This window comes from Giraffa tippelskirchi, chromosome 7 (assembly GCF_054371585.1).
Source record: "Giraffa tippelskirchi isolate mGirTip1 chromosome 7, T2T-mGirTip1v1.2.pri, whole genome shotgun sequence".
Lineage (NCBI taxonomy): Eukaryota > Metazoa > Chordata > Mammalia > Artiodactyla > Giraffidae > Giraffa > Giraffa tippelskirchi.
The window spans coordinates 35,105,813-35,216,720 of NC_137281.1; the positions used below are offsets into that span (position 1 = coordinate 35,105,813).

The window sequence follows — 110,908 nt, forward strand, 5'->3', positions numbered from 1 at the left end:
CCATTTACTAATGCCCTTGGCACCATGTTGAGCATAGTTTATAAAAATCCTTGCAACAACCTTGTAATAGTATCTATTCTCGATTTCCAAATGGAGAAATTGAGACCCAGAAAGTTCATTGAACTGGCAGGAGTGTCTTCCTTTTTCCACCTCACTGTGAGGCCTCTACTCTGTTCACCATCTGGAGCTTCATACATACTCACTGCAGTTTCTCTCGGATACCAATAATCTGCATTCCTGGAAGAGAAAAACTTGGCTGATTATTAAATGGGTATAAACTCAAGACATTTCCAAATAGGCATTGATCATATTAGTATATGCTCCTGAGTATCCTGGAGGGAATGTATGGAGCAGACCGTTCAGTCCGTCAAGGAGCTGCTGGTTAAATGAGGAGATAGCCCCTAAACTAACTGTTGCAACCTGGAGTGACGGTGGTGACAGTGTGTTGTGGTTCACACCACTTTATAGTCATCAACTTATTTCATCCTCAAAACAGTCTTATGAAGTTGGTATTGTTCTCTTCCTCTTACAGACCCGAAAACTGAGGAATATAGTAGCTTAGATGAGTTGCCTGGGCTTCCCTGATAGCTCAGTTGGTAAAGAATCCGCCCGTAATTCGGGAGACCCAGGTTCGATCCCTGGGTCAGGAAGATCCCCTGGAGAAGGGATAGGCTACCCACTGCAGTATTCTTGGGCTTCCCTTGTGGTGAAGAATCTGCCTGCAATGTGGGAGACCTGGGTTCCATCCCTGGGTTGGGAAGATCCCCTAGAGAAGGGAAAGGCTACCCACTCCAGTATTCTGGCCTGGAGAATTCCATGGACTGTATAGTCCATGGCGTCACGAAGACTTGGACACGACTGAGTGACTTTCACCATTCACCATTCGACTTTCACCAGGACCACTCTGCTCGGTCCTCTCACCATTTTTGCCCCATTAGCTTAGCAGTTCTTAACGAGGGGCTGAGGGGGGACTATTTTGCATCCCCCGCTCCCACTAGGAGGCATTCTGCAGTATCTGGAGAAATTTTTTTGTTTGTTATAACTGAAAAGGGTACCTTTGACTTCCAAAGTTTAGAAGTCAGAGATAGTGCTTGCATTTAGTTCCCCAAGGCTGCCATAACAAATTGCCACAAACAGAAATTTGTTGTCTCTCAATATTGGAGGCTAGGAGTCCAAAATCAAGGGGTTGGCAAGACCAGGCTCCCTTGGAAGGCTCTAGCGAAGAATCCTATCTAGCTTTTGATGTTTCCCAGCAATCCCTGGCATTCCTTGCCTGTAAGTCTGTCACTTCAGTCTCTTTCTACATCTTCACATGGCCTTCTTCCTTAAGTCTTGTGTGGCCTCTCCTCTTTGTATAAGGACATGCAAGGATCATTATTTCAAACAAGGTCACATTCTGAGATTCCAGATGGACATAAATTTTTAGAGATGCTTTTCCACCCACTACAGTAATTCCCCTACATATGAATGAGTTCCATTCCTAGAGGGCATTCATAAGTCCAACAAAGTTAGCCTAGGTACCCAACTAACACAATCAGCTATACAGTAATGTAATGGATTTATAATATTAATACTTTACACACAAGTAATACATAAAAAGGGGCTTCCCAGGTGGCACTAGTGGTGAAGAACCCACCTGCCAATGCAGGAGATGAGAGTTTGAGTCCTGGGTTGGGAAGATCCCCTGGAGGAGGAAATAACACCCCACTCCAGGATTCTTGCCAGGAGAATCTCAGGGATAAAGTGGAGGGCTACAGTCCGTGGGGTCACCAAAAAGTCGGACATGACTGAGCATCTGAGCAACGTGTAAAAAACAGACAAACACAGGACAGTCAGGTATGCCAAAGCACAGCCACACTTATAGAGGACACATGTACATGACAATGCATGTCAGACAAGTGAACAAACTTACATGATTGGACATGAAAGTTCACAACTTGAAGGTTTGTATGTGGGGGACTTGCTGAACTCTGTTAAACACTCTTCAAGGCACAGGACAAGCTCCCCTAACAAATATTTATATCAAAATATCAATAGTGTTAAGGTTGGGAAACATGATTCAGAGAGAGGCATTTCTTCTTGGGGAAGAAAGGAGAATGTGTATGCTAATCTAGGTAGCTACAAACAGAAAAGGTCTCAGAGAGGCTCAAAGTCCAGAGGTCACCCTCGCCCTTCGTTTTCCGGGGACCACTTCTTCCTACAGACTTCAGCATCTCCATGTGGATGCTGCCCCCTGCCTGGCATTTTTGTAGCCTCTGCATTTTGATTTCAGAATCATAGGATCAGATCCATCCAAAGGATTAAGCTTCAACCAGGATCTGACTTCAGAAGCAGACATTAGTGTTGCCTGTTTTTCTATTTATACAAATGGAATTGTGCTGCACATATGCCTGTGTCTGGCTTCTTTCCCTCGCCGTCCTGTTGATGAGAGCCAACCGCATTGATGTGGGTAGTTATAGATCACTCATTACCGCAGGTGCACGGTATTCCATTGTGTTTATTCATACCACTGTCCATGAGCTTTGGAGGGGTTTCCAGTATGCGACTATTGTCATAAGCACCACTAGGAATATTTACCACTAGTAAATGTCTTCTGGAAACGTGTGTACACATTTATGTTAAGTACACACTTAGGAGTGCAATTGCTGAGTCATAGTCTGTTCAGTGTTAGTTGATATTAGTTGATACTGCCAGTTTTCCGAGTGATTATACAAAGTGTTCACTTTTTAGAACATTCAATGACACAGGGCACTGTGCCTTCCTGCCCCAACGGTCAGTCATTTGTTCACATGTTTATGAAGCCTGGGTGTGTGCCAGGCACTGGATGAGCTGTTGGAATGCCAAGGTGGAAACGCCATGGGCTACTCTTGGCCCCTGTGCCCTGAGATCTATTCCGTCCCCTTCATCTTTCATGTAGGGGGTGGGGTGGGGCAGGGGGTGACAATGAGCCATTCAGTCTGCATTTCCTAGGCTCCCAGGGCAGCTAGAAGGCCCTGTCTGGAGCCCAGTGGACAGGTGAAAGGAAGAAGCTTGGGGCACAGGAGTGGGGGGTGGAGGTGGGAGGATGGAGTTCTCCTCTCTCACTGCCTTTGTTGTTCAGTCACTAAGTTGTGTCTGACTCTTTGCGACCCTGTGGACTGCAGCATGCCAGGCTCCCCTGCCCTTTACTATCTCCCAGAGCTTGCTCAAACTTGTGCCCATTGAGTCAGGGGTGCCATCTGATCATCTCATCCTCTGTCGCCCCCTTCTCCTCCTGCACTCAGTCTTCCCCAGCACCAGGGTTTTTTCCAAGTTGTGGCCACATCTCTTCCGCAGCCCCCAGGGGACAGGTCAGTTGTGGTTGCATCTTCTGCAGGTGGCCGTGGCCCTGGTCTCCAGTGACATCACCTGCCCCCTTGCCCCTCCAGCTGTGAGGAGGCTGTAGCTTCCTACTCTCAGCGGCTCTTTGGCTCCCCTCCACTCTTTCACCACGTGTGTATCTAAGTCCTTACAGTCATGTGCTTTTCAGATGCTAGAAGTGGTTTTTCTTCTGGTTGGATCCTGACTGATACTGGCAGGGGCCTGCAAGGCCAGCGGGGAGATCTCCAGGCAGAAGGACAAGTTTCATTCACCCAGACCATAGCACTGATGGTGACAGATGAGACCTGTTGTGGCTTGGGGCGGGGGTTCTGTTGGACATATGCTAGGTTTCCTAGGGAATCAGTCATCAGGATTACTGCCAGACAAAGGCAGTTGCTTCTTCCAGACTGAGGCGTGATGTCAGCAGGCCTATCTCAGTGTCCTGCTGGCCGAGGCCACTCCCTCCAAGGTGTCCCTCTATCTGGTTCCCTGGACCAGATGTCCACAGGCTGGTCCTCAGTGTGAGATGCTTCCAGTGGCTGTTTACTATTGTGGGGAGTAGCCTGGGAGTGGAGAATAGCATCTTAGATCTCATAGTGATCCCAGTGCCTTATGCATAGTAGGTACTAATAATTCACACACGAGTGTACAGGAACCATTCTAAGCAGTTGAAGTGTCTTAACTCAATAAAAGTGTTACTATGATCCCATTTTACAGATGAGGAAACTGAGGCATGAGGAGCTAAAGTAGCTGGTACTCTATTGATGTCTGTTGATGACAACAGCCTCAATAATTTGCATAGCAGAGTGTTTAAAAATGCTGGCTTTGGAATTCAAAAGACAGTGCTTTGAATCTGAATCCTGCCCCTTGCTAGTGTGTGACCTTCCTCAGACTCCTTCTCTGTAAAATGAAGATAATCATGCCTACCTGGTCAGGGTCCTGAGAGGATTAAATAATGGGTGAGTATCAATGGTAGTAGAGCTTGTAAAATTTACATATGTATAATGTAAAATTGTGGCCTTCCCAGGTGGCACTAGTGGTAGAGAACCTGCCTGCTAATGTAGGAAACAAGAGATGTGAGTTCAGTCCCTGGGTCAGGAAGATCCCCTGGAGGAGGGCATGGCAACCCACTCCAGTATCCTTTGCCTGGAGAATCCTGTGGACAGAGGAGCCTCACGGGCTATGGGTCCACAGTGTCACAAGAGTCAGACACAGCTGAAGCGACTTAGCAGACACACAGCACAATGTAAAATTGTACTTTATTGCATATACACTACCTTTCAATTTTTTCCAATTATGTACTTTTTTATTTATGAATAGTTATTTAACTTATATGCAGAGTACATCATGAGAAACGCTGGGTTGGATGAAGCACAAGCTGGAATCAAGACTGCCAGGAGAAATATCAATAACCTCAGATATGCAGATGACACCACTTTTACGGCAGAAAGTGAAGAAGAACTAAAGAGCCTCTTGATGAACATGAAAGAGGAGAGTGAAAAAGTTGGTTTAAAGCTCAACATTTAGAAAACTAAGATCATGGCATCCAGTCCCATCACTTCATGGCAAATAGATGGGGAAACAGTGGAAAGATGGGGAAACAGTGGCAGACTTTTTATTTTGGGGGCTCACTGCAGATGGTGACTGCAGCCTTAAAATTAAAAGACGCTTACTCCTTGGAAGAAAAGTTATGGCCAACCTAGACAGCATATTAAAAAGCAGAGACATTACTTTGCCAACAAAAGTCCGCCTAGTCAAAGCTATGGTTTTTCCAGTAGTCATGTATGGATGTGCTGCTGCAGCTAAGTCGCTTCAGTTGTGTCCGACTCTGTGTGACCCCTTAGACGGCAGCTCACCAGGCTCCACCGTCCCTGGGATTCTCCAGGCAAGAGTACTGGAGTGGGTTGCCATCTCCTTCTCCAATGCATGAAAGTGAAAAGTGAAAGTGAAGTCGCTCAGTCGTGTCTGACTCTTCGCGAGCCCATGGACTGAAGCCTACCAGGCTCCTCTGTCCATGGGATTTTCCAGGCAAGAGTACTGGAGTGGGTTGCCATTGCCTTCTCCGGTATGGATGTGAGAGTTGGACTATAAAGAAAGCTGAGCGCTGAAGAATTGATGCTTTTGAACTGTGGTGTTGGTAAAGAGTTTTGAGAGTCCCTTGGACTTCAAGGAGATCCAACCAGTCCATCCTTAAGGAGATCAGTCCTGAGTGTTCATTGGAAGGATTGATGTTGAAGCTGAAACTCCAATACTTTGGCCACCTGATACGAAGAACTGACTCATCTGAAAAGACCCTGATGTTGGGAAAGATTGAAGGCAGGAGGAGAAGGGGACGACAGAGGATGAGATGGTTGGATGGCATCACCAACTCAATGGCCATGAGTTTGGGTAAACCCTGGGAGTTGGTGATGGACAGGGAGGCCGGGCATGCTGCAGTTCATGGGGTCACAAAGAGTCAGACATGACTGAGCGACTGAACTGAGCTGAACTGAATGGACTGAAAACAAATTATAACCTTCAGATTTAATAAACCAACAGTGAACTTATTTTATCTGATAAAATAGTATTTTTGATGAATTTGCCTATGTTATCCCAGACACTAGCCTCAGATCATAAGTTACCCATTTGGGGATCACAATAATAATCCCACTCTATGAGGTATATTTTTAATACAGCACTATTTTTTTTTTTTGGTCGCACTTCAAGGCATTTGGGACCTTAGTTCCCCCACCAGGGATCAAACTTGTGCCCCCTGCAGTGGAAGCACAGAGTCTTAACCACTGGACTACCAGGGAAATCCCAATACTGCACTATTTTTAAATTTTAACTTTGAAATAAATTCAGCTGCAAAATACAATAAAAAATTATCATATACGTTTTGCCTGGATTTTCTACCTTCCCCAAATATTAACATTTCACTACATTTTCTTCATCATTCACCTCTCTCTCCATGTGAAAGTCGCTCAGTCGTGTCCAACTCTTTGCAACCCCGTGGACTATACAGTCCATGGAATTCTCCAGGCCAGAATACCGGAGTGGGTAGCCTTTCCCTTCTCCAGTGGGTCTTCCCATCCCAGGGATCGAACCCAGGTGTCCAGCATTGCAAGCGGATTCTTTACCAACTGAGCTACCAGGGAAGCCTCTCTCTCCATATATATATAAAACAAAATAGACATTAATCTTTATTTTCCTTACCCAAACATTTTTCTTGAAATGTTTGAGAGTAGTTACAGACCCCATATGCTTCTTTATCCCTAAGTATCTCAGGGTGTGTTTCCTAAAAGCAAGGATATTATCTTATAAGCTAATGTGAATCAAAACATTAACATTGATTTCATACTGTTATCTAATGCAGAAATCTTATTTAAATTTCTATCAATTGCCTCACTAATGTCTTTTTAGTAAAATGAACCCGTGAATTCTGGTCCAGAACTGCATTTAGTGGTCACGTGTCTTCAGTTTCCTCTGATCGGGAACAGATCCTTGGTCTTTGCCTTTTGTGACCTTGACCTTTGTAAAGAGTTATGGCCAATTATTTTGATCTGTGCTCCTCAATTTGGGCTTGTCTGGTGTTTCCCCATGATTAGATTCAGGTTCTATATCTTGGGCAGGAAAACCACAGAAATGATAACGCCATTCTCAGTACAGCATGTCAGGAGGCATTTGATACCGTGTGATTTCAACTTGGATCACTTGACTAAGGTGGTGCCTGCCAGGTTTCTCTGCTTTAAGGTTAATGGATTTCTCTGTCCTTTATAGGCATTTTATGGAGAGATAATTTATGTCTGTAAATACTCTTTCTCATCGTACTCTCACCCACCATCACTGGTAATTCTTGCCTGAATAAATTGTTACAGAGATGGCTGCCAAATGGTGATTTTTCTAATCTTAGGAATCTTACATTTATTAGTCAAGATTGTATTTTATTTATTTATATCTGTATGGACCTATGAATTCTTATTTTATTTTATTCTATGATATGTAATCCCTTACTATCATTATTTAATTTAATACTCAAATTATCCCATATTTGGCCATGGGAGACCCTTCAAACTGGTTCCTTCATCCTTTTGACATATCTGCACTGTTTTCTGTGTGGTTGCTTAGTTTCTGGCAAACTAGATGTTCATCTATATTTCCCTTACCCAAATCTAGAAACAGCCATTTCTCCAAATAGTCCTAGTTTCTTTTAGAAGACAATTCATCCTTCAATTTTTAAAGGGAAGAAGGTGAAGAACAAGGAAAAGGAGGAGGGGGAAAAATGTCCAAAGGGGGGGGGGTTGTACATATTCCAGTGGGTGTTTAAGTGTTTACATTTAACAAATCAATAGTTTTTTTAAAAAGAATATGATGCAAATATAATTGTATCCACATTAGACCGTTACACCAAAAGTCTACATTTGAGGTTTTTCCTGAATATGGGTCTAAATTACTTCTCTACCTCCCCAGCATACTCCCTAATAGCCCTCTACTATGGTGCTCAAATGAAGAGGAATAGAGAATTCCACAGTGATGGTGAGTCTCAGTGCAGCTCTGTCTTCTCTGAACCCCGATCTTGACCCCCACCTTCAGAGCAACTTTGCTAATATCTGTCTTACATCTTGATATATTGGGATCTTACTCTGCTTTATTTGGGGAAGTTTTAGGACGGTGAGGTGGGGAAGGTGCTTAAGAAGAGCCAGGATGGTCAAGTGATTAGGACTCCACACTTCCACTGCAGGTGGCATGGGTTCCATCCCTCGTCAGGAAAGTAAGGTCCCACAAGCCACCCGGTGTGGCTTAAAAAAAAAAAAGGAAAAGTCAGATATCCTGGCTTCAAATCCTGTCTCTGCAAGTGACTTGATATCTCTATGCCTCAGTTTTCTCATCTGTAAAATGGGCATGTACCACCCCCAGAGGATTTTGGAGAGGGTGGCACCATTTGATGTATGTCAAGCACAGAGAACTGCAGCTGGCAAGTGAGAGTATGATTACACAAGATGTTGGTGGTTGTCATGACTTCACACAGAAGCTGCTGCCTTTAGAGACAACTTCTCAATCTTTTATTCCCTACCCCCAATGAGTGGTGCTCGCAAACTATCCCTCATGGCCCAGGAAGATCTCCACTCTGAGCTGCCTTCATCCCTGAGGGCCTGCAGGCAGCTGTGTATCAGTCAGAACCCTTTCTGGTACAAGTGAAAGAACCCCAACTCCAACTTGCTTATACAAAACAAAATCCATTGGCCCTAAGGGTGCTTCCCAACTTCAGGCGTGGCTGGATCCAGGGACACAATTATGCCATCAAGATACCAACCTCCTCCATCTCTTCAGGCCTTACTTTTCCTCTATGTTGGCTTTGTTCTGAATCTTCACTCTTCTTATGTGGCAGCAAGATCATCAATAGCACCAGGTTTAAATCCTACCAGCTGAGCAACTCCAGCAAAGAGAGTGAACTTTTACCCAGTAACTCCAACAAAGGCCCTGAGGCTGATGACTATTGATCTGCTTGCATCACATGCTGTGCTAGATCTCTTCTATTTGCTCCCCCCCCCTCCCGCTCCCCACCACCAAAGCCACTCCCCACCCTTTCCATCCCCCTCTGTGCCCTGGGGGACTGACCCATGTAGCCTATAGAATCAGGCTCTCCTGCCTTCTGGGTTGGGGTGGGGCTCAGCAAACCGAAGGCACAGGCAGGAGACTGGAGGGCACAGAGTGGGTAGAATCAGGATGTGTATTTTCCAGCTCCTTCTCTTCCAAGTCAGCATGGGCTCCTGTCTGTGTGTCTCCACCGAAGGTTCCCTGTCCCTTCTTCATATAGCACCGTTCCTCCTGGGTCTATTCATCACTCCCTCTCCTCGCCCCTCAGGCTACAGGAGATGACAGCTCCCTGCCGATGCAAGTCCAGCACCAGTTCTTGCTGGTTTCCCTACATCGTGCCTTCACCTTAATAAAGAGAACTTTGATGACACTCTCCTCAGTGACCCAGTTGAATGTGTCACCTGTGTCCTGCCAATGCACACATGAAGTCTGTCCTAATCAACCGCAAAAGAAGGGACAGATGGTGTGACAAAGATGTGAGTGTCATAATGCTTCGTAAAGCTCAAAGCCTCAGACTAACTTGGGGGTGTCTGTCTGTAAGTCAGGATCTCTCTCAGTCTTGGTTTCAGCCTCTATCCTCTGAGTTCCTCTGAATGACAGGATGAGACGGGGGACTGGATTTGGAGTCCAAAGCCAACCACCCCCCTCCCTCTTCTACCTCCCACCAGCCGTGTGACCTGAACAAGCTACTCAGTCTCGCTGAGCCTCCCTTGAAGTGAAGAGACATTGCCTGCCTCCCCCAAAGGTTGCTAGCAGAACTGATGGCTGTAGGGAGGGACTGCTGATGTCTGGAGTTCTCTACTCTGTGTGTTGGGAACATCTAGGGTACCCACAGGCGCCTCCTTCCTTCTTGCATGTGGTTCTGTTTGTTTCCCTTTAGCCCACAAATGATCTCAGTCCTCTGCCCAGCCGCTCTCTGCATGACCTCAGAGGTAACCTCATGTACCAGGAGGCAAGGAGAAGTGATGGACCAGGCTGAGAGGACACTGCCCTCAGCTACTAACCTGCCTCTCAGATAAATGGTCTGATCTCGCCAGGTTCAGTTTCCTCATCTGAGAAATGGACATATTTATACCAGTTCCTTGGAAAAGGAAATGGCAACCCGCTCCAGTATTCTTGCCTGGAGAATCCCAGGGACAGAGGAGCCTGGTGGGCTGCCATCTATGGGGTCGCACAGAGTCGGACACGACTGAAGTGACTTAGTAGCAGCAGCAGCAGCAGCATACCAGTTCCTTCTACCTCACAGGTGGCCCTGAAGCCAAATAAGAAAATAACTATACTTACAAGCTCTTTTAAATAAAAGGTCACTAGGGATCTCCCCAGTGGTCCAGTGATTAAGACTCTGTGCTTTCAATGCAGGGGACATGGGTTCAATCCTTGGTCAGGGAACTAAGATGTCACATGGTCAAAACAAACTTTTTTAAAGTCACTAATGAGGCTCAATGGATAACAAAATCTTTTCATTAGCCCAAACTCGCCTCCCCAGAGGCCCAAGGGGTCCCCAGATCCCTACTTTAAGGCTCTTTCCCAGCACCCCTCTAACCATCATTTGCTTTTAATCAATGAACCTTGCACAACCTCTACCGCCCACCCCATCCTGGGCTGACGCAAGAGAGCTTTGTGCAAAGGCCCAGATTGAAATGGTCCCTTGTTTCTATTGATTTGTAAAGGACTCCTCCTTTAGGATGGCTGAAACAGGGCACTCTGTAGGCTGCAGCCCCAGGGGCGGCTCGCAGGCCAGGAGAGGAGGGAGTCACCTCCACCCGTCCTGAACAGTGAGTCACTCTGTCAACATGCCCATCTGACATCACAGCTGGTTCCACCAGATCCCCCTGGGGCCCGCCCCATCCTGGCCAAGCTGGAACCCTCACCGTCCTTCAGTGTCAAAAGCCAGAGACACAGGCCAGCCAGGACTACCAGGACCCCGGAGCCCCGTTCTACTCAGAAGCCATTCAGATGATCATAGTCAAACTATTATTACTGAATGACACAGAGGAAAAAGAGGAAGTTTTCTCTCCCTCTCTGTCCTCCTTCTCAAGCCAGGCTCCAAAGGAAACCACTATTAACAGCTTGGTGTGGGACATTCCAGATGCTATATAATACATATGCAATTTTATTCACTACAACATTTTAAAAAATTTACAATGTTGGGGACTTCCTTGGTGGTCTAGTGGCTAAGACTCCACATTCCCAATGCAGGAGGCTGGAGTTGGATCCCTGGTCAGGGAACTAGATTCCACATGCCACAAGTAAAGATCCCACAGGCTGCAATGAAGATCAAAGATACCTGCCTGCCTCGACTGAGAACCGGCCCAGTCAAATGGATAAATAAATATTTAAAAATAAATAAATAAAATTTTAAAAGTCCTCTGTACTCTGCCTATTCACCCTTCTCTCCAATCCCTGGCAACTGCTCCCTTTACTGTCTGCATAATTCTGCCTCTTCCAGAATGTCTTATAGGTAGAATCCTATAGTATGTAGCCCTTTCAGATTGGTTTCTTTCACTTAGTAATATTCATTTGAAGTTCTTTCATATCTTTTCATGCCTAGATTGCTCAAGGTTTTTAACACCAAATAACATTGCATCGTTTGGACGTACCACAGTTTATTTCACCATTCACCCACTGAAGGACATCTTGGTTGCTTCCATGTTTTGGCAATAATGAATAAGGCTGCTATAAACATCTGTGTGCAGGTTTTGGAGTGTGCTTGCTGAATCATATGGTAAGAGTATGTTTAGTTTTGTAAGAGACCACTAAATTGTATTCCAAAGTAGCTGTACTGTTTTGCAATCCCATCAACAGTGAATGAGAGTTTCCTGTTACCCCACATTGTCTCCAGCACTAGATGTTGTCAGTGTTCCAGATGTGGGCCATTCCAATAGGTGTGTAATGATATGTCAGAGTTTTAATTTGCATTTTCCTGATGACATACGGTGTAGAGTAGCTTTTATCTGTTTGTTTGTCATCTGTATGTCTTCTTTGGTGAGATGCCTGTTAAGGTCTTTGGCCCATTTTTCTTTTTTTTCTTTTTATAATTTTATTTATTTACTTATTTTTGGCTATGCTGGGTTTTTTTTGCTGTCCAGGCTTTTCTCTAGTTGTGACAAGTGGGGGCTACTCTCTAGTTGCAGTTCGCGTGTGTTTCATTAGGGTGGCTCAGGTTCTAGGGCACATGGGCTTCAGTAGTTGTGACTCCCAGGCTCTAGAACATAGGCTCAATAGTTGTGGCGCATGGCCTTGTTGCCCTGCAGCATGTGGGATCTTCTCGGAGCAAAAGTTGAACCCCTGTCTCCCTCATTGGCAGGCAGATTCTCTACCACTGAGCCACCAGGGAAGCTCTGGCCCATTTTTTCAATTACATTGTTTGATTTCTTATTGAGAGTGTTAAGAGTTCTTTGTATATTTTGTGGCATTTTTTTTGAACAAGAATAAAACAGTATTCATATGTATATATATACATATATGTGGAGAAGGAAATGGCAACCCATTCCAGTATTCTTGCCTGGAGAATCCCATGGATGGAGGAGCCTGGTGGGCTATAGTCCAAGGGGTCACAAAGAGTTGGACACGACTGAGTGACTAACACACACACACACATATATATGTGTCACATTTTCTTTATCCATTAGTCTGTTGATGGATACTTAGATTGTTTCCATGTCTTGGCTATTGTAAATAATGCTGCAGTAGACATGAATCTCTATAAATTTTGGATAACATTGCTTTATCAGATGTGTCTTTTGTAAATATTTTCTCCCAACTTGTGGCTAATTTTCTTATTCTCTTAATGCATATTCAACTTTTAAAATGTCATTTTACAAGTAACACAAAATTTCACTTTATTTGAGAAAAAAAGAAGAAACAGAACAAAAGCTGCCTTGAATTGTGTCCCCCATCTGAGTCCTCTCCGCATGGCCCATGTGTTATGCCTGTTACCTCTTCCAAGTGTATTCTTCCCTACTTTTTTCTTTGTGCTTTCATTTGTACATATTTCTATTCTTATGGGAAATACATAGCTCTATTTTGTGTGCATGTGTTTTACATAAATGCTGGCATATCATACTTAGTCTTTGCTAGTCACAGTCATTCTGAGTCTTGAAGATCCAGCCGTGTCAGGACCTATCCAGCTATCTCATTTTTGTAGTCCATTCAATGATATATCACAATTCATTCAGCCTCTTCTTACACATGGATACTTGGGTAGCTCCCAATTTTTTCTTCTGTCCCTTTATAAGTTATTTTTAAAAATTTTGATCAGATTCATGCATGTTAATTATATTAAAAATTAAGTAATAAAGGCTGAGATGGTTGGATGGCATTACCAACTCAACACATGTGAGTGAGCAAACTCCGGGAGATAGTGAAGGACAGGGAAGCCTGGGATTTGCAGGCCATGGGATTGCAGAGTCAGTCACGACTTGGTGACTGAACCACGAAACAATGTTTATTTGTGCTGTGCTCAGTCATATCCATCTCTTTGCGACTCCATGGACTGTAGCCCACCAGGCTCCTCTGTCCATGGAATTTCTCAGGCAAGAATACTGGAGTGGGCAGCAGCTTCCTCCTCCAGAGGATCTTCCCAACCTGGGGATCAAACCCATGTCTCTTTGGTATCCCCCTGCATTGGCAGGTGGGTTCTTTGCCACTAGCACCACCTTATAGCAAAAGTCAGTAAGCATTCCTTACCCCATTGCTCCCCCACCTCCACATATACACACAAACCCGCTGTTGCGGAGTCCTGCGCTTCTGAGAAAATGACTTACTCCTCTTCCAGCTGTTTTTTTGGTGTTTACGGGCTTATTTCTAAACAAGATGCTTATGTTCTATTTCCTGATTTATCAACATGATCTGCTGCCTTCCTATTGTAGTAGATGCAGATTTCTTGTTTTCTATGCACCCAACCTACCTACTTGCCTCCCCTCTCCCTGTCCTTCCCATATAGTTACATGACAATTTTTCTGATTAAGTCAGGACTCTCTGTTTACTGTGACTCCGGAAGTATTTTTTCTTGCCAAGCAACGGTTCTCAACTCTAACTGCACCCAGGGAGCTTTTTTTTTTGGGGGGGGGGGGGCTATGCTGGGTCTTTGTTGCTGAAAGTGGGCTTTCTCTAGTTGTGGAGAGCTGGGACTACTCTCCAGTTTCGGTGTGAGGGCTTCTCATTGCAGTGGCGTCTCTTGTTTCCGAGCATGGACTCTAGAGTGCGTGGGCTTCAGTAGTTTTTGTGAAGTGGGCTTCAGTAGTTGCGGTACACAGGCTTAGCTGCTCCGTGGCATGTGGGATCCTCCTGGATCAGGGATTAAACCTGCATCCCCTGAATTGGCAGGCAGATTCTTAACCACTGGACCAGCAGGGAAGTCCCCAGATCCTGTTTTGTTGTTGTTGTTGTTGTTTTCTCCCCCGGGTGTTTTGTTAAAAAACGGGATTTCTCAACTTTGGCACAATTCCAGTTGTAATCAGAGAATTCTTAGTTGTGGGCAGGTCTGTGAGTTGGAGGATATTTCACAGCATCCTTGGCCCCTGCCCAGTAGGTGCCAGTAGCTTTTCTCCACACACCGCGCCCCCTCCGGCCCCACTCCGAGTTATGACAAATAGAAATGTCTCCACACTTTGCCTAATGTTCCCTGGGGCAAAAGCATCCTCAGCTCAAAACTGACCTGAAGTTCTCTTAGCAACAAGTGACCCACTTAGCCGTTTCTGCTTCCTTTGTTTCTGGTAAAAGCAGTTATTTATGATTTTTGAGGTTGTTGTTGTTCAGTCACTCAGTCATGTCCAACCGTTTGCGACCCCATGGACTGCAGCGTGCCAGGCTTCCCTGTCCTTCACCATCTCCCGGAGTCTGCTCAAACTCATGACCACTGAGTCGGTGATGCCATCCAACCATCTTGTCCCCTGTTGCCCTCTTCTCCTCCTGCCTTCAGTCTTTCCCAGCATCAGGCTCTTCACATCAGGTGGGCAAAGTATTGGAGTTTTCACAAGGAGAGGATGTATATTCTCAGCCTGCCATTCTCCTGGGTGCCCAGATAAAGGGTGAATTTCTGTTCATTTATTCCCCAATTTTTTTCTATCAAGTTTATTTGTGGGTTTTCTTTTAAATAACTTTGAGAAACTTTCAAATGTAATACATATTTATGACTGAAAGTTGAAAGATACAGAAAAACCCAAGAAAGAAAATTAAAATTTTCCCTTTAGGCTCCCTCAGTTACAGTGATAACATAATTTAAAATTTTGTTAAATTTTGGTGGTTATCCTTACACCCTTCTCCTGGTCAGGGAACTAGATCTCATGTGCTGCAATTAAGACCCAGCACAGCTAAATATTAATAAATAATTTTTTTAAAGTGCTTTGCAATCTCTCTTTGTTCCTACATCCAGAGAGCTACTCCTTACTATTCAAGTTCTGATGGGTTTATAATGATTAAGGTGACCACTTGTCCATATCATTTTTTACATACAGAAAATGACCTCTGTTCCCTGTTAAAGTATAACTTTAAGAACATTCAAAACACGACTCTCATACAAATGAGCTGCACCCAAGATATGTTGAATTTGTTAGTGGGGGAAACAGCAGCATGGGGAAAGATGGTTCAAAGAGGAGTCAGAGTAAAAGGGGTTATCTAGTCCATCAGAAAAGACATGCTAAAATCAGTTTGCTGGTTAGAGACAACATTAATTACTATTCTACAGGGCAATAAAACTGTAACATTTGGGGTTATCTTTTCTACCAGGCAAAAATTATTTGCATCTCTACCGAATTCTACAAGTTAACAAACAACTTTATAGAATGTAGGCTCCAAGCAACAGGAAAGTTTAAGTCAAACAAAGGAACATCTCCCAGATAGTGAAATAATTCAGAGGTGGTCAGTTAGATAATGCTCCAGCATGCTCAGTCGGAGGATCAGTGGTCCTGTTGCAGGAAGGGGAACCCCTTCCAGGGCCCGAAACTGGGCTCTTATCTAACACTCGGAAATGAATTGTCCGAGGAGACACATGTGCTTACAAAGCAAGAGATTGGGAAAGGGCACTCGGGTGGAGAGCAGGAGGGTAAGGGCACCCAGGAGAACAGCTCTGTCACATGGCTTGCAGTCTCTGGTTTTACGGTGATGGGATTAGTTTACGGGTTGTCTTTAGTCAGTCATTCTACTCAGAGTCCTTCCTGGTGGTGCACACCTTGTTCAGCCAAGATGGATGCCAGAGAGAAGGATTCTGGGAGGTGGTCAGACATGTGGTGTCTCCTTTTGACCTTTCCCGAACTCTTCCGGTTGCTGGAGGCTTATTAGTTCCAGGTTCCTTACTAGGGCCTCCTGTGTAAAACAACTCATGCAAATGGTTACTATGGTGCCTGGCCAGGTGGGCGGTTTCAATCAGTGTGCTTCCCCTAACAGTCCTATCCAGTCTTAACCTGCTCAGCTCTAACTAGACACAGCTGACTCCAAGTTCCTGGGAAACAACTCCAGCAAACATCTTATTGTTTGGGCTAGGTGCAACTTGAATGACATGCAAAGGATTTTGTAACAACAAATTACCTTGATTAGTGAAGGCAAGTTGCAGGTGTAATGGATTGAACTCTGATTATTCATAGTTTCACCAATGGGTCTGAAATAGTACCTAATTGTGCTTTTGTGGTCTGGCCTCTTAAACCAGCCTTGCTGAGAAACCAATTTTGCAAACAATCAGGACTTCAGCCCAGTGGCCTCAAGGTTCAAGTCTCTCTTGGGGAGAGGAGCCTGATAGATGAGTGAAGACCGCCCTGCTGAGCCATCCCACAGTTGGGGGGTCCCGAAGGACCAGGGCAGCTAAACCAAGCCCTGACCATCTTGGAGAAAGCATCTAGAACTCGTGGTCTTCTAGACAATTGTGGATGGTGTTCTTGTGGTAAATGGAGGCGGGAAATACCCAGGTTGTTGTGGGAGGCAAAAGAGGGGAGGAATGCAGTCTGGCCCTGGGCTGGACCCCTTCAAGGAAATCCCAGACCTCTATAAGCTATCCTTTGAGTACTGGCCAGAATAAAATGACCTCCTTCAACACCCTGCCACACTGTCAGAGACTCCACCCTTATCCAGTGCTAAGTAAATAAATTGCCACCTTTTAGAAAATGTGAAAGCTTCTGGGAGGAGTAGGCAACTCGCTAGATGTCAATACCTAATTGTGAATTAGTTTATCAGATGCTCACCCACATCCTGCAGAGACAGGGCTCAGAGGAAGTGGGAGTTTTGACTCACTGGGAAGGGTGGGGGAGGGACAGGTTGAAAGGGGTAGCTCTGCTCAAGGGGTAAGGTTGCCAGAGGCTAGGACGGGGCCAGAGTTGGAATAAGAAGCCTCCTGGGTAAGTTTTCACCTCCATTCATCAACTGATAAACAGTGATCATGATTAGTTTATTATATGTTCCACGTTGTGCTAAGCGCTTTGCATACAAATGTTCTACTTTTTTCTTTTTTTGTTTGTTTTATGCTTTGGGGATCTCAATTCCCCTGACCAGGAATCCAACCCATGCCCCCTGCAGTGGAGGCAGGGAGTCCTAACCACTGGACCACCGAGAGAGGTTCCTACTGACTCATTTATTAACAAGCACTTATGGAGCACCATATGCCACCACCAATCTCTCACACCCCACATGCTACATCTAATTTATTACAGATTCCATTGGCTCCCCCTGAAAGATGATTCTGGAATCTGACCTTTCCTCACCACCTTCCTAGCCCCATAGCTCACCCACTGGTTTATTGCAGGAGTCTCCCACTGGTCTCCTGGCTTCCATATTTTCAGTCACAGCAACCCTTTTAAAAAGATGCCTCTCCTGCATTCAGAATGCTCCAATAGCTTCCTATCTCAGTTACTATAAAAATTGAAGTCTTTTTACCATGCAGAGTGCTGCTACCTGAACTAGCCCCTCTTACCTGGCGGATGTCATCTGCTTACTGACTCACCTACAGGACTCCAGCTGCTTCTCAGGCACACCCGTGGGCTTCTGCTCACAACAAGGACTGCAGCATTCTGCCTACAACACTCTCAGCATCTTCATGTCTCAGCGTAAATGTTGCCTCCTCAGAGAGACCTTTCTTAACACTCCCTCCTCCATCTAAAATAGCCTGCATGTACCAGGTTGCCCGCTGTCAGAAAAGAGGGTTACAAATGGAGAGAGGGAGAAAACTAGGATGAATTCTATGGTGTTAGACTGGAATTGGAGATACAGAGAAATCCACATTGTGCTAAGTGCTTTGCATACAAATGTTCTACTTTATTCTTTTTGTTTGTTTGTTTTATGCTTTCAGGATCTCAATTCCCCTGACCAGGAATCCAACCCATGCCCCCTGCAGTGGAGGCAGGGAGTCCTAACTCATGGTTTCCGATATACACAGATATAGAGAGAAATAAATATAGAAGGAAATGAGGTGTGTGGATGTGAGTGCACTCATGTACGTACACACACCCACCCCTACAATTCAAATACACACACATATTCTACATATATATAGCATATATATATTCTATAGCTCAGTCCACCAGAAAAGGCTCATTCCAAAAAGAATGAGCATACATTGCACCCAGATCTTGGTTTCTAAATACTCTTCTCCACTAAAAAGAATCAGGACACCTTGGAGAAACTCCAGGTGTCCTGGCCTGGGATGGGAAAAGTACAAGATGCACTTGGGACATTTTTTTTTTTGGTGCCAAAATATAAGAAAGTGCTCAAAGGAGGATGGACCATCAAAAGGATACAGGCACCGGCTTGAAGGAGCTCCCACTAGCCAAATAAGGGACAATCTGAACACCAAAATAACTAATGACAAGAATTTATTATAACTCATAGAATAAAACAGGAATCTATGGGTTATGAATTCATACCAATGGTGGTGGTTTAGTCACTAAGTCATGTCCAACTCTTGCAACCCCATGGACAGAGGAGCCTGACAGGCTACAGTCCATGGGATGCTCCACATAAGAATACTGGTGTGGGTTGCCATTTTTCCTTCATATCAATATAAAGAAACAAATGGAAAGTCTGATGAGGACTAGGATAATTACAGTTTTCAAAACACTTCCCTATAGAATACGTATCCCTTAAAAAGGTAAAAAGAGTGACTTTACAGTGGAGAAACTTGGCAGACACTACCATGATAATCGCTTCCCAGTTGGCGCAGCGGTAAAGATTCCGCTTTCCAATTCAGAAGACTCAGGAGACTGTTTTGATCTCTGGGTTGGGAAGATCTTCTGGAGAAGGAAATGACAACCCACTCTAGTATTCTTGCCTGGACAATTCCATTGACAGAGGAGTCTGGCAGGCTACAGTCCACGGGATTGCAAAGAGTCAGACACAACTTAGCAACCGAGCACACAGACCATGATAAACAAGTGGTTGAAGTTAGTACCTCAGGTTAAGGGGACGATAGGCTTCTCTGGTGGCTCAGTGGTAAAGAACCCACCTGACAATGCAGAGATTCAGGTTCGATCCCTGGGTCGGGAAGATCCCCTGGAGAAGGAAATGGCAACCCACTCCAGTATTCTTTCTTGGAGAATCCCATGGACAGAGGAGCCTGGTGGGCTATAGTTCATGGGGTAGCAAAAGAGTTGGACAAGATTTAACGACTAAACAGCAACAGCAAACAGGACAATAGCAATGATACGTCACCTGACTAAATGATACAAGAACATGGGATTATTTCTGTAATATTTCTGTCAAGGCTATATAATCTGAATCAAATAATGAAGAAATATCAGATAACCCCCAAATGAGGATCAAGCTACAAAAGTACTGGCCTATAATTTTCTAGAAGAAATTGAGGAACTGTCCTCAACTGAGAGAGATTAAAGAACCATGACAATGGTTACTGTATGGCAAAGGATGTTATCAAGACTCAATATATGTCCTTTATATCTCAACTTGAAAAAATGAGCTGACTCATTTGAAAAGACCCTGATGCTGGGAAAGATTGAAGGCGGGAGGAGAAGGGGAGGACAGAGGATGAGATGGTTGGATGGCATCACTGACTCAATCGACATGAGTTTGGGTAAACTCCGGGAGTTGGTGATGGACAGGGAGGCCTGGTGTGCTGTGGTCCATGGGGTCGCAAAGAGTTGGACACGACTGAGCGACTGAACTGAACTGAAATGCCACGTGGGGTCCTGGAGGGGATCCTTTTGCCCTAAAGGATATTAGTGGGGCAAGTGGAAAATTAGGACAAAGGTCTAAGGATTATGGTGTCAGCAGAAGGAATTAATTCTCGAGCTAATTAGGGTGAGTCCCTGGCTGACTCCACGATGGTTCCAGCAATGTCACTGGTGTCTACTGCGCTTGCCACCAGGGCCATCTTCTCCTTCCCATCTCTCTCACTGTGGTCTGGGTCTCCTCTTCCACTTTTTCAGTGAACAGATTGGTCCCCAATTAGGGGTGTGGAGTTGTGATTTTCCTCTTGGGCTTGGATTGCACTTTTTGGGGCTGGAAGTTCATCCACAGGAACCTCTGTCGTACGTTGTGCTCTTGTGAGCGGCAGAGGTGGCAGCCCCTCCATTCACAGGGTGGGCCCAATACTAGCATTTGGGCTTTCCATGTCATCATCCAGTCAAACAGAGGAAGGCTTCCTCAAGCATCCAGAAAATGATGTCCTTTCTAAAACAAAAAGTAAAGCTTGCAAGTACATCATGTTTTCGTTTAGTTGCTTCTTTATTGGTTTATATGAGTGTGTGTTTTTCTTATTCTTCAGGGTATGTCTCCTACAATCTACTGGAGGAAATAAAAACTATCAAATCTCAGGTTCAGAGTCTTCTAAACAGAGGCCTCATGGTGGCAGAGTAGGGACTGGAATCCAAGGGGAAAAGCCCAAAGTCAGGAGGATTCCACCAGATCCTTTTGCCTCCAACACTCAGAGCAGCTGGTCCTTCTGGAGAGCAAACTTTTCTCATTTGAAATAATACCAACTTTGAAATAATACCAACTGTAATGTGACAAGCACATATCTGGGATTTCCACGGGTAACAAACTCACAGGGACCACTGATACTACTGTGCTTTATTTGTTTATACTTTTGTTTTTCTTACTACATCCATAATGGAAGGAAATGCTAAATTTTATTTAGATGTTAGTGAATAAAGATGTAATTTTTTTTACCCAAGGTTATGAACCCACTGAATTCTAGCACACTGACCCAGGTTAAGAACCCCCCCTCCACACACACACACAAACACACACACACACACACACACACACACACACACTGGTTAGTACATGGTAAGCCTGACAACCAAGAAATGGCTGCAGAAAAGGATCCACAGAAAAGCTAAGGAGGAAATGATTCAGGCTTAAATCAAGACAGAATGGTGGAAGTGAGCTGCCAGCTGGACTTGGTGATGGATGAGAGGTGGGAGTTGTTGGTAATTCTGGACAATTTGGAAGACCAGTTGGTTTGCCCAGACGAGGATAAATGTTTGTGAAGTACAATGGTTTTGCCAGGGGGTGTGGTGGCTATTACCACAGAGTTCAGCCCAAGCATGCATGTTAAGTCAGTCAGTCAGTCAGGGTCTCACTCTTTGCGACCCTATGAGCCGCAACCTGCCAGGCTACTTTGTCCATGGGATTTCCCAGACAAGAATACTGGAGTGGGTTGCCATTTCTTTCTCCAGAGGATCTTCCCGAGCTAGGGATGGAACCCTCATCTCTTGCATCTGCGGCATCACAGGCAGATTCTTTACTGTCTAAGCCACCAGGGAAGCCTCCCCACCTCTTTACAACCTCCCAGCTGGTGAAAAGCTCCCATTAACCCATAGGCGTTGGGAGAAAGGCCAAGATAAGTCAACAGCCGCTAAACATTAGTTATTTCTTCAGTGATATAAATAAATGATTACAAGACTCAAAGGCACTTAATGTATCTCCTTGCAGTTACTTTTCTACGCAGTTGTTACAACACTGGGAATTTACCTGCAAAATATGTACATATACTTTGGTGCAAAGCAAAGCAAAAAAGCATATGCTGTATGCCATGTTATTATTGAAGATAAAAGGGCCCAGAAGGAAACACATCAAACTGTGCAAGTGTGGAAGAGAAAGAAGACACTGTTCACTTTTGACTTTGCTGACTGAGTTTCTTGAGGAATATTTACTAACTATATTCTACTGTTTCTTGCAGAGTTTCTTGTTGAGTTATGAGCTTCTTGTTGCTGTTACAACAAATTACCACAAACCTGGTGGCTTAAAACAACACAGGTCTATTATAGTTCAAGAGGTCAGAAGTTTGAAATGGGGGTCATTGGACTAAAATCAAGGCTGCCTTTCTTCTGAAGGTGCTAGGTGAGCATCCATTTCCTTGCCTTTTCCAGTCTGTAGGCTGACTGCAATCATTGCCTCGTGAACCCCTCCACCTTTCAAGCCAGCAATTGCATCATCCTGACCTACGCTTCCATCTTCACATGTACCTAACTGACTCTCCTGCTTCTCTTTTTCATTTATCAGGAGCCTTGTGATTACATTAAGCCCACCTGGCTAATCCTGGATAATCTCCTCATCTCAGAGTCCTTCATTTAATTGCATCTGCAAAGACTCTTTTTCCATGTAAAGTAACATAGTCACACGTTCACAGGTCACAGAGATTAGAAAGTAGATATCTTTATGGAACAAGGTGGGGATGGTGGTATTATTCTATCACAATTACTTGTGTAATTTTTTAGAAATCTTATATAACAAAATTTTTCTCATCACTAAAAATCCCTGATAATCGTAATTTCTAACGATGCCTATATTTCACTGTAGGGATACACCACTGTTTATTTAATTGGTTGCCCCAATTGGGGATCTTTACGCTGTTCTACATTTTCATGATTTTAAAGATGAGGATTCTCTTTAAGATTTTTTTTTAATGTGGGCCATTTTTTAAATGGTACTTTCCTGAAGTTCAAACGGTGAAGAATCTGTTTGCAATGCAGGAGACCTGGGTTCGATCCCTGGGTTGGGAAGATCCTCTGGAGAAGGGAATGGCAATCCACTCCAGTATTCTTGATTGGAGAATCCCATAGACAGAGAAGCCTGGAGGGCTACAGTTCATGGGGTCACTAAGAGTCGGACACAACTGAGTGACTAACACACACATAACATTTTTTAAAGTGTCTATTGGATTTGTTACAATATTGCTCCTGTTTTATGTTTTGGTTTTTTGGACCCAAGGCATGTGAGATTTTAGCTCCCCAACCAGGGATCAAACCTGTACCCACTCCTTTGGAAATACGGAGTCTTAACCCCTGGACCACCAGGAAAGTCCGTAAAGATGATGATTTTCATGCTAAACATCTTTAGGTCTTTGGGGAGATATACTGAATCTGAAATGAGTTAAGGAAATGGACTTGGTGGTTAGAAAGACCAGAGTTCAAATCCAGGCTCTGCTTCAATTGTCCATGTCACTGGAGTCGTGGTTTCCACAACTGCAAAAGAGGAGATCCTTACAATAGCCTCGATCTCACTGGATTTTTAAACAGCTTTCTTGAGATATCATTCACATACCATACAATCCTGTCGGTTAAGGGGTAAATTCAATGGTTTTTAGCCTCGCAGTTTTTGCAGGATTCAATGATATTAACACACAAATTTTCAATACTATTAATAATTCTCTGCTCATAATTTTCATCATTTTCTTGGGCTAGGTTCTTAGAACCAGCAATATAGCATAAATGCCTGTAAACCTCTCAAATATTTTGGAAATAAGCCTTGTGAAGACAGAAAGTGTTCTTAAGATGGTTTTTTTAATTTGGGGGTTTGGGGGTTATTTTTTAGTATTGGATAGAATTTAGGGGCACTGATGCTGGTACAAAATTCTTGGGCTCATTGATTCAAGATGCTCTTTTTCATTCTCCCTTGTGTAACCCTGAATTAGACTCATTCCCAAGCCCCCACACACAGAGTAATTAGGGGAAGTCGATTCAGGTTCACGGAATGTCCCTTCCCTGTTGGTCACCCTTGCAAAGCCACTAGCCTGTCCTTCTCCATACCCAAGTGAGTCTTATTCCTTCAGTAAGAGCTATACTGGTACCATCTCCAGTTGCCCATCTTAACTGACACCAAGCACGCTGCACAGCAAACCAGCAGGAAAGAGAGGAGGTGGGTCTCTCTACCAAATCCACTGGGTGCCCAACCTACCTGTAAGAAACCACAAATGCATATTCCATTTGGCCGTGGGAGGGCTGACTGCAGGTTTCAGGGCTGAGTTAGTGAAGTGTCAGCCAAATCCAAGGGCATGTTGCACCAGACTGTTGTATGGGTGAATCTTCAGGCATCCCGCAGGTGTGGGAGCAGGTTACGTGAGACGGGTGTGCGTTAGGCCATGAGGGTTGAAAGGAAGGTGTGGAGACGGTGGGTGGGGTCAGAGGTGGGCGAGGGTGGAGGTGAGGAATGGGGCCGCAGCTGGGGTTGGACCTAGTAGTTAGACCTGTAGCTTGGAACCATTTTGGGTCATGGCTTCCTTTGAGAATTCTATGGATGCTAAGGAAAAAATGCACACACACCCAAATGCATACACACACACACACACACACACACACACACACACACACACACATTGCTCCACAAATTTGCATACAGTGTCAGGTTTCTGAAAACCTAGGAACTTCAGCCAAAGGCTCAGGATTAAAAACCTCTGTCTAGACTAGTTCACAGGAACTTTTTAGAAAGAAACCCGAGGGCTACACTAAGAATCTGAGAACGTTTGTGTCTTCTGTACAGAGGCTTGCAGATTTGGGAATTAAATTCCAAAGCCCACTTAACCCATAAATACTTCATTTCCTTCCAGTTTTTATTTTGAAAATTTTCAAAGTACCAAAAAATCACAAGCTCATGTAATCTTCAATCACACTCTTGTGATTGTGAACATATGGTCAACATGTTCCCCTATTCTCTCTCCTCTCCCCATGAATCTTGTGCACTCAGGAACCCATGTTTTTCTGGAGAATCATCTGAGAGTAAATTGCAGAAGTTATGTTACCACATCCCTAAACACTTGGCTTGTAACTCCTAAGATCAGGAGAGTCACCCGCCTAAACACAAGGCAATCCTCACACTCATACAATTTAACATGGATACAATACTTTATGTAATTTATATCCTATATTCAAATTTCCCCAGTAGTCCCATTAAGTACTGACCTTTTAGCTGTATTCTTTTTCATTCCCTTCCTCCCTTCCCCTGCCTTTCCTATCTATTTTTAAATTCAAGATTTAATCCAGGACGATACACTTCATTTGGTTATCTCTCTCAGGCGCCTTTGATCGAGAGCCCACAATTTCAGAGTTTTGTTTTCTCTTGTGACAGTGACCTTCTTGAAGAGTGCAGGTGCTGTTTTTGCAGAATGCTCCCCAGTTTGGATTCAAGTTAAAGTTTTGGGGCAAATGTTGTGTCCCTTCTTGGTGCATTATATCAGAGGGTCAGTTGGTCCCTTATCGGTGATTTAAGTTTGATTCATGATTAGAGTGACGATCTCCACCTTCCCCTTTGTAATTAATGCATGCTTTGTTTTCAATGAATAAAGTAGGGTAACACTGTATTCGATGAAAACCTTGAGCTGTGGCAAATGCAGGGTGAGCTAGCTGTTAAGTATCTACTCAGTCTTTGGTCTCAAGCTGTTTTTAAAGCGGACAATGTCCTAGGAAACTAGCTACAAAATACACAGTCTTCTGAAGAATGTGGGTGGATGCTGAGATACAGCAGTATCAACTCCAACATTTAAAATGAACTGAACTGTGAGACTTGAAAAGGAAAAAGGAATCAAGCACAGGAAGATGGGAGTAGAGGGGGTGGAGGTGACCCTGGCCAAGCTTGGAGGCTAGAAAGAACTGAAAGATGGGTATGTGGTGATCTCAAGGAGGGAAAAGTCATAGGAGAAAGTCCTGATCTGATCCTAATAATATTGAGCATGTAGCATGTGCTAGACACTCAGATTATAAGCATTTTATACGGTTTGTTGTTGTTGAGTCGCCAAGTCATATCTGATTCTTTTGTGACCCCACAGACTGTAGCCCACCAGAGTTCTCTGTCCATGGGATTTCCCAGGCAAGAATACTGGATTGGGTCGCCATTTCCTTTTCCGGGGGAATCTTTCCGACCCAGGGATCGAACCCATTCTCTCACATTGGCAGGAGTATTCTTTACCACTAAGCCACCAAGGAAGCCCCTTTTACACGGTTTGCTGCTAAGCTGCTAAGTCACGTCAGTCATGTCCGACTCTCTGCGACCCCACAGACGGCAGCCCACCAGGCTCCTCCGTCCCTGGGATTCTCCAGGCAAGAATACTGGAGTGGGTTGCCATTTCCTTCTCCAGTGCATGAAAGTGAAAAGTGAAAATGAAGTCGCTCAGTCGTGTCCAACTCTTCGAGACCCCATGGGCTGCAGTCTACCAGGCTCCTCCGTCCATGGGGTTTCCCAGGCAAGAGTACTGGAGTGGGGTGCCATTGCCTTCTCCTTACACGGTTTAACTTGTCTCGTTTTCCCCATAGCCCTATGAAGTAGGCACCATTACTGTTTTTACGCTGTAAAATCTACAGCACAGAGAGGTTAAGTTGTTGGCCCAAGGTCACAGAGCTTGTAAGTAGTAGGGCTGGAATTCAGACCTGGGATGGATCTGACTCCACAGTCTGTGCTCTTAACTATATCAAAAAAGAGGAAACCGAGTCTCATCTAGAGAATAGAATATAAAAAAAAGATTAGAATCAGAGCAAACTGGGCTGTGCGAGGAAGTTCTGTTAATTAAAAAAAAAAAAAAGTGGGATGGGAAAGCAAGACAAAAGAAAGGCCCAGAAGATCAAAGAGAGAAGAATGTTCAGGGCTAGAAAGCAACATAATAAAACAGGCCAAGGTTTGGTTGGCCACCCCACCCTCAGTCCATGCCCAACCCCCAGCCCAACCCTACAGGCAGGACTCTCACAAATCCCCTCCTGCTGTGGTCCCAAACAAAACCAGAGTATTTACATCATCTCAAAGTATCGCTTATTAATTATGGAGGGAAAAATAGGAGCTTTACAGTGAGCAACCTGGCTGACCCCAGCTTAACCAAGTGTCCGATGTAAGCATACAGAGGGGTCTTAGGGAAGGTTCTGGAAGGAAATTTTGGGGACAGTGTATGAGAAGGGTTTTATGAGGAAGGCTCTGGATGAGAGAGAAGGGCAAGTCTTGAAGTTCAAGGGTCTATGAGTGACAGGTCAGGGTCCATTGGGGGGAAGACGGCGTGTCTCTGGGAAGGAAGGGGAAATCTTACGACGGAGCGGTTCTGAGAACTAAGAACAAGTCATTAGGAAGGGACTTGATGGGAACAGTTTGGGTGACAAAAAGGTCACGACAGGGTCCGTCCAGGAGGTTGGGGTGGGTAAATTCTGGATGACTAAAGGGCAGAGCGTTTGGGGCAGGGGTCTCTAGGGGAGTCCTAAAACGATATACAAGGCATAAGGCTCTAGGTCCGCAGCCTGCAGGTGGGGTCGACCCTGTGGTGAGCGCGGCGGGCCAGACCCAGGATGGGGAGATTTGAAAGTGGGCCTCGAGGGGCGGGGCCGGGGCGGGGCCGGGCCGCCGGGCGGGTCCCCCCGCGCTGCAGGGGGCGCTGTGAGGCTGGGCGGCCCCGGGCCGGGCGGCGGCCGCTCCTAGTGAGCGCGGCCCCTTTTCCGGGTTTCCTCCTCCTCCTCCTTCTTCGCCGCCGCCGCCGTCGCTGCCCCTTTCCCGGCCGGCGGCTGCCGCTGCTGGTGCCGCCGACAGCGCCGCCGCCTCGGAGCCGCGAGCCGAGCGGAGGCCGCCGCGGAGCGCGAGCGCTGCCCGCCCCGCCGCCCCGCCGGCCGCTCCAGGGCCGGGCCGGCTCGGCCGGCGCCCCCCGCGCCCCCCAGCCCGCCCGCCCCCGCGGGCCCGGCCTGGCGCGGCCGCCCGCCGCCGCGCTCCTCCTTCTCTTCCTCCGGCGGCCCGCGGCTCGCCGCCTCCTCTGCCCGTCGCCCCGCGCCCCTCGCCGCGCCGCCACCCTCGGCGCCCCGCGGCGCCCCCCGGTCCCGCCCGCCATGCCCGGCCCGGCCGCGGGCAGCAGGGCCCGGGTCTACGCGGAGGTGAACAGCCTGAGGAGCCGCGAGTACTGGGACTATGAGGCTCACGTCCCGAGCTGGGGGTAAAGCCGCCGCAGCCCCCCGCCGGGCCCTCGCACCCCCATCCCCGCCCGGCCGCCCCCCGCCGCAAACCGCACTCATCCCCCGCGGTCTGTCTCCCCGCTGGGCCCGCGCCTCTTCGAGCCTGGGGTGGGAAGCAGACCCTCCCCACGATATTCTCGTCTCCCTTTCCCCGCTTCTCGTCCCTTCTTCTCAGCCGTGCTCACCCCCTCTCGCCCCGGGGAATGCTCTCTTACTGACAAGTGTAGGGATCCAAAGACCAGAGCCTGGTGGAAGTGAAGGAGTAGCCCTTCCTTCTCACGCGTTGGGGTTTCTGTTGGGGTGGGAAGTCAGCATCTGTCCTCTTGAGCTATTAAAATTCTCTGCCTTTTTGAGGTTTTTGAAATGAGGCTGGGTGGGAGGAAATTTTTTAAAGACGTCCAGGTTCTCAAAGCCGGCGCCGTCTACCTTGCGAGAGTGAAGTAATAAGGCAGGTGCTGTGGGCAGAGGGGCACCTGTGAGCCTCCAGGATGGATGCTCTGCTCACCTTTCTAGATTGGCTCAGAGCCCTACCTTCCCACCTTGTCTCCCCCAAGTTATGAGGGACCAGTTAGGTTAGGAGCTGCGTCCAGTGAAAGGAGCCAAGTTTATGTTGTGGATTTCATTTAGGGAAAGAGTTATGGCATGAGGTATATAGACGCTTCCAAGTGCTTGATCAATGGAAGCGCCTGGATGGAGATGTGTAGTGGGCATAGGTTTGGTTTATCCTAAGTCCTGGCATTTATGTGTGCTTCTTGTCTTTCCTAGTAATCAAGATGATTACCAGCTGGTTCGGAAACTTGGTCGAGGAAAGTATAGTGAAGTATTTGAGGCTATTAACATCACCAACAATGAGAGAGTGGTGGTAAAAATTCTCAAGGTGAGTGTCTTATGAGTGCCATTAAAATTTCTTTTTCACAGGTCAGAAGGATACAAACCACTCCAACCACATTCTAGAATGAGCAGGACAAACTCATTTTACAAACCTTCTGCCCTATGTCCCTCTGCTACTCCTCCCACGCCGTTTCTGTTTGAACTTTTTTTCACACAGACCTTTTTCAAATCTAAGCATGGTAGTTCAGGAACATCCTTGTTCTGAAATGTAATTATGGGCTCCCAAAGTGAATATTCCAAAGAGCCTCCATTTGTTACAGACTAAAGAGGTATTCACATGCAAGAAGAGCCTCTTCATGAAGAGCCCAGTTGATCCAAAGGCTCCTTGAGCACTGAATTTGTTATTCTAGAAAGAAAGATGGAAAGAGTAGCTTCAAAGAGGAGTTTGAAGCCTGAGTAGAGGGAAACACCTCAGTGAATAATTGCTTGTTTTTTCTCCTTTGGTTATAAAAGTTTCAGATGGGGTACATACAGTGAGCCAACAGGGCCAGGGCGGTTCGTAGTTGCTTATCAGCCAGTAAAAGTGAAGTTGGGAGCAGTAGAGAGTACACTTATAATCACTAAAATAATGATTGGAACAAAACAGCCTGAATCTGGTTTAACAGCCTAAGTTTGTAAAAGATACACACTTTTTCATCTTTTGAATGGAGGCTTGATATTATTAAGTATGAAGAGTTGGCTAAATTCTCTTCCAGGTAACTGATTGTGTAGCTTTGATAATGTTTTACAGGGTTGACTAAAAAATAGTACTTAGAATCTGTGAAGGGTATTCATCATTGCCAGATCATTTCATTTGTGTGCATGTCATTTAGTGGAATCTTGAGATGACCAAAGAGCTAATTAATATCAGCACTTTTACACAAACAAGAGTTCCAGTATGGCCATTTTGGAGAGGCTCTGTGGATAAGAATGTAGAATTGAAAAGCTGTTTTTGTGATCTTAAGTAGACTTAGGGCAGCTGTGTCCCTATTTAAAAAGAGGGGTCAGGCTTGGACTGTCTGAAAATTGCTTTTCAGAAAAATGAGCGACTCTATTACTCAGTACCAGCCTAGCCTAGTGATAAAGAGACAGGATTACGGTTGAGAGAAATAGGCAAGTTACTTATTTGTGCTGTCAGAAACGCTGGGGGTAAGAAGTGAGAAACTGATACTGAAAAGATGGAGGTTTTGACTCTCCTCTTCCCTAAATATGAATTGCACCTACAGAATCATGTCATCTTTTTTGTTGTTGTTTTTCTTCACAAGCATAAATATTTTAAAAGGTGCTTTCTTCAGAGAAGTCACCTGGGAAAGCCATACAGCTTTTTTCTTAATATATTAGCATAAATGTTTTTACTATAAGCTGCTTAAAATCTCTCTAGGAAGTAAGCAAGGCATAAATTGAGGTTAGGAATATCCACATTCCATTGTTGTGCATTTGAAAGAATGAACTGCTGACGCTAAAGCAATTTCAGAAAAATGTCTGAACTTTCATGTGATGGCAGCATTTTTAGAGTAAGCATGCAACTTCCTGTGATATCTTTTTTGAAAAGGAACAACATTCAGGTGTACATGGAAGTAACAGTATGTTCAGTTAGAGAAGCATCACATTGCTTTTTGGTCATCCTTGTAGAGAACTTCGTAGCCTCAGTTACTAGATGGTTTTTTCCCTGCTCTGAAGATTCACAGGATATGTTTAGGGAACCCTGTATGGAAGCCTAAGGTTATATTTAACCAACAAGAAATGTAGGCACAGAGAAACATACCTGACATCACTGTGTTGAAGTAACCATCAGCCAGGGCTCCTGTTTCTTATTTCTCCCAGTCTCTTACTGCTTATTTTGGCATTGGGTTGTAAGATCTTAACATTGAGCACCGAGTAACTTCCACTCTTCTGAAATAAGACTTGGGAGGCCCCTCTGATGTTCCAGCTAGCTAAGTGTTGTTTCTTCTATATTTTCCACACAAGTCCTTGTCAGGGTGCAGCCCACACCACCTTGTTTCTGCTGATGAAAAGTACACTCACTTTTGTTTTTCAAAGCACTGTGACATTTCTGTCCAGATTTTGTTCTGTCTGAAGGATGGGGTAAGAAACTAATGATGGTATTGTTGGCTTTTCTCTTTCTGACAGGCTGAATTAAAGTAGATTAAAAGTACTGTTTTTTGTTTTGTTTTTTTTTTTAAAGAATAGGGCCTTTATCCAAAGTTATGTGCCCCTATTCAGATAAGTCAGAGTTATGACTAATACTACTATTGTCATGTTTGGCCACAGGAAATTAGTTCCTTAACATAATACCAGTTTCTCATAATTTGAAGGACTCCAGAAAAAGCTTGCTCTTCATCTTGGCCTACTGGATTTCAGATGCAGGAAGGAACTTCTGTGTTGATGTGCACGTGGTCACTGAGACAGAGTACATTCCTTGAGGACAGGAACGGCCTGCTTTTTTGGTGAACGTTTCCATCCAATGCTTTCCAACATATGGTTGGATGATGAATGACTGCAGAGAAATTTCTTATCTTTTCATTTACATCAGTAGATGTCTAAATATTAATGAGAGGTTTTAGGAATTTAGAAATTGGTGGGCAGAATGTTTCTGTCTAGTGTGAATTGAGATTCTGAAACCAAAATCTTCAGAGAACACTTCCCAATCAATAGGGAGGTTGTGTCTTTTTTGACAGAAATTGTTTTGAGGAGGGAGGGAGGATGGTAAGGGTTAATATAGCAGGACGGAAAGCCAGTTTCATGCCTAAAGTTTCATCTTTGATTTTGAAAAATCAATTTTTCAGTACCTTTGTAGTACCTTTTAGGAGAGTGTACACAGAAATAAAAGCATCTGGCCACTTTGGACAACTTTTAGCATTTGTGAGCATCACCTCTGTTTGTGGATTTCATCTCTTCTTGAAGTCTTTGGGAGGCTGCAAATTCAACTATTTTCTAAATAGAAGTTAAAAGCAATACCAGATTTTAAAAAACAAAAGTGCGGGTTTTTGGACCCGTGCTGCAAGTACTGGAAATCCTCATCTTAGGCTTCCTGTTGGTACTACTTCATATAGAGTTTGTCCGTTCCCTGCACCCTCCCCCCTCCCACCCATGCACCCTCCCCCCTCCCACCCAAATTAATTATCAAGCTTCTAAACAAAGAGTGGTAGTAATACAAGTTTAACTTTGTACTGTCAGGAGTTAGTGTTAAAGATGATTGATCCCAAATCCTTTTCAGTTACTTCACAGTGAGCTGGTGGCTATGGAGGTTTTAGGAAAGTGATGTTTTTTTCTATTTATACTTTCTCAGCTGGTAGGTTGTTTGCCCTCCATTTGCTTTATTAGGCAAGTGTACCAAGATATCCACTATGTGAAATGACATTAATGCTAATATGTCTCTTGGTATAAAAAGAGGATTGTTAAAGTATTAAAAATAATACAGATTTTAAAAATTGTGAATGAGTCAGTGCTGTATCCAATGCTGTGGGTGTGGGGTCGGAAATTGAGAGTGTGGTCAACCTGTGAAACAGAATCACAATAGGGGAGCATAGATATTATTAGAACCCAAACCTGTTTTTACAGATAAAGCAAGACCCAGGAGAACCTGTAATTTGCTCAGGGTCCCATGGCCAGTGGGATAGAAGCATTGGGTTCATGACCTTCTGTCCCTGCTGCAGAGTCTTGGTAGATGTGAGGGGCACAGCTGGGACATCAGCTGGATGTTCTGAACTGAACTGGAAAGATGGACAAGCATGCACTATAAGTCAAATGGAATTTGTTTGTTTCTAATGATTTTTGGAGGTGTTCTTCTGGAAGGAAATACCTGATGTCAGTGGATTGCTGCTTGACATGTGGGGTAGATGAAAGCCCGGAGAGCTATAGGGACCCAGACTTGGCTTCTCTGGTTTGTATCCATAGCAGCATATTTAACATGTAGTGAAATGTTACTTTTGTTTCTTGTTTGACATCATAAGGACCAGTGTTTCTATACTTTTTTTTTTTTTAACACATACAGTACCTCCAGGTCTCATCCTAATCACTTGCTAAGAGGGCAGAGCCAGTAGGAGAAAGGACTCTACCATACTCTCTGTGAGATGCCAAAGGCCTACTATGTGCCTCACTGTTTTAAATTAAAAATTTTTTAAATCCTGAGCATAACAATTGCCCTCAAGAAATTGATCATGTATTTGGGAAGATGAGAGTTGAAAATCAGGGAAATTTGTTGTGAAGAAGAAACACTGCACAAATAATGTTGATATTTAGGTCAGTTGCAGTGGATTCTGCCAGGGTAATAAAATAAAAGCCATCGTCCAGACTGAGCATTCTTTCTGCTCTATCCTATAGTCCTGACAACCATTGTTCGTTGTAATTGTTTATTGCAGGTGATGAAATTAAAATCTTAGTGGGCCTGCTGTTGATTTGGTAGTGGAACAAAAGTAATCCCAGGTTTGAAAGTTTGAGCTGTGTTCCTGCCTTCCTTGAATGTATCACTTCAGTTGTGCTTGGAAAGAAATTAAAACAGGATTTTGCCTTTTAATATTGGCTGGGATTTATTGAGGTCATAATTCTTAATGCCTTTTAGCAGACATTAGCTTGCAAATTCAGTCACAATTAAATGCTAGTAGTTGAAATCATTCTCAGATCTGGCTTTTTAAAGATCAGCTCTGAGTAAAGAAATAGGACAGGTAACTGACTTTATCAACTTTCTTCTTTCTGAGCAGCCATCACTAAATTGGTCTTTGTTTTAAAATGTTTAATGTTGCTGAATAGGGAAGGAGAAGCAGGACCACTTTGAACCAAGACTCTGCTGACTACCTGGGACTCTTCACCTGAGGGCAGAAACCTCTTGCAAAAAATCTTTTTTTTCTTTCTTTTCAGAGCTCTTCAACAGAAAATTTTAAAGGAGTTTTTCCCCTTTAAATGCTCTCTTTAGGTGTATGCTGAAATTCATTTATTATTAAAACTTGATTTAATACTTTAATTTCTTTTGTTTAGCTTTTTTATCTACTAGACTTTGAGTATAAGTTTTTTTGTTTTGTTAACAGCTAAACTGATTCAGTTAGAGCCAGATATTCTCTGAATTGGGATAAATGAACCTTAGGTGAGAGAAGGGCTTTTAATCTAGCATGCAGATGAAATGTGAAATGGTGAAATTGTGAAAATGTATTTTCCACTTTAGTGGTGGCGAGTGAGTGTGGACAGTGGGCTGGAGGGTCAGAGCAGCATTATTTCTGTAAAAATTCATGGTCTGTTTTCCTTCATATGCCAAGGAGCCTCCGTTAAAAATGCTAACTTTTTCTCTTGAATTCTGTTTATAGAATGTAAATCATCGCTGTCATAAGTATCTGGGCGTTCATTGGTTTTTTGGCTTCTGGAGGTCTCTCAGGTTCAGAGGAGTAAACTTGAGGCTAGAGAGAGTTATCTGAAGCCTGATTCCTGTAGAGACTTGGTGCCCCTGCTTTGGAGGGTAGTATCCTGAGCTTTTCTTACAGTCTTTTGGTCTTTTCTCAGTATGTGAGGACTCTAGCTGCAGTGTGACTCCATTTTGCCACTTCAGATTCGTTCTGCTGTCCCCAGTCTGACAGGTGACGATTGGGCAGTCAAATGCGCTTCACTTGTTCTGTGAGTTACCTTTAGACATAGTGAAAGATATGTTCATCTGAACTGGATTATCCAGGAACTGGGGGCCTGCCTGATCTGTTGCTGAATAACAGAACAAGGCCAAGGCTCTGTATGAGACATTGTCATGGGAGCAGCTTATTCAATAGTTACCTGGTACTTCTTCACTTTTAGAGCGAGAGGGGGGTTTTGGTGAACACGGGCTTCTGGCTATTGTTTTTTTTCTCCCTCTGCTGCCACTCCCACAGATTTGTAACTGGTTTCCAAGAGCGGGTGACAACTCTAGAATTTGTTGGGGATTGGTAATTCAGTGGTTAGGATGCTGACCTTCCATTGTGGCAGGGCACAGGTTTGATCCCTGGTTGGGGAAATAGATCTCACATGCCTAGCAGTGTGGCCAAAAAAAAAAAAAAATAGAATTTTCGTACGTTGAATATACTGGTTGCGTTTGATTTTTCTTTTAACTTTTTGACAAAATTTCAGACTACTGAAAAATTGCAAAAATTCCCATGTATCTTTCATGCAGATTTCTTAAATATCCTTTTCTCTTTTATTTATATATATACACACATATGTTATACATACATATATGTATGTATGTGCTGATATATAACTATATTTCTTTTACTTAAGTGCTTGAAAGTATGTTGTTTATCCTTAATTTCCTGTATTTCCTAAAAACAAAAGCAATTTCTTACATAACTCTGTGCCATGATCAAAAATCAAAAATTAATATTGATGCGGTGCAGTTAGTTAATCTACAGCCTCTGTTCTCATTTGCCAGTTGTCCTTATAATGTTCTTTATAGCAAAGGAAAATCCCAGATCGTGTATTACATTCAGTTGTTATATTTTTTTAATCTGGAGTAGTTGTTTAGTCTGTGTGTTTCATGATATAAACATCTTTAAAGCTTGTAGACTACTTATTTTGTAGTATATCCTTCTCTGGCTGTTTTCTGACCAAGTTTGTACTTGATGTTCGAGTGCTTCACTTTTCCAAAGTATTGAGTTCTGTAATTATGAAAAAGGGAAATGGTAAAATTCCTAAGTGGACATGGAGAAAGAACCACAGTAGCCAGATCTGTTCTACTGAGAATCCTGACAAAATGGAATGGGCACAATTGCGGCAGCTGGCTTGAAAGAATGCAGCCAGACTCCAGTCGCTCAGTTGAGCACTCTCTTCAAGGTGATGCAGTGTTCTATGTTTTATAATCTCTCTGTTCTGTGTTCAAAGCTGTAGCTTGGTGACCAACAAGAGAGGATGGTTTCTCTGACTTGTGTATGTATTATGTTTCCACTTACCCCACTGCCACCACCACCACATAGACACAGTCTTTTTCCATCTTTTCCGTCGTGGCTAATCCATTGGGCTGTCTTTGTCTTTGCCCGTGCTATTGTAACAGTGTCTTGGTGAGGCAGTACTCCTTTTCCTAAGTTAAGATTCTCCCATGGCCACACTTGGGAAATGAAAGCACAGCGGCTAAGGGTGAGGCCTGCAGAGTCAAACTGACTAGATTTGAATCCTGCCCCTGCTCTTTACTATTAGCTGTGTGATCCTGGGCAAACAGCTCAACTTGGCTGAGTCTACTACATAGGAATTTTGTGAGAATGAAATATGAAAATAATGGACCTAATATTTATCGACTGGTTCCTATATACGAGTTGCTGTTTAAGTACTTTATAAAGCATAATTGATTGTGATAATGCTTATTTTTCTAGAGCTACTTTTATTCTTCTTCAGACTCTTTAGCCCATTTATGACAAATAACATGCATAATGCTGACATTTTTGATTAAGGTTTCCGGTTTGCCTATCTAGCAGATTGAAAGGTTAGTGGGTAGCAGGGATTTTCAGTCACTCCTGTGTCAGAGATTGGTCTTTTCCTTTGCTGATCCATCATCTCTTCCTTTAGGAATGGGGTCTGTTGGGAAGTTTTACAGGCTCTGAGCTGATTTCAGAGTCTAGATATTAAGGAAATGGGAGTGGTGACAGGAAACGGGAGCCAGCAGCTGGGAAACAAGTTTGTAACTTGATGTCAGTGAACTGGTCTTCACTCCTAGAAGACAAAATTACATGCGACCCGTTGGAAGAGCAGGTGTCTTACCAGTTTGTTTCGGTTTTTCCATTTATGAGTGTATGATAGACAGCTGTTGAGAGCTATAATGTTTTCCATTGGGCAGTTAACTAGTAAACATTTTATTTTTAAAGTATGACATAGGCATTCAAAATTTCATGTGTCCTAAATGTAACTAATTAAAAGATTTGACATGTAAGCTATATGAATCTGTGAATTATTTCACGTAATCTTAAAAATTATTATGGGCAGGCCCCTCTTAAACCTCATTTTCTTCCCGAAGCTCTTCTAATTTAGACATGCGCTTGGGCAAGATAGTGCAATAGCCATTTGATACAAACATTGTTTTAAAGTTTTATTTATTAACTTCAAAAGGAGTCTTACTTCTGATTACTTTTGTGTATTTAAGCCAGTGAAGAAAAAGAAGATAAAACGAGAGGTTAAGATTCTGGAGAACCTTCGTGGTGGAACAAATATCATTAAGCTGATTGACACTGTGAAGGACCCTGTGGTAGGTGCCTAGTTGTTGAAGGGGAGAGAAAGAGTGTGTGTGTGTGAGAGAGAGAGAGAGAGAGAACCTGAAAATAATGGGAAGCATCGTTATAATGTGGGAATGATCGTGTTTGTCTTTACTACTAAACGATTTTGAAAACCAGAAAAAATCTTGGTGGCCCAGTGATACTACCACTTTTATGGAACCTTAAACCATTTGTAGAAAAAAAATCCCTCTCCCAGATTTATAGCCTCATTATTTTGATTCAGTCCACAAATGTTGGCTTCAGAGCTCCCTTATGCTCCTGCTTTTCTCCCAACTTTGAAAGTTTATTACTGCCAATTAACATTATTTTACCTCACTTAAGTAAGCCTGACATTTGAAAATCTGGGTTTACAGAAGGAGATAGGAAGTGTGTCCATGTGGACACTTCCGTGGAGAACTGAACAGATCACAGACCCCTTGAGGTCACTGTCTTGCTGTTTCTCATACTGGTCTTTAATTCGGCTTCCACCATTAGGATTCACATGGTATATGCAGATGCAGTTTAAATATTTTTGTTAAAATGCTTAATTTTTAGCCATTTAAAATGTGCTGTTTAATTTTGTTTTCTCTTTTCCTCGGAAATAACCTTAAGTGTTTATGATTAGGCAAGCTTCCCATCCAATTTCTGTGCTTTTACCTCTTCTACCTCAGATGTTTCTGTGTTCTCCCATGATAGCTTTTTAAGAACATCTTTGCTTCTGTCTGCTAAAGACATTCTCATAATAATATGGCTAGCACACATTGAACACTTACTATGTGCCAGGCATTATTCTGAGTGTTTAATGGAATTATGTCATTTAATCTTTACAACAGTCCAGTTGGGTGGGTACCATTATTGTCCACGTTGTCACAGTGTACAGATAAGAAAACTGAAGCCTGCAGAAGTTAAGTAAATTGCCCAAGATTACAGTTTTTCCTTTGGATCCTAAAAAGATTGAGAAAGATGGTTACATGCTAGATTATATCTAACTGACATTAAAAATATATCCCAACCTGGGCTTCTCAGGTGGCGCAGTGGTGGAGAATCCTCCTGCCAGTGCAGGAGACGCAGGAGATGCGGGTTCGATCCCTAGGTCGGAAAGATGCCCTGTAGAAGGAACTGGCAACCTGCTCCAGTATTGTATTCTTGCCTGAAAAATTCCATGGGGTCACAAAAGAGTCAGACACTGCTGAGCACATGCATACACACACACACACTAGTTCCAAAAGTAGGAATAATGACTGTTAAGTGGATGAACATTAAAGGTTTAGTATGTTTAAAAAAATATATATATATCCCAGCCTTATCAGTTCAGGTTGATTTTACAGTGAGTAACTCTGGACTGCATGATCCTTGGAAATGGCCTGCATTGTGAGCCAGTATGTAGTTTTACACCTAGTGCATCTCTATTTTGCTTTATATGTGTGTGTGTGTGTGTGTGTGTGTTAACAAAACTTAGCGATTCCTGTCATTATTTTTGTAATGTTACTTAAAGCATGCGTGTTTTACATGATACGTAATACAAGTAAATCAAAGTGAATGAAAACCAACAGGGAACCCTCGTCCCCTAACTTGTAGGGGGACAGGCTTGTTCCTAGCCTATACAGAGATCTGGTGGTCTTGTTGAAGCCTTTCAACGTGGGGCTAGCGAGGAATCCTTGGACTGCTCCTTGTTCTGGTAAAGACGTGCATGCGTGCACTGTGGCCTGTTTGCTAGGTAACTTTTACCTACTTCCTTGAGCAGAACTGCACAGCCATGAAGATTTCCATGATTTTATTTCTTCCTATAGCCCTTTAAGCCCCTGCTTTTCTCTCAATTTTGAAAGCTTATTACTACCAATTAGCATTATTTTACCTGACTTAAGTAAACCTGACTTTTGAATATCAAATGTTGATCATTTTTGTACTCATTACGTTAAAATTTATAGTGCTTTAAAAATACTTGATTTTGCAAAAAATATGTTTTTGGAGGGGAGCACGTCTTTGAAAAGAGACATTCTCTAATTTTCCCTAGCCACGGCATAATTTCACATTATACCTTAGTGACAATCATAGACTTGGGAGTTGTTGTTTTTTTTTGATTGTGGTAAGACCAACGGTAAATTCCCAAGACCTATGATAGTTCTGTAAAATGTGTCTGGTTCATTAAAGCAAGGTGGAAACTTACTACTCTCTTTGTAGTTGGCAGGCTGGAACACTGCAGAGTATATACATCTTCACATAATGTGCCAGACCCACTGACAGGTTGGTCAGAGACTAGACTCCTAAAAAACAAAAACAAAACCTTTATAATAAAAACTGCAACCATTTACAAAAGTAAAATGAATAGTGTAATGAACCTCTTTGCAATCATCACCCAACTTGAGCTCAGGTTAATCAGCTTGAGGCACTTTGTTTCATCTATACCCTACCCACTTCCCCACCACCCACCATCCCCAATTGTTTTTTTTTTTCCCCCAATTGTTTTAAAGCAAATTTCAGACATAACATTTCAAGGGGATTCTTTCTTAATAGGCTCTCCCTAATGAGTGAATCTCTCTTTCATCTTAAGTGGGATTTGGGGATGGGCCAGTATGACAGAAGCAAATTAAATTTATTGTTTGAATACTTATGAAGCATTAATATTCTCTCTTGCAGTCAAAGACACCAGCTTTGGTATTTGAATATATCAATAATACAGATTTTAAGGTGCGTATATGCTGTTTCTTTCTGGCATGGGGTTAATGGGGAGTGGGGAGGTGGTGATAATTACTGTTGATACTCTGGAGCACAAGGGGACCAGGAAAGGTCATTGCTGAGAGCAAGAGATAACATTGGATGGATTTCTTATAGCATTAGTACAGGATGCAGAAAGTGGTTAGATTCTTGCAGTTGATGAAATTAAGCATTACTCTTTGCCTTGCTTACTCTGGGAATAACTACTAGGCTGGGTCTAAGTTAATGCCTTACCTATAATGCTCATGTTGTAGACATGATGGGTGGATGTTAATTTTAATTTTCATAGGAATCTTAACATTCCTGATAGGAAGTGATAAATGGATACAGAACTTGTGTGAAAAGAGTCAGTATTGTACCTTGGATTCAAGCTATCAAATGGTGTGTGTGTTCATGCACACTGTATACAAAGCAAATGATAAGAGTCACAGTGCTTCAGAAAAGCCCTATTTTAGAGTATTTATATTTATTCTGTTTATAGTGCATGTTAGTTTAGACTTTAAAGTGTTCTAAAAGCGTGGTTTTAAGCTGGTTTTTCATGAATTTGTGTTTATTGTTGTTCAACACTGCAACCTTCTGATAAGAGATCAGACATACTGAGCATGGTAGAGCATAATATGAAATCCAATATAAAAACAAATAGTAGTGTTGATTTTTAGGAGCTTTTAGGTGATTATAATTCTTCATCAGTGTGGAAAAGGCTTGTGATTTTGTTGTGGAAGTTAGGAAAAAACCCAGTCAGCAATTGAAAGATGCTGTGCTAATGGGGAGTGATCCTTTTGGGTGAAAATAAAAGAATTTTATCCTCACATTTACTTTTTCTTAGGTAATCACTCTAAAATAAAGTCAATTAGTGAAAATATGCACAAATGGGTATTATACCTTATAAAACAGTAAGCAGGTTTTATATTCGGTACAATCATCCCTTGGTATCCATGGGAAATTGGTGATTGGTTCTAGCCCCCCTCCCCAGAATACCAAAACCCAAGGCTTATATAAAAATGGCATTTATGTTAAAATGGCACAGTATCTGCATGTAACATATGCACATCATTTAAAGATGATACTTTAAATCATCTCTAGATTACTTGTTATACCTAATACAGAGTAAATGCTGTGTAGGTAGTTGGTGGAGCACAGCAAATTCAACTTTGTGGAATTTTTGTTTTTTCAATCCATGGTTGATTGAGTCCTCGAATACAGAGGGACAGTTGTATAGCTTTTCCCATATTAACAAGTTTCCTTGTGATGTAACTTCTTAAAGGTGAACTCTGAACAGTGGGATATATATTTCTTCATATTTCTGCTAGCACAGCTAGCAGAGCAGTGCTTAGCTGGTAGAGTGGTGTGCTGATACATGTAACTGATCACACTTTTGCTATGAATGACTGAGGTTTATTAAGAATGTCCGTGATTGGGAATGTGTGTGTTTCTTAAGAAACAGGCTTTAATGAAACCAAGCATTTTTGTAATGCAAAAGTTTGAAAGCTTGACTTAATGGAACTTCATAGTGAAATCCCTTAGGTTTCAGTGCCCCTGCTTCCTTAATGAATTTTTACCAGTTATGTAGCCACACATGTAAAAATTTTACTTCACCATTTTTGTGTTTCTCAAGTTGACACCTGCTCTGTTGATTTAATGACATACAGAAGATCAGTTTTGAATTCCTAGAGAAATCTGACTTCATACAAAGGAGATGTTTTGATGACATATATTCTCTAGGAGCTTCCTTTAAAAGGATCATGGGGAATTGATGTTTTTTGAGGCTTGCATATCTGAAAACATCTTTATTTTATCTTCCCAATTAATATATTGGCCATGATAGAAAATTCTAGGTTGTAGTTAAGAATTGCCTCAGAATTTTGAAGGGATTGTTCCAGTATTAACCACTGAAGCCACTGGTTTCATCTTATGTGTGATCTGCCTTTTTTTTTCTTATGAAAGCTTTTAGTATTTTCTCTTTATTCTCAGTCTCTGAAATTTCACAGTGACGTGCTTTCATACGGGTTGCTTTCATCCTTTGTTCCGGGGGCTTACTGGGCTTTTTAGTCTAGAAACTCATGTCCTTCCGTTTTGGAAAAATATTTTTAATGTTCTTTTCTTCCCTTCTTTGTTCTCACTTTCTAGAACTCATTCAAATGTTAGACTTCTTATCTTGGAACTCTATTTTCTTCTCTGAATTCTTAAAAATAGTATTCTGTTCTTTTCTGTTTTATGTAATATCTTCTATTTTCTCACTGAGAATATGCCCCCCCCCATTATGTTTTCTTCTTCATGTCTTTTTTTGTTTTTCTTCCAAATTCCTTTTTGGGGGGTGTTTTTGGTTTTTGTCTCTGTTACAGTTGTCTGAAATGTCACAGGCTTTGAGTGCCCGTGCCTACTGTAGTGTGAATGAACTTTCTGACTACTGATTGTCAGCGCTTGTCTCGAGGATGCAAGCCTGGCTGCCAGCATCTTAGTTGAGGAGAGTTATAGGAAGTGCCTTGTGGACTTAATTTCCCCTTTCCATTGTGGTGTTGAAAACATTTTCTTACTTGCAGTTCAGTCTCTTTGCCCTTTTTCAGTGATACCCGGAGTCACCAATTCCTGAGCCTTTCTGTAGTTTTTCAGTGTGAAGTGTTTGCTACTTACTGGGCCCCGTCTGCTGGCAGAATGTTGGCAGAATTCTCAGCTTTTTTGGTCTGCTCAGTCAATTGGACATCTGTTTTACAGCTTCAAAATTGGTTGTCTGTTCCATTCTGTTAGTATTGTGGGTGAATCCCCCCCCACCCCAGTTCTTTTACAGATATTTTTGAGGAACTTTGGGAAGAAGCAGAGGTAGGGATGGGTTGGTTCTGCCATGTTATTAAACTGGAGGTCCTTTTTGAATGTTCAAGCCATGCCATTGTAGTCAACTTAAAAGATCTTAAATATCAGGTAGCATGTGTGTGTTTTGGAAGAGCATACTGTAACAGGAAAATCACTTTCTTTTCTGGATAGTGTAACTGGCCATAAGTGGGGAAATCAGTTGATTTAATGTCTGTGTTCTTCAGACTTTTTGTTTTGTCATGTGTCCATCTTATTAGGAAAGGTTGTTTTTATTTATTTTAGAGTCTTTCTGATTTTGGTATCAAGGTTATACCAACTTCATAAGTTAGATAACTTTTCCTTTCTGTTCTCTGAAAATTTACATAAAATGGGAATGATCTAGGTGGTAGGTGTCTTCTGAGGTGGGGAGAAGAGACTTTGGACTACCCTTTCCTTTTTAAAATATACTCGTGGTTAAAATTTTATTCCAGTTTTGTATATCTTCCTAGGTCTGTTGAGATAATTATTTCTAAAGCTGTCTAAATTATATTCACATAAAGTTATTGACAGCATTCTCTTGGAACTTAAAATTTTAATGTGCCTGTAATTATGCCTTTCTTTACATTTGTAATATTGTTTGTACCTTTACTTTTTTTTTTTCTCTTTTTTAAAAAACTTCAGATTGCTAGAGATTTCTTATTAATGCTAAAGAATCAGCTTTTGGTTTGCTCAGATCATTTTTGTCAGGTTGTTTATTTCATTCTGTTTCTGCTCCTGTATTAATTATTTTCTTTCTTATTTTGGGTTTTCACTACTTCTCTTGTTAATTTCTTGAATTGAAGTCAGCTCGTTTGATTTGTTTCTGTCTTTCTTGATTGGTAGTAAGTGTGCTTTAAGTCTAGACAACCCCAAGCACCATTTTAGCCACATTCAATGGTTATGTAACTCATGCCTATATAGTTTTCAGACTGCTGCTAAGTCGCTTCAGTCGTGTCCGACTCTGTGCGACCCCATAGACGGCAGCCCACCAGGCTCCGCTGTCCCTGGGATTCTCCAGGCAAGAATACTGGAGTGGGGTGCCATTTCCTTCTCCAGTGCATGAAAGGGAACAGTGAAAGTGAAGTCGCTCAGTCGTGTCCGACTCCTAGCGACCCCATGGACTGCAGCCTCCCAGGCCCCTCTGTCCATGGGATTTTCCAGGCAAGAGTACTGGAGTGGGGTGCCATTGCCTTCTCTGACTACAAGTACAAATTACAAATTTGTGGATTTGGAATTTTTCCCTCAAACCTTTTTCGCTTTGAAAGTTTAAAAATCTATTGAAAATTGAGAACAGTAGCACAGTTAATACCCTTACATTACCTAGATTACTAGTTGTTACTATTTTGCCACATTTGTAGCTATTTCTCCCCCTCCTCCACCCTCCCCTCTTTATCTTTTTGTTGAAATTATCTTAGAATACAGTTGTTGACATCATGATACTTCACTCTCAGATATGCCAGCCCTGGAACTAGGTAGGCCATTTTCCTACATAACCACAATACTGTTAGTACTCTCAAGAATTTTATATAATAATGCCATCTAATATACAGTATAGAGTTTATATTCAAAAGTTTCCCAGTAATTATTGTCCTGGAAATGTCCATTCAGGATCCACTTGGCTTTTTTGTTTGTTTTGTTTTTTAAATGATTCTTGGGACTTCCCTGGTGGTTCAGTGGTTAAGACTTTGAGCTTCCACTGCAGGGGGGTACAGGTTGGATACCTGATTGGGAAACTAAGATCCCACATGCCCGCATGGCATGACCTTCCCCCCCCAAGTCCCCCCAAAAGATTCTTTTAGTTGTTTCTTTATTGATTGTATTGTGTCCAGAAAACATGATCTCTGTAATTTTGTATTTGGGATTTGTTTATGGTTACTATGTGGCTTTGGTACATGGTCATTTTTTATATCAAGCTTGGTAATTTTAGATCTTATTCAGATTTTCTATGACCTTGCTGGTTTTTTTCCCTTGATATTTTATTTTGTGGTGGTGGTACTGGTTTGGTCAGTTTCTTGTTGAAATCATCAGTTTTGATTCATATATGTCAAAATGATGATAAAAGATACATGGTGATATTTAGAATAAAAGACAAAACTTGAAAACAAGTGAATAGGAAAAGCCATTTTCTCGAAGTTGGAATGAGTAGTTACAGAAAACTCCCAAACTCAAAATTGTCTCAAAGAAGCTAAGGTACTGTTTTAAGGTAGAAAGAGTTTTTGTTGAGACATCGGTCTCAGTTTTCCATGCCTTTGGGAAAACGTAAATAAAAGTGAATATGCATTTTAAGTAAAATACATATCATTTGGGCATTTAAAATATTTGTAAGACATCCCAAATGGATTCCATCTTGAGAAGATAGTAGACCCATATTAATCCGTGGAAAATGTCATATCACTCACATAAAATTAGGCTTTGACTGTCTGATTATCTTGAGGCCTTGTTAATGCTGTTAAGATTTGATGTGGAGATGGTGCATATCCAGACTAAAAGTTTCCTTAATTGGGGGAACAAAATTTACTTTTATTATAGATGACTGACATTTTGTTATTTCTCTGTAAGGCATTTTCAGGTAATTTGTGGTAACTTTGATGTGCTTGATTAATGATTTGTTCTGCTTCCTTAAATTTCTAAAGATGCTGTCCTTGGTTTCATTCTGGATTTTGGGATTGTGTGTGAACAGTGCTTGCTGCATTTGACACCTTTCACTTTCACACTCCCTCACTTTTTCTTCTCCCTTCTTGGGGACCACTGGTTTCTGGATGTAAACCAAGCTGGGTATGGCAGGGAATGTGCAGACTGTGTGTGTAAGATGAGAGTTTGCTGTGTTGGTGATTCCCATGTCTGGTTGCGAACCTTCTTGAAGTGAGAATTCCTCTTGAATGACGGTTGTCAGGAATGGAGGCTTGGAATCTGAAGCTGCACTGTGACCAGACCTCAGGAACCGTCTGTGTAGACAGCATGCGTGAGGCCCCCTTGTGGCCACTCCTTCCTGGGTGTTGGTTTTACACCAAGACGGCACTTTGATTCTCTTAAGCAGATTTCATTTTTCCCATTCTTCGTCTCAGACTTTCTGAGGTTAATTAAAAGTTTCAGGAAATTTCTACTTTGGGCCCTTTGAATAGTCCTGGTGTGTAACTGACTTCTAGGTCAGTGCCAGTGTGTTTGAGGCTTTGGAACCAAACTAGGATTGGTGAATAGTTTCTTCCTCAGCACCTTTGTAGACTTCCAGGAAGCGTAGGGTTGTTCTGTTTTTCATAGGTCACTTACTTTATGAAAATGTAAGTAAAACTAACTTCCTGTCAGTATTTGGCAGTTGGTTAGTTAATGTTCTCCACGTAGCTAAGAAGAATGGAGGAGAAGTGTGGTTCTTGTGAAATTTCCCTTCCTAATTTGTCATGAAGCCTTAGTACTTGTGTTTCTTGAAGGCGGTTTTAATTTTGTTCCATTGACTAGTGAGCATCATCAAAGACATATTTATTGACTACCTTCTATGTGCAAGCACAGAAATGCCACACGTGGTGTGAGGTATATAAAACATGTCATTCTGCCATGCAGGGACTTAGAATATAGACAGAGTTGTACCTGGTTATCAAGTTTGTACCTTGACATGCTTGGTTGGGGGAGGGAAAGTTCAGAGGTCTTGAGTCACCAGATCAGTGACTGCCAGCAGCCACAGCACCCATTCGACCCCATCAAGCATATGCTGTGTGATATGCAGGGGTGGCAACATAGGCCTCGGCATGTGGGCAAAGTGAAGAAGCCTCTCATTGTTCATAGCAGAGTGAGAAAGTATCTTGAGAATTTCAGGTCACTGCCAGTACCCAAGTGCGGAATGTTAACTCTGGGGACACTGCTGCTGTGTGAGCACCCCAGAGAACAGTGACCTGCCCGGGGATTCAGAGAAGGAGGAGACCACTGTGGGCTCTGAGGAGCCCGGGTGGGATGGTTATGACTTCACCGGCTAAGGTAGCAGGGCAGGCATTCTAGATTTGCCAGAGGGAAGAACAGAGGTGAAAAACACAGGTTTGTTTGATCAGAGTGGGGAACTCCTCGGGGCTTCAGTGAAGAAAGAGCTACAAAAGCTGGAGGAAGCCCAACTCTAGACTCTTGAGTCCTGTTACAGGTGTAGTTTGGTCTCCTCCTTCCCAGAGCTGAAAAATGAGAGGGAATGTCAGTCTGTCACTCAGGACTTTGTGATCTAAACACTATAGTCAACAGGTGTTTTTTGCATCAGTGTTGCATTAAAAGTGATATTGGTTGGAGTAGCTGGAAAATACAATGTTGGCAGTCGAAGGACATTTGTTTTATGCCTTACGCCATTGCTTGGTATGGATACCACATGGTACAAAAGGAAAGCCTTCTGTGCATGATAAAGATCCAAATAATAGCCCACATTTGTTTTCTGGAGATAGAACATTCTAGCCTTCTGAGGCTTATTAGAAAATGCTCTTTCCACTTTCACGGTCTGTTTATTGACTTGAGGTTCAACTTGGCACCATCTCTGGGTGTGATCTCCTTAACTCTCAGAGGAAGAGCTGGTTTGGCACTCAAGGAGATGGTATCCCCGGCCTGTGTCTGTACATACAGGCTGTCGGTTGGTGTGCTGCTGAGAAGCCTTTCTTGCTCTGCAGACCTGGGGGAGAACAAAATGCCTGGGTGTTTTGTTATGAGTGAGTCTCTCCTGAGCAGAAGTAGTGGCATGTTCATGCCATTGGGCCTGAAAGTGGTTCAGTCCCAAGCAGGGTCAACCTCCAGTAGTGGAGCAGCTCCAAGTCACCACCAGTATCCTCGAAAGGATGTTTACATTCTCTGTAGGGCTCCAAGTGAATCAGATACTCTTACTAAACTGGAGGGAGAGTTACTTATAAGGGGAAATTTGAGAGAGAGACTAAGTCCTGGTGTTAGAAAATGTTAGGTTTGATTCTTGGCAAATTTGTTGTTTTTCCTAAAAAATTTTTTCGAACAGGTAGTATGTTTACATGGATCTAAAATATTAATATATGGGCTTCCCAGGTGGTGCTAGTGATAAAGAACCACCTGCCAATGCAAGAGACATGAGACATGGGTTTGATCCCTGGGTTGGTAAGATCCCCTGGAGGAGGAAATGGCCACCCACTCCAGTATTCTTGCCTGGAGAATCCCATGGACACAGGAGCCTGGTGGGCTACAGTCCATGGGGTCACAAAAAGTCGGACACAACTGAAGCAACTTAGCAAAATATTAATATAAAGCGGTACACAGTGAATAGACATTCTTGCAAATACAAATACTCATATGTAGTTGTAATTTCCCCCCCCTTTTATACTGACACATTGTATATACACTGTTCTGTTCCCATTGAAGAGAGTCCCTACATGGCTTGAGTCTTCCAATAGAGAAACAAAAGAGGTTCGATAAAGGTGTACTGATTCATTTTATAGAAGGTGTGGCTTGAACTGATGGGAAAAGAGATTTACTCTGAATTTATTGTCTAAATAATAATACAGTTTCTGACAGGGGTTGGTGATTTTTTAAATGAACCTGGGTATGCTAGATTCTATTCTGTCTCTTAGAAATTGACATTTAAAAAAACAAACAAAATTCTCAGTCCAAAACAAACTTTGGATTACCAATTATGAAAACTGTCATTTGTGTCAGTTAGGCCTGGAATCATTTTCAGAACATGTATCCATCCCTCCCTCCCTCTTCTCCTTCTTTTTTTTTTTTTTAACATCTCACACTACCACTCCTCCCCTGCGCCCCAGACATTTTGCATCTTTAGTTACCATCAGTTTTTACCTATAAAGTGTTCTTTTTTCCAGCTTGGAATTGATTTTTGGAGGATTGGAGAGGTTTTTGTTTTTTTTTTTTTTAGTTAAGTTTCTTGCCATCTCCACACCAGTACTCTTGCCTGGAGAATCCCAGGGACAGCAGAGCCTAGTGGGCTGCTGTCTATGGGGTTGCACAGAATCGGGCACGACTGAAGCAACTTAGCAGCAGCAGCAGCAGCAGCTTGCCATCTCCAAATGCTATAGCAGTTCATTTTCCTCGTGCTTCATGAGCAGACTGACTGTCTTGCCACCATTTTACCATGTGGGCTGATGAAGTTTTTCAGGTTCTTCTGTCCACTCGGAACTCGGTTCTCTAAAGTAAACTGTGGTGCTGCAGTGGGGCTCACTTGTTTGAAGTTCATTAAGAATATGAGGACAATTGGACAATTTGGACTTCACCTTTATAATAATGTAATTGTGACTGTGGAAATCATGGAGCACTTACACAAGTTTTTAAAAGATCCAAGTTGGTGTAAATGGTTTTTTTGTGTTTTTTTTTAATGCCTTTGGAATTCCTTTCATTTTTTCTTCTGAAGACTGAAATGTTAGACCTTTGTCTTTCGTCTTTGCCTTCATTTGTTCCAAATCAGGTAGCAAGAGGTTCTGGGGTTCTTGAGTGACATAAGCACTAAGTTTACAGAGAATAATGACCAACTTCAGGATAGCAACAGGCAGTAAGACTAAATTAACTTTCTGTTTTCCGAAATCCATTTCAGCAACTGTACCAGATCCTGACAGACTTTGATATCCGGTTTTATATGTATGAACTACTTAAAGTAAGTAACAGTCATAAACAGTGAATTTTTTTCAGGGTTATTCATTAAAGGAGTTTTTTGAGAGGACATAATAGAACTCAAGAAGAATAAATCTTGACGCCCAGAGAATTTAATGGGTTTGAGGTGGGGGTGGGTGGATAACTTATTGAGGCCTTCATTGTGGGATCTTTACATAGAAACTTTCCAGTGGACCTGAGAAAAATGGCCAAGTTAGGGGTACTGGGGACATTATACCAGAGGTTAGAATCTCCGTCTTCATAACTCTCGTTGGTTCTTGGTTTTTAATTGTTTTGTTCTTTGCTGTTTAATTAATTCTTATTAGTTTTCATTACATATCAAATCACCCAAAACTTAGTGACTTTTAGAAAACAGTTTATTATTTGCCATAATTCACTGGATTGGATGGGTGGGTCTTTTGACCTGGATCAGCTTGACTGGGGCAAGAAGGTCTAGGCTGGGATGGCAGCCGGCGTAGCTTGAGGTCTCATCCTCAAGAAAGTTGGTGTGGGCTACTTCCCGTGGTGGTCTCATCAAGTCCCAACAACAAGAGAGGGCAAACCTTGATATATATATGTAAGCCCTTTTCAAGCCTCTGCTTTTGTTACATTTGCTAATGCCCTATTGGCCAAAGCAGGGCATGTGGCCAGACCTGGATTCAAAGGGTGAAGTAGTAGATGCCACTTTTTCATGGGCAGAGTGTTAAGTTACATCATGGAACGACATACATACAAGGATGGTGGACATTTTACAGCCATCCTATTCTTGCTATTTCTCATAGTCCCTTTCTTATATGAGACAACCTACCCTGTAACCTACGTGTTTAGCCTTGGCTAATTAACCTGGACATGCAAGGAGAAGCGATGAGTGGATTTTCTAGGAGACTTACTAATCCCAGGACTGAAATTTTCAGGTATTATTGATTGACAAAGGAATGATCCTTTTTAGTTTGTCTAGGTAAAAACTTAAGTAAAGAATTCTAAAAAGGTTTGTAAAATGGAGTAGACTAATGTTTTTTTTAGGGTCAGGGGTCACTAAGAATCTAATGAAAACTATGAGCCACCCCCATGCATGTAAAAATATACATATAACATTACATAAAGTTTTACGATGGAATGCATGGATCTCAATTTAAGAACCTCTGGAAGAATGTAGAGGTGTCCTTAGATTAGGTCACAGTATCCCAGTAACAGTAATAACACACGTCTTTGCAGGCTGGTCATTCCAGTGGCCCCCGGTGTCTGATGTCCTCTCTGCCTTCTGGAGGCAGCAGCTACACGGTGGGGGTCATACTTTCTGCTAATGAGGCAGAGAATCCCAGATGAAACTTGAAAAACGTCTTTCATGCCTAATGGTCAGAAACTATCAGGTTTTTAAATTGAAATAATTTCCCCAAGGAATTTAAGAGCAGTCAATACCTCCACAAGGAAGCCAAATAGTGAACTTGGTGAAAGAATTCATCCCCTTACTGTATTTGTTCAGTTGTTGCTTTCTTCAGGTATTTTTCACACCTTTGGTATTGTGGTCTTAGTTTATTCTTTCGGACAAAGACTGGGCAAAATGACAGAATCAACACTTGCTAAGTTTTCTCAAAGACAGGGAAAAATAGGGATAGGGAAGAAGTGTAGAAAATATTGAAGGAACTGAGGTCGAGGGCTGCAGAGATTGTTTGGTGACTCACTCAGGCTTCCTGTGAGTCCGAGCTCCTGGTTCAGGTTTAGGGAGGTGTGTCCTCAGGAGCCCTGGTTCCCTACAGCACTGCCCCAGAGCTAGTGTGAAGTCTTGCTGCCACTGTTGATATAAAACAAGACAAAGAGAAAAATTAAATTGAAGTAGCATATAGGACAGTGCAGTTACAGAAGATTTCTCTCCTTGCATAGATTATATTCTTACCTTTTCCACCATAGTTTGGTTTCACCTGTTCTTGACCTTCATGTGAAAAGCATTATATACTATATACTCTTTTGTGTCTGCGAAAAGCAAAATTTGTCTGCGAAAAGCAAAATTTGCATATTCCTGGAATGCTGGTTGTATGGATCATATTCTGGCTTATATATTCCTAGTACACTGCCCTTGCTGCTCTAATCCCGGCAGTCCTCAATGAAGTTCACTTTGTCCCTCAGGATGTTTGGCAATGTCTGGAGCCATTTTTGGTTCTCACAATTAGAGGGATGCTGCTGGCATCTTGTGGGGAGAAGCCAGGGATTCAGCAAAGCAACATGGATGAATCTTAGAAACATTGTGCTGCATAAGAGAAGATAAAGTACTTACATTGTATTACTTCATTTTATGAAGATCCAGAAAAGGCAAACCTGTAGCAACAGGTGGTAGAGCAGAGGTTGGAAGGAGAGGGGAGGAAAGGAGGAGGTAGACAGGATTGGAGGCTTAAGGGAGTTCTTGGGATGATGAAGAAGTTCTAAAACTGGATTGTGGTCATGGTGGCACGACTTGAGGAATTTAATAAAAACCATTGACTTACACATTTAAAAAACTTAGTTCCATATCAGTGACCTTATAGGAAGCAATTTTCCCCCTTAGCGTCATAATCACGATTTGTAAAGACCAACTGGCTCAGGGATTGTTTTTAAGGAAAATACTAATATTAGAAGAAATGTTAATCTAGAAAGCTCATATGGGACACCTCCCTGAAAGACTAGGCGTGCTGCAGATAAGATTGGGATGTCATTCTTCATGTCCATGTGGATCCTTCATGTGTTGTTCAAACTATTATGAGAAGTGACTCCAATGTGATTCCTCATTCTAGTTTTAAACACATCAAATTAAGCCAACATATGATTACTAAATCCAGGTGGCTGGTATGTTGCTACCAGTGCCTGAAGAGGTGTTAATATATCATCCCCCTTTTAAAGAAACTTTTATAATAGTCCTTGGTGTCCTCTCTACAGCCCCATTTCTACCAGCTGCCAGCATAGTGTGCCCAGAGAGCAAGGGGTGCCTTCTGAAGCATGTTTTTTCTCTTTTACTACAGAAAGTAAGACAACCCTTTGGGAGATTGTGTTCAAATCAAGCTGTCACGATGAGAATATACTTGCATTGGGGGACACGGGTGGTTGAGGGTTTGCTTACTTTTCTCTGTGCTTTCTTATCTAATAGGCTCTGGATTACTGCCACAGCAAGGGAATCATGCACAGGGATGTGAAACCTCACAATGTCATGATAGATCACCAGCAGAAAAAGGTACCATTACAGCCAGGCAGCAACAAGCCTTTCATTGGAAGGCTCAGGGCCGACCCGAACTCTGGCCAGTACCTAGGTGGTTTCTAAAGACCCATGCTGTTTCCTTTGGCAGACTTATGATACTGTTATTTCTCCAGTCTCCAGTGTTGGTTTCTACTTCACATAAGCGTAGCACACAAGGAAAGTAGACAGCTGACCCTAACTGTAGTCGCTTGTTTACTATGGTCATGGTTTTCCTAGAGGGCCTCAGAAAGAAACTACAGCTGGTGATTTTTACTCCCTTTCTTAATGACCCTCAGACCAATCTGCCTGGCCTTAAAAATACACATGGGTCCCTCCTGTTTTTGAAACTCAGTTCCGATTGTCCCTGACTGGTGAGTAAATGAATCAACTAGTGTTAGATTAGTGAAGAGCTAGAGCAGTGCTTCAATCCTGGAGTGGGGCACGTGTCCCCAACCCTTTCTATTATGACTAGAGGTTGTAATGGAAGCTGTGAGTAATGAGGATGTGTTAACACATGCAGCTGGTTATGGGGGCAGAAGACAAGCTTAAGCTTTATTGGTCTAGAGAGATGATAAGCCAGGATAATTTTTAAATGTTAAGGAAAAACCACTAAGATTCCAGCCAAGTGCTCCGCTCTAGAAATGACCTCTTAGCAGTTCCTGGAGAGTACACGTGCCATTTTAGCCAGTGCATTTGATGACATTTTTTATGTGGCCAAAGATTATCCAATGGGATGTGGCCTTGTAAGACAGAGGCATCTGGAGACACTCCCTTCACATGTATTATTTCTGTCGTATTTATAGCTGCGACTGATAGACTGGGGTCTGGCAGAATTCTATCATCCTGCCCAGGAGTACAATGTCCGAGTGGCCTCCAGGTACTTCAAGGGACCAGAGCTCCTTGTGGACTATCAGGTAAAGTTGTTAATGAGGCACTGCTGAGTTCTTTTTACATTTGCTTAGGGCTTTTCCTGGCTTTTTCTTTTTCCTGGTTTTTATTTATAGTCAGTTGGTTATATTCAAAGTCCAGTCTATATTCTACCCCAAAATGATAAAATGATAATTATGGATTTGTCTCGGCTACTTTTTTTTTGCTTTGAATTTTAAAATACCTACAGACGTCAACTGAAGATTAGAAACTCAGGTCAGAAAAATGACATTTGTAACCCCCTTCACTGACAGGTTGTCTTTATTTCCACAGATGTATGATTATAGCTTGGATATGTGGAGTTTGGGCTGTATGTTAGCGAGCATGATCTTTCGAAAGGAGCCCTTCTTTCATGGACAGGATAACTATGACCAGGTAAGCAAACACCATCTGACTCCCATCCATTTGGGGGCAGATGCCAAGAAAATAGCATCTTGATAGGAATGCTGTCATTGAGCCCCTAAATACCACTCACTGTAAGATTTTCTCCAGGGTAAAGAATTTCACAGGATCTTATCTATGGTCCCAAAGATAGAGACAGACAGTGCTATGTTATGCCCAACTTCCAAGTTGAGTCTGTGAAAAAGCTAAGTACCTCCTTGTACAAGATTCTAGTCGTTTGGTTTTGTTTTTTGTTTGTTTTTAGGCTGTGCTGGGTCGTCACTGCTGCACGTGGCCTTTCTCTGGTTGCAGAGAGCGGAGGCTACTCTGTCACTTTGGTGTGCGGGCTTCTCATTGTGGTGGCTTCTTGTTGCAGAGCACAGCTCTAGGGCATGTGGCTTCCGTAGTTGCAGTTCCCGGGCTCTAGAGCGCAGGCTCAGTAGTTTTGGCTCATGGGCTTAGTTGCTGCATGGCATGTGGAATATTCACGGACCAGGGGTCGAACCCATGTTCCTTGCACTGGCAGGCGGATTCTCAATCACTCGACCACCAGGGAAGCCCATAGGTATTAGGTTTTATGTCCCAATAATCATCAGCTTCTAAAAGATTATTGTCATAAGTTGTGTTATCCTTTTAAAGGCATTTTGAAAATGTGCATTCATGTGAACTTCATATCCATGAGTCTGCTGCCTGTCTGCCCTGGGCTCAGATCTGTATCTGTTCCCTGGGAATGTAGTGATGTGGAAGCCTTCTAATTCCTTGGTCCAGCATCCCTGCGGGCTTGCAGTGAGTTCTGTGCTCAGTGATTTGGTCAGTTTGTTTTGTGTTTCAGCTTGTTCGCATTGCCAAGGTTCTGGGTACAGATGAGCTGTATGGGTATCTGAAGAAGTATCACATAGACCTAGATCCGCACTTCAACGATATTCTGGGACAGTAAGTAAGAGAGAGAGAAAGAGGCTCTGAATTTATCCCATTTCAGAAGTGAAAAGGTTAGCCGAAATCACTTTCTGAAGCTTTCCCCTTTCTAATTATATCAGAATTGATATATTCTTTTTTTCCCATGTATATATTTTAACTTGAGCTATTTTAGCATTGTTAATATCTGTCTTCTAATCATTTTACTTCTCTAAGAGATAACCTGTTAATAGAAAATGGAAGACAAAAATCATGCCACAGGAAAGAACTTTCTGGAACAGCGTATGCTTATTTTAATGCAGAATCTTAGAACGCTGTGATTCTTCTTTAAATAAGAGATTTATAGTTTCTTCTTATTCTGTATAATGGATTTTCCGTAAGAGCAAATTTTAAAGCATTTTTTCAGATAGAGTACAATGGTGTTGAGAAATAAATGTGTTGACGGTTTTCAGAGAGCAGTTTTATGGAACCTCCATGTTTCTGTGGCCAGCTCTCCAAATATATCTGTTAAACAATAGAGATTACTTACCTACCTCCATGCCTCATCCAGAACTGACTCAAAGCCTGAGGCATAAAACATTATCTAGAAAGGTTCCACAAATTTCGCACCAAATGTAGACATTTTAATTAATTATGTATCCATCTCAGAGTACTGTTTTGTTTGAGGGTGCTGGTGGGTAGGGGTGTGACGGGTGGTACCAATAACAGTGAAGTTTAACCAGGTTGTAATCAGTGCAGTGCTCTAAGACTTTGCTGCTTTAGCCCTAATAAGGATTTTTGTGGAATTTAATCTCAGAATACTAATGCTTTACTTTTCCTCTCAGACATTCACGGAAACGCTGGGAAAATTTTATCCATAGTGAGAACAGACACCTCGTCAGCCCTGAGGCCCTAGATCTTCTGGACAAACTTCTGCGATATGACCATCAACAGAGACTGACTGCCAAAGAGGCCATGGAGCACCCATACTTCTGTGAGTCTCCAGGAGCCTGGTTTGTCACGGAAATTCATCCACCTTCTATCTTTGAGGCCAGACAAGAGAATTCTGGGAATTTGGATGAATTGTCCTTGGGACTTGGCCCCATTAGTTCTAGACTCTTGAAATAACTCTGCAGATCTGTTTCTTGATGCTCACAGGTGTTTGCTTGTTCATTGCTGTAGTTCCCCTGAGTCAGGTCTGTTTGACCATCGCCTGTGACCCCCCAAGTTGATAGATCACAAGTATCTAAAATTTAGTTTTCAAATACATACATTTGTGTGGAAACCTAATCAAAGATTTTTCCCCCTCCAAAAAAACAAGTGATTTGAAAATAATAAGATGATCATAGCATATTTTTAAAAAAGGAAGTTAGTTAAATAAATACAAGGAATTTGAGGAAAGGATAGCAAGTGTGAAAAGACCTCACTAAGATCCTATCTGTATTACTGACTTCTTAGGTCTCACTTTGTAGTATGTGTGCATACTCAGTTTATGTGACTGCTTATTTTTCTGCATGCATGTGGTTCTCCCTCTGATAAAGTATGTCCCAGACTTTCATTAGAGACAACGTGAGGTCATTTAGTCCAATCACAGAGGAGACTTGAGCATAAAGGAGGTTAAGTGACCTGTCTTAGTTTTCTCTCTGAAGCGAGATTAGACCTTTCAACCTGTCTCTTGCTTGACCAGTATGCTGTGTTTCCTCGATATCGTTCCTCCTTCTTTTTTCCCCCTCTGGAGATTAAGTAAATCTTGCCCAAAGAATTCATGCTCTCTGGTTGTGAGCCTGCTTACCCGTCAACTTTAGTAGAAAGCAGATTTTAAAAAATCTTACCCTTCATTCTTCAAGTGCAACTGGATGTCGTCTCTCCAGGTTCCATCACAGAAAGCTGTTTTTACCCTCTGAGTTTGATTGGATTAAGAACACTGATGTTTATATTATACAAATCATGATCTGTCTGCTTTTCCAAATACATGGTATACTTCCAAAAAAATTTTTTATGCTGTTGCTTAAAATCCATAGGTCTTCTAATGGTTCCTTTTATTCACGCTTTCCATCTTCTGAAGTGTTTATTATCACACATACTTTGAAGAAATTACGAGTTGGATATATCATTAGTATTCAAGAAAAATAACACATAAGAAAATCAGTAGAAATTTTGAACAGTGGACAGTGGGTGTTTCTGTGCCTCTCTTTTCCCCTAAATCTCAGCAGTCGCACTTGTACTCTGAAGAGGTATGAGTTGACTATGAGCGTTTCCCAATCATTTCTCAGCATCTGTAATTTTTGTTGCCCTCTCAACCCTGGCTTCCTGTGTTTCTGTCTCACTGAGGAAGGTTGGGTCTGTCATGGTGTCTGCCCCCAAGCCCTAACCTGAGCTGGCCCTACCTCTGCTGAGTGTCCTCCTGTTTTCTTGCAGACCCCGTGGTGAAGGAGCAGTCCCAGCCTTGTGCAGATAACGCTGTGCTTTCCAGTGGTCTTACAGCAGCCCGATGAAGACTGGAAAGCGACGGGTAATGCGGCATTGATGCTTGCCAATAAAACCAACCAACCAAACACAAACCTTGAAGGAAAACTACAGTGTGATAAAAAGAAATTCTAGCCATTCCTTCTAAACGCAAAGAAGAGTAAAGACCTAAAAGTCTGTCAAAAAGAAACTCCCCAGCACTAGTCTACAGGGAGCTGCCATTGGGCAGCCTGACGATGCACATAGTTGAGAATCTGAGGGGGACTCTCCCTTTGGAATGCATGGGAGATGAGAGACTCGGAGTTGTTGTACATTTCCTTTATTTAACAGGAGACCACTGTTGAATTAACCTGTTGAAGTCAACAAGCTCTGAATATCTGACTTCCTATCTATTCCACTGCGGTCTGGGTTTCCTTTGGTGAGATTCAGGCTCAAGTTTTAGCAAAATGTCAGCAGTCTGAACTGACACACCAGCCTCATTTATGAAAAGGAGATACTAAAACAGTGACAGTATTTTTTTTTCTAAACTCTTTTACAGATTCATGTTTTATGTATTTTTTTCTTTTTTTCTTTTTTTTTTAATGACATGAGCTCTCTGGGAAATGTACCTCATCCCTGCTGTTTTCTTCTAAGTGTATTCATTTGGGAGCAAACTGCAGTCACTCTCACCAGAGTCCCATTTGATGTCAGGAGGCATCACTTTAAACCTTGTGATGCCTTGGACAGGTCCATCTGTTCCATCAAAAGTTGAATGCTAAGTTGCATAACTTGGAGCTTACTGTAACCTTCATTGATTTGCCTAACCTTAAAATCTTGTTGCTATTTTTTTCATGTAGCTTTTTTTCTTTTTCCAGTCTTTTAAGGAAAACTTCATTTCCCAGCACATCCCTGTATGTGCACCTATTTTAATGCACATCTCTGAAACAAAGACTTTTTGTTCACAACCATGACTAAAGCTGGAAAGTCAGTCTTCAGGGAGGGAGGATAAAAACGTCCTGTTAGAATTTATTCAGGAAAGACAAATTGGGTAGCGAGGGAGGGAAAGTCCTCCTTTCCTACCCTTTACCCCTTTTTATCCCCATGAGAAACAATTTCCCTCTGTAATCAGGGTAATCTGCATTTTTGAGCTCTGATAGGTATACATGAATGTGTTGGCAAAGAAAAATCTTTCTCACGTGCAGAGACTGGCGTTATATGGGCAGGGCCACCCGTAACCCAAGCGACCAGAGAGAGTAACATACGAGGGACTTGGGGAAGGTAGTGGAGCTGCTGGGACAAATGTCAAAGATTGGGATCCATTGTGCTAGCCTTCATGTTAAGCAAAGGAAGCTGTATTTTGTTTAAGAAGATTTAAAAAATGGGGGCTGATGTCACTCTGGGGACCTGTCATCTACGTGGTTTGCATGCAGCCCCCTGACCCCAGCTACAGAGCCATGCCACAGCTGTGGGAACCTCTCACGCTGGGCTAGAGCTCAAGGTGTCTGCCACCACATCACACTTTAGGATTTCTTTATTACTATTTAATAATGCCATACATTTTTATAAGGTTAGATTGTTTGTTTGAAAGCATCTGTTTACATTCCATATTCCAATAAAATCGTATTGGTATTGGTAGCAGGTCCTATCTCTAAATGTAGATTCTATTTTTGTCATTTGGTCAGTGGGAACTTAAAATACAAATAAAACAAGGTCCCAAAGCCAGGAAATGCATTCAGTTAAGGTTCTCTTACCAGTGCTTCCTGCCTTCATTGCACATCCTGTATATTAATGTATACATTTGTTCTACCTGAAAATCAGAAACAAGACAGCACTTCTTGGCTGAACCTATACTGATATGGCAGGCAGCAAAACTCAGTGTTTCGGAGTGTCAGACACCTTCTGACATGCCCTTCTAGGCAACACTGAACTGTTGGTTATTATTTATTAGGGAGATGTGCCACTTTCCTGCCCCACTCATCTCCTCTTTTGTCACCCATTCCCTTCCCCCACCCATCTTTTTTTCCTTCAAGTCACCTGTCTGGACCAGGCAGGGAGAGCCTGCTGGAGAGTCTTGATGAAGTAGTAACCCTGCTTCTTTCTCTTGAGTCCCCTAGAAGCAATAAAAGCATCTGGAGAAGGGTCAGGTGACTGACTTATGCCTGTCTCTCCTCTGGTCATGATGTAGTATGTGTAAACACAGCTCACCTGCCTGTCCTTGGGTTCTGTGGCTGCAGCTTGGCAAAGGAGTAATTTTTCCATCTTATGCATACAGTTTACTTTTTTGCCACCGCTGCTTTTTACCTCTGTTCATGCCTTAGACATAAAGCGTAACTGAGTTTAAAATGCTCACTCCTTTCCAAGGCTGGTCTTGACACCCAACTTGTGGCTGGCTGACTACGACTGGTTCTTTCCCAAACTGAACTGAGTCTAGTCCAGACCTTTCCTCTTTTCCTGTCTCCAAAACCATTTTGTGTGCAGATGGACCTAGCTCCCCTGAGATTTTAGAGTCTTTTCCTGGATTAGGAAGCAGTCTTGGAAAATTCAAAAGACGGATGAGAGAGTGTGTGTGTGTGTGTCTAGTCTTATATCTAGACAAAGCTATGGTAGATTCACCCACCCAGTATCCTTTCCAGTTAGCATATTATTTCTTAAATTCATCTCAGTAATTTTCATTAGACATTTTGTTTGCTTCATTACCTTATAACAGGTTAAAAGTGCCTAAGATAAGGATTTACTGTTTCCTAAAGAAAAGCAAAAATAATGTGGGGAACAGGGTAGTGTTACACTGTCATCTCAGGTACTGCCTATGTTCAAGAACATAGACCTGGCGTGGCGAGAACAGAAGGTTCCTGTGCCAAATACAGATGGGTGTATCAGAGGTTGTTGGCCACAAGTGGGTCTAACTGCAAGGTTTTGCTTCAGCTGAGAAATCCCATGGTGAGAGCAAAACTGATGAAGTGCTAGGATTTTCATCAGGTTTGCTTGCAGCTCACTCTCCCCAGAATCCTATCAGCTGGCCCACCCCTATCCTGTTCTAGCCAGTGGTGGGTGACTGTGTGGGAGAAGTATACATGGAGTGTATAATGCAGACCAAGCATTCCCAGTTCTTCTTAGCACTCAGAGGGGTGCCAGTGCCAGTCCCATGAGGCGTGTGAACATCGGTCCCTCTGCTGGGTCCCCTCACAGGCATTCTCCAGCACACCAGTACTCGTGAGGCTCAAAGCATGTGCATTCTCTTGCAGAGAAGGAAGGTACTCTCCATCAGGTTAGAGGAGACAGAAGAGTTTGTAATCCTTGGGGCAGGGAGAGAGGACGGGAGAGGGGATTGTTTAAAGAAGACAGGGAATCAGTTTAAAAATAAAAAACAAAAACAGTGCAAAGGTGGATCTTGAGAGGAAGGAACATGACTTTTGAGGGGTGAAAGCAAGGCGGGGCACAGAGTTCAAGTTCTGGAACACGCCCTGAGATGGGCATTCCCTCATGGGTTGGTTCCAGCGGGACCGCACGGTGGTGCTCTTGAGGCAAGTGCTGAGTCCCAGAGAGAGCCCGCGGCCGTGGGCCTCAGCCTGCGCCTACTCAGGGAAATGACTTAGCTTCTCCCAGGTGCTGCTGTGATGAGGATGGAAGCAAAATCATTTTGGGACACAAACCATTGGAAGAATTTTTATATATGCATTGAAATGGATCTGAGAGAGCCCCGTCGACAGTCTCCTTTAATGCCAGTTCAGATTAATGATTCATCTAGGAACCTGTGTTACCGCACAAATGTACACAGGAGAAAGCAACCTGCCCTCCTACACATGAATAGGAGTGGATAGTAACTGATCAGAGTTAAGGCCATTGAGATGTAAACCCAAAAGCAAAAGCAGGGTCCATATGAGTAGACAAGAAGCCAAAGTTTGTCAGTGAGCTTAATAAATCTAAGACTGAGTGACATCTTGCCATTAAAAAGTAACCCCAGGGTGGGGATGAGGGGAGGGTAGGTGGCGAGGAAACATCTGGCTCAAAACCAGTAATAAATGCTTTGGAGCTATATGGATGTGTCAATGGAAATAACCCCAACCAGGTATTACAGAGGCTGGGGGAAGTGATGGAATGGGATTATACAGGTGATGCATACTTTTATGTAGAGACTCAACAATGTGCTGCAAATGTGATACTTAATCCTGAACTGCATGTATTGGGGATTGTTTTTTTTTTTTACGTTCACTGAATCAATAAATTAACAGTTTTTCACTTGCTGGCTTTTCTTGCTGTAAATGGTGACTAAGAGTTTGGGACAGAAATCTTGACACCCAGTGGAAAGCTTGAATAAACCTTCCAGAACCACGGAGCCGACTGTCTCCTTCTGTTTGCAGAAAAGCAACACTGCCTGGGTTGTGATCCTTAAACTAAAGAGTAATTTAGTACATAGTTGACCACCACTTTGTATCACTGGATGACTGATGTATAATTTCCATGCTGCTGCCCTTTAGAGAAAAGAAAAACTTCATGTGAAATCCTGTTTTCATAAATAAAAATGTTGACAATCACCAGCCTTGCCAAGTGGGACACAAGCCACTGCCATACGAGGACCTTAAGCTTGTATTTCCTGTCTCTTGGGGGAGAGGAGGAATAAACCCGGAATTGAGAAGATGTGTGGGTGGGCGGTTGCAGTTAATCACCTTGGTGTGAAGACTCCTTTAGCAGAGGTGGTGGAACTAGGGTGGTATGGGGACCTATTTTTTGGTACTTGCTCCTGAATTCAGGTACAACTCAGAACCTGCTGCTTGGGGTTGACCTTTTCGCTGCACAACTTGAACGTTTGTGACAGTTTTCTGTATTTATGAAAGAAAACCTCTCCCCAGCCCCGTTCCTTGCGACACAGGCGGGCATGTGCTGTTGTGTGGCCGGTGGAGTCTTTTGTTAGTGCCCTTGTTCTCACTGCTCCCTTGGTGGGATTGAACACTTGAAAATCATTTGCTGAAGAGTCATTTCTTTCTTAGCCTTATGCATCTTGCAGCCTTTCTGAAACACTAAGCAGTTGAACCCTTCCTGTATCCAAAGAAAGTGGGTCATGAGATGATTCTGTATGACAACTTCCCAAGTGCAGTGTCCCTTCCATTACTGCTGTGGTACCGTTCTGAGATGCTTCTAGAATTCCACTGGCATCTCAACTGCCCACTCTGCTGTGCTGGACATGGCAAGAGGAACGAGGTTTTCAGGCCATGCCAGACAGCCACTTCCAGGGGAGAGGTAAAAATACTTGAGCTCCCGTTTTGCTTTTATTCATCTGGGGCCTTTCCCTGTGTAAATAGTTATCTGATTCTTGGTCCAAAGACATACTGAGTAAACCAGGTCAGATCTAATGAGGATTCTGGAGCCGGACTACTGAACTTGTAGCTTGGGCTCATCCAAGATGGTCAAGAATGATTCTTATAGATGAGCATCCTGGACCTGAGAGCAGGGGAGGGGCCAAGACTGCCTCTGTAAGTGGTGATGGGAAAGGGTACTATTTGAAACCTGAAACCAGTCAGTCCTTACCTGGTTTTCCACGTAGTGCCACGTGCAAGTCAGGTTTGTAGACTTATCAGCGCTCCCAAGGAGAAGGGAGCCACTTGCCTGTGGAGGCCTCTCTTCACTCCCAGTCAGATTGATTAATGCCGTCTTTCCCCTCCTCCCGTCTCTCCCCAGGTCTGTTGCTGTTCCTCCCACTTTTCCATAAGCAGAACAAGAACCAAATCAAACGTCTTAACGTGTGTAGAGAGATCACGTTCCGTGAGCAGACACAAAACGGTGGCGGGTTTGGCGAGCACGAACTAGACCAACCGAAGGGCAGCCCACCACTGTATATCAAACCTCACTTCCGAATGTAAAAGGTTCTCACGCCTTTGGCTTCCTGTTGACTTCCTCCTGACCCAGAAAGCATGGGAAATGTGAAGGGTATGCGAAATGGTTGTTGGTTACTGTTGCTCCCCCGTGCCCCTGGTTCGTTCCGTGGCCACCTGTTTTTCCAGCAGACCACGTTAACCAGCCGACCACAGACTCCAGTGGGGGCACGGGGTTTATATGGCATGACGGGCGGTTACATATTATAATTTTAAAAGTATATATTATTGAATAAAAGGTTTTAAAAGAAACGTATGGTGAGTTTTCAGTGTGGAAAGGGCCATTAAAGGAGACCCCATGGCCACAGAGGAACGGAGCGAGATAGAAGAAAGTTTGAGCCAGGTTCTAGCCAGAGGGAGGAGGGCAATTTCCAGGACAGAGATGAGAAGTGAAAGAGGTACATGAGCCCATCTTGGTGACGGGGCACTGCAGGTGATTCCAGCAAGACTTGGCGAACCAGCAAGACTTGGCGAACCAGGAAAGCGGGGCCTTGCCTTGAACACATTCATCTCCCTGGACCGCTCCTTCCAAAGCATGTGAGTCACTCAGCTGTTCAGGTGGCAGGTAAACGTTATCTCTCATGAACTCAGGAAGTTGCCTTAATCCCTTTGCTTTCCACTGCAACGTTTCAGTATTCCATTCCATCCCCAAATCTTGCCTACCCTGGTCCCCCACTTCATAAAAAGCATCTGACCTCAGAGGGTGGTTCAGTTTGTTGACCCAAGGTGGGGAAGGGGTCAGATCGTGGGTTCAGAGCATCCTGGGAGAAGCAGCCTGTCAAAGGTGAAGGAGAATGGAACAGGAGCTCCAGACATGTCTGTTCAGGGAGAAAATGAAACCACAGTCAAATTTGATGTATATCTTTCAATTTTTTTCTATGCATTTACTAACACTTTGAAATTATAATGGATTTTATTTTACAGAAAGGTATATTTTACATTCTTTTTCTGAAACTTGTGCTTTCACTTAGTCAGGAAAATTTTACTATTAGCATGTACAGATCTACCTCACCCCTTTTCGTGGCTGTATAGTATTCCATTGTGTAATGTACCACAGTTGAAGCAGTCCTTTATGGATAGACTCTTATCAGTACTATTGCCGGTATTACTGCAATGAACAAATTTGCACAATATTTTTACACAGTCTGTATGTTTGTGAGAGAAAATCTTAAAAAAAAGGAATTACTGTGCCATATGTTTTTCTTTCTTTTTTTTGTTTTTAGGAAGGGCCTTGCTATAATTCAGAAAATGCAGTCTTCCGTTCCCTTCTCTCACTGGTATAGGCTGTCACCATGATGCCTTAAGCTATGGAATTCTTGTGGGGCTCTGTCAGGCCTGCCCAGGGTCTATGGACTTTCCACGAACCTACTGGATATTTGAGACTTGAAAAAGGGGTGTTTGCTCTAATTTAGAAAGTTGCAAAATAAAAATTTAATAAGTAACTAGATGTTACTCCAATCCTGTGAACTGAGAATTCAGTATTTGCTTTTGAAAAATTTTTCAGTAATTTTCTGGTGCTCAGTGGTTTATACTCCAAACTTCCAATGCAGGGGGAGTGGGTTCAATCCCTGGGCAGGGAACTAAGATCCCACGTGCCTTGCAGCACAGCCAAGAAATAAAAATTTAAAAATGATATTTTTCTCATGATAATTAATGACGAGTCACAGACAATCATGAAATAATAACATGATTTCAGAATCAAATTCTAAAGTTCTTTTCCCAAAAAATTACAAGGAAAAAAAGTTATCTTAAATATGAAAGATGGCTGCCTTTTAATGTTTGAAATGCTAAGGAGAAACCTTCAAAAGTAAGAATGCAGAGAGGTAGTAATGTTTTAAAATATCCCTGGCCAGAGGGGACTGGGTGGTGGAATGCATGAGCAACTCTTCGAAGAATCCTCGACAAACTTTAATGTGCATCTCAAATGCATTGTTCTAAGTGAAGAAGCCAGTATCAAAAGGCTGGATGATCCTATTTATACGACATTAAGGGAAAAAAAGCTTCCCTAGTGGCTCAATGATAAAGAATCTCCCAGCAATGCAGGAGATGAGGCAGATGAAGATTTGATCCCTACATTGGGAAGTTCCCCTGGAGGAGGGCATGGCAACACACTCCAGTATTCTTGCCTAGAGAATCCCATGGACAGAGGAGTCTGGTGGGCTATGGTCCACAGGGCAAAAAGTCAGACATGACTGAAGTGACCTAGCACACACACAGGCACAGAAAAGGCAAAGCTGTTGGTATGAATGGACCCACAGTTGCCAAGGGTTAAGGCTGGGGGGCTGCGGGGTTGGGGGGCTTGACTGCAAAGGGGACAGACAGCATGAGGGAATTGGAGGGTGATGTATCCTAAACATGGTGATGGTTATATGACTTTGTCAAAACCACACCCAAAAGTGTACATTTTAGTGTATGTAAGTTTAAGTTTACAAAAATACCAAAAACGTGCAGAATCCCAACACAGTCCCCTTTGAACTTCTTTCTGAGATTAGCAGGAGCTTCATCTGTCCGGCACTGGCTGTTTTACCAATGTCTTCAGATATAACCACTGGAGCTAGGATTCAGCGGTCTGCCGGTTGAGCATCCCAGTCATTCAGGTGCTCTTCCATCTTTGCTCCCAGCTAAGGGGTGATTCTCCAGGGACAAATCCTCATCTCATCACTATACCTCCTCATTCCCATCAGCAAGGAGGGGTGAAGAACAAACTGCCTTACAGTGTGCGGCGAGTTCCTTGTGTCCTTTACCAGCCAGGTGCTTGGAGTTCTGGTCTCGGACTGACGTGAATAGATGCTGTCCACTGGTTTTTTGCAAGTAACTAGAGCTTTTGTGCACTAAAAGGGATTTTTACAGTTCCAGGTGGGTTTTTTTTTTAAATATCTTAGTTATTAAACTGTATGATTAAAAGTCTATTTTGTCTTGTGTCTTTACAAATCCTGTTATAACTACAGACTGCTTGGTTTTGTATGTAAATCTGAACATTTATTTTGGTTCATCTTTGATCGATGTTCAATTAATTCAAAACTTAATGGGTTAAACCAGCAGTCCCCAACATTTTTGGCACCAAGGGATCAGTTTCATGGAGGACAATTCTTCCATGGACCAGGGGTGGGAGGGTGCTGAGGGGGGGGTGGGGGGTGCTATCGGAATGATTCAAGAGCATTTTTTGTGCACTTTATTTCTAATCTAATGCCACCATTGATCTGACAGGAAGTACCTGTACTGGTCTGAGGCCCAGAGGTTGGGGACTCCAGGGTTAAACCATACACATTACCCACATACTTAATCTAGTTTCCTTAGATTGAAAGTAAACCACATATTTAATCTGTTTGATTTGCACAAACACTTCCCATAGTTAATATGAAAGACCTAAAATCTGCTGAAATCTTCCTAAGCATTCAAATACTAACATATCTAAGTCTAAACTCATAGATTTAATCAATTAAAATCTTTTAAGCATTGTTTAGAAAATTAATTAAACTTTCATATCATTTTAAAATTATAATTACAGATCTAATTTCAAATTCCTTTAAGAATTTCAAATTAAATTCAAAGTACCAGATCCTCTAATCCTTTAAATGGGTTAACTGATATTCTATCTAAACGCAGGACTCTAATTCGTTCATGGCCAGAGATTCTGGGCTGGGCACAGAATTGGTTGCTGCTTCTACAGTGGTTCTACCCTCTTGCTTGTACTGGGTTGGCCAAAAAGTTCATTTGGGGTTTTCCCATACAAGCTAATGTATGAAAAACCCGAACGAAATTTTTGGTCAATCCTATAGTAATAGTAATGGGATTCTCAAGACCACCTCGTATCTTTTACCTCATGCAGTTACTTTACTTTTACCTCTTCTGCATCTTTTAATGCCCTGATTAACATCAGTTGAGCTTCTGCACACACTACTTAGATTGTAATTACTAACTCATTAAATTCTGTTTTTTTCATTTATTACTTTTTATAACTGACTCATCCACCTTGCTCTAATCATAATCATTGAAGGAAGCAACATATCAAGATTTTTCATGTACTTAGTCCTTAGCTTTCCTGATGAAGAGAAAACAATCTTGAAGAAATAAAGTTGACCCTTGAACAACTTGGATTTGAACTACAGGATTCATTTATGTGTTGATTTTTTTCAGTAATAAATACTACATGATCCACAGTTGGTTGGATCTGAGAATGCAGAACTGGGGATATGGAGGAAGCAGTCTATACAGAGGGACAACTATAAGTTACACACAGATTTTTGACTGCTGGAGTGGATTGGTGACCTTCAAGGGTTGACTGTATAGTGTTTAATGCATGTTTCTGTGAGAGACATCGGTGATTTTAGGTTAAATTTGTTCTACATTACTTTGAAAAGAAGGCAATGTCAGAAGTAACCATTTAGCACTAATCCATTCATTCATTCATTGTGTGTCTGTCATGCAGGTACTGTGGTAGGTGAGGGGATATGTGCCCAGAAGACACAGTCTGCCCCTGGAAGGAGCTTGCCAAAATCAAGTCTACAATAGGAGCAAACCCACTCACTTATGTCCTCCATACCTTTGATCAAATCATCAAATCATCTTAGCCATGATCATAGTAAACTTTGAACCCCCACATAAGGAAAAACTGAACACAGTTTTCACGTGGATACTCACTGAGAATGAGTAGTTAAGAGAAGCAAGCACTTTCATTTTCTCCATCAGCTTGCTTGCTTGATCTTGTTGGGTCCCTTCCAAGGCCCTGGCAGGGGCTTTACAAATTTATTCAAGTAGTTCATACGATTTTGTAAAATCTGCAAAGGTAAGCAGAAGATTTGAATCTCATCAAAGCTGGATCAAAACAGAATTTCCTTCCCATCGAAATAAAGTCAATAATGCAGGCTATATAGTTAAACATACCACATATTTTTTCTCCTTTTTAAACTTAAAAAAAAATAAGACTCATGCAAAATAGAATTGATCAATCCCAGTGTTTGGAGGGCACAAATAAGGAGCTGTCTACTAGTACAAACAGCAGCACATATGTGGGTAAAGTTGCATGTTTTATGAATCCTTCTATCAGTCATGATTAAGAAGACTCAAATATCCTATTCTCTTAATTACAAAATGATATTACAAAACTGTCTTAAATAGAGGTGGTCAGTGTGTGCATGCTAAGTCACTTTAGTCGTGTCTGACTCTTTGCGACCCTATAGACTGTTGCCTGCCAGGCTCCTCTGTCCATGGGATACTCCAGGCAAGAATCCTCCTCCAGGGGATCTTCCTGATCCAAACAACTAACTCAAGTCTCCTATGGCTCCTGCATTGCAGGATTCTTCACCCCTGAGCCACTGGGGAAGCCTGATCATAGTAGGCGCCACAAAACCTGGATGCCCCAACTGGTGAGTTCTGAGGACTTTAAACATAGAACAGGATTTGGATTTTACCCAGGGTAACAGGTTAACAGGAATAGAGAATGTTGTGGGCTGACTGACATGGAGCCTGGAAGGAAGGCTGGAAACAGAAGGACTGGAAGTTTATACACTAGAGGCTCAGTGAGTGATGGTTTCCAACATTTGATGTTTCTTCCACACTTGAAATATCGTAGTTTATGTCTTTTAAAAACAGTTCTAAGAATTTATTAAAAAAAAAAAAACAAAAAAAACAGCTGTTGATTCAACTCAACCAACCTTATTTTAATTGCATTAATTTCTGCATTTAATGTTCAGACCTTCTTGTTTCTAATCACGCATTTAAGGTGGTAACTTTTCCTCAAGGATTGCTTTGACTTCATTCCTCAGGTTATGCTGCATATTCATAGCGACCCGGTCAGTAATTAAAGCAAAGATGCCTATAAGGCGTTTAGCACACTTAATGCGCAATACTGGTTAGCTGCTTTAACCTTATCCTGTACTCGGCCAGCAAGCAATTATTTGTTAGTCTCAGGACACCAGGTCCTGCCTTTCCCCACTTTTTATCCGCTTGTAACTCCTCTAGCCCCTAGTGGGCGGAACCTGGCCTTCACGCCCTTAGACTCCATCCCCGCCAGGTTCCCTTGACACCACGCAGATGCTAACCCATTCTATTATCCTGTCTCCTTCCGCTTTCTAAAAGCGGCTCTGGGACAACGGTGGGAAAATAGTCCCTCGGCAAGGGAGTTCTTTTCCCAAGGAGGCGGCACTAGGGCGGGGCTTAAGAGCGAAAGGAACAGGAAGTCCGTGATCCCCGTGGCGGGATTGGGCTCTGCGCTCTGAAGGGCGGGCTCAGGTGAGCGGAGGGATTCATCTCTGGCGGCGGGAGGCCCGCCGCCTCCATTTAAGGAGGGGAGTGCGGCGCTGGCGGCAGTTGCTGTGGTTTCCGTGTTGGGGTGATTTGTTTCTCTTGGGAGCGTAGGTTCACGGACTTAGCGTCCCGCGTCCAAGTCCAGCTGTCTGTGGCCGCCGATCTGGAGGTCAGGAGTTCAGCTTCCCTTCTTCGGACCGGCCAGCCCCCTGTTTTGCCTTCGGCAATTGGTGCCCATATTTAGGTCGGCTTCGGCGAGGCTGAGGAGAAGGCCGCCGGCGAGATGTTCAAAAACACGTTCCAGAGCGGCTTCCTCTCCATCCTCTACAGCATCGGCAGCAAACCCCTGCAGATCTGGGACAAAAAGGTCAGGGGCTCAGGGCGGCGGCGGGGCGAGGTCTCGGGGCTGGGTCTGGGGTGGCGGGAAGTTGTGATGAGCTGAGGCCTGGGGGAGGCCAGGCGATCTCTGCTGTGCCCTGGCCCCAGCCTGGGGTGATTGAGGCGCGAGGTGAGGGCATCGTGTAAGCAGCGGAGGTGCATGTGGGGTGGGCGTGGCTGGAGTTTAAGTGTCCTGCGGCCGTGGTGTGGACCAGTGTCCCTCACCGCAGACTTGACGAACAGGCGGTTCTTTAGCTTCGATTTCCCCACTTATACGGTGGGGGTTGATAGTGCCCGTCTAACAGAGTGAAAAGCGTCAAGTCACATGAAGTTGCTTTGGGAAAGTGCAGATGAAAGAAACTGCTGTTCACTGATTTCACAACTATTTACTGATATCCTGTGTTGTGCCAGGCTCTGTGCTGGGCACTGGACACAGGGCCATTGTCCCAGGCTTCCTTATAGAGGCACAGCCAGAACTCGGTTATGTTTGGGTTTCATTCATTCGCTCCCTTCCTCTCACTGATCCCAGCGGAGCCGGAATTCGGTGGTCTTTGGCACCTGCTCCACACTCACTGTGACTTGGGGTCTGTGCTCTGCCTTCAGTGACCGATCTCCATCAGGAAAATTGCAAAATGGTGATAAAGTCTTGTCTGGGTTAACGTGCTCAAAGCCAGGTACAAGCCTCATCGTCTTTATTCAGGCATCCACTGGGTGATACTTCCACTGACTCCAGGGGATGGTGACCCTGTCCACATTCTGGAGATGTTGATCAGGGGGCATGTGTGCCTAGCAGTCTGTCAGTTGGTTCGCATTTAACTGCTGTGCTATTTCCTTCCTTATGGATATTCTCAGTCATCTGTATCCTTTTTTGAATATAAGTTAATATAAAGCACTTTTACCATGGAAGACAGGTGACTTAGTACCGCACTCCTCCGGGAAAGATAGGTGGTATGTTGAATGATGTTTTTATAGAGAAGGTTGTGGGATCATCTAAATAAGCAGTTTACTGGCAATGAGGCCAAGAATCTTGGATTTCATCTCAGAACAAGTCCCTGTTTTTTTCTTCCCGCATCCACAGATGAAGGTTTTTTCGCCACAGAGAGACAGAACACAGACAGCCTTCTTTCTGCCTGTTGCTGCTACGGAATTCTTCATTCTGAGAGCAGCTTTTGGGGTGGTGTATTCAGTGTCATTTTTATAAGATAGTTGAAAGATCTGAATGTAACGAGTTTGGCCTTATGCATGTGTGAGAAATCTGATCAGCTTCTCTTCTTTCACAGTGATTCTGTCCCCAAACTACATCTAATGCTGGGAGTTACTTTCTACACAAGAAAGCAGTTCCTTAATTGCTTTCCTACATTACTGAGTTTGTCAGTTCCATGGTTTTGTTCACACCGGATTAAAAAACCTTGTAAACTCTGAAATTGTACCTCTACAAAGAGAGGTCAAAATGAGTATACCTGGGAACTTTGTGAGCATGATGGCTTCTCAGCTGTTGTGGTGGTTGTTATTTAGTCGCTAAGTTTTGTCTGACTCTTTGCAACCCCATGGATTTTACAGGCAAGAATATTAGAGTGGCTTGCTGTTTCCTTCTCCAGGGGATCTTCCGGACCCAGGGATTGAACCCACGTCCCCTTCATTGGCAGGTGGATTCCTTACCACTGACCCACCTGGCTTGACTTAATTATGGACTGTCCAAAGTCTGGAGAGAGTGGATTGTGTGTCAGTTGAACTTGGGGTTGTAACAGAAGTGTCAGTAGGAGGCAGTTGAAATAGAGAATGGGACTTGATGGAGGAGAAGAGGTGTTCAGAGCAGGTCAAAGAACTCAAGTCCAATTCCAGGGTTAGAGAGGCTTCAGCATTTCTATTAAGTGACTCTTCGCCCCATTTTAACTCTTCTGGGCTTGCTCTTTTGTGGTGTGTTTTATTTTTCAAATGCAGTTTTTTGACTAGTCAGCATGTTTACATACAGAATATAAAAGCAGAGTAACCATAGTGCATGGTGTCCCTTAACAACACCACTAGGGGTCAGATGGTACCTTAATGACATAAACGTGTGTGAAAATATTGTTAGATCAACTGGCAGGGCTATGTGGAGTAAATTAAGCAGACATTTTGGCAAAGAAGACCTTTAGAGGAATTCTCATTTTAAGGAAAATTCTTGTAACAGGGAGTTAAGTATTTCTACTCTTTTTATTTAGACTAGATTGAAAAGTGTTTATCTGTGAATTTTTCCCCTTGGGACAAGGGAAGGAAAGGAAGGAGAAAAGGGAAAGTTTGGGGCCAGATCCATAGGCTTTGGTGTATATGTGTGCCTTTTCTCAGCTATATTACGAAATCCTCAGACAGTGTTGGGAATCCAGTCCAGAACGGGAAACAATGGGAATTGATATACTTAACAAAGATTTATTGAGCAACAGCTAAGTGAGGCATTGTGTAGATTTGGGAAGATACAGAGTTAGAGAAGACATTTCCCCCACTCCCATGATTCCAAATAAGGCAGAGTTATAATAAGGGCAAAGGTTGATGGCAAGAAGGAAGGATGGTCCACACTTAGCTAGAAATGACCCTGCCCTCTGCCAGTAGGTGCATTTTGGCTATAAGTGCCTATTTTTAGTTATTACATATTTTGATTTCACAAAACTTTACTATTCTTCCTGAATTTATGGAGAGTTTCTGTCATTTGTTTACAGCAAAGAACAGTCTTGGAAAAATTAGGTTTGGTTTCTGTTTAGGCTCTGTGTCTTGTGAATGTGAGAAGTGAACGCCATAGTCATAGTAATAGTGAATTTGCAAATTCATTTTGTGGGTGTGGTTACATTCATAATATCTGCGTTTATCTGATTACACTGAAGTTAGCCCTTCCACCATGTCATCCTTCAACTCTCAGCTTAAATGTTATTTCAGTGGGAACTTAAGTTATGTCTCCTGTGTGCTCCTGTGGTGGTCTGTATCACACCGTATGGCAGTTGCCTATTTATTGTATATCTTCCGCTAGACTACAGGTTCCTTAAGGGGAAGACTAGTACCTTACCTGGAAACCCCCGTGCTAGGTGTTGTCAGACACCTTGAATTTGTGTCCTGGCTCTGCCATAGTGTCCTATGCTGTGTGACCTTGAGCGAGTACTTCGCTCAGTTCTCTCATCTTGTAATAACGCCACCTGCTTCTCCTGGTTACGAAGATTAAATGAAGAGGTATATAAATGCTTAGCAACAGTTAGGGCATACAGTGTTAAATACAGCAGGGAACTGAGGCATTTGCTGAAGAGTAAAGGAATAATTTATAACTGAGCCCAATATTCAGATGCCTAGGAATAGGAAGTACAGTAAATTCAGACTTCTGAAATTAGGATAATTTAGTCATTGTGCCATGGCTTTCCCAGTCCAAAACCTTAACATGGCTCTCAGGACACATAGCCTGTGGGCTGGTACCTGCTTAACTAGTTCTCCAGGCTCACCTCCCCATCTAGCAGTGACTTCCTACTGAGCTGAAAGAAGTCTCTTCTCTCTCAGCTTCAGGCTTTTGCACTTGCCGGTCCCTCTGCTGGGACCCACTCCTTCTTTTCCGCCTTTATTAGTCTTAGGTCACAGCTCAAAGGCATTTCCTCAGGTTGGGTTAGTTTATATCCACTTCTATTTCCTTTTCATCAAACTTGAAATTAGTTTCTCAAGATCTGTATCCCTGGCTGGATGGTAAGCTTCCTGATAGAGACATTTGTAGTTTTTCAAACCAACAGTTTAGGAGAAATTAGGGGCTTCCTCAGTGGCTCAGCAGTAAAGAATTCACCTGCAACGCAGGAGACGAAGGTTTGATCCCTGAGTTGGGAAGATCCCCTGGAGGAGGGCATGGCAGCCCACTCCAGTATTCTTGCCGGGAAAATCCCACTGACAGGGACAAAGGAGCCCAGGGGACTGCAGCCCCTGGGGTTGCAAAGAGTCGGACACTACTAAAGTGACTGAGCGCACACACACTGATGGCTTAGGGGGTAAAGAATCCACCTGCAATGCAGGAGACACAGGTTCCTTCCCTGGGTCGGGAAGATCCCCTGGAGGAGCAAGTGGTAACCCACTCCAATATTCTTGCCTGAAAAAGCCCACAGACAAAGGAACCTGGTGGGCTACAATCCAAAAAGTCACAGAGTCAGACAGGACTGAGTGACTAAACACAAACGCCTGTACAGGGATTTCTTAATAGTCCCTTAACTTCTGGGATCAGCAAATACTACATTATTAAAGGGCTCTTTATGTTTAATGTAAACATTACTTCTGATTTGTAAAGAAAATACCAGGAGGTTCCATTCCTACTTAGACTGGTGTAAAACATGTAACTTTCAGGCTTTACTGGTAATATCCTTAAAGTATGCTACATGAGATTGTTAATTCATAAAAGCATCTCTGTCTTTCTTTCCTCTCATCTTGTCTTTTTCTCAGCTGCTGCTGATCCTCCACATTCCCAGAGTATTAGAACCATAGTTTTTGTGGTTGTTGTTGGAAGATATTAGATTCCCATTCGGTTCCTAATTTTTAAAAATGAATGAAGGCTCTTTGTAGAAAAAAAGTTCCCACACCCTAGTTTTTAATTAGCAAACCTTGTTGGTACATGTTAAATTAATGCAGTTTCCAGTAGTAGACTTGAGAGCATTTGGATATGAAAGTACTAGCACTTTTTTTTTTTCAGATTATCCCTGGGTCAGTCTGAGGATATTCTTCATTATTCCAAATGATAGCTTTTACTGTAATTGGGGAAAGGCCTGGGTTTTAGTTACACTTGCCCTTTCACGGCATTGTTAGGAAGAGACTGGTTATGGTACACAGAATCGTCCTTACTTTAAAAGGCTGTTTGTAAATGCAGAGTTGCCTGTCTGCTGTTTGGTTAGTCCCTGTTAAGTGCCGCAAAGGGAGAGAAGCCTTTGACCCGCTGGCGCTGTCATGGCCCCTTGAGACCGCTATGCCCAGCTCTCCCCACAGAGGTCTCCCTCTGCCTGTTTTCTGACTTAGAACCCAGCCCCTAGCTCAGGGTGGAAACTTTCCTGCTGAAATGGACAGCTCTAAAGGCTTAATGTAAATTGGAACATGTGTCATTAAGACTAGGATGCCAGATGGCCCAAGGGCTCAGCTGTCTGCCTCGATAAGTGGGTGGGGCCAGAGAAAAGAAAAGTGGGAGTAGGGAGTGGATACAGCTCCTGTTATTTTTAAAGCAGCATTGGACAGCCTCCTCCCCATCCCAGTAGTATTTTCCCCGCCTCAGCTTGACCCTCCTCCCTGGGGCTTACATTGGGAAAGAAAAAAAAATCAGTGTTCTTTATTAGTTACCCCAGCAACCATGGAAAGCCTGGGAGAGTGATTGCAAAAAAGGGCTTGAACGCTCCTTTTTGCTGTCTGCAGAGGCTGAGACCCATTCTAGTCAGACCCATTCCCATTCTGGCAATTAGACCTGATTGCTAATTGCCAGTAGCCTGGGGTTCTGAAGCTTCTAAAGTACCTCCAGCTCATGGGTGGGGGTGGGAGTGGGGGTGGGAGTGGGGGTGGGAGGGGAGGTGTTCATGAAATTAAAACATGTAAGATTGGCTTTATTTTTTATTATTATTATTTTGGAGGAATGAAACACTCATAGGTCACACTACAGGAACGTGTCATGAAATAAAAAGAATTAGGAAGTCAGAGGGCTCTCCGGTGGCTCAGTGGTAAAGAATCCACCGGCAGTGCAGGAGATGCAGGTTGGATCCCTGGGTCAGGAAGATCCCCTGGAGGAGGTAATGGCAACCCACTCCAATGTTTTTGCCTGGAGAATCCCATGGACAGAGGAGCCTCGTGGGCTATGGGTCCATGGGGTCGCAAAGAGTCGGACATGGCTGAAGCGACTGAGCGCACACTCACAGCAATTCAGAAACAAAAGATACTTTCTGATTTAGATGAAGGAAGTAAAGTAAAACCTACTTTCACCACGAGCAATAAATGCTGCCTAGTTCATTTTATCTTCATTTCCACAGCGAGGCCTGCCTGCTGGCCTCTGAACTGGAAGGAGGTAAGGAAAGGAAGTTGATGCTTTCTGAGGCCGTGTATCTTAGTATCCATGTTTGTCAGAAGCTGGACTGGGGAGGGGGTTGCTTCCTGGAAAACCTTGACAAGCTAAGGCAGTGACAGCCAGATTGCCAGGGAGGTTGGGAGGCCTTGCCCCAAATTGACCACCTCTCTTTTTCCTTTGATCCTAGTTTGAGACCCTAGAGAAAGGTTTTGGGAGATTTCCTACCCTTTAACTGTTCATATCTCTGGTTAATTGCACCCCATCCCCACTCCACTCTTTTCTTCCAGTGAATTTGTATCTACAGCGCTTAAAACTTAATGAAGAAGAAAAATCATAATTCACTAAGAAATCAACTCAATTTGATTTTAAAACTCTGGCAGCTTGTGATTTGACCATACCTGTGCTTTTCTTCTTTGAGGATTGAACTTTGTTCTTGCTCAAAGCTCTATTTAGACTCTTCTCACCACTGGGCAGGTTAAAACTCTAGAGAGACTGGTGGGTAGTCCTTAAAAAAAAACTGCCTGTTTCTCCTCTGGCTTCTTGAGTTTTTATGGGCTGCATTAATTAATTTTGTAAGAATTAAGTTTGTGAGTGTGTATGTTGATGTGAAAGAAATTTCTCTTAAGAAGCTCTGACAGTCCAACTTTAATTTGCCTCTGGGCCAGAAGTCTATAATAATACATCAAGTCTGTTTTGGCTTTTAGTCTATTGGCTTCTGCTTGCAGTATAAGGCATTGTGTTCTTCTGTAAAGACCTGAGTGGTCACATTTACTGGAGTGAAGTCATATGCTGTAAACTTTGAGATGGGCAGAAGGCAAGTTTCCTAACATTTCCTCCCTGTGTAATCTGACTGAGTTTTCTGGAGCTGAGGGAGGCTTCCTGTCCACTGTGATCTGAGAGACCATCCAGGATGTAAGATCTGAGGTCACGCTGCTTTTTTTTTTCTTTTAATTTGGCTGTGCCAGTTCTTAGTTGCAGCACCAGGGACCTTTCATTGTGGCATGTGAATTCTTGGTTGTAGCATGTGGGATCTTATCCCTGATAAGGGATCGCACCCAGGCAGCCTGCAGTCGGAGTTCCGACACCTAACCACTGGACCACAGAGAAGTCCAGGAGGTCACACTTTTAAACAGTATTGGATAGATTGCAACATGTTGCCTTTTAGCAATAGTAGTTTCTGGACCCTGATTACTTAATTCTTTATTTTTAACCATCTGTTTGGTTTGTTGCATTCTGTACCTTTTAAGAAAGAATGAAGTTACTCTTCAGAGAATAATTAGTGGTGTGTTATAAAATTAGTGTGGTCCTGTCAGCTCTTATCAATGTGACTACATCATATTATATGGAAAAATTTCTGGATGAATTCCTCCTTTACCAACGAGTCAGCCTGATTTTCCACAGCAGCTGTGGGCTAGCAAATAGAGGAGGAATATTGCCACTTTGGGAGCATTTATATGGGGAATGAGGTGGGCAGCATTGGCATGTGCTACACAGATCCAAGTCTTTGTGCTCTTAATCTCCTCTGGAAAGAGGCCCAGAATTCAAAGCAGGAGGGCATTGGATGTCGCCAGCTTTGTTTGAGAAGCACTTCAATGTGATGTCTGTGACTTGAGAATCCAGAAATGCTGCCCTGGCAGAGATCCGGGTCCCATGCACCCAGCATTCTGTCTCTGACAATGGGTCCCTAAGGGTGATTTGTGGGAAGGCATTCTTGATGCTGGCAACTGCACTGTCTTTGCGATATACCCTGGGATCTCTGGCCTCCCATAATAGTCCATGGTGGATATGTCATCCAGGAATTTTTAAAAAACCCTCCTTGAATCTCTTCAGATGTGCCAACTCTTAGCGTGACAAATTCCAGAAGTCAGCAAATATTTGAATGTTTAGTATATGCCTAGCAGAGTACTAAGCATTGCAGAACAGACAAACAATGTTTCATACTCTGTCCTTACCATTGAGCTTATACTTTTTTGAGGCAATAAGACTCAGTTACATCTTACAGAAAAAGATGGGTAGTAATACCTGATGTCACCTGGGGAATACCAATCACACCACAAGTGGATCAAGTTCACAGTAACCGAGCTCAGAGAGACTAAGGTCTCAAGACAGAATGCCATGTTACCAATAATCCATGTTGAACAGTGTAACCATCAGAGTCCATGCAGTATTCTCTCCCTATACGAAAGTCTTAATGGTGAGCCACGTGATGAGTCATTGACTGTGACAGCACAGGCAGCCATTTTCCCTCTGCCCATTATGAGACCACATGCTTACCTTTCTGGGGAAATGCAGTTCTATCCCTGCTTGATCTTTTGTGTTAATACAAAAGATTTCCTTTTTTGAGGATTGAATGTGTTAATACATTCAGCCCAAAGAGAGGCCAGCCCCGTCTCAGAAGTGCCTTCTTGTGTCTCTGTTCTGTCCATATAAGGTGCTCGAATGTAATACTTGAAGATAATTGTGCTTTCCTAAATAATTTTTGAGAGGAGGAGTCCGTACTGAATATTGATTCCTCTCCATCGTATACCCCTACATATGCCGCAGACAGTGCAAAACAATGTAGGGTGAAGTGCTGAATTACATAGTCTGGGCTGCGTGAGCCAGAGAAACAAATCAGAGAGGAGAGAGATCAGTATAGACTGAAAATGCTAAGAAGGCTTCTGTGTGTGGCTCAGATGGGACTTGAGTTCATACTTGAAAAAAGTAGAAACTTAGGGAAGAGAAGATATGGAAGCACGAAGTCGGAGTAAACCTCGGGGAATAATATGTTCACTTCTGGGTTGCCACCCTCCCTGTCAGTGACACTCAGCATTTGACCTTTCTGGCCAAAGAACTATCTGTGTGAGGCAGTTTCAGGCAGTGGAAAGCCTGGTTGTTGCTCCTGCCCTCCTTACTTAGGGCCTGTCATCTGCACTCCCTGCCTCTCAGTGTCCACATCTGTCAAGTGGAAACAACACCAATGACCTTGTGATTTTTTTTTTTTAACATTTATTTGTTTGTTTATCTTTTGGTTGCACTGGGTCCTTACTGCTGCTTTCGGGCTTTCTGTGGTTGCAGCGAGTGGGAGCTAGTCTTCCTTGCAGTGGACAGGCTTCCCATTGTGGTGGCTTCTCTCGTTGTGGAGCACAGGCTCTGGGTGCATGGACTTCAGCAGTTGCAGCACATGGGCTCAGTTGTTGCAGCTCCTGGGCTATAGAGCCACAGGCTCAGTAGTTGCAGCTCACGGGCTTAGTTGCTCTGCATCACATGGAATCTTCCCAGGCCAAGGATCAAACCTGTGTCCCCTGCATTGGAGACAGAGTCTTATCCCAGGGAAGTCTGACTTTGTGATTTTTGTTGTTGGTCTTGTTAGGACTGAAATTGCTGTTTTTGTTAGGAATGTTCCTAGTGCTTAGCAGACACATGGTAAACATTAGCTAAATTGAAATTGAATTGATTTCTTTGGGAAGAAATTGGTCCTGATTTATAGATGGCCCAGTTATCTGCAGTTCCTGTGGTAGTTGATTGGGCCCTGTCTAGAGGTAATTGCATGGCTTATTTTCATATAAGCTTCAGCATATCATGTCATAAACTTCTGTATTAATGCCTCTTGGGCTACTGTAGTTTTCCTTAAATAGTTGCATTCAACTTTCAAAATCTTAACAAAATTATTGCCAAATATTTCAGTACTCACCAGTTTAATTTTCTCCCTTGTAGGTACGGAATGGCCACATCAAAAGAATCACTGATAATGACATCCAGTCCCTGGTGCTAGAGATTGAAGGAACAAATGTCAGGTAGGTTGCCAATCTGTTCTCCCAGAGACGTTGTATGCCCCGAGGCAGTACAAGGCAGTACATCACGGAGGCTAATAGCAGGGACTGCAGAGCGAGACTGCCCAGTGTGAATCCCGCTCTGCTACTTAGGGCTCACCCTAGGCAAGTTACTTTATCCCTCAGGCTTTGGTTTCTTCATCTGTAAAATAGGAATAAGAACAATACATCTTCCTTAGAGAATTATTGTGAAGATTAAATAAGTGAATATGTATAAAACCTGCTTAGCACATAGTAAGGGCTGTGTAAGTCTTAGTTATTAATATTTAACCCCAGTGTGTTTGGGGGGAGGTGAGGGTGTTACAGGAATCACCCGGTGGGTGGTCAGCGTAGTTTTCAGTGTTACAATGGTCTTGGTTTTGGTTCTATCACTTAATAGTTTCTTAGAACAGAATTAAATCTTTTCTCACTGGAAGAACTTCATCTGATCTGCTGGCCTGGCTTTTGCTTTTCATATACTTTCTTGTTGATGTCTAGTGCTGTGTTAAGCTTTTGTTTCAGAGTCTGGCACTTTTTTTAGAACCATTAGCTTAACTTAAGGGTTGAGGGATCTTTGGATCTTTTATTTTATTTTATTTTTTTAATAAATTTATTTATTTTAGTTGGGGGCTAATTTACAATATTGTAGTAGTTTTTGCCATACATTGACATGAATCAGCCATGGGTTTACATGTGTTCCCCATCCTGAACCCCCCTCCCACCTCCCTCCCCATCCCATTCCTCTGGGTCATCCCATTGCCCTAGCCCTGAGCATTTGTCTCATGCATCGAACATGGAATGGTGTTCTGTTTCACATACGATAATATACATGTTTCAATGCTATTGTCCCAGAACGTCCCATCCTCACCTTCTCCCTCAGAGTCCATAAGACTGTTTTATGCATCTGTGTCTCTTATTCTGTCTCGCATATAGGGTTATCGTTACCATCTTTCAAATTCCATATATATGCATTAGTATACTGTATTGGTGTTTTTCTTTCTGGCTTACTTCACTCTGTATAATGGGCTCCAGTTTCATCCATCTCAATAGAACCGATTCAAAGTCTCTCGGTTAGAGTGTCAATGGATCTTTTAGATCTGCCTTCCAGCTTACCTTTTTGGGCTGAGTGTTACTGCTGTGCATATCACAAAGGAAGAGGTTGCTGTTGTGTTTATTGGTGTTTCCTCTTTCTGCAGCACCACATATATAACATGTCCTGCAGACCCAAAGAAAACGCTGGGAATTAAACTTCCCTTCCTTGTCATGATCATCAAAAACCTGAAGAAATATTTTACCTTTGAAGTACAGGTAAGCATATGCATGTAAGTCTGTACACCCTCGGCTATACCAGACAGGTGGCCGGTCAATTTATGGGAAAAAAGTGACTGTAGGAAAGTATCTTTATCCTTTTGAATGTATTCCTTTCTGCCTCTGCCGTACACTTGATTCTGCCATTATTATGACGTAACTTCAGTATTAGTAATCCAAGTTTTATGCCAAGTTTTAAAAGAAGCAGTAAAGCATCCAGAAAATCTAATCAATAGCTCTAAGATTTCAAAGCTTGAGGATTGGAAGAGTATCTATCTGGGAAGTTACTATTTAATACCAGGCTGGCTGTTGTTGGTCTCTATTCAAGCATTTTTAATTTTTCAAAAGGAAGAATGTTTATGGAATCATGCTATGGTCTGAGGGCCTGATGCATGTGTCATATGTCATAAGCAGCTGATGTTGTCCTGGCAACAGACAAGATAAACTCACTGTTTCCGGGCCATCTGCATCCAGTGTGACCCATGTGGGTCTGTTTATTCTCCCTTGGGTCTCAGCCTTGGGAAACCAGGCTGTGGGAGTTTCAGGTCCTGGTCTTAGCAAGGTTGTTTGCTCCAAGATGGAGTTACTATGATTCTTCCTCTCCGTATTTCGTAGGTACTAGATGATAAGAACGTGCGTCGGCGGTTTCGTGCAAGCAACTACCAGAGCACCACCCGGGTCAAGCCCTTCATCTGTACCATGCCCATGCGGCTGGACGACGGCTGGAACCAGATTCAGTTCAACCTGTCAGACTTCACTCGGCGGGCCTATGGCACAAATTACATTGAGACCCTCAGGGTGCAGGTATTGGCTCCTTTTCCAGAGGGATCCCCACATGGGAGAGGGGGCTGCACTCTGTTTGTCCTGGCTTGTGACCTAGGTGGCAGGACTCTGAGGTTTTCTGGCTAAAGTTCCCAAGTCACCGTCCAGGGGGCTTTCACCTCGGAGGCTCAGGACCTGTTCAGGCATCTGCTCAGTAATAGTGGGGAGTGTGGGGGTGATGTAGTCACTAAGTTGTGTCCAGCTCTTGCAACCCTATGGACTGTAGCCCACCAAGCTCCTCTGTCCACGGGATTCTGCAGGCAAGAGTACTAGAATGGATTGTCATGCCCTCCTCCAGGGGATTTTCCTGACCCAGAGATCCAACCCACATCGCCTGCATTGCAGGCAAATTCTTTACCGCTGAGCCACCAGGGAAGCCTCATAGTGGAGAATATAACAAGCAACATCTCCCTCTTGTCAGAGTCTCCCCTTAAGCCAAGCTGAGGAGATGCCAAAGAGATGACGCTTGTGACAGCACCATGCAGGGTGAGGGGGCTGGAAGAGAGTCAAGAAAAAAAGGAAAGACAGTCATAATTTGCCTCTTACTTTAAGAGACTTATTTTAAGTCTTGCGTTCACAGATCCATGCAAACTGTCGCATCAGACGGGTTTACTTCTCAGACAGACTCTACTCAGAAGACGAACTGCCAGCAGAGTTCAAACTGTATCTCCCAGTTCAGAACAAGGCAAAGGTGAGCCAGCTTTCCTCAGAGGAAGGCCAGATAGTGAGTTGCAGAAGCTGTGTCCCCAAAAAGGGCTCTGTTCTACAAGATTAGTGCCTCTCTCTGTTGACATGGAGTATGGAGGGCCTTTACATCAGAAGATCTTAGGTCTGCCACCAGCAGGGAGTCAGGAATGATCCCATGGGCTGCCATCTCACCTCCGTGAAGTGACCCTGCCCCTCTTGGGGGGCATCCTGCTCTTTTCTGCTCCCAGGCCTTCCTTGCAGAATATCTTCCATCTGAACCTCTTCATCAGCCCCAACTTCATCAGCCGATCCCTCCCCTCTGGCATAATGACGGGTGCTTCTGGGCCTGCCCACTGCTGATACGTATGCACCTCCCCATGGTCCAGCATCCCCTTGAGTGTTCCTAGAGGTAGGGGGTCACTGCCACTGACCATCTATTTTCTAATAACTTAAACTGATGCATTTGTTCTTTTTTTTTTTCTTTTCCCTTCAGCAATAACTGGAATGCAGCTCGAGGGATAGACCCTGGATATATGACTCATAGTTTAAAAAGGAAACTATCTGGAGGACAATGCAAAAAAACAGATATTTATATTAGTTCACTGTGCTGTGGTTCTTTTACCTACTACTTGGCATCCCTTGTCATGGACGCCAGTGACCATGCCATGCGTTGTAAGTACAGTGAGGGATAAGCCGTCCTTTGATACATGTATGCTGGAGTTTATCTTGCTGCCTGCCTCGATGTGTGGGGAAATAAATTTACCATGAACTTACAGAATTAAAGATGGTCCCATAAGGCAGTTTCAGACCAATATTTCTTCCTACAGTTTGTTCTTTGTTTTATATATTATCTAAATATATGTATATGCTGTGTAGTGCTCATAATCTGGAAATGAATAAAACGTTATATTCTTGGTTTGTAAATTTGTTCTTGGTTTGTGTTTTTTTTTTTAATTGGTGACATTTCTCTTTCTTTATGGTATGAAAATAGAACTCTTTGCGAAGAACATCCCGTACATTCATGCAGTGAAGTAGTTTGCAGTAAGCACTGAAAGAACAGGACATCTATAGATTCTGATTTGGAACAACTCCCAAGATAAACTAAATGGGAAGAAACATGAATAGCATATCACCTAGAATCATCTTATTCTGGGAGGGCAGGTCTCAAGTGGAGCTTTAGACAAAATGGCATATACTCCAGATTGCTCTTAAACCCCTTGGGAAGGTGTCACGTTGGAGCCTCACTTGCCCTTGTGTGACCATCAGCATGTCTAGTGTTCCTCAGCATTGGAATGGATCACCGCCTCCCTGTTTGAGCTCCAGATGAAGTACTTGCCTTGAGTTTAGGAACTTAGAAGAAAAGTGTTTTTTTAAACACTGGACTCACTTGAAAGAACTGAAATCTTAAAACTACTCTCCCAGCTCCCAGTTACTCTAGGGCATGTGCTTGGGGCTAGTGAAATAACCCTGCCACAGATAGTTAAGTTTACAAAAGTTGACCACTTAACACAACACTACCGTGTGTAATATTTCTGGAGGGAAAACAATTCAGGGGTGGAGAAGAGCCTATGTAACTACACCTGCAAGATCTCAGGATGCATAAGAACTATGCAGTGATTACTACTGGAGAGAATGGTGCTATCGCTTATATACTTTTTTTGTGTTCAATACTATAAAACATTTTCATTGAGGTAGTATTTAGTAATAAAATTTCGAAGTCAAAAAAACAACAAAAGGCCACCCTGGATACTGTGCTCTCACCGACCCTTGCCCGGATTTGGCTTCATCCCACAGGATAAGACTGGAATTGTGGGCATTTTGACTTTGATTAGAAGTAAAAAAAAAAAACCACAGGGCTGAATTGGTCATTGCCTGGCTGCCTCCTGAGAAGTGAAGTGGCAAGGACCTCTGTTGTCCCACATTCTTATCCTCCAGCGTGTGCTCTGGGTAAGCCTGGCTGAAACTCTGAGGATGTGGAGCGCTGGAGGGGAGGGTGCCCTGCTGCCACCTCAGACACTGGCTGAGTTCTGGTTTCTTCTCATGATTGTCGGGGGCCTGACCCTGAGGTGGGCTCAGCCAAGATGACTCTGCCTCCGTCTTCTGCTAACCGGATGGAGCCACCTTGGCCACGGTCGCTCTCTTTGGAGACTCACCACGGCTCTGTCACAGAGCACCCGTTGGCCCAGATGAGAGCCTGCTCTCTCAGGACCACCCCCAGTCACATCTGAACATGGACCCTGCTTCTCCATCCTTAAACACCTGCGCGTTCCCGTGCTTAGACTCCGGGTGTCTGTCCTGAGCCTTCTCGGTTACAGAGGGAGCCTCAGAAATGGGTGGGGGTGGGGCGGTCGGCGACGTCAACAGAGTTTCTTGTCTCCAGCCTCTGTGTGGTGAAATCTCCCCTCCAATCTGGAGTGTATTGTGCAATGAAAGCTGCTTTTGTGGAGGCGAGAAAACCCGGTCAACTTCTCATCTCCATCGGCGGAGTGCTCCTGGAAGTCTGGAGAAACACAGTAACGCACTCTCCTTCACACAGAGCCCCTTTCTCCCCCAGGCCCTTGTCAGACGAAGTACGAGGATTACCTCACCACCCGCTTCAGGGTGGAAGGCAGCAGCTGTTGACTTCGCGGATGCCTCACATATCCATCTGAGAGGAAGTGAGGGGGTGTGGAGGGTGATGGGGTGTATTATCTAAGTTGGACCCCGGCCAACGTGAACTGTGGCACCAAGGACGGCCCCTGCCCCTCCGCTCTCCTGCTCCCCAGGAAGATGACGACGGCTAATTATGGGGCCAAGGGAAGGAGGAAGGAAGGGACAGACTACAGGGCCCAGAGGCCTCCTGCACGGAGCCGGGGCCAGAGCGACCTTAGATTGAGGAAATTGGAGCAGGCAGGGTCGCGTTAGCTGGCTCCTTGGAAGCCATGGTGTGTGTTTTAGAAGGAGTTCCCTCCCAAATAGGAGTGTTGGTTAATTGGTGTGAACTTGAGTGGACAGGCATGCAGTGGTTCCCAACAGGGCCCATCTGGGGGGAGAGCCAACCTGCCACGACCCTTATTTGCTACCAGCCTGTTGATTGCTTCCCCACAGCCAGGCCAGTAAGCCTGACCGTGCTGGTCCAGTCGCCTCCTGGGGCATTTCTCAAGGAGGCAACTATGCCAGAGAACAGCCCCCCAGGCTGATTTCCTTAGCTCCTCGGCAGCGTTAGCCAAAATCCTCAAGTGTCAGGAATTCACTGGAGAAGATATTGGAGCTCCTCCCGTCTAGCCCTCTCTTCCCGCATTTTACTGACGAGGACGCTGTAACCTAGAGAGCTTCAGGCTGAGCGACGCCTATGGTGGCAGGAGTGGAACAAGGACCCAGAACTCTGGTGGGAGTCATATGCCATCCTTGTCCTCCTGTGTGCTGGCATTCCCCTGCTTCCTCTGTGGCTGGCTGTCCTCTTTGTAGAGGCATTGATGGGGCAGATAATGCCTTTGTGGGCGGATATCCTGGAGATTCAGTGGTTAAGACTCTGAGCTTCCAATGAAGGAGACCCAGGTTGAAACTCTTGTCGGGGAACTAGATCCCGCATGCTGCAACTAAGAGTTTGCAAGCCATCGCTAAAAGATCCTGCCCATTGCAACTAAGACCCAGTGCAGTCAAATAAACAAAAATATTGAAAAAACAAAGATAATGTCTGCCTGGGAGGCTGGGCCAGGCCAGCGTTGGCTACTCAGGAAGACTAGACTCAGCTCTGCCTCTGCAGCGAGGGCTCGCCTGGGGTGTTCCTTCATGGTTGCACTTTAGCTGAACTTCGGGGCCTGAGGCTGAGGATAGAAAGCTGTGGGGCAAAGGTTTGTGTTTAATGGATTATAAAAGTAGCATAGGCTCACGGAAAATTCAAACAGCACATAGAATATGAAGTAAGATAAAGTCACCGTTCCCATTCCTTAACTGAAGGTATTTGAATGGACCAGACTGACTTTTAACTACTTTACATGTATTTGTTTTACTGAATTATCAAGACACTGAAATAGAAACTATTATTCTTATTTTACTGATAAGAAAACCAAGGCCCAGAGATTACTGTGCTCAAGCTCACATAGTGGTGGTAGAAGCAAGTTTCAAACTCATGCGTCTGTGCTGGGCTCTTAAATCACTTGACTTCTTTAACATGCTGTTTCCTCCTAACAATAGCCTCATGATGAAACACGTGAAACTTACCTAAGAGCTGGGTGGGACGAGGTATCCACCTATGAACAATAGATTAGATCTCTTGTGTTAATTTCACCCAAGGGAATACTATACAGCCATGAAAAGGGACAAATTACAGCTAGGTGCAACAACAGAAGAACCACTGACCAGAAGTCAGGTCAGTAGTAGCCTAATGCTGTGTCACCCACCTCACTTCCTCTCATCAGGTAGGCATTTTATCATCTCACATTGCAAGAAGAATGAGGAGTATACTACAGTAAGATATTTTGAGAGACCACATTCACGTAACTTTCATTACAGTGTATTGTTACACGTGTTCTATTTTATTATTTGTTCATCTCTTACTTTGCCTAAAGTATAAATTACACTTTATCATAACCATGTATTCTGGAGGATGAAATGGCAACCCACTCCACTATTTTTGCCTGAAAAATCTCATGGACAGCGGAGACTGGGAGGCTACAGTCGAATGGGTCACACAGAGTCACACACGACTGAGTGACTAAGCACAAGCATAGGCATGTATATATCAGGGAAAAAGTAGTATATATAGAAGTATATATAGGGTTTCAGACATCCATGGCGGGTCTTGATACGTACTCAGTGGTAAAGAATCCACCTGCCAATTCAGGAGACTCAGGTTTGATCCCTGGGTCAGGAAGATCCCCTGGAGGAGGGCATGGCAACCCACTCCAGTATTCTTGCCTGGAGAATCCCATGGACAGAGGAGCCTGGTGGGCTATATAATCCATGGGGTCGCAAAGTGTTGGACATGACTGAGCTCATGCTTATTACAGGGTTCCAGGCATCCACGGGGTGTCTTGGAATGTATCCCTTTAGGGACTCCTGTAGCAACAGGCAGAAGACTACCTCAAAACTCAGGAGAGTGCTTTGCCTAGAGGTAGGGGTTAGGGGTGGGGGACAAAAGTGATGGGGGAGGCACTCTAGGGGCTTCTCAGGACCATCAATGTTTTATTTCTTAACCTGGGCAGTTTTTACTCATGGATGTTTGCTTCATTACTATTTGAATTACACACACCGTTGAATATATTCTTCTGATTATGTTTCTCATTTTAAAAAAAGTCAAATTTAGATGACTTAGCCCTAGTTTATTAAAATGCAGGCTCTTGGGGCCCAGCTCATCAAAATGCAGATTCTCTTTCAGGAGATCTAAATCTGGCCTAGATCGACATCTGCCCATGGTGGGTTTTGGTGTTTCTGTCACTTGAAGCTGCTCCAAGGTGGGGCAAACAAGCTTTGAAGTGGTACCTCTGAGTGTGGAGAAGTCAGATGTGAGGAGGGAAGGAGAGTGTAAATAAAGCAAACCAACTCTGGCACATGTGCCCATAGCAGCCCCCTACCTCCCAGATCCTTACGTTGCCTTTCTACAAAATTTTAGTGCATTACTTTACATCTCTATTCCTTTTCCGTAACCTGAAAATATGGAGTCCTGTAATGCAAACCACGAGTGCCTCTGGGCTGCAATAGAGGCCCTTCCAAATTGTAAATCCATAAGGCATTGAACATCTGGATGGAGCGTGAGCCTTGGAAAACTTCTGCTTCTTGGTATCCATGGTGTCTGAAGCAAAGCAAAACAGTGTGCAAGGGTGGGATATGGAAACACATTGGACAGAACCCCTTATTAAAGGGTGTAAAATGTCACTGAGAACCTCTGCTGTTTTATTGCGTGAGGGTAATAAATATTAATAAGGGCCTTTGTGAGTTCCCTCATCACATGGGTTCCCCCCAATTCTTTTTTTCCATAAAGTCTTAAGCTGTGAATCCTCCTGGTATTTGGGAGGGAATACAGAAAAATCAGGAAATACAGTAGAATCAGTCCACACACACACTAGCCTTTGGGTTCCCATTCAGTTCAGTTCAATCACTCAGTCATGTCTGACTCTTTGTAACCCCATGGACTGCAGCACCCCAGGCTTCTCTGTCCATCACCAACTCCCAAAGCTTGCTCAAACTCATGTCCATCGAGTCAGTGATGCCATCCAACCATCTCATCCTCTGTCGTCCACTTCTCCTCCTGCCTTCAGCCTTTCCCAGCATCAGGGTCTTTTCCAGTGAGTCAGTTCTTCACATCATGTGGCCAGAGTTTTGGAACTTCAGCTTCAGCATCAGTCCTTCCAGTGAATATTCAGGACTGATTTCCTTTAGGATTGACTGGTTTGATCTCCTTGCAGTCCAAGGGACTCTCAAGAGTCTTTTCCAACACCACAGTTCAAAAGCATCAATTCTTTGGTGCTCAGCTTTTTTTATGGTCCAACTCTCACATCCATACGTGACTACCTGAGTTCCAAGTCACCCTCAAATACACCTCCCATCTGGTGCTGCTCTCATGGTCACTTGGAGCCTAAAGCACTCTCCCAAGCCTGGGCTTCTCTTCTTGGTGCTGGAAACCGTCCTTAGCCAACATGTGGGTCCTGGTGACCCTTGGGCCCCTCTGTCAGAAGAGGTAGAAGAAAGCTGAAATCTCTCCCCTCCAAGCCGGCTACCGCACGTGGTGTGTTATAAAAGCATGTCTCAGACCACAAGTATGAAACTGACAGTGAGCATGCAAAAAAAGACTCATGTCACCTGTTCCTAAAGCTTGGTGAAATGTCTGCACACTCTCCCATGATGCACTTGTGTGGGGACTGTGAGGCCATGTGGACAGCGGGACCACATGTGTATTCTCTGCTGAGTGGGTGCGGGTGGGAGGAGGGATGAGCTGCCCGTCCCATCTGAGTTCCAGACTAAACCGTTCTGAAGGTCTTGGATGGCTGGGCTTGCCAACTTCCCATGCATGCCCCATATTAACAGCGACAGAGGTACATGTAAAGCGCTTCTGGCCATTGCATATTTTGGAATTGACTCACTTCCCCAGTGGAAAGAATTTCTCCTTTTTTATTTCTCAGAGAAAGGTATTTCTGATACACCCGCACTGCTTACAGGGAGTAGAGATTCGTTCTCACAAGTTGTGCTCACTCTGGTCATTGGGCTGGCAGAGCAGTGTGGGAGGGGAAAGGCCCTTCACCAGTCCTCACCCCCAGGAAACCCTAAGAAAGAAAAATGGAGCAGAGGAGCTGAGCCCCTGAGGGGCCCCTTGGCTTCCCAGTGGGATTTGTGCGTTAGCTTTATCCCTCTCTACTGCCCTCGCTCGCGGAAGTGGTTGAGGCTGAAGATGCTTCAGGGCATCACTCATTCCCTGGGAGGCTGAGTTACCTGGTGTGGGGACCAGGGGTGGCTGCTATCTTCCTTGCAATTGGGGGGTCCCTGGTCCTCAGAGGCACCAGTTTTTCCGCCCTGTCTGTGAAACCATTTAAGAGAAAAACTTTGATATCTTCCTCTATTCATACAATACTTCCGATACCAACCAGTTTTCCAGCACCAGCTGTGTGTGTTAGTCGCTTAGTCGTGTCCAACTCTGCGACCCCATGGACTGTAGCCCGCCAGGCTCTTCGTCCATGGGATTCTCCAGACACGCATACTGGAGTGGGCTGCCATTTCCTTCTCCAGGGGATTTTCCTCACCCAGGGATCAAACCCGAGTCTCCCACATTGCAGATGGGTTCTTTACCACCTGAGCTACCAGGGAAACCTCAGCACTAGCTGGGAGTCCTACAATTCAATTCTGATGCTGTCTACCTGGTGTTCATATCAGATTTCACAGGCTAAGGGCTCAATTCCACGAGACAGCTCCCTCCACCCCCAACTCAGAGGCCGATTGCCAGTAGTGGGTCCCCAGGTTACCCACACTTGTGTCTGACTGAGCTACGAATTGGGAATTCCCCTGACCCACTCCTCAGGTTTGATAATTTGCCATGATGGCTCACAGAATAAATGCATTTACTAGTAAAGGATGTGGTCACAGATGGGTGACACAGAAAGCAAGGTCTGGAAGGGTCTTGACTGCAGGAACGTCTGTCCTTGTGGAGTTGGGGTGCACCATCTTTCTGTACGTGGGTGTGATCACCAGTGCAGAAGCTCCCCAAAGCCCATACTTTAGGGATTTCTGTGGAGGCTTCATCACGTAGGTGTGATTAATGATTAACTCAATCTCTAGCCACACTCTTCTCCCTGGAGGATGGGGAGGGGCTGAAAGTTCCAAACTTCTAATTATGGTTTGGTCTTCCAGGTGACCAGCTCCCATCCAGGAACCCACCAAGAGTCACTTCTTTAGAACAAGACATTCCTATCACCCAGAAAATTCCCAGGGATTTAGACCTCTGTGTCAGGAACTGAGAACAAAGGCCAAATATCAGAACAGAAGCACCTTTACTGCTTAGGAGTTTACAAAACTGCAAAGGTTTTAGGAGCTCTGGCCAAGACCTGGGGCCAAAGACCAAAATCCGTGTTTCTTCTTATATCACTGTTTCACACTGTAACAAGGAGTTCAGGGCTGTGCATATTCTCTTGGAGAAGGGAGCCAGGCAGCAGATTCCTGGGTTGGCAGACCTGAAGAAAATATAGTGGGTTCCTGCTAATACAGTAACCACTAGCCACCTGTGTCTATTTAAATTAAATTTTAATTAATTTAAAATAAATTTGAAATTCCATCCTTCTGTTGTACTAGCCAGATTTCAAGCGTTCTGTAGCTACACATGGTTGATGGCCACCATATTGGGCAATGCAGACACAGGAAATTTTGATGGGGCAATGCTGTTTTCGGAGAAGGCAATGGCACCCCACTCCAGTACTCTTGCCTGGAAAATCCCATGGACGGAGGAGCCTGGTAGGCTACAGTCCATGGGGTTGAGAAGAGTCGGACACGACTGAGTGACTTCACTTTCACTTTTCACTTTCCTGCATTGGAGAAGGAAATGGCAACCCACTCCAGTGTTCTTGCCTGGAGAATCCCAGGGATGGGGGAGCCTGGTGGGCTGCCATCTATAGGGTCACACAGAATCAGACACAACTGAAGCAACTTAGCAGCAGCAGCAGCAATGATGTTTTAAACGCTTATTTCAACAAAACAAGATTTTACCACCACTGTCAAAAAAGGGTCTTCCCTGGTGGCTCAGACGGTAAAGAATCTGCCTGCAATGCAGGAGACACAGGTTCCATCCCTGGATCAGGAAGATCCCCGGGAGAAGGGAATGGAAACCCACTCCAGTATTATTGCCTGGAAAATCCCATGGACAGAGGAGCCTTGCAGGCTACAGTCCATGGGGTCGCAAAGAGTCGAACACGACTGAGCGACTTCACTTTCACTTTTCCCTTTCATGCACTGGAGAAGGAAATGGCAATCCACTCCAGTATTCTTGCCTGGAGAATCCCAGGGACGGTGGAGCCTGGTGGGCTGCCGTCTATGGGGTCGCACAGAGTCGGACACGACTGAAGCGATTTAGCAGCAGTAGCAGGAATCATCTAGGGATTTTGTTAAAATGCAAGTTTTGATTCAGCATGTCTGATGTGAGCCCCTAGATTCTGCATTTCTAATAAGCTCACAGGTTGTGCTAATGCTGCTGATCCATGGACCTCCCTTTGAGCCACAAGGAATTGGAGGCTTAGTTACAAACACTTAGGGTGGATTTTAGGTGATGAGCCTCAGGAGTGGGACGCGAATTCAAAAGCGTACGAGGGATGAGCATCGCCTTTTACTCCTGACCTCGGTCACTGACCTTGGTCACTGTGTAACCTTATCCAGACGTGACGGGCTGGGGGTGGGAGGACGACGTGCCTCCTGCCTGACGAAGGTGTGTCGACACACCACCTCTAGCTCTTGTGTTTGCTGAGGGAGGGGCTGGCCTGAAAATGTGGCCTGAGAGCCCTTGTGACCAAGACCTGCAGGGAGAAAGCCTCGATCCACCCAGCTGCCTCAGGGAAGGGACGCAGGGACCATGGGTGTCTGTCTGCGCAGTGAGGAGGAGCCGTAAGTGTGAGTGAGGGGCAAGGTGACCTCTGAGTGGCCCCAGGGCAGAATGACACAGGCACAGAGGGGCCGCCCACAGAGAAGCTGCAGCCCCCAAGGTGGTGGGAAAATGTGTACCGAGGCTGGCGCCCCTGTGACACAGCCCTGCCTGGGGGTCTCAGCTCAGAGCTCGCTCCCCAGCCCCATCAAGTCTGCCCTTGTCCTTTGGCTGAGCTGACCTTGGGTGAGGGGTCACTGCTCCAAGTGAAGCCTGCCCAGTTCAGTTCAACTCCGGAGTCTTCAAAGAGCCCCCCATCTCCTCCAGCTGAGGGTGGCCCTGCCCTCTCACTGAGTCGCCCTCACCCGGGGTTCATTCTCATGAGCAGGACCATAGAGATGGTTGTGTGATCAGGTAAAAGATGTAACGTCCAGTCTGTAAATTTTGTTAGAGGCGTGGGGGGATGAGTCTATTCATCCTACAGATTGGAGGACAGATTTCACCACATGAAGGCTCTGTGGAGGAGGACTTTGGGGGCCAGGAGGTGTGGACACCAGGCCGTAGGAGGAAGGGCAAGTCCAGGCAGAGGGAACAACAGGAGCAAAGGCCTGGAAGTGGGAACTCCAGCTTCCTGTTACCAGATCACGCGGTGCCTTTACATCTGACTTTCAAGCAGCAACCTCAGGCTGGGGGGACCTAGTCCTGGCCACAGGTGGGCTGAGCTAGGGCAGGCGCTGGTGCTCAGTTCCCTTCTTTCACCTCCTGCTCCTGGGGAAGAGGACTTTATTCCAGGGGGTTAGGGAGCCCTGGGCGCAGGACACTGGAGTGGGGCAGGTTCCTACTCCATGTTCCCTGGCCCCAGCCTCCAGCTCGGTGGGTGGGGGGTTCTCTGGTTCCATTCCCCACACCTAATCCCTTGCAGCTGTTGTCCTCCCCGGGAAAGACAGTTGTGTTGGAGGGAAGGGAAATAGTTATTTTGAGTTGGTCACTGGCTTCTGACCAGGAGAGGTGGATGGCCGTGTCAGGGCCTGGCCATGGGGTGGGCGAGCAGGACCAGAGCCATGATTTAATTACAGAGGGTGTTGGGGAGGAGGTCATGGTCCTCACTGAGATGGGGTCTAGGGGAGAGTGACGGACCAGGGAGGAAGTGGGCCCCAGATGGGGGATGTAGAAAACAGAGCCTGTGTCCTGAGTGTAGTTGGCATCAGCTGGACAGGGTGGGGAAGGTGGAGACAGCCTCTCCAAATGGGCCCCGGGAGTCCCCGTGACCGGGACTAGGGCTGCAGCATAGGGGTTGGGGTGTCTCTCACTGAATGAGCTGCCTGTAAGTGACTGAGCTGCCTGGTCATAGTCCCCTCTCTTCCAGGCAGGCCCTCCCCAGCACCGCCCTCCCAGCAGAAAGCAAGTTTGATGGAGACCAGAGCCTCTGGGACATCTGGCCTTCCTCCCTGTGGGGTCATTGTAGGGCAGGGAGATGAATGGATGTGCCTGCTCTAAGCCTGGAAAAGCCAAGTGGCCCATGGTTAAGCCCTTCCCAGTAGGGTGTGCCAATGCAGGCTTGAATCCTGGCCCCACTGCTTGCTTACCAGCCCTGTGAACTCAGCGACTGAGCCTTCCCGCTTTACAGCGACAGGAATGACAGTAGTGACGGTCACCTCATAGGCCTGTTGTCAGGGTTCATTGAAAGCATGAGGGGACTGTGCTTAGGGCAGGACCCAGCCCTGGGCGGGTGTTGTCATGGTGACGGTTATTCTCAGCTCATCATCCTCATGGATGTCATGGTGGTCAGCCTCTTTCTGGCCCAGGTGTCTCTGCCTGCTTCAAGGGGTTTCTTGGAGAGGAGAAACAAAGTCATCTTTCCCAGGAAGGAAGATGGAGGCTCCCAAAAAAGCAGGGAAGAAAGACAAGCCCACAGGACTGCAAGCCTGAAAGGACAGGGCCTGCGTCCTATTTCTTCCCTGTTGTATTCCCAGCACCTATGATAGTGCCTGGCACATTTTAGTGCTCAGAGCAAATTTTTTGAATTAATAAATGAATGAAATTTTTTTTAGTGAATTAGCTGCCTGGGAGGTGGCCCCTGGGACCCTGGCAGAAGGAGATTGGATGATGAATTTGTGGGCTGGTCAGTGACCCAGGACATGACCCTCAAGTCCTTCTGTCTGGAATTTGAAGAGGAAAATAGAAAGGTGGGCAGCTAGCAGCCAGGCTTGGAAAGTGAGAAGTGGGCCCAACAGAACAGGGATGGAGTCGGCCCCTCCAAGAGGAAGGTGGCCCTTGGGGAGAGAGTGGTACCTCTTCTTCTCCTCTCTGTCCAGAGAGGGAAGGTTGAGAAAGAGGAGGGCCGTGCTCCCTGTAGCCTGCCCCCAATCCTAGAGACCCTCCACCATGAGGCGCTCATTTGGTTAATTCACAGTCCCCCTGCCTGAGCAAACATTAAGCCCCTGCTGTGTACCGGCCACAGTGCTGGGAGCTGAGAGAACAGCTTTTATGATGGGCAGAAACCCAGAGAGGGCCTCAGAGCCCTGGCTTCATGGAAGCAGAAGGAGAGGGAGCTCTCCTTGGAGGAAGCCGTGTCTACGTGTCTACGATTTGCACTGAGAGCTGAGGGATGGGCACAGATTTTCCAGGAAAAAGAAAGGGGAGATGACCTTCCAGGCAGAAGGGACGGCGTGGGCAAAGGCTACAGAGAGCCAGCTTGAGGAAGTGCAAGAAGTTCCACGTGGCTGGGGTCGGGGTGCTGAGAGATGGGGCGAGAGGACACACTGCTTGGGGTCTCCACTCCAGGGTCAGAGCTTGCCTTTGCGGAGCATCCAACCCGCACTGCGAGAGACAGCTGCACTTGAGCAGCTTGTCCTTGGAGCCAAGCCAGGTGCGAGGCCTGGGGCAGAAAGAGCTGGGGCCCGCTGGCTCATTGTGTGATCCCCAGCGTCTCACTGCTCCTCCCTGGGACGATTTCCCCATCTGCATGATGAAGGGCCCAGCTCGCTGTCCGCTAAGGCCCTGTCCCTGGCTCGGAGGGGCCCTAGGGGACACCGTGGACTCATGGGGATGGGGTGGTAGGATGGGGGCATGAAGGCAGTCTGGAGGTGTTGGGCAGCCTCATGTTTATCCTTTATAAAGAAGCCCCCTTTTCAGGGACCACTGCTAGCATCACCCAGGTCTTTGGATCAGGCTTGGACAAGACAGATTCCAATGGCTCCTGGCCTGAGTGGCTTTACTCTCCCGTGGGGAGACCATCCGCACCCACGGAGTAGGCCCCCGGGGCCCTGGGTGCTCCACTCCCTGGCTGCCTGACTCTTCAGGGCCAGCTGACTCACGGCTTTGGCAGCCCCGAGTTGAACCCTCCCTCCAGCTGGGGGCCGAGGGGGACCAAGTCTTTCCCTGGAGCCCTTCCCACCCCAGCTTCTGGCAGCTTCGGGCCTTTGCAGAGGGGTCTGGGGCTTTCTGGTCCGGTCCCGGGAGCCGTTTCTGCACATTCTCACTGTGGTGCTCACAGGTGCACCTGCTGAGCAGGTGTCGCTGCCCCACTTGACGCGGGGTGGGAAGGGGGGGCGCTAAGTTTCCAGAAGGAGTAGGATGCACAGCTGGGCAGGGGCAGACTTGCAGGGGTGAGGTGTTGGGGGCGGGGGAGCTGCTCCCTGGTTCTCACAGGGACCAAGCTCTGCTGGAGGACCTGGCCTTGGGCCCCCGTCCAACCTGTAAGGGAGGCATGGGGCCGTCTGAACATTCCCTCAGGGCTAAGCCCTTCTCTCCTTGAGGTCCCATCTGGCCGAGTCCTGGTGTGTGTGGGTGGCTGTCACAGCGAGATAGTGAACACATGGATTAAAGGCATGGTTTTGTGGGGTGAGATAGCCTTGAATCTGAATCCCAGTTCCACTTCTTTTTCACTACATAACTTGAGAAGTATCCCTCAGTTTCTGGATGGAGAACCACTGTGCCTCCCCCCTCAGGGTAGGAGAAAGGAGAAGTGAAATGATCTGTATGTTCATTCAAAGAAATAGCACCAACTGTGTGTCAGGCACTAGGGCAAGAGATAAAGCAAAAATGAATGCAAGCTTCCTCATCGAACTCACGTGCTACTGGGGAGACTGACCCAAAAAATGCAGACATAACAGGGACTTCCCTGATAGTCTAGTGGTTGAGGATCTGCCTGTCAACACAGGGGACAGGGGTTCGATCCCTGGTCTGGGAAGATCCCATATGCCATGGAACAACGAAGCCCGTGTGCCACAACTACTGAAGCCCATGGGCCGAGAGCTTGTGCTCCACAGCAAGAGAAGCCACTGCAATGAGAAGCCTGTGCACTGCAACTAGAGAGTAGCCCCCGCTCTCTGCAACTAGAGAAAGTCCACGTGCAGCCAAATATAAAGAAATAATTTTTAAAAGGCTTTGTATAAAGATACAGACATAACAAATGACACTGTAGGCTGGAAGGTGAGGAGGTGGGATAAAAGGAAATAGAGCCAGCTCCGAGGGGTGGGGCTGGGGTGGGGAAGGGGTCCGAGTGGGCGCCTCTGAGGCAATGAACAGTGTAGACTCAGGGAACAGCGTCCTAGGTGGGAGGGACAGCATTGCAAAGTACCTGCATAGGCTGTGCCAAGTGACTCAAGAAGCAGGGAAAGCAGAGTGGGTGAGGCTCGGAGGAGGTGAGAATGTGGTTAGTGAGACTGAGGGGGCGGGGGGCACTGCCCTTCCCCTGTGACCAGTTTCACAGGAATTCGCTCCTCCGCAGCTGTGAAAGGTCAGGGCTGTGTGGACACAGGACACGACCACTCTAACCCTGCTTCTGCGTTGCCGTGTGAGTGTCCCTTTTCTCCTTTTCTGCCTGCCCAGGGCTTCTTCCTCAGGTCCTTGGGCCCAGAGGCCTCCCCCAGTGTGGCCTGTGACCCTCCTCGCTGTGGGGCAGAGACCCCCTCACACCCCCCAGCTTCCTGTTCCTGCCTCCTGTCTGGGGAGGATGCTGTGTCTGCTCTGTCCTGTCTCAGGGAGCATCACAGAGGCTCCTTTCACCAGAGGGCAATGTCGGGGGACTGGGAGGGGATGCGGTGCCCTTCTGCCCGTGGGCATAAAGACCCCCTTTCTCCTCTGCCGCGTCAGCCCTCTCTGGACGGGCGGGCAGAGGGGCCGTGTTCTGGGAGATTCGTGTCCTTCCTTTTAAAGAATGGGCGAGACTGGGGCCAGGCCAGACAATGGTGATGATTTACAGTCTGCTGGGCTGCAGGGCTGTCTGCTGGGCTGGCATCAACCAGGGAGTTTTGCACCACTGGGTCGGGGGGCTGCCTGCTTAGGACCCCGCACTGGGCGCCCCGACTTACCAGCTGCAAAGTGCAGGGGTTGTGCTGGTAATTTCAGAAACCCCCACTCCAGCTCTGCTATTCTGGAGTGCCGCCTCTGCTGGCCTCTTCTTGGGTCTGTTCATTCCAGGCTCATCTTTACCTGGATTTCTCAGCCCTAATCCGTGTCAGGTCCCTCGCATTGCAGCTCTGACATTCTCTGCTGGACAGAGACCTACCTTTGGAGGGAGACAGGCGGAAGTGGGGAGCACATGGCGGCCCGGGCAGGGGATGGTGAGACCCTGGGGGAGCACCGAGGGAGGAGGGGCAGGCTGAGGAGCTGGTGGAACAACTTGGGGAGATGCCTGCAGGAAGCTGGCTCTCAGGCAGGAGAGTGCTGGAGAGTTGCGGGGCGGGGGACACCAGGAGGGGTGAGCAAAGCAGGGAGAGAGAAGAAAAGAAAGAAGGACCAAGGCAGTGAAGGAGAAAGCCAAGGAAAGTGAAAGTGAGAGGGCGCCCAGGACAGAGAGGAACACACACGAAGAAGAGAACAAGAAAGATTCAGAGGAAGAGAGAGGGTGATGGGGAGAAAGCAAGAAAAGGGCAAAGAGTGGGGGAAGGAGAGGGTGAGGGAGACCGAGGCCAGAGCCAGAGCCACGCGGAGCAGGTGAAAAGCCACAGGGCTTCTCCCCAGACCTCCCCAGTCTTGACCTCCCACGGCCCGCCCCACACCCCACAACCCCACCCCAATCCTTGCTGGCCCAGGAGGGAGGCGGGGGGTGTGGCGGGGGCTGGTCTGTCCTCCACTGGGGACAATCTAGGTGGACAGAAGCAGGAACTTTTTGATGAAACAACAGAACAGGCCCCCAAGGGAAGCATCCCCTTGTTGGAGCCCTGGCCTTCCCGAGGCAGGGGACTAGCCGCCAAGACCTCTCCAAGGGCGTGGGCTGCACCATGCTATTCTGGGTTGACAGGACCCAATATTTTGGAGGAAGGTGGTTTTCGGACCATCTGCCTCGGTTTCCCCCTATGAGGCAGAGTGGTAGTCAGGGGCCTGAGTTAGGGCCAGAACTCTGGGGACAAGGCAGGCTGGCGGGAGTCACAGCGTCTGTCCAGGTGGGACCAGCTCCTCTCCACCCCCAGCCTTTGTTCCAGGAAAAGGCAGCTGGGGAAGGGGGTGGAGGGCAGGAGTGTTTCCAGGGAAAAACCCATCCTTCCATGGAACAGGCAGCCTCCCGCCACTTAACCCCTCCACCCCCACCCTACCCCCCTCCTGCCACCGGCTCCATTCCTTCCTCCCTCCCCTTTTGGCAGGAGGAGCCCAGCAGCTGGAAAAACTGTGCTGTGCTCCCAACTCCCACCTCAGCAGTGCTGAGCCCATGGTGGCCCTGCAGAGAGGGCGGAGTGTGTGTGTGTGCGCGCGCGTGTGAGTGTGTGTGTGCGCACTTGCATACAGGTGCTGCCTGGCCATCATCGCCTGCAGCCATGGACATGGGAGAGGCAGGGTGCATCAGAGGGAAAGAGGCAGCCTGATCTGAGTACTGGGAGCCTCAGTTTTGTCATCTGAGATATGAGCATGCCCCTTGTCCTGCTTCCCTAATAGGGCTGATGTAAGGGTCACAGACGCCGAGATGGGCGGAGCGGGAACATGTCCCCAAGTCCCCTGGATACTCACTGCACTCATACCATTCCTGGTAACAGGTGCTGCTATTACTGTTCCCCTTTCCCAGCTCAGAGATGGGCCAGTGGCTGTCCTGAGACTGGAGCCCGGTCTGACTGATGCAGGTACTGCCCCCAGGCGCCTCCTCCTCCCTCCAGGGCTCTGAGGCTCCTTGTCGCACCCCCGTGAAGAGCCACCTCTCTCCAGGGACCGGGGGCCCTTTCTCACTCGGGGACTTTTGTCCGGTTGTTCCAGACCAGAGGATCCGCACAGGCCACCTGCTCCAACTCCTTGTCACTCATTTGAGAAGCCTGAGGCCCAGGGGCCCGGAGCTTCAGGTTGCAAAGCACATGAGGCAGGGCTGGGATTCTGGCTTCCTGCCTGGTGGTCCCGGGTGTGGGCTGTTTTTCTCTCTTCCTTCCTTTAAGCGCAGACTGGCTCCTAGTAGAGTTATCAATGCAGGCACACTCCCCTTCCTCCTCTCTTCTGCCTGGCCCCAACCCCGCCACTTTTCCCACCCCTCCCCGAACAGGGGGCTAAGCAGGGTAAGGAGGCTGAGTGGGGCTTCTCGACACCCCCTTGGCCCCACCCCTTTCCGGGACATGAATGCCTCCCCCCACAGGCTGCTCAGAAGGACCCAGCCCTTCTCCAGACCCCAGCTTTGCACCTCAACCCCACTCATCAGGGTCTAGACTCCATGGCCTTTGGCTGGATGACCAAGGCCCCTGAGACCAGCTCCTTCGTTGGTCAGCCTAGAGACCACCTGCTACCCCCCTTCCCCATCCCCCTGCCCCCCACCCACCAGCAGGGGACAGGAAGTAGCCCAAACCATGACCCTTCCCCAGTATCACTTACTTCCTGAGTCTGGGTCTGGGAAGGCTTCCAGGAGGAGGAGGGATTTAGGGAGCTGCTTGCCACTTCCCTAGTGGCTCAGAATCCACTTGTAAAGCAGGAGACCTGAGTTTGATCCCTGGGTCAGGAAGATTCCTTAGAGATGAGAATGGCAACCCACTCTAGTATTCTTGTCTGGGGAATCCCATGGACAGAGGAGGCTGGCAGGCTACAGTCCATAAGGCTGCAAAGAGTCGGACACAACTGAGCAACTAACACTCCACTCCACTTGCCCGTCTAGGGGTGACTTGTGTGGGGATGATGCCCAAGGCAGAGAGAGGAGTGGGAGGTAGACAGGGCTGAGGAGAGGTCCTGGAGCATCCTTGGCACAGAGGCTTGCAACTCTCCTAGAGCCTGCTGGACACACAGCCAGCCCGACCAAGGGGAGGGAGGTGGGACACAGCCAGAGGAGATGAGCCCGGGTGGCATAGACACCAGGCCTCCTGGGAAGGCACTGGGGCAGGGTAATCCCACACCCGGGTTTGGGCCACTGAGTCAGCCAGTAGGAGCCCTGAAGCTGCTGCCCTCCCTGGGCTCAGCTGTCACGTGTCACGTCTGTCTTCGGGTGCACGGTTCTGAGCTCTGGGGTGCCTCAGATGCCACAGCAGCCCTGGGTAGCTCCCACTTGGTGGGGACACTGGACTCTCCCTGAGGCAGGCGCTGCTCACGGGTGCCTGGATCCCTGGGCTGGTGCGCCTGGTGCTGTGCAGTGGGCTGCTCTCAGCTCACCCCCTCCAGAGGCTGCCCTTGGCTGACAGGAGCCGCATAACCCACAGATGCCCTGGAGGTAATGAGCTGAGGCTGACCGACGTGGGCAGATAGCATCATGGTCCCCCAGCCTCCGGAGTCCGCGGAGTCTTCGATACCATTCACCCTCCGGAGTCCCCAGGGATCAGGCTGAGGCAAGAGTTCTCCTGAAGCCACATTCTGTTTGGCTGCCTCCTTTGCCCTGTTCTCTGCTTCCCTCACTTTCACACGAACTGAGATTCTCAATAAACCACTTGCATAAATATTGCATCTCAGGTTCTGCTTCTAGGGAGCTTGAGCTCAGACACCCACAGAATCAACCTGGTGGTCTCGCTTATAGAATGATATCAGGGCTGGGGAAGAGGAATGGGGAAGCAGTTTTAGGGGCACAGGAAAGCCTGCTGGATGAGGTGACATTTGAATCGGGGTCTTGAAGGTTGAGTAAGAATTGTTGAACTGAACAGTGCCTGTTTCATGTGATATATCTTGTTGTTCAGTCGCTAAGTCATGTCCGACTCTGCCACCTCATGGACTGCAGCACGCCAGGCTTCCCTGTCCTTCACTGTCTCCCAGAGTTTGCACAAACTCGTGTCCATTGAGTCAATCTTGCTTGATTTAATTGCTGAGAACCTAAGACGTCAGAGGTGCAACACAAGAAAGGGCCCTGGGGCAGGAAAAAGCACTCAGTTATATCTGACTCTATGGACTGCAGCCCGCCAGGCTCCTCTGTCCATGGGATTCTCCAGGCAAGAGTACTGGAGAGGGTTACCATTCCCTTCTACAGGGGATCTTCTCAACTCAGCTTAAACCTGGGTCTCCTGCCTTGCAGGCGAATATTTTACCTTCTGAGCTACCAGAGAAGCCCGGGAAAAGACAGGACATGTTCAGAGCAGGGAGTGGACCTGCGATAGAGGGAAGGGAGGTAGGAGATGAGAAGTTAGGGCAGCCGTCACCCAGCCCCACACAGCGTTCACAGCTGATGGAGCGCCTGCTGAGCCCAGATGGAGCCTCAGAGTCCTCACGCTATGTCTGACAGGCTCTGTCAACCTACTGGATTAGCACGTGAGGTGAACCGTTCAGTGTCCCTGGCCCAGAGTAAGGCCAGGCTGGGCCCACGATAGGATCTGTGGAGAACGGCCCAAGTACAGTAGGGGCCTCTCCTGGGAAGCGGCCATTGTGGCCCATAAATAGGTTAGGCGGTCAGGAAACAGGAAATCCTGACAATACAATGAGGCCTGGGGTGCAGGGGTTTCCTCCAGGCCGAGGGCTGGACCTAGGAGGCTTCTTAGGCCAAAAGCTCTGCTGAAGCAGTCTCCCTGGCCACTGGCCTCAGATGCCCGGCTCTTCCCACAGTCCTCAGAGGCCACGGGGCCCACCCTCACCCCACTCGGCCCAGACAAGGGCAGCTCAGGACAGGCCAGCACACGCCAGGACAGGCAGCGGAAGCCCGAGGGAAGAGCCGTGATGGGCTCGGCTCCCAGCTGAGCTCGGACCCAGGCGGTGATGGGAGCAGCTGGGGCAGCCACACCAGGAGCCAGCGGCAGGCCAAGGAGGCTCCCCCTGGATCAGAGGGTGCTTCTGCCCGGCCCTCTGACACAAGAGGCCCACGCATCTCTAAATGGGTGTCAGTGGGCCTGTCCCTGCTCTGGGCTCCTCAAGGGTGTGGTGAGCACCAGGCTGACCCTACCCAAACCCCAACAATGGAGAAACAACAAGATCCCTCATTAGAGAACCAGGCACCCCGTCAAACCACGCCCCAGAAGAATTTTATTAAGAAAAGCAAATAATAAAACACGATATCCTGTAGGATCCCAATTTTGTTAAAATACACACAAACACAAAAATGTGTGTGTGTGTGTGTGTGTGTGTGTGTGTGTATGTGTGTACCCACGCATGCGCACAAAGGGAACAGAAAAGGGTACCGACAAAAGGTCAAGGTGGAGACTATCAGGGGATTTTTATTTCTTCTTTGTTCTTTTCTGAACATTCTAATTTTTCCACAGTGAACTTTGTAACCATTAAAAAAAAAATAAAAACACACCCAAATCCTGCAATACCTGCTTTCTTTTAAGCACAGTGTTTACAAAGAGTTTTTAAAGAAGTGGGGAAATGTTGATATCAAACTGAGGGGAAAACAGGATACAATGTTGTATACATCGTATGTAAAGAACAAGAATCTCAGGGCAGGAAGGGGACAGGAAGGAAGCACGCGGGGTGTCAGGGCTGGTGGCTTTGCAGGAACACTACCACGGTTCTGTCCACCTAGTGTGAGAATGCCCACACCTTTGTGTTTACTTTACCCTAGGTCTTTAACGTCTTTGTCAATCCAGAGAGTAGAAGGTAGAGTCTTGCTGTGATTAGATCCAAGGGGTGGCAGATAGACTCTCATAATTTACACATCCTTGATTACTGAGCCTCTTTCCACCCAAAATATTTTATTATGAAAATTATCAACATACAAAAAAGAAGAAAGAATTGTACAATGACCATCCATTGACCCACTATGTAGGCTTTGCAATTTACATTTTTAACTAGACATGTTTTGGGCTTCCCTGGTGACTCAGACGGTAAAGAACCCACCTGCCAATGCAAGAGACCCAGGTTTGATCCCTGGGTCAGGAAGATTCCCTGGAGAAGGGAGTGGCAACCCACTCCAGTATTCTTGCCTGGGAAATCCCACGGACAGAAGAGCCTGGCAGGCTACAGTTCATGGGGTTGTGAAAGAGTCAGACACGACTTAGCGACTCAACAACAACACAGAAATAGCTGGATGGACTTGATGCATAGGGCAGGTATATGGGAAGGGACTCAGAACGTCTATGTCCTCTCTGAACACCACTCTGCCCACATCTGTATGTGTTCACCAGCCTGGAAGCTCTGCAAACCCCACCCTTTGGGGATTTTATGGAGGCTTCATTACATTGGCTTGATAGAGCAAATCATTGGCCATTGGCGACTGACCTTAATCACTGACTCCTCTCCCCTCACCAGAAACTGGGGTAGGACTGAAAGCTCCAACCCTCCAATCCTGTGGTTGGTTCCCTTGACAACCTGCCCCCAATCTTAGCTTACCTGGGGGCTTTCCAAAAGTCACTTCAATAGCGTAACAAGATACCTTTATCGCTCTCATCACTTAGGAAATTCCAAGAGATTTAGAAGCCGTGTGCCAGGAACCCAGAGGAAGACAAAAGTATATTTTTTATTATCAATCACAATATCATAGTACTGCTTTGAATTTTCTTAAACATGCCTCTTCATGAATATATGTGAGCATTTTTGCTGCATATGGAGCAAGGCTGCTGGCTCAGAGAGTGTATGTATGTCCAGCTTTCCCATATGATGCCAAAGAGTTTTCCAAAGCTGTATAATTTGTATTCCTGTCAACAGGGAATGAGAGTTCTGGTTGCTCTGCATCCTTGTCAACACTTGGCATTATCTTCTGTTTTCCTTCTAGCCATTCTGGTGAGTAGATGGCAGGATTGCATTGTTGATTTCATTTGCATTTCCCTGATGGCTAATGAAGTTAAGCATGTCTTCGTATGTTTAGTGGTTATCAGGATATCTTTTTTTAAATAAAGTGCTGACCTATTCTTCTGCCCATTTTTCTTCTGGATCATCTGTCTTTTTCCTCTTGTTTTACAGATGTTCTTTATATATTTTGGATACAGTTTTTTCGTTAGATATACAGATTGCAAGTATCTTCTGCTCTGAGACTTCCTCTTCATTTTCTTAATGGTGTCTGGTGAGGGACATTCTTAATTTTAAAGCATTGCTTTCTAAAGTAATCTTGAAAAAGATTTGTTTACAGTGTTATTTTAACACTTGCAACTGTGAAGTCATATCCCCAGGAAAAATTACGGCATGTGTGTTAAATGCCTCTGCCTCCTGTCTCCCCCACAGCCAATTCTGTTGAGTGTCCGCCATAAATATCTCAAATTAGAATTCACTGAGGTCATTTCAGGCTATTGTGTCTTCCACAAGTAGTACTTCCTTGTTTGAAGTAAAGGAATCAGAAATCCTCAGGTAATGGGAGCCTTTACCATAACTTGTATATACAGTAAAGGGACTTCCTCTTTTCTGAGAGAGATTTTTTGGAGGGGAAAAAAGTTGCCTAATATTCAGGCATAGCCAGTCTGTACAGACATATTCTCTGTTTCAGGGCTGTAATAGAAAAATATTGGAGGGGGCTTCCCTGGTGGCTTAGCGGTAGAGAATCCACCTGCCAATTCAAGAGACATGAGTTTGATCTCTGGTCCGGGAAGATCCCACATGCCACAGGGCAACTAAGCCTGTGCACCACAACTATTGACCCTGTGCTCTAGAGCCCGTATACTGCAACTGCTGAAGCTCATGTGCCCTAGAGACTGTGCTCCACAACAAGAGAAGCCACCGCAATGAGAAGCCTATGCAATGCAAGTAAAGAGAGAAGCCCCTGCTTGCCCCAGCTAGAGAAAAGCCTGTGCAGGAACAAAGACCCAGCACAGCTAATAAATAAATAAATAAAATTATGTTTTAAGAGAAAGAAAGATATTGGAGGGATTCCCTGGCAGTGCAGTGGTTAGGACTCCTCGCTCCCACTGCTGGGGGCCCGGGTTCAATCCTTGGCTGGTGAACTAAGATCTTGCAAGCTACATGAAGAGGTCAAAAAAAAGAGAAAAACATTGGAAATACCCACACATCCTAATTATGATATATTCATTCAGTGGAATACTAAAGAGCTATTCAATAAAGACAAGATGAATTTATGCATAAGAATGTAGACTTAAGAGGAGAAAAAAGCCAAGAGTGGAACATTCTGTGTGGTAAACTGTGCACACGTCTTGAAAATGCAGTCTGCTAGGAAGGACTCACACCAGCGATAGGAAGGGGGTGGTGGTGCAGGAGTAGAAGAGAGCCTTATATTCTTTTGCAAATCACTGGGGGCATTCAATATATTCTTAACCTGTGTGCATCTATTATTTATCCCACCAAACTAATTGAAAATTTAAAAATACAAAATATAGGCATTTGAAAGGGAATTCAATTTTTTATCCTAAGAAATGTATGCAATCACTTTGAGTCCTGAATAGTTCCCTTCAGAGCTATCAAAACTTCTCCATGTGACCTCTACTGCTGGGGTAAGGTTCAAGGTGAGGGCTAAACACTGGGGTGTCTCCTTTTGGGGCTCTACTCTCAGCAATATGGGGCCCACCTGTGTCCAATTCAGGGCTGACTTTCCATGAGGCAGAGCAGGTGAAGTGCCTGGGGTCCACAAGAGTTCCAGGGGCTCACGGAAATGTTGGAATTGGTTTAAAACAATAGAAAAAGAATACAATCATGCCTAGATTATATTTGTCTTTTTACTAACAGGGTCATAAAACATAATTAAGTATATCTATTTGATCCCCTGGAGTAGGAAATGGCAACCTGCTTTAGTATTCTTACTTGGAAAATTCCATGGACAGAGACTGGCAGGCTACAGTCCATGGGGCAGCAAAGAGTCAGACACGACTGAGCAACTAAGTACACACACTGATATATCTATATCTATGTCTATATCTATATCCATAATTTTATGTGTAGGTAACTGAGCAAGGACTCCTGTGCCCACAGTGCAGTGCAGACAGCCACACTCTGACAGCTGAGTGTATCAAGTGTGCAGCAAAATAAGGCTTTATTTGCAGGACACCAAGCTAGGGAGTGGGATCCTCAGATCCACTCCATCTTGGTCTTTGAGTTAAGGGTGTTTTAAAGGTTAACAACAAAGGAACTGTGATTGATCATTGTCTTGTGACATTCTGTGACATTTCTTAATCGCATTTTTGGGAATCAGGATGTCTTGAGCTTATGATTCTCTGGCCAGGTGGTCCATGGCTCAGGTGGGGCTAGGGGGATTGTCTGTGAGCTCATCTTGCCCTAGAGAAACAACCCAGGTTTGTATATTAATGATGAATCTATAATAGCAATCTTAGGACATTAATGATGTTAAGGACAACAGCAATTTGAATCATCTGACTCAGGTTGATTAGGGCTCAGTTAGCACAGGACAGAGATCAGAGGGTACAAGAAAGAGGTTGAAGTCAGAAGAGACAGGGCAGACGGGTCAAGTTTTGGATAGAGATATTAATCATAAATTCAGTAAGGGGATTTGGTTTTAGGGGGACTCAGATTCATGTGTACATAAATACATATAGTTTTTTACAAGGAAGGAGTCACCAAGGTGCAAAAGTACCTAGAAAGTCATAATGTGGCCCTGGGCACACTCTTTCTATAAAGGGCCCCATAGTAAATATATTAAGCTTGGGGGCCAGGTGGTCTCTGTTTTGACTGAACTTTGCCTGCAGCAGAAAGCAACCATCACATAAACAGATGGAGGGGAGTGGCTATGTTCCAACAAAGCTTTATTTACAAAAACAGGAGGTGGGTGGGCTTTGGTCCAGGGCCAACTTGGTTGGTGCCTGGGAAGTTTCAGTATTTGTTGAATGAATGGATGAACTGGAGAGGGTGGGATTGCTATCAGGCCTGATCCTTGTTGGGCTTCCCTGGTGGCTCAGATGGTAAAGAATCTCCCTGCAATGCTGGAAACCCAGGTTCAATCTCTGGATCAGGAAGATCCCCTGGAGAAAGGAATGTTACCCACTCCAATATTCTTGCCTGGAGAATTCCATGGACAGAGGAACTTTGTGGGCTGCAGTCCATGGGGTCTCACATGATTGAGAGACTGACACTTTTCTGATCCTCGTCCATGGTTGAGTCTGGGTTTCATTGGGAAGTGGGGAGTGGATACTGGGCTGGGGATCAGTTTGCATGTTCTCAGCCCCCAACTTGCTGTGTGACCTCGGGCAAGCTACCCTCCCTTGCTGGGCCTCAGCTCCCTGTCTGTAAGGTGGAGGCTGGACTGTGATGAGAGAATGAAATGTAATTGAGAATATGGAAGTGCCTGGAATAGGAAAAGGAGATTCCCATTGGGCAGCTCAGGGCAGGGACTGCCAGCTTCCTGGAGCCCTGGCCGCTCTGGGGAATGTCACTTTGGCAGAGGAAAGAAGGGGGCGGGGGCAGCCAACAGCATGACCCGAAACACAAACAGTCCCCAAAGAGGGGCCGAAACTCTCACCCTGGTGAAAACAAGCTTGTCAGGTTTCTGTCCTGCCCCTGAGCAGGACAGGGGAAGGCGCCCCAGGCTGGTCGCAGTTGGCAGTGGCTGCTAGTGGCTGGCAGGGCCTGGGCCCCTCACGTGCTCCTGGGCATGCATCCAGCCAGAGGTGGCCCTGCGTGCCCCAGGGTGTGATTGTCCATCAGCCAGAACCTGAGGTTGCACCTCAGGGGCAGTGCAGGGACCCATGGAAGGAGCCCCACGCCCCCAACTTCCCACTGGGGTGCCCAGTGGCCCAGTCAGGCGAGCTGTCATGTGACCTGGAAGGGCAACGTGGAAGCAAGTATTCAAATAGACAACACACATGTCCAGGGACCTGGCAATTTCACCTTCTCTCCAGCTGTATCAGTTCCAGCCCAGGTACGATACAGAATTCTCTTCACACAGACCCATCAAAATGTTTTAGTGGCTCAACAGAGGTGTGATCAGGATCACTGGACACTAAAGGGCAAGTCAAGGCACAAGACCAGCCCCATGGGGTGCCACAGTCACCCTAGACTCAGACCTACACTCTGCTTGATTTGTTTATGAGGAAACAAACAAACAAACCCAAGATCATGTGTTTACAAAGCCTTTTGTTAACTTGCAAATCCTCAAGGAAGTGAGGGAGAATGACTGGGCTGCACATCCTGACCAGGCCAGCAGGGGAAGGAGCTGGAAGGCCGTGGAGGCATGCGTCTGGGCTTCCAGAACTCTCACTTTGCAGTTAAGTGGTATGTGACCTGGGATAAGTCTGTTGTCACTGAGCCCCAGACTTTGGCACTGAAGGACTCAATTAAATGACAATTGTGTTTGGTTGTATTTTTCTTTTGAGTTACAAATCACGGAAATTCCGATTCAAACTGGAATGACCAAAGAGAGTACTTATTGTCTCTCATAAGAGTACGGGGGATGGCCATCAGGTCTGGCTGTATCCAGGGGCTCGAACAATGCCACCTTTCTGTCTTGTGTCTCTGTTCCCTTGTGTGCTACTCATTTTCATACAGGCAGTTCCATGTATGGACAAAGGCCAGAGATGATCTGGACATTGCTCATCCCTGGTAGAGATGGAGGTGGGGATAGGGGGCTGTCCCCACCTGGGTCTCACCTGCCCCTGGAACTGGGGAGAGGGGCAGCCTTTCTGCATTTCATGAACTCAGAGTAGGAAATGGGTAGCTCCCTAGAGGAGCCAAGAGATGGGAAGATGTGTGCTGGGCAGGCAAAACCACTGCTGCCACCAAAGTAAACCCAGCTTCATATTTGCTCATATTTAAGTCCATCATTTCACTGATTCTTAGCACTGGCTCTGGGGAAAAAAAGCCCCATCTCTGGCAAAGGCTGAGAGCTCAAAGAGTTGTCCAGACAAATCTGGTCTCCAACCCAGGATTTCTGAGCCCCGATCTAGGACTTTTTCTGATTCACCCCCCTGCCCATTCTCTGATATCCCCTTCATGTTTCATGCTCCTTTGGTCCCCCACTAGCCAAGGAAGATTGCTGGTGCAGGGTGTGCACACAGCTAGTCTCCCAACCAGACTCTGTGGCCCCTCCTGGTATCTGGAGACAAGGGAAGGACAGGGGTACTACCCCCTTACCCTTACCCTCGCCCTCACCACACCCAGGAAACTAAGCTCTGTTCTCTGAGACCCATTCCGCTATCAGTGCCATCACCTGCACACACACAGCCAGTGGCCTGCAGAATGTCTTCCTGTCTACCTGAAACCCCTAAGAGGATCTGGTGGGGAGTTGGGGGTAGGAGCAGGGAAAGATACCAGGAGGGGCCAGCAGGAGGGGAGGGGATCTCTCTAGGCAATGAACCCAGTTGGCAGAGGCATCTTTCTGGAACCAGCGAAATCCCGGAGAGCTCAGAGCACTGACTAGAACTAGAACCAGTACCCATTCTTGTCTGGGCCTTAGTTAACCCGTTTGTACACAAGGAGCTAGGGCTAAGAAATTTCTGGCTCTCAAACTCATTGATTAACAAAGGGTCAATTTCCTCACACTATAAAAAGTTCCCACAAATCAATAAGAATAAATGCCCCCAAAGAAAACTGAGCAATGGACATAAGCAGGCCAACCTCCCCTTCCCTAAAAAAAAAACACCAAAAAAACTTCTAAATGGTTAACAACAAACATGCAAAAAATGTTCAAACTCAGTGGCAAAGAACTACAAGTAAAACCAACCAAACAATACTGCTTCTGCCAGTCATGTTGATAAAGGTGATCTCATTCCAGGTGTGTCAGGGGTTGGGAGATGGGCCCTCGGCCACTGCCTGGGAGGAGTAGAAACAGGTGTGACCTTCTTTCTGGAGGGTACTTTGTCAGTATGTAATAAAAGCCTTTGAACATTGTGGGCTGGTGAGCCCACTTTGATTTCACAACTAGAAAATTCTCTAGAGGCAAGAATCATGGATGTTGCAAAGGTAGTCTAGCAGAGCATACAGTGGGCAGAGAAATATTCTATTGCAATAAAATCAAAGCCTCCTCCCTCCCATATTCCAAAGGTTTCTTGTCAAGCTTAGAATAAATCCAATTCTTGACCCTGTAGGCTGGTCTTACTCTCTTTCTCTCTCTCTTTCACCTTCCTTCTCATCCTGCTTATCTTCTTTCTCTTCCTCAAATTTGCCAGGCTTGGTCCAGGCTCAGGATTTTTGCACAGGCTATTACCTCTGCCTGGGATGCTTGTTTCCCTCCAATGTGAGCCCCGTGAGGGCTCTGTGTTATCCCCCGCTGGGTCCTTGGCCTGCCCTTTAACAGCAGTAGATGTTCATTGAATAAGTAAACAATTGAGAGCAGGTGCAGCATGAGTTGCGGCTCTGCCATTGATTAGCTGTGTGACCTTGATCAAATTCCGTCACCTCCCTGAGCCTCGGGCTTCTCTGGTGTGAAGTACAAATAGAAGAACTACCCCATGGGGTTCTTATCAGGATTAACTTCAGTAAAGTGGGTGAAGTCTGGGGTAGTCACTGCTATATTCAAAAAGGATAACTAACAA

General features: G+C 45.1%; 2 protein-coding genes and 1 long non-coding RNA gene across 7 annotated transcripts; 2 read left to right on the forward strand and 1 right to left on the reverse strand.

Annotated features, from left to right (window-relative positions):
- Nucleotides 1-27,557: 27,557 nt before the first annotated feature.
- CSNK2A2 (casein kinase 2 alpha 2) lies at nucleotides 27,558-63,196 on the forward strand. Of its 4 annotated transcripts, XM_081511746.1 has the most exons (12): nucleotides 27,558-28,027; nucleotides 28,812-28,923; nucleotides 36,997-37,098; nucleotides 39,743-39,793; nucleotides 49,173-49,232; nucleotides 52,344-52,427; nucleotides 53,234-53,344; nucleotides 53,631-53,732; nucleotides 54,571-54,671; nucleotides 55,478-55,626; nucleotides 57,051-57,144; nucleotides 62,751-63,196. In XM_081511746.1, exons 1-11 carry the CDS (start codon nucleotides 27,924-27,926, stop codon nucleotides 57,125-57,127), a joined length of 1,053 nt encoding a protein of 350 aa, XP_081367872.1. In that variant the 5' UTR covers nucleotides 27,558-27,923; the 3' UTR covers nucleotides 57,128-57,144; nucleotides 62,751-63,196. The 4 variants fall into 4 exon arrangements, with proteins under 4 accessions (XP_081367872.1, XP_081367871.1, XP_081367873.1 ...); XM_081511745.1 differs by lacking the exon at nucleotides 62,751-63,196 and having other exon boundaries at nucleotides 57,051-61,410; XM_081511747.1 differs by lacking the exons at nucleotides 27,558-28,027; nucleotides 28,812-28,923; nucleotides 62,751-63,196 and adding an exon at nucleotides 34,233-34,517 and having other exon boundaries at nucleotides 57,051-61,410.
- Nucleotides 50,749-81,040, reverse strand: LOC145514281 (uncharacterized). Its single transcript, XR_014060014.1, has 6 exons — nucleotides 80,498-81,040; nucleotides 79,267-79,547; nucleotides 72,603-72,738; nucleotides 67,586-67,722; nucleotides 63,640-63,762; nucleotides 50,749-51,020 (listed from the first exon to the last, which is right to left on the reverse strand). It is a non-coding gene; the product is annotated as an uncharacterized LOC145514281 (long non-coding RNA).
- On the forward strand, nucleotides 69,222-83,125 carry CFAP20 (cilia and flagella associated protein 20). Of its 2 annotated transcripts, none has more exons than XM_081511750.1 (6): nucleotides 69,222-69,557; nucleotides 79,290-79,369; nucleotides 80,581-80,692; nucleotides 81,308-81,496; nucleotides 82,095-82,205; nucleotides 82,695-83,125. In XM_081511750.1, exons 1-6 carry the CDS (start codon nucleotides 69,474-69,476, stop codon nucleotides 82,698-82,700), a joined length of 582 nt encoding a protein of 193 aa, XP_081367876.1. In that variant the 5' UTR covers nucleotides 69,222-69,473; the 3' UTR covers nucleotides 82,701-83,125. The 2 variants fall into 2 exon arrangements, with proteins under 2 accessions (XP_081367876.1, XP_081367877.1); XM_081511751.1 differs by having other exon boundaries at nucleotides 81,308-81,490.
- Nucleotides 83,126-110,908: the final 27,783 nt, after the last annotated feature.

Coding starts and splice junctions, on each gene's coding strand:
- CSNK2A2 (XM_081511746.1), top strand. CDS start 27,924: ATGCCCGGCCCGGCCGCGGGCAGCAGGGCCCGGGTCTACGCGGAGGTG. Junction 28,028..28,811: donor GCTCACGTCCCGAGCTGGGG/GTAAAGCCGCCG, acceptor TGTCTTTCCTAG/TAATCAAGATGATTACCAGC. Junction 53,345..53,630: donor AGCTCCTTGTGGACTATCAG/GTAAAGTTGTTA, acceptor TTATTTCCACAG/ATGTATGATTATAGCTTGGA.
- CFAP20 (XM_081511750.1), top strand. CDS start 69,474: ATGTTCAAAAACACGTTCCAGAGCGGCTTCCTCTCCATCCTCTACAGC. Junction 79,370..80,580: donor ATTGAAGGAACAAATGTCAG/GTAGGTTGCCAA, acceptor CTCTTTCTGCAG/CACCACATATATAACATGTC. Junction 81,497..82,094: donor TTGAGACCCTCAGGGTGCAG/GTATTGGCTCCT, acceptor TTGCGTTCACAG/ATCCATGCAAACTGTCGCAT.